General features: G+C 37.6%; 1 protein-coding gene and 1 pseudogene across 1 annotated transcript; one reads left to right on the top strand and one right to left on the bottom strand.

Moving 5' to 3' along the window:
- The first annotated feature begins 61,019 nt into the window (after positions 1-61,019).
- LOC148697021 (uncharacterized) lies at positions 61,020-61,686 on the top strand (annotated as a pseudogene).
- Positions 61,687-66,530: 4,844 nt separating this feature from the next.
- LOC148697020 (uncharacterized) lies at positions 66,531-134,642 on the bottom strand. Its single transcript, XM_088693429.1, has 4 exons — positions 134,354-134,642; positions 118,977-119,494; positions 117,423-118,139; positions 66,531-66,986 (listed from the first exon to the last, which is right to left on the bottom strand). The coding sequence occupies exons 1-4, from the start codon at positions 134,640-134,642 to the stop codon at positions 66,531-66,533; spliced, it is 1,980 nt and encodes a 659-aa protein (XP_088549555.1).
- Between the last annotated feature and the right edge of the window lie 9,537 nt (positions 134,643-144,179).

Raw genomic sequence — 144,179 nt, 5'->3', positions numbered from 1 at the left:
TAAAATTGGTTTGAGCTTATGGTATCCTTGGTTCTCGCGTCTAAGTAGTGGCATTCCATTCATGAGATCATATACATGTTAATAATTCCAGAAAGTGCCTTCTTTGATTATTCATATGTGAGTATTAGTTTACATATTTACATCAATCTTCTCACATATACCTAGTGTAGGGAGTGTAGTTAGAAAATCTGTGTGAAAATAGAGTGTATCCAGTGAGGAATTGGGGGATTCTCTAAGGCATGTTACTACATTCAAAATGTTGTTTTAATTGATTAAATGGGAGCTAGTGTGTGGTAACTATGGTTAAGTATATGCTCAGGGGTAGGGATAACTAAAATCTATGTGAGTGGTAATCTTTAATATGTCATGTTGCATTGGAAATCCCCGAGGCAATTGTTGGAAGGTTTAGATTGTGTTTTGTTTGTTTTATTTATTTCGTTTTGCTCGAGGACTAGCAAAAGCTAAGTGTGGGGGAATTTGATAGGAGCATATTTATGCTACTTAGTTATGTTGTTTCCTTGCATTTAGTTACTTAATTACTATCTATTTTAGTCTTTTAAGCTATTTTCGTATGTTTTTAGGTCCTAATGGCAAAAGGAGCAAGAAAGTGCATTTTGAGGCTATTTGGAGCAGTTTTGGGCATGGATTGGATAGCTTAACTATGGAGCAATGTGGATGGACGAAATTGAAGTCAAGAGATGCTAGGAAAGGCTAAAAATCTGGAGAAAGAAGTCCAAATGCAAAGAAGATAAGGAAAGAGCAAGAAATAAGGAACCTTATCCAAATTTCCTTATCTTATCCAAACCTTATCCAACCTTATCTTATCTTATCCTATCCTAATCTTTTCCTACCTTAATTCCAACTTCAAAGAGGACTCCTTTTCACATTAAATCACCTAAATATCAAGTTCTAGAAACCCTATTTTCGTGCATTAAGTTTATGCCACATGTAACCCTTCTAGAAGTTCTAGAATCTGCCACAAGGACCATTCCTTGTCCTCCATGGAATCTGATTGAAAGTATCCTTGTTCTTTGGTGATTTGGAGTCCTAATTCCTTTCCTTTTCAGCCCAAATTCGTGCCTCCCCTTCACCCTATATATACTTGATGCCACAACACTCAAAAACCACCACCCTCTACCACAAATTCACACCACACCATCCACCACACCTCAAGAGCCTAAATTCACATAAATCCCCATTGTTGGCAGCAAGGAAGGAAGGAGGAGCCACCTGGACTGTTTCTAGGTGTATTCTATCTTTGTTTTCAATGTTTAATTTATATTCTCTTTGTTTTGTTGTAAACATGAGGAGCTAAACTTGTTTTAGCTAGGGGAGACTTTGAAACCATGATTATATGTGCAATATGAATTGATTAATTCCAGTTGTTATTTCATAAATTGTGAATGCAATTTACTTAACCGTTTGATGGATAACTTATTCTTGTTTGTTGATTAAGGGTGCACACTTAGTTTGCACGCATGAATTTGGGGCTAGAATATAAGGGAGTTTCACATAATCGTTACAAACTTATATTCACAAGTAGTTAAGGTTGTTTTCACAATCATATTAAGTAAATTCCTAGCATGAGTATCATGATGTCATAGTTACAAGTGCTTTGTCAATACTTATGATTTTCATAGAACGTAATGATCTTTGATTGTATCTCTATTATGATGTCATGTAGGGGACTTTTGAAGAATGCTTTTGGTTGTCGTATGATGTCATCCAATCCAATAACTTAAGGAAAATCTGAGGGTTAATTAGTGATGTCACGGTTAATCTGGGGTGTTTGATTCGTGATTTAAACGCACACAAATTAAACCCTCTTTTCGTCAAATTGTAGTATATGTATAAATAGGGATCGTTCTGGACCGGGGATTAGGAGGGATTGTTAATCACTTGGATTTGACTCAAAAACGTAAAAACATAATATAAAACACTAAACTAGACTCAAAGAATGTAAAACTAAACTTTAAAACACTAAAACAAACCAAAAGACTCAAACAGTACCCAAAGCACTCGAAACTGCCTTAAAATCACTTTCTGGGCAGTTTTGAGCACCTTGAGTACTTTGGACGAATTTGGGAAACAAAATGAAACAAAACACTTATAAACACAAACTAAATGTATTTCTAACTAATCTAACACTTTAAAATAAATGGGGGATTGGTTTTGGATGAATTTAAACTAAATGCACAGATTCTAATTAAAACAAATTATAAAAACGAAATTGATAAAATAGAATGATGAAAAACTAGTTAGAGGGTTCCTTCTCCACACATGAACATAAGCATATAATTTGACTCCCAGTTATGACTTCAACAAACGATGAATGACAATGCTCCAAGTTAATTAGGTTCGCTTAAACTAACTTTCAGATTTCCCTAGATTCATTGGATTGAATGGGATACACATTACAACCAAATTATTCCTAATCAAAGTCCCTAACCATGGAATACGCATGATAGAGACATTCAACAAAGATCATTAAGTTCAACGGAAATCATAAACATCGACTAGGCATTCATAACTATGGAATACGCATGTTAATCCAGCCTAGGGTTTACTAAACACAATCGTGACTAGCGATCTTTACTACTCATGAATATAAGTTCATAACGATTAGGTGAAATTCCCTTATATCCTAGCATCAAGTTTAGGCATGCAAATTAAGTGTCGACCCTCAACCCACATACATAAACAAGTTCTTAATCAAAACAGAAAAGTAAACCACATCTAAATTTCATGAATTCATAACTGGAGTAAATCAAATCATAACCAACATATGTACATGGCTTCAAATTCGCCTCTAACTAAAAAAAGAAATTAGTTCCACATGTTTAACGTAATTGAACAACAAGTTAAATTAAACATGAAAACAGAAACAAGAAAAGAAAGAACAAATTGATGGAATTGAATGGATGGAAAGTTAGCTACGGGGTTCATCTCCACACATGTTACACTTGCATAATAAAAAGATTTCCAATTGCATTTCAATAAACCATTAATTCTCAACGCTCCAAGTTAATTAGGTCCACTTAAATTAACTGTCAAGTTCTCCTTAAGTTAATGAATTGGATGGGTTAGCGCAACGCAATTCACCACATTCTCCAAAAGTCCTTTACGTGAAAAGCACAATAAAGATACAATCAAAGATCATTAAGCATTATGAAAACTATAAGTGTTGACGAGGCATTCGTTACTATGGAATACGCATGAAACTATTGCCAAGAATTCGTTTAACGCGATTGTTTATAAGCAACCTCCACTACTTGTGAATATAAGTTCGTAACAATTAGGTGAAACTCACTTATATTCTAGCGTCATATTCATGCATGAAAATTAAGTGTGCACTCTCAATAAACATACATAAATAAGTTATCAATCAAACAGTTAAACGAATTGAATCCACAACTTATGAAACGCAATTAGAAGTAATCAAATCAAAATGCAAGCATAAACATATATTTCGAATTCCTCATAACTTTGAAATCAAAGAAACACCTAAACATTCCAACAACTCAAACTTGAATTGTATGAACGTTTAAGCACTCTTCTCTTCCATTCCTCATACGTACAAAACAAAGAGTATTGAAATTAAACATTGAAATCAAAGAAACACCTAAACATTCCAACAACTCAAACTTGAATTGTATGAACGTTTAGGCCCTCTTATCTTCCTCTTCGTTGTAGCACAAGGGCTAAGGATAGTTTGATGGTGTGAATGGTTTGGGGAGTGGTGGAGGAATGGAAGAGGAGTGGTGGAAATGGAAGGATGGTGTTTGGATTATAAGGGAGAGCACGGCACAAGGGAGTTTGATGGTCTACATTCTGAAAATGGAAGAGTTTTGTGACTGAAATGTGTATGAATGAGAATGAATGCAATGGATGCTTATTTATAGGTGAAATGGGGGGAACATGACAGCTAGGAGGGAATGTGGCTGCATGTTTGAATGATTAAAGGATGCATGTGGGTTGGAATTGCATGTGCAATGAATATGTGGCTGCATGTGCAAGGGGACAATCTGAAAATGCATGTGAAAGCATGTGTTGGCTGCAATGATGAAATGGATGGGAGTGCATGTGGCTTAATTAATTAAAGGGAGTGCATGTGCAATGTTTTAAAGGATGGAATGCATGTGAATGGTTTTGGGAGAAAGGTGATAAGTGGTGATGATAAGTAATGATATGTGATTATGATAAGTGATAAGTGGTGATGATAAGTAATGATATGTGGGAGTGTATGATATGATAAGTGAATGATATGTGGTGAATGATATGTTAAGTGAATGATATGTGGTGAATGATATGTTAAGTGAATGATATGTGGTGAATGGTTTAAGTGTTTAAAATAGGGAACAAAGCCCTTCCTTGCATGGCAAGGAAGGGAGACACAAGGAAACACACGACAATGTCCTAAGGTTGCAAGGAATGTGTTTTTGTGTTCTAAAATGCGTAGGAGTCTTCAATGATGCTCAAACATGAGGTCTTTTAGGATTTAACTTTCCTACTTCAAGTCTTCAATTTCGTCCATCCTCTTGGCTCCAAGCATATGATATCCATTCCAATCTCTAATTTGCTCCAAAAGGCTCCAAAAGGCATCCTTTTGCATACCTTGCCCTTAGAACCTACAAACACACGAAAATAGCTTAAAGTACTAAAATAACTAAAGAAACATAACGTAAATGCACGAGAACAAGCCATTTAAGTCGCATGAATATGCTCCTATCAGTGTTGAGGTTCATGGTTTATCGAAAAGCAACTGGAAATCAATTTGTATGCAAGTGTGGCATGTGTGGAGAAGGACCCTCTAGCTAGCTAATCACCCATCCATATCCCCAAATTCGTCCAAAGTTTCTTTAAGTCTTTTAGTTACTTGTTTTTATCTTAAATTTGTCAAAAACCCAATCCCCTTTATTTAGTTGTGTCAAATCTGTCCTAAAGTGTGTTTTTGAGTGTTTTGAGTCAAAACCAATTCTATTTTCGTCCAAATTGAGTCCTTGAGTCTAGTCTGAGTCTTTTTTTATTGTTTTGTGTTGTTTTGAGTCTTTTAAGTTTGTTTTGAGTCATATAAGTTTAGTTAAGAGTCTTTCAGTTTATTTAAGTGTTTTGAAGCATATTTTTATATCTTTGAGTCAAATTTCATTAGATTAGCAATCCCTCCTAATCCCCGGCCTAGAACGATCCCTACTTATATCTATACTACAGTTGTCAAAAAGAGGGTTTAATTTGTGTGCTATTATATATCACATCACTCATTCAATTGCAACTTTCTATGCATTCCAGCCTCATCTATGTCCATGTCGAATGTCTTGATTGCCCAATGAGCCTTGTGTTCTAACTCTACGGGGAGATGACATGGCTTGCCATAGACTAGCCGAAAAGGGGACATGCCTATGGGTGTCTTGTAAGCCGTTCTATAAGCCCATAATGCATCCTCCAAACACACACTCCAATCTTTTCTTGTTGGTCCAATGGCCTTGTCCAAGATTTGCTTGATTTCTCTATTGGACACCTCGGCATGGCCATTGGTTTGGGGATGGTAAGGTGTTGAAACCTTATGTGTGACTTGATACTTCTTGAGCAATGCCTCTATGGTACGATTGCAAAAGTGAGACCCTCCATCACTAATAAGCACTCGAGGCATCCCAAATCTAGCAAAAATGTTAGTCTTTATAAAATCTGCAACAACTCTAGAATCATTAGTACGGGTGGCCTTGGCTTCCACCCATTTTGAGACATAATCCACCACAAGCAAAATATAAGTAAAACCAAACGAAGATGGGAAATGGCCCATGAAATCAAAGCCCCAAACATCAAAAATTTCAACATTAAAGATGGGTGTTTGCGGCATTTGGTCCCTTGCACCTATATTTCCCATTCGTTGACAGCGATCACAAGTTAAACAAAAAGTTCTAGCATCTTCAAAGATCGTAGGCCAATAAAAACCACATTCTAACACTTTAAGGGCAGTGCGTTGTGTGCCAAAATGTCCCACCACATGCATAAGTGTGACAAAAGGTTAGAATCGAATTAAACTCACAATCATGCACACAACGACGCACAATCTGATCTACACAAAACTTCCACAAATATGGGTCATCCCATACATAAAATCGTGCCTCATTCTTTAATTTATCACGTTGGTGCCTAGCTAGGGTACTTGGAACACGTTTTGACACCAAAAAATTTGATGTGTAAGTTATGTTGACACACAAATTAAACCCTATTTGTGACAATTGTAGTAATGATGTAAGTACGGATCGTTCTAACCGGGGATTAACTAGGGGTGCTAATCTAATTTGAATTGACTTAAAAACACAAAAACTAAACTTAAAGACTCTTAACAAGACTACTATGACTCAAAACAAATTTGAAACACTCAAAACTGCCTAAAACAATCAAATTGACTCAAACAGAAACTAGAACTTGATTTGGACGAATTTGAAAGTGTTTATGACTCCAAATGCTTAAAAACACAAAATAAAACAGATTTGAATGACTAAGACTCAACAAAATATGGGGGGATTATGGTTGGACGAATTTAAACTAAATGGGCAGATTGTAAAGAAAACAGATTGTAAGACAAAATTGTGATGAATCAATGGATGATGGAATAGCTAAGGGGTTCTTCTCCACACATGAAATATATGCAACATAAATCAATTTCCAGTTATCACTTCAATAAGTTATGAACCTCGACACTCCAAGTTAATTAGGTCCGCTTAAATTAACCTTCAGATTTCCCTAGAATCATTGAATTGGATGAATATGCATCGCAAACAAATTATTCCTAACAAATTCTCTATATGAACAGCATGATAAAGACATAAGTTAGAATCATTACGTTCTTTGGAAATCATAAGCATCGACAAGGCATTTGTAACTATGAAAAGCATGATACTCTTGCCAGGAATCTACTTAACATGATCGTGACTAGCGACCTTCACTACTTGTGAATATAAATTCATAACGATTAGGTGAGACAAACTTATATCCTAGCACCAAATTCAAGCATGCAAATTAAGCGTGCACTCTCAATCAACATACAAGAATAAGTTCTAAATCAAACGGTTAAGCAAATTGTATTCACGACTTATGCAACGATAACTGGAAGTAATCAACTTAATTCACATATATAATCATGGTTTCGAATACACCCTTAGCCAAAACGAATTTAGCCAATCATTCTCAAAGCAAAACAAAGATTACATGAATTAAACATTGAAATTTAAGATAGAATACACCTAAAATTGTTCAACAACTCAGAATGAAGAGCCAAACAATTGTGTGAAACTGTCTCCTTTCCTTTGCTTGCGGCAGATTGGATGATGATAATTTCTGGGCTGTTTTGATGATGTAGAATGGATTTTGGGTGGTGTAGCGGCACGGCAAGGGGTGTAGGTTGAGTGTGGATGGGTGTTTGATGGTTGGAAGGTGGTGGAGAACTCGGCAAAGAGGTGGAAGAAGGTGGAGCGGCTGCTTGTATTTTCTGGGCGCTAGAATGGTGTTTTGGGGTGTTTTTCTGCCCTAGGGTGTTTTTGGACGAATTTCTATGATGAATGATGAATGGCTGCGTAGGTTATCTGTTGGGGGGTGCGGCACACTAATGGGTATATTTATATAGCATGGCCAAAACCCTAGCAAACAGATTTAGGGTTAACCTAGCTGATACAAGTGTTTTTGGGCCCCTAAGTTGTGGCATGGGTTTGGGAATTAAGTCCTAGCCCAATTGGTTTCAGATATGGACTTACACAATCCAAATCCAAGAGAAAAAAGGGCCAATTAAAATCAGAATCCAATTAGAAATAGGTTAAGAATTTTCGTCCAAAATTGGGCCTTCTAGAAACTAAGTGTCTTATGGCTGATTTTGGGTATTCTAGAAGGCATAAAAGAGGGAAAGGTGTGACACCCTTTTAGGGTCAGATAGGGCCTCTAGAAATTAGGTTTTTAGGTCCATTTGTAGCTAGGATTAAGGTGGAACAAGATTAGGTTAGGACAAGATAGGATAAGGTTTGGATAAGATAAGGTTGGATAAGGTTTTGGATAATGTTTCCTCTTTTCTTGCACTTTCCTTATCTTCTTTGTCATGAACTTTCCTTTTCTGATTTGTAGCATGTTTCTAACCTCTTTTGACTCCAAATTCGTCCATCCACCTTGCTCCATATACAAGTTATCCATAATAAGCCCAAAACTGCTCTAAAAGGCTCCAAAATGCATCCTTTTGCCAAAATACGTCTTATGAACCTGAAAACACACAAAAGAGGCTTAAAGAACTAAAATAACTAAGAACTAATAACATAAATGCACGAAAACAAGCAACTAAGTCGCATAAATATGCTCCTATCAAATTCCCCCACACTTAGCTTTTGCTAGTCCTCGAGCAAAACGGAAAAACAAAACAAAACCTAAACCTTCCAACAATGGTCTCAGGGATTCTTAATGCACATGACATGTTCAAGATCATTACTCACATAGATTTTAGTCATCCTTACGCTTAGGCACATACGTAATCATAATCACTACTTACTAGTTCTCATTTAATCAATTTAAAACAACATTTGAATGTAGTAATATGCCTTAGAGAATTCACTTAATTCCTTACAAGATACTCTCTTATTTTCACACAGAATTTCTGGTTACACACCCTACACTAAGTATATGTGAGAAGATTGATGTAAATATGAAACTAAACACCCACATATGTTTATAACAAGGAAAGCACTTTTCTGGGATGTATATGAATATGATCTCATGAAAGGAATGCTACTAATTAGATGCGAGAACCAGGGACACCATATGCTTACATCAATTCCAAACTCCACATTATTGAAAACATAATGATCAAGATTAAAGCATAAGGGTTGTAATGGGTTAAGGGCGATTGGCTAACAATGAAAGGTAAGGATAACAAACGTTCTTTAAGCAATAGCAAGCAAAGTATTGAAATTTGACACTTAGAATCACTTATGATTACATAAACTCACTTAGACACACAAGGGGAAAAATTCACACAACTCTTAGGGCCATATTCCACGTTTTGGGCCCTTTCTTCAACTACCACAAACATGTGAGCATATTTTCACTTATTTCATACTTTTTTTCTTTCTTTTCACAACTTTTTCTTTTCTTTTTCTTTTTGCACGATTTTTTTTTTTCATGCCTTATTTCTTTTTGTGGCATATCAACACACACACACAAATTCCGCCACACTTGTTGTTTTGCATACTCGAAAGGATTCCCTCTAAGTCATGCTTACTATGCTTCAAGAACAAGGGTATGGGTGGTCCTAATCTAGGCTAGGTAGGGATGATATGGGTAAACAAGGAACAAAGGCTAACAATGGCTCAATGGGGGTTATGACCTACAATATATAGTGCATGGGTTGGCTGTTTGGTTGATGGCTTCACTACACACTTCATCTTGATATAAATTATGCAATCATGCTTTGAATGGAATGGATGCAAGTTCTAGCATTTGGAACTAAGTGATGAAACGCCTTCTAATTAGCAACCAAGCAAGAATAATGAGATCATGCAACGAGTTTGAAAACAAGAATCACAGATTAATACTCTCCAAAGAATGTTTAAAGCTCAAGTCTCTCAGGGTTGTAATGTTATTCTAAGTTCCTTCCTTCAAGCATATTACAAAAACTTTTTTTTTTCTTTCTTTGGGATTAAACATGAATTCATAAACAACAACTATAACCAAGTATAAACCAAGAATATATCAAACTTCCATCCATGTTTATAACTCTCTTTCACAGCCATGCACATAAAAATCAAATCCTCATCATTGTGTTGGAAGGTATCCTAAGACACAAACACACAAAAACAAACACAAAACTGACTCAAACAGACTCTTTTTAGTTGTTTCAAACTGTTTTTCGGATTTTTTCAAAGTAACACATAAAAAGACTTCAAAACATGTTAAAAACACTTAAAACAGTGGGAAACAAGTTTAGACATGTTAGGTGGTAATACCCTACGAATTTCATGCAAAAATAGTTCAAAACAGAATGTTACCCCCCACACTTGAACTAAACATTGTCCTCAATGTTTTAGACTAAACTAGGTTTTTAGGTCCACTTGTAGGTTTTTAGGGTCAGATAGGGCCTTTAGAAATTAGGTTTTTAGGTCCACTTGTAGCTAGGATTAAGGTGGAACAAGATTAGGTTAGGACAAGATAGGATAAGGTTTGGATAAGATAAGGTTGGATAAGGTTTTGGATAATGTTTCCTCTTTTCTTGCACTTTCCTTATCTTCTTTGTCATGAACTTTCCTTTTCTGATTTGTAGCATGTTTCTAACCTCTTTTGACTCCAAATTCGTCCATCCACCTTGCTCCATATACAAGCTATCCATAATAAGCCCAAAACTGCTCTAAAAGGCTCCAAAATGCATCCTTTTGCCAAAATACGTCTTATGAACCTGAAAACACACAAAAGAGGCTTAAAGAACTAAAATAACTAGGAACTAATAACATAAATGCACGAAAACAAGCAACTAAGTCGCATAAATATGCTCCTCTCAAAATTCACCAAATCGGCATACCAAGGTTCACATACCTTAATTGACAGCAATTGCTCATCAAGGAATGTCTCTTGGATGGGTAAAGAGTCCTCATTGCACACCAAACGACTTAGATGGTCAGCAACCACGTTCTCACTCCCTTTCTTGTCTCGAATTTCAATGTCAAACTCTTGGAGAAGAAGCATCCATCGAATTAGCCTTGGTTTGGCCTCCTTTTTGGTGAATAAGTACCTTAGAGCTGCATGGTCAGAATATACAATCACTTTAGTACCAAGTAAATATGAACGAAACTTATCTAAAGCAAACACAACGGCAAGAAGTTCTTTTTCAGTGGTAGAGTAATTTAATTGAGCATCATTCAAGGTTCGGGAAGCATAATATATGATGTGTGGTTGCTTATTCTTCATTTGGCCCAAAACAGCCCCTATTGCATAATCGGATGCATCACACATTAGCTCAAAAGGCAACGTCCAATCTGGTGGAATGATTATGGGTGCCGTGGTAAGCATGTCCTTGAGATGCTTGAATGCCTTCTCACACTCCTCGTTGAACTCAAAAGCCACTTCTTTTTGTAGGAGACGGCATAGGGGTTGTGCAATCTTGGAGAAATCCTTGATAAATCGCCTATAGAATCCTGCATGGCCAAGAAAAGAACGAACTTCTCTAACTGAAGTAGGAGAGGGTAAGTAACATACAAGATTTATTTTAGACTTATCAACTTCAATTCCTTTTTCAGAGATGATATGACCCAAAACTATGCCTTGTTTAACCATAAAATGACATTTTTCCCAATTCAAAACAAGGTTAGTTTCCATGCATCTTTTCAAGATTAAAGTAAGATTATGCAAACAATCATCAAATGAGTCTCCAAACACACTAAAATCATCCATAAATACTTCAATTATTTTCTCAACATAATCCGAGAATATACTTACCATGCATCGTTGGAAAGTGGCCGGTACATTGGATAAACCAAATAGCATACGACGATATGCAAAAGTACCAAATGGACAAGTAAAGGTGGTCTTTTCTTGATCATCCGGCGCTATGACAATTTGATTAAAACCCGAATAACCATCAAGAAAGCAATAAAAAGAATGACCGGCTAACCTTTCAAGCATTTGATCGATGAATGGCAAGGGGAAGTGATCTTTCCTTGTTGAGGCATTTAGCTTCCTATAGTCAATGCACACTCTCCAACCGGTTTGAATGCGTGTAGGCACAAGTTCATCTTCTTCATTCTTCACCACCGTGACTCCGGACTTCTTGGGAACTACTTGGACCGGTGAAACCCAACAATTATCCGAGATAGGATAGATGACACCACAATCAAGTAGTTTGATGATTTCCTTCTTCACGACTTCCATCATTGGTGGGTTGAGTCGACGTTTGGGCTTCCCTTGATGGTTTGGCGCCTTCTTCCATGAGAATTCGATGCATGCACGTGGTAAGGCTTATGCCCTTGATATTGGCCAAAGTCCACCCAATGGCCGTCTTGTGCTCTTTGAGAACCCTCACCAATTTCTCCTCTTCTTGTGCCGTGAGTGATGATGCCACAATGACGGGCAATGTGTCTTGCTCACCCAAGAACACATACTTCAAGTGATTTGGCAAGGGTTTGAGCTCAAGGGTAGGTGGTTGTTCTGTAGAAGGAAGCAACTTATTAGTTGAAATTGGACTAGGGGACTTACCTTGGAGCCGTGGCAATGACTCTAGGGCTGCCACGGTCTCAATTAATTCCTCATCAAAGGCCACGGCATGGGATTGCAATTGTGTGCCGTGGGTTGCTATGGTGGCAGCCATGTGATCCTTCACTTCTATGCCACTTGTGATGACCGTTTCAAGTGCATCTCCATGTAATTGATCAAGGTGTGCTTGCGCCAGAGAATCAAGAATATCAATAGAGAAACATGAGTGATCATCATTAGGAAATCTCATAGTTTCAGAAATATTAAAATCAATCACTTCCCCATCAAATTCCATAGTTAAAGTGCCTTTGAACACTTCTATCTTAGTTCGGGCCGTCTTCATGAATAGCCTCCCAAGAAGAAGCGGCAAGGATGGAGCATGGGTGGTTTCTTCCATTTCAAGAACGTAGAAATTCGCCGGAAAGATCAAATTATTCACCTGCACTAAGACATCTTCCAATACGCCCTTTGGATAGGCATTAGATCTATCGGCCAACAGAATAATCACACCATCATTTTTCAATTCACCAAGGTTCATTGAAGCATAAATAGAGTATGGCATGACGTTAATTGAAGCTCCTAAGTCTAACATAGCATGTTCGAACTTAGTTTGGCCAATAATACAAGGAATTGTAAAGCTACCTGGATCTTTGCACTTTGGTGGTAACTTTCTTTGTAAAACAGTGGAAACGTTTTCACTTACCCTCACTACCTCTTTATGTGAAGCCCTCTTCCTTGTAGTGCATAATTCCTTCAAGAATTTGGCGTATTTGGGCACTTGCTTTATGGCATCTAGGAGCGGGATATTAACTTGAACTTTCCTAAACGTCTCAAGAATGTCTTTCTCATGCTCCTCCTTCTTTATTTGCAAAAATCTGTGAGGAAAAGGAACATTGGGTGGAACGGGGTTAGAATTAATCGAATTTGAACCCAACTTACCTTTGGTGGCCGAATGGGATGGAATGGATGAATTTTGGTCCTTAGGTGGTTGTATCCTTGCCGTGGGCATGCTAGCAGCCTTCTCTTCATGTTGCAACGTCTCTTCTTCATTAGGACTTGTTTTGGGTGGTGTGGATTAATTTGAGTGCTATTATATATCACATCAAATTTTTGGCGCCGTTGCCGGGGATTAGCAACTTTGCTAATCCCCCGTTGTTTCCCTTTGTTTCGATTTATGTATTTTAGTTTTAAGTTTCTGATTTGTGTGTTGTTTTCTTTTGTTGATGTTAGGTACTAGAGAAGCACAACATGGCACTTGATAATGCTTCTCTTTTGTCACAGCTCATGGAAAGGTCCCAAATGCAAAGTGTTGGTACATTTGATCTTCAATCAAGGAACAACGTGTTTTCCAATACTTACAATTCGGATTGGAGTGATCATTCAAACTCTATGTGGTGGGAACCTCAAAATGTTCAACAAGAAGGATATTGGCAGCCATATGAGGAGTTCTATTCAAGACCTATGCAGCCACCACAACCTCATATACAATATGCCCAACCAAACTCAGGTTCGTCAATAGATTATAATCAAATTCTTAATGAATTAATTTCTTTTGTGCAGGGCTCACAAAATCAAGCCAAGGAGGCTTAACAAGGAGAATATTGGCAGCCATATGAGGAGTTCTATACAACACCTATGCAGCCACCACAACCTACCCAAACAAATTTAGGTACGTCTTTGTATAATGATATGCTTATTAAGTTACTCACCAATTTGTCTAAGGGGCAAGAAAATCAAAACAAAGCAATGCAAAATCAAGACAAAAGGTTGGACCACTTGGAAAAGCAAATTGGCCAGATCGCGGAGTTCGTAGGACAGTTTCAAAACCAAGGCAAACTCCCTAGTTCAACCATTGCAAATTCGAAGGGAGGATTTGAAACTGCCAAGGAAATCATATTGAGAAGTGGCAACGAGGTTGGAACGGACCCTCAACCATCAAAATCAAATCACAAGGAAGATGAAAGATTGCAATTTGAGGAAGAGGAATACACCCAACCCACGGCAAGGGTGGAAACACCTTTGCCGCTAGCACTTATTGCTCCTACACCATCCAATTTAGGTAAGGTTGTTCCAAATTTAATTATTTCTAACCCCATTCCACCCAATGTCCTTATTTCTTGCAGGTTCATGAATTCCAAGGAAGAAGAAAGTGAAAAAGACATCTTGGAAGCCCTTCCAAAGGTGCAAAGTAGGGAATATCAACAATTCATCAAAGAGGACGTTCTTGAGACAAACAACCCCAAAGAAGTTGAATTTTATGACACAGGACAAGGAACAATCCTCACACCAAATCTGTCCAAGGGCAAAGTTCCTGAAATGTTCAAAGAAGATGTGTTTATCCTTGAATTCTTGTTGGAGGACATAGGTAAGTGATAGGAGCATATTTAGGCGACTTACTTAGCTTGTTTTCATGCATTTATGTTATTAATTCATAGTTGTTTTAGTCTTTTAAAGTATTTTCGTGTGTTTTTAGGTTCTAATGGCAAAGGGAGCAAGAAAGTGCATTTTGAGGCTATTTGGAGCATTTTTGGGCATAGATTGGATAGCTTAATCATGGAGCAAAGAGGATGGACGAAATTGAAGACTAGAAGAGTTAGGAAAGGCTACAAATCTGGTGGAAGAAGTCCTAATACAATCAAGATAAGGAAGAAGCAAGAAACAAGGAACCTTATCCAACCTTATCTTATCCTATCCTAGAAACCTTATCCTATCCTATCTCTAACATTATCCTATTCTATCCTATCCAAATCAGGTGGGGGCTTAAACCTAGCTACTTAGGGAGAATCAATTACACATTTAAACACCTATTTCAGTTTCTAGAAGACTTATCCATACCAATGCCGCAAGACACCCCTCCTAGTAGGTTTAGGAATTGAAAACCTTTTCCTTCTCTTATATCACATATCCTAGGCCCTTTAGGATTAGGAAATCTGCCTTAAACACAGTTTCTAGAACACCTAATCCTATCCCTACATGTGTGCCGCACCTAGCCTTCTAGGACTCCCTAATTCCTAGCCAAAATTCCTATTCCCAATCCCACTTGATTTCTGCCTTGAATTAACCCTTTTTCAATAGGATTAGGCAATCCTTTTCCTTCACTAAGTGTGCCAAACTAGCCTATATAAACAGCCCTTTGCCGCACCATTTAGGGCACCACCCTTCACACAACAATCATTCATTCATAAACACAACCATCCTTTGCCGTGACCTTACAACCACCCATCCATCATCCCCCTACTTCTACACCTCCATCCCAACCTCCATACACCATCATAGACCCTTTGCCGTGATTTAGCAAGGAGGAGGAGAAGGAAGACCAAGCCTTGGGCGTTTGTGCATTCAAGTTGGAGTGTTGGACGTTTCTAGGTGTAATCTATCCTTTATTATTAATGTTTAAATCTATGTTGCTTTGTTTTGTCATGAACATGAGAGGCTAAACTCGTTTTAGCCTAGGGATGCTTTGAAACCATGATTACATTTATAATATGAGTTGATTGAGTCCAGTTGTGATTTCATAAATTGTGAACGCAATTTACTTAACCGTTTGACGGATAACTTATTCTTGTATGTTTATTAGGGAGGCCTACTTAATTTGCATGCTTGAATTTGGGGCTAGAATATTAGGGTGTTTCACATAATCGTCACAAACTAATATTCACAAGTAGTTAAGGTTGTTTTCACAATCATGTTAAGTAAATTCTTGGCATAAGTTTCATGCAATTCATAGTAACGAGTGCTTCGTCAATGCTTATGGTTTTCAAAGAACTTAATGATTCTTGCTTGTATCTCTATTATGCAATTCATGTAGGGAACTTGTGGGGAATGCTTTGAGTTGTCGTATGCAATCATCCAATTCAATAACGTGAGGAAAATCTGAGGGTTAATTAGTGCAATTCACGGTTAATCTGGGGTGTTGAGGTTCATGGTTTATCGGAAAAGCAACTGGAAATCAATTTATGTTAGAACGTATCATGTGTGGAGAAGTATCCCTTGGCTATCCCATCATCCATTAGTTTTTCTTATTTTTGTCCAAAATCTGTTCTAAAGTTTTAAGTTACTTGTTTTCTTTTAAATTCGTCTAAAATCAAAACCCCTTTTCTTACTTGTTCCAAATCTGTCCAAAAGAGCCTTTTTTAGTCTTTAGAGTCAAAACCAAGTGTATTTTCGTCCAAATTAAGTCCTAGAGTCTAAATTGAGTCTTTTTGGTTGTTTTTGGTTGTTTTGAGTCTTTAAAGTTTGTTTTGAGTCATATAATTTAGTAAGAGTCTTGTGAGTCTATTTAAAGTGTTTTAAAACATATTTTTACATCTTTGAGTCAATTTTCATTAGATTAGCAATCCCTCCTAATCCCCGGCCTAGAACGATCCCTACTTATATCTATACTACAATTGTCAAAAAGAGGGTTTTATTTGAGTGCTATCTTTTATCACATCAGTAAGCCACCCCCTCCAATTTCAATTTCCTTTTATACTAAGAGGTTGTTGATGATTCAGGCACCCAATCTTGAATTTAAACCATTACCGGATCATTTCAAGTATCACCTTCCATTCAAAGATATATTCCATGTCGTGGGTTCCAATTGATGCTAAGAAGAGAGTTCGTCCGGCTGCAAGACATTAAAGCAAGTGCTTCTTGGGAGGCAACCCATGCATTCAACTAGAGAGGACTTAGGCAATCCAACAATTTATTCCAAACAATCAGATTTGCGTTCCTAAACTTCTCTCTTTATTGTTTTTATTTCGTCATGTTAGTTTATGTTGTTTGTTTGAATGTGAGTCTTTGTTTGAAACATTGAGGACAATGTTTGATTTAAGTATTGGGGGGGTAAACAAGTTGTTTTTGCATGATTTTCGTGGGATTTTATCACCTATCACTTCTAATGTTGTTTCTCACTGTTTTAAGTGATTTTAGTGTGTTTTGAAGTGTTTTTATGTGTTTGGATCAGAAAATCCGAAAATTTACAAAAAAATTGCAAGAGTTTTGAAAAACCCAAAAAGAGTTGTTTTAAAGTTGTTTTTGTGTGTTTGTTTGTGTCTTAGGATACCTTCCAACACAATGATGAGGATTTGGTTTGTAATTGCATGACTATTAAAGAATGTTGTAAACGTGGATGGAAGTTTGATTTACGCTTTGGTTTATGCTTGGTTATGGTTATAGTTTACGAATTCACATGTAATTACAAAGAGAAAATCAGTTTTTGTAACATGCTTGAAGGAAGGAACTCAAACTAAAGCTACATCCTTGAGAGACTTGAGCCTATAACGTTCTTTGGAGATTATAATCTGTGATTTCTTGTTTTCTAAAGTCGTTGCATGATCTCATCATTCTTTGCTTGGTTGCTACTTGGAATGTATGTCATTATAGTTCCAAATACTAGAACTCATGCCCATTTCATTCAAAGCATGATATTGATTGCATAACATACAATAAGATGAAGTTGTTAGTCAAGCCAAAGCCAAAAAGCCTATCCCTTTTCATATGTATTGTAGGATTAACCCTTTCGAGCCTTTTCAAGCCTATTTTCTTTGTTAGCCACATTATCCTTACCTAGCCTAGATTAGGACTTCCCATACCCTTGTTCTTAAAGGATAGTGAAGCACGACTTAGAATGAACTCCTTTTGATCAATATATTGCAGAAAACGAGTGTGGGGGAAGATGATAGGGCACGGCAAAAGAAGGAAATAAAGAAAAAAAAATTCGTGGAAAATAAAAAGAAAATAGAAAAGTGTTGAAAAGAAAGAAAAAGAGTGAGAAATAAGTGAGAATGATCTCACAAGTGTTGGTTGTTGAAGGAAGGGTCCAAAAGAGTGGATTTGACCCTAAATGTTGCATGAATCTTCCCTTGTGTTTAAAAGTTGATTTCTGTCATTAAAAGTGAGTTTAAGTGTCAATTTCATTACTTTGCTTCCTATTGCTTTAAGAACCCTTGTTTATCCTTCACCTTTCTTTGTTAACCAATACCCTTAACCCTGTTACAACCCTCAACTTCTATCTTGATGTTATGTGTTCAATATGTGGAGTTTGAATGTGGTATGAGCATATGGAATCACTGGTTCTCGTTCTAAGTAGTAGCATTCCATTCATGAGATCATTTACATATCATTGTCATGATTCCAGAAAATGCTTTCTTTGTTATAACATATGTGAGTGTTAGTCTACATGTTTACATCAATCTTCTCACATATACCTAGTGTAGGGAGTGTAGTTAGAAAATCTGTGTGAAAATAGAGAGTATTCTAGTGAGGAATTGAGAAAATTCTCTAAGGCATGTTACTACTTCCAAAACGTTGTTTTAATTGATTAAATGTGAACTAGTAAGTGGTAACTATGGTTATGTGTTTGCTAAAGTGTAAAGAAAGCTAGAAACCGTGGGAATGATGTTCTTTGATATGTCATGTGCATTGGAAATCCTTGAGGTACATGCTGGAAGGTCTAGAGTTTGTTTCATTTTGTTAGTTTTGTTTGATTTGTTTTGCTCGAGGACTAGCAAAAGCTAAGTGTGGGGGAATTTGATAGGAGCATATTTAGGCGACATAGGTAGCTTGTTTTCGTGCATTTATGTTGTTAGTTCATAGTTATTTTAGTAGTTTAAGCTATTTAATGAAAACTCAAAAGACCTCTTTTTGACAATTGTAGTATAGATATAAGTAGGGATCGTTCTAGGCCGGGGATTAGGAGGGATTGCTAATCTAATGAAAACTGACTCAAAGATACAAAAATATGCTTAAAAACACTTAAACAAACTCAAAGACTCTTAACTAAACCTATATGACTCAAAATAAACTCAAAAGACTCAAAAGAACACAAAACAATCAAAAAGACTCAAACTAGACTCTAGGACTCAATTTGGACGAAAATAGAATTGGTTTTGACTCAAAAGACTCAAAAACACATTTTAGGACAGATTTGACACAACTAAATAAAGTGGATTGGGTTTTTGATGAATTTAAGAGAAAAACAAGTAACTAAAAGACTTAAACAAGGTTTGGACGAATTTGGGGATATGGATGGGTGATTAGCTAGCTAGAGGGTCCTTCTCCACACATGACACACTTGCATACAAATTGATTTCTTGTTGCTTTTCGATAAACCATGAACCTCAACACCCCAGATTAACCGTGACATCACTAATTAACCCTCAGATTTTCCTTAAGTTATTGGATTGGATGACATCATACGACAACCCAAAGCATTCTTCAAAAGTCCCCTACATGACATCATAATAGAGATACAATCAAAGATCATTACGTTCTATGAAAATCATAAGTATTGACAAAGCACTTGTAACTATGACATCATGAAACTCATGCTAGGAATTTACTTAACATGATTGTGAAAACAACCTTAACTACTTGTGAATATAAGTTTGTAACGATTATGTGAAACTCCCTTATATTCTAGCCCCAAATTCATGCAAGCAAACTAAGTGTGCACCCTTAATCAACAAACAAGAATAAGTTATCCATCAAACGGTTAAGTAAATTGCATTCACAATTTATGAAATCACAACTGGAATTAATCAATTCATATTGCAAATATAATCATGGTTTCAGAGTCTCCCCTAGCTAAAACAAGTTTAGCTCCTCATGTTTACAACAAAACAAAGAGAATATAAATTAAACATTGAAAACAAAGATTGAATACACCTAGAAATGCTCCAACAATCCAAGCTTGAATGGCCAAAACGTCCAAGGCTTCTGCTCTTGATGCGAAAATTACTTAACACACAAATTAAACGCTCTTGTTGACAATTGTAGTAGATATGTAAGTAGAGATCGTTCTTAAACCGGGGATTAGGAGGGATTGCTAAATCACTCTAAACTGACTCAAAATCGTAAAAACAAAGTTTAAACACTCAACTAGACTCAAAGAATGCAAAACTAAACTATAAAACACCAAAACGAATCAAAAGACTCAAAACAGCAAACAAACACTCAAAACTGCCTTAAAAACACTTTCTGGGCAGTTTTGAACACTTTACTCAAATCTGGACGAAATTAAGTTATCACTTGACTCAAAACACTTAAAAACATCAACTAAATTGATTTCTAACTAATCTAACACCTTAAATTAATGGGGGAATTGGTTTTGACGAAAATTAAGTAAATTAAGACAAGAACAAAGAAAACAGATTCTTTAGACTAAATTAGGTGAATTGATGAATGATGGGCTAACTAGAGGGTTCTTCTCCACACATGACACACTTGCATTCAACTTGATTTCCAATTGCTTCTTTCAATAAATCATGAAACTCAATACCCCAAGTTAACCGTGAACAACACTTTTTTAACTTTCAAGTTTTCCTTAAGTTATTGAATTGGGTGGGAATGCGCATACAACAACTCAAAACATTCTCTAAAAGTCCCTTACGTGAAAAGCACAATAAAGGTACAATCAAAGATCATTAAGTTTCATGAAAACTATAAGTATTGACGAGGGAATTGTTACTATGAAAAGCATGAAACGTTTGCCAAGAATTCACTTAACGCGATCGTCGATAAACGACCTTCACTACTAGCAAAGATAAGGTTATAACTATTAGGTGAAATTCCCTTATATTTTAGCTTCAAATTCCTGCATGAAAAACTAAGTGGCCACCTTAATCAACACACAAGAATGAGTTATCAATCAAACAGTTAAGCAAATTGAATTCACAACTTATGAAATAACAATTGGATGTAATCAATTCATCTTGCAAGCATAATCATGGTATTGAATAGCCCCCTAGCCAAAAGGCTTAGTTCCTCATGTTCACAAAACAAAGGAAAACAAATTTATACATTGTAAATATAAGAAAGAGAACACCTAAATACTCCAACGATCCAATGTTGAATGGCTAGAATCTTCAAGCAATCTTCTTCCTCTCCTTTGCTACGGCACAAGAGGTTTTGGTGAGTTTAGGGGGTTATGGATGATGTAGAATGATGGATTTAGGTTTGGGATGGATGTAGGGGACGGCAAGGGTTGGTTTTGGGCAGAAAATATGGAGAATGGTGAAGTATGGATGTGTTAGAGGGATGGGATGATTTTCTGGCGTGAATGGTGAATGAATGAAACTTTGTGGCTGCTATAAGGATGTTTCTTTATAGGATTTCAGGAATTAAAACCCTAGGTTATTTAGGTAAACAGAAATTAAGTCCAAAGCTTCTAGAAATAGGAAATCAAATCAGAAATTTAAAGGAAACTTAATTAAAAGTTGCGGCAAGGGCTTGTAAGGAAGGAATGCTTTTTATTTCTGAAATTAGGCAAGAATTTTGGTATAGAAAAGGGTATGTGAGTTATGACTGAGCTTGCTATGAAAGAGTGATGTGATATATAATAGCACACAAATTAAACCCTCTTTTTGACAATTGTAGTATAGATATAAGTAGGGATCGTTCTAGGCCGGGGATTAGGAAGGATTGCTAATCTAATGAAAATCGACTCAAAGATGTGAAAATATGTTTTAAAACACTTAAATAAACTCAAAAGACTCTTAACTAACTTTTATGACTCAAAACAAACTTTGAAGACTCAAAACAACACAAAACAATAAAAAAGACTCAAACTAGACTCTAAGACTCAACTTGGACGAAAATAGGTTTGGTTTTGACTCAAAACACTCAAAAACACTAATTAGGACAGATTTGACACAACTAAATAAAGGGGATTGGGTTTTTGACGAATTTAAGATAAAAACAAGTGACTAAAAGACTTGAATAGGATTTGGACGAATTTGGGAAAAACGATGGATGATTAGATAGCTAAAGGATTCTTCTCCACACATGACACACTTGCATACAAATTGATTTCCAGTTGCTTTTCCGATAAACCATGAACCTCAACACCCCAGATTAACCGTGACATCACTAATTAACCCTCAGATTTTCCTTAAGTTATTGGATTGGTTGACATCATACGACAACCCAAAGCATTCTTCAAAAGTCCCCTACATGACATCATAATAGAGATACAATCAAAGATCATTACGTTCTATGAAAATCATAAGTATTGACAAAGCACTTGTAACTATGACATCATGATACTCATGCTAGGAATTTACTTAACATTATTGTGAAAACAACCTTAACTACTTGTGAATATAAGTTTGTAACGATTATGTGAAACTCCCTTATATTCTAGCCCCAAATTCATGCATGCAAACTAAGTGTGCACCCTTAATCAACAAACAAGAATAAGTTATCCATCAAACGATTAAGTAAATTGCATTCACAATTTATGAAATCACAACTGGAATTAATCAATTCATATTGCAAATATAATCATGGTTTCAAAGTCTCCCCTAGCCAAAACAAAATTAGTTCCTCATGTTTACAACAAAACAAAGAGAATATAAATTAAACATTGAAAACAAAGATTGAATACACCTAGAAAAGCTCCAGGTGGCTCCTTCTTCCTTCCTTGCTGCCAACAATGAGGATTTGTGTGAATTTAGGCTCTTGAGGTGTGGTGGATGGTGTGGTGTGAATTTGTGGTAGAGGGTGGTGGTTTTTGAGTGTTGTGGCATCAAGTATTTATAGGGTGAAGGGGAGGCACGAATTTGGGCTGAAAAGGAGAGGAATTAGGACTCCAAATCACCAAAGAACAAGGATACTTTCAATTAGATTCCAAGGAGGACAAGGAATGGTCTTTGTGGCAGATTCTAGAACTTCTAGAAGGGTTACATGTGGAATAAACTTAATGCACGAAAATAGGGCTTCTAGAACTTGATATTTAGGTGATTTAATGTGAAAAGGAGTCCTCTTTGAAGTTGGAATTAAGGTAGGAAAAGATTAGGATAGGATAAGATAAGATAATGTTAGAGTTAGGAATGGATAAGGTTGGTTAGGATAGGATAAGATAAGGTTGGATAAGGTTCCTTATTTCTTGCTATTTCCTTATCTTCTTTGCATTTGGACTTCTTTCTCCAGATTTGTAGCCTTTCCTAGCCCTTCTTGACTTCAATTTCGTCCATCCTCTTTGCTCCATTGTTAAGCTATCCAATCCATGCCCAAAACTGCTCCAAATAGCCTCAAAATGCACTTTCTTGCTCCTTTTGCCATTAGGACCTAAAAACATACGAAAATAGCTTAAAAGACTGAAATAGATAGTAATTAAGTAACTAAATGCAAGGAAACAACATAACTAAGTAGCATAAATATGCTCCTATCAAATTCCCCCACACTTAGCTTTTGCTAGTCCTCGAGCAAAACGAAATAAACAAAACAAACAAAACACAATCTAGACCTTCCAACATGTACCTCAGGGATTTCCAATGAACATGACACATTAAAGAACACCACATACTTAGATTTTAATTATCCCTTCCCTCGAGCATATACTTAATCATAGTTACCACTCACTAGCTCACATTTAATCAATTAAAACATGATTTTGAATGTAGTAACATGCCTTAGAGAATTCCTCAATTCCTCACTGGATATACTCTCTATTTTCACACAGATTTTCTGACTACACTCCCTATACTAGGTATATGTGAGAAGATTGATGTAAACATGTAGACTAATACTCACATATGTAGAATCAAAGAAAGCATTTTCTAGAATTATTAACATTATATGTATGATCTCATGAATGAAATGCCACTACTTAGACGCGAGAACCAGGGATACCATATGCTCAAACCAATTTTAAACTCCACATATTGAAACACATAACAATCAAGATCGAAGTCAAAGGGTTGTAACGGGGCTAAGGTATTGGCTAACAAAGAAAGGTAAGGATAAACAAAAGTTCTTAAAGCAATAGTAAGCAAAGTAATGACATAAACACTTAGAATTCACTTTTGAACGCAGAAATCAACATTGAACACCAAGGGAAGATTCACACATAACTTAGGGTCAAATTCAAACTTTTGGACCCTTTCTTCAACAATCAACACTTGTGAGTTCATTCTCACTTAATTCCAACTCTTTTTTCTTTCTTTTCCTTCTTTTTCACGTTTTTTTTTTTTTTTTTTTTTTTTTTTTCGTGCCCTATTCTTTTCTTTGGCACATAAATCATCCATCCCCCTAGATTCCCACGAAAATCCTTCCCCCACACTTGTTTTTCTGCAAATTGTAGAATAAAAGGAATTCCCTCTAAGTCATGCTTTACTATACTTTAAGAACAAGGGTATGGATAGTCCTATTCTAGGCTAGGTAAGGATAATATGGTTAACAAAGAAAATTAGGCTAACTAAGGCTCAAAGGGGTTAACATACAATACATATGCAAAGGGTAAGGCTTTTTGGCTCTGGTTTTAACTAAACAACTTCATCTTGTTTTATGTTATGTACTCAATTTTATGCTTTGAATGAAATGGGCATGAGTTCTAGTATTTGGAACTATAGTGATAAAACGCATTCTAAGTAGCAACCAAGCAAAGAATAATGAGATCATGCAACGACTTTAGAAAACAAGAACATCAAGATTAATAACTCTCGAAAGAATGTTTAGGCTCAAGTCTCTCAGGGTTGTAGCGTTAGTTTGAGTTCCTTCCTTCAAGCATGTTACAAAAACTGATTTTTTCCCTTGTGATTACTTGTGAATTCGTAAATGTCAACTACAACAAAGCATAAACCAAAGAGTATATCAAACTCCCATCCATGTTTGTAACTTTCTTCAACAGTCATGCAATTAAAAACCAAATCCTCATCATTGTGTTGGAAGGTATCCTAAGACACAAACAAACATAAAAACAAAAACGACTCTAAAAACAACTCTTTTTGGGTTTTTAAAACACTCTTTTTCGATTTTTTTTCAAATTTTCGGATTTTCTGTTTAAGACACATAAAAACACTTCAAAATACACTAAAAACACTTAAAAACAGTGAAAAACAACTTTAGAAATGATGGGTGATAAAATCCCATGAATTTGCATGGAAAACACTTTTTTACCCCCCCTGCACTTAAACCAAACATTGTCCTCAATGTTTTAAGCATAGACTCACAAACAAACAAACAAATAACACAACTAACAAACATGACAATCATGGCAAAGTAAAAGCAATAAAGAGTAGGGTTTAGGAACGCAAATCTGGTTGTGGAGCCGGAGATTCCTAGGTCTTCTTTATTTGAATGCATGGGTTGCCTCCCAAGAAGCGCTTGCTTTAACGTCTTCCAGCTGGACGATACCTCCTTTTAAGCTCCCCTAGGTCCCATAGCATGTAATTGATCTTTGAATGGGAGGTGATACTTGAGATGATCCATTAATGGTTTAAATTCTAGAGTGGGTGCCTGAATCATTAACAACATATTAGTATAAAAGAAAATTGAAATTCGGGGAGGTGGCTTACCTGTGTGCTCAGACATGAACTCAAGAATAAACACCCCTTCGAAAGTTGTAGGACTAGAAAATTCAGCTAGATTTGGTGATTTGAGAGTTATGACTTGTCCCGTGTCATAAAATCCAATTTCTTTGCGAATTGTTGTCTCAAGTATATCCTCTTTGACGAATTCTTGATATTCCATACTTTGCACCTTTGGAAGGGCTTCCAAGATGTCTTTTTCACTTTCTTCTTCCTTGGAATTCATGAACCTGCAAGGAATAGGGACATTTGGTGGAACGGGGTTAGAAATAATTAAATTTGGAACAACCTTACCTGAATTGGATGGCGTAGCAACAATAGGTGCCTGCGGCAAAGGTGTTTCCACCCTTGCCGTGGGTTGGGTGTGTTCCTCTTCCTCAAATTGCAATCTTTCATCTTCCTTGTAATTTGATTTTGATGGTTTAGGGTCTGTTCCAACCTCTTTGCTACTTCTCAAAATGATTTCCTTGGCAGTTTCAAATCCTCCATTCGGATTTGCAATGGTTGAAATAGGGAGTTTGCCTTGGTCTCGAAATTGTCCTACGAACTCCGCTATCTGCCCAATTTGCTTTTCCAAGTGGTCCAACCTTTTGTCTTGATTTTGCATTGCTTTGTTTTGATTTTCTTGCCCCTGAGACAAATTGGTGAGTAACTTAATAAGCATATCATTATACAAAGACGTACCTGAATATGTTTGGGCAGGTTGTGGTGGCTGCATAGGTGTTGTATAGAACTCCTCACATGGCTGCCAATATTCTCCTTGTTGAGCCTCCTTGGCTTGATTTTGTGAGCCCTGCACCAAAGAAATTAATTCATTAAGAATTTGATTATAATCTATTGACGAACCTGAGTTTGGTTGGGCATATTGTATATGAGGTTGTGGTGGCTGCATAGGTCTTGAATAGAACTCCTCATATGGCTGCCAATATCCTTCTTGTTGAACATTTTGAGGTTCCTGATGTGAAATATAATAGCACTCAAATTAACCCTTTTTTTATCAATTGTAGTAAGTATGTAAGTAGGGATCGTTCTAGGCCGGGGATTAGGAGGGATTGCAAAATCACTTGAAAATTGACGCAAATACGTAAAAACAAGTTTAAAACACTATACTAGACTCAAAGAATGCAAAACTAAACTTTAAAACACCAAAACAAACCAAAAGACTCAAAACAGCACCCAAAACACTCAATACTGCCTTAAAAACACAATCTGGGCAGTTTTGAACACTAGACACAACTTTGGACGAAAATTGGTTTTAACTTGACCTAAGACACTTAAAAACACAAACTAAAGTGATTTCTAACTACTATGACTCAACAAAGTAAAGGGGGATTGGTTTTGGACGAATTTAAAAACAAAACAAACTTTTTAAATTAGAACAGATTGTAAAAACGAATTTGATGGAATTGAATGGATGGGAAGCTAGCTAAGGGGTTCATCTCCACACATGTTATACTTGCATATAAAACGATTTCCAATTGCTTTTCAATAACCCATGAATTCTCAACGCCCCAGATTAACCGTGAATTGCACTAATTAACCCTCAGATTTTCCTAACGTTATTGAATTGGATGATTGCATACGACAACTCAAAGCATTCCCCACAAGTTCCCTACATGAATTGCATAATAGAGATACAAGCAAGAATCATTAAGTTCTTTGAAAACCATAAGCATTGACGAAGCACTCGTTACTATGAATTGCATGAAACTTATGCCAAGAATTTACTTAACGCAATTGAGATCATCAACTTTTACTACTTGTGAATATAATTCCATAACGATTAGGTGAAATTTCCTTATATCCTAGCATCCAATTTATGCATGATAATTAAGCGTGCACTCTCAACCAACACACACAAATCAGTGTAATTCACATAGATAAGTAAATTGAATTCACAACTTATGAAACGCAATTAGAAGTAATCAAATCATATCGCAAGCATAAACATGTATTTCGAATCCCCCCTAGCCAAGGGGGGGGGTTTAGTTCCTCATACGCACAAAACAAAGAGAATTGAAATTAAACATTGAAATCAAAGGAAAAGAAACACCTAGAAATTCCAGCGACGCGAACTTGAATTGCATGAACTTCCGAGCTTCCTTCTCCTCCTCCTTGGTGCGGCAAAGGTCTAGGGACAGGTTTAGGGCCTTAGGTGTATGGATGCATGGTCATGGAGGGATGTAGTAGTGTTTAGGGGAAGGGGATGGTGCGGCAAAGCTTAAAACTAAGGAGAAAGGTGTTTGGTGGCTGCGGCAAGGGTGTGGAGAGGGTTGGACGAATTTCTGGAATGAATGAATGTGTATGAGAGGTGGTATCCTGATCTAGGGGTTAGTATGAGTATATATAGGCACTTAAAACCCTAGGGTAATCAGATATGGACTTGAATAACCCAAATCCACAAGGAAATAGGCTTAGAAATCAGAAATAAAAAGGGATAATGCTTCCTAGGTGCGGCAGGTAAGGAGATGAGGTGATAAGGCTTCTAGAATGCCTTGCAAGGCAAGGGAAAGCAGCTTTCTAGAAGGGATAGGTGCGGCACTAAAGGATAGGGCAGATTAGGGCTTCTAGAAACCCTCTAATGCAAGGAAAACTCACGGCAATGATGGATAAGGTTTCTAGAACAAGGATAAGGTATCCTAAATGGATAAAGTGCCCTAAATGGATAAGGACTCCTTATTGCACTTGGAAACTTTGCCTATTAGGATTAGGAAACCTTGTCTTCGTCATTCCTTCTTCATCTTGGACTCCTTTTCCTTCTTGGACTTGGAAAACTTCTTTGTTGCTTCACTTGAGACCATTTGGATTTTGACTTTCCTTCATCAAGTAGGAAACCTTATTTGAGTAGGAATCTTCATTCTTCTAGGAATCCCTTGTTGATTAGGAATCCTTCTTCAATTAAGAATCCTTTGTTGACTAGGATTTCATCTTTTAATTAGGCGCTTTCCTACTTCGACTAGGAAACCTTGTTCAAGTAGGAAACATCATCTTCAAATCTTCAATTTCGTCCATCATCTTGGCTCCAAGCATATGATGTCCATTCCAAGCTCTAATTTGCTCCAAAAGGCTCCAAAATGCATCCGTTTGCATACTTTGCCCTTAAAACCTGAAAACACATAGAACTAGCTTAAAAGACTACTTTACTAAGGAAAAACACTATAAATGCACAAAAACAAGCTAAACTAAGGTGCGTAAATATGCTCCTATCAGTTCCCACCACATAGAGTTTGAATGATCACTCCAATCCGAATTGTAAGTATTGGAAAACACGTCGTTCCTTGATTGATTATGATCAAATGTACCAACTCTTTGCATTTAGGACCTTTCCATGAGCTGTGACAAAAGAGAAGCATTATCAAGTGCCATGTTGTGCTTCTCTAGTACCTAAAAGCAACAAAACAAAACAAAACACAAATCAGAAACTAAAACTAAAATACATAAACAGAAACAAAGGGAAACAACGGGGGGTTAGCAAAGTTGCTAATCCCCGGCAACGGCGCCAAAAATTTGATGTGATATATAATAGCACACAAATTAAACCCTCTTTTTGACAATTGTAGTATAGATATAAGTAGGGATCGTTCTAGGCCGGGGATTAGGAGGGATTGTGATGCAAACTAATTAAGCACACAAATTAAAACCCTCTTTTGACAATTGTAGTATAAGTATAAGTAGGGATCGTTCTTAACCGGGGATTAGGAGGGATTGCAAAATCACTTGGAAACTGACTCAAAAACGTAAAACAAAGGTTAAAACACTAAACTAGACTCAAAGAATGCAAAACTAAACAATAAAAACACTAAAACAAATCAAAAGACTCAAAACAACACCAAAACACTCAAAACTGCCTTAAAAACACTTTCTGGGCAGTTTTGAGCACTTTGACTACTTTGGACGAATTTGGGAAACAAATTGATTCAAAACACTTATAAACACAAACTAAGACACTTTCTAACTAAATTGGACACTAAAGTAAAGGGGGATTGAGGTTTTGACGAAATTAAACTAAATGCAGAGATTGTAATTTAAAGGCAGAATGTAAATATGAATGTGATGAAAATATGGATGAATGCTATCTAGAAGGTTCTTCTCCACACATGTCACACTTGCATACAATTTGATTTTTAGTTGGTCTTTCGATGAATTATGAACCTCGACACTCCAAGTTAATTAGGTCCGCTTAAATTAACCTTCAGATTTCCCTAGAATCATTGAATTGGATGAATATGCATCGCAACCAAATTATTTCTAACAAGTTCTCTATAAGAACAGCATGATAAAGATACAAGTTAGAATCATTACGTTCTTTGGAAATCATAAGCATCGACAAGGCATTTGTAACTATGAAAAGCATGATACTCTTGCCAGGAATTCATTTAACGCGATTGTTTATAAGCAACCTCCACTACTTGTGAATATAAGTTCATAACTATTAGGTGAAATTCACTTATATTCTAGCGTCATATTCATGCATGAAAATTAAGCGTGCACTCTCAATAAACATACACAAATAAGTTATCAATCAAGCAGTTAAACAAATTGAAACCACAATACATGAAATTCCAACCAAAGGTAATCAATTCATATTGCAAGCATAAACATTGTTTCGAATCACCCCGTAGCTAATTAGGGATTTAGCCTCTCATGTTCACAGAAAGAGAATAAAATTGAATTTAAACATAAAGAACAAAGGATTGATTACACCTAGAACGCCCAATGACTCCACTTGAATTTCTGCGCGTTTTAAAGTCCTCTTTCTTTGTTCTCCTTGCTGCGGCAGAGAGGGTTTTTGGATGATTTAGGATGATTTCTGGGTTGTAGATGGGTTTATGGGGATTTAGTGGTGCGGCAAGGTTTGTGGAAGATGTGTGGAGGTGTGGAATGGAGGGGAGAATGGTGGAAAGGCTGCGGCAATGGTGGGAAGTGTGTGGAAGATGGCTGGAATGGAAGGGTGAATGCTGCGGCAAAGGGAGAGAATGGGAGAGAATGGGTGATGGTGGCTGCAGCTTAGGGAGAATTAGGGTGTATGATTTTGGGAGTGACGGCTAGGGAGGATAATTGTGAATGGTCGCCGAATAAAATGAATGAGAAGTGAATGAATATGAACGGCTAGGGTGAAAAATGTGTATGATGGTGGCTGACTTGGATAAATGAGAAGTGTTTAGGGTTTACTAATAGGTACGGCTGAGATGTGTGTTTTGGGTTTTTGGATGATGGATGGGAGATGCGGCTGCAAGATGAAAAGAATGAATGATTGGGAATATAGTGCGGCTAAGTGGTGGAGAACCTAGGGTTTCAGAAATTCAAACCCTAGTTTATTTTTATTAATTAAAATTAAGTCAAAGGCCCTAGAATTAGGAAATAAAATCAGAAATTAAAGGGGATGGCTGCAAGGTGCGGCTAGGGTTAGGTTATGAGAGGGAAATAGGGTTTAAGTGAATGATATTGGACCTAAATACCCCCCCTTGCACGGCAAGGGAAGGAAAGAAAGGGATTGGGCACGGCAAATGGTGTTAAGGGCCCTAGGGCCTTCGTTTTGTGTCCTAAAGTGCCTACAAGGACTTCAAAGTGGCTAGAAAATACGGACGTTTAAGATTAGGAAAGGTTACCAAAACAGGAAACTTAGGGTTAACTTTCCTACTTCAAGTAGGAATCCTTGTTTGAGTAGGAATCCTCATTTTGGTAGGAATTCATCGTTGGAGTAAGAATTCATCGTTTCTTCAAGTCTTCAACCCATTCATTCCTCATTTGCTCCAAAAAGCTCCAATTTGCATCTTCTTGCACACTTTGGCCTTATAATCTGAAAATGCAACAAAGTGACTTTAAACACTAAAATAGCTAAGGAAACACAACATAAATGCACGAGAACAAGCTAATTAAGTCGCATGAATATGCTCCTATCAGATTGCTAATCTAATGAAACTTTGAAGACTCAAAAGACTCTTAACTAACTTTTATGACTCAAAACAAACTTTGAAGACTCAAAACAACACAAAACAATCAAAAAGACTCAAACTAGACTCTAAGACTCAACTTGGACGAAAATAGGTTTGGTTTTGACTCAAAACACTCAAAAACACTAATTAGGACAGATTTGACACAACTAAATAAAGGGGATTGGGTTTTTGACGAATTTAAGATAAAAACAAGTGACTAAAAGACTTGAATAGGATTTGGACGAATTTGGGAAAAACGATGGATGATTAGATAGCTAGAGGATTCTTCTCCACACATGACACACTTGCATACAAATTGATTTCCAGTTGCTTTTCCGATAAACCATGAACCTCAACACCACAGATTAACCGTGACATCACTAATTAACCCTCAGATTTTCCTTAAGTTATTGGATTGGATGACATCATACGACAACCCAAAGCATTCTTCAAAAGTCCCCTACATGACATCATAATAGAGATACAATCAAAGATCATTACGTTCTACGAAAATCATAAGTATTGACAAAGCACTTGTAACTATGACATCATGATACTCATGCTAGGAATTTACTTAACATTATTGTGAAAACAACCTTAACTACTTGTGAATATAAGTTTGTAACGATTATGTGAAACTCCCTTATATTCTAGCCCCAAATTCATGCATGCAAACTAAGTGTGCACCCTTAATCAACAAACAAGAATAAGTTATCCATCAAACGGTTAAGTAAATTGCATTCACAATTTATGAAATCACAACTGGAATTAATCAATTCATATTGCAAATATAATCATGGTTTCAAAGTCTCCCCTAGCCAAAACAAAATTAGTTCCTCATGTTTACAACAAAACAAAGAGAATATAAATTAAACATTGAAAACAAAGATTGAATACACCTAGAAAAGCTCCAGGTGGCTCCTTCTTCCTTCCTTGCTGCCAACAATGAGGATTTGTGTGAATTTAGGCTCTTGAGGTGTGGTGGATGGTGTGGTGTGAATTTGTGGTAGAGGGTGGTGGTTTTTGAGTGTTGTGGCATCAAGTATTTATAGGGTGAAGGGGAGGCACGAATTTGGGCTGAAAATGAGAGGAATTAGGACTCCAAATCACCAAAGAACAAGGATACTTTCAATTAGATGCATAGGAGGACAAGGAATGGTCTTTGTGGCAGATTCTAGAACTTCTAGAAGGGTTACATGTGGAATAAACTTAATGCACGAAAATAGGGCTTCTAGAACTTGATATTTAGGTGATTTAATGTGAAAAGGAGTCCTCTTTGAAGTTGGAATTAAGGTAGGAAAAGATTAGGATAGGATAAGATAAGATAATTTTAGAGTTAGGAAAGGATAAGGTTGGTTAGGATAGGATAAGATAAGGTTGGATAAGGTTCCTTATTTCTTGCTATTTCCTTATCTTCTTTGCATTTGGACTTCTTTCTCCAGATTTGTAGCCTCTAGCCCTTCTTGACTTCAATTTCGTCCATCCTCTTTGCTCCATTGTTAAGCTATCCAATCCATGCCCAAAACTGCTCCAAATAGCCTCAAAATGCACTTTCTTGCTCCTTTTGCCATTAGGACCTAAAAACATACGAAAATAGCTTAAAAGACTTAAATAGATAGTAATTAAGTAACTAAATGCAAGGAAACAACATAACTAAGTAGCATAAATATGCTCCTATCAAAGAGGAAGGTGTTTAAGTATTTAAAATAGGGAACAAAGCCCCTCCTTGCACGGCAAGGAAGGGGAACACAAAGGGACACACGGCATGGCTTAAGGTTGCAAGTTTTGTGACCTAGAATAGGTAGGATCCTTTGATATTGCTGAAATATGGAGTCATTAAGGCTTTAGGAAAGATTAAACCAAAATAGGAAACCTTGGCTTAACTTTCCTACTTCAAGTAGGAAACCTTCTTTGACTAGGATTCCTCATTTGATTAGGAATCCTCTTGTGATTAGGAATCCTCTTGTGATTAGGAATCCTAACTTCATTAGGTCTTCAATTTCGTCCATTCCTTTTGCTCCAAACATAAGCTATCCATTCCAAGCCCAATTTTGCTCCAAAATGCATCTTTTTGCTTCCTTAGCCATATGTTTTTAGGTCCTAATGGCAAAAGGAGCAAGAAAGTGCATTTTGAGGCTATTTGGAGCAGTTTTGGGCATGGATTGGATAGCTTAACTATGGAGCAATGTGGATGGACGAAATTGAAGTCAAGAGATGCTAGGAAAGGCTAAAAATCTGGAGAAAGAAGTCCAAATGCAAAGAAGATAAGGAAAGAGCAAGAAATAAGGAACCTTATCCAAATTTCCTTATCTTATCCAAACCGTATCCAACCTTATCTTATCTTATCCTATCCTAATCTTTTTCAACTGATGCGAAATAATTAAGCACACAAATTAAACCCTCTTTTTGTCAAATTGTAGTAAAGATGTAAGTAGGGATCGTTCTAGACCGGGGATTAGGAGGGATTGCTAAACACTTGGAAACTGACTTAAAAACTCAAAAACAAAGTTTAAAACACTAAACTCGACTCAAAGAATGCAAAACTAAAAGTTAAAACACTTAAACAAACCTAAAACCCAAAACAGCAACTAGAAGACTCAAAACTGCCTAAAAACCACTTTCTGGGCAGTTTTGAGCACCTACACTAATTTGGACGAAATTGGGTGAAAACTTGAATCAAAATACTTAGAAACACAAATCAAAACACTTTCTAACTAATCTAAGACTTCAAATTAAAGGTGGATTTGTTTTGGACGAAAATTTAACATAAAACAGAAACTTTAAACTAAACAGATTGTAGAATGTTTTTGGATAAAAAGAATGGATAAAAGGCTAGTTAGGAGGTTCTTCTCCACACATGTCACACTTGCAACAAAACGATTTTCAGTTGTTCTTCCAATAAATTATAAATACTCAACGCCCCAGATTAACCATGAATTGCACTAATTAACCCTCAGTTTTTCCACAAGTTATTAAGTTGGATGATTGCATACGACAACTCAAAACATTCCCTACAAGTTCCCTATATGAATTGCATAATAGAGATACAAGCAAGAATCATTAAGTTCTATGAAAAACATAAGCATTGACGAAGCATTCGTTACTATGAATTGCATGAAACTTATGCTAAGAATTCATTCAACGCGATTGTTTTCAAGCAACCTTCACTACTTATGATTATAAGATTGTAACTATTAGGTGAAACTCCCTCATAATCTAGCATCATATTCATGCATGAAAACTAAGCGTGCACTCTCAATCAACATACACAAATAAGTTATCAATCAAATAGATGAACGAATTGAATCCATAACTTATGAAATAACAACTGAATGTAATCAAATCATATTGCAAGCATGCACATGGTTTTGAATTCCCCCCTAACCAAGGGGGGTTTAGTTCCTCATACTCACAACACAAAGAATATCAAAATTAAACATGGAATTCAACGGAAAGACAACACCTAAAACGTTCCAGCAATCCTCAATAGAATGGCATGAACGTCCCAAGCTTTCTCTCCTCCTCTTGTCTGCGGCACAAGAACTAGGACAGGTTCTAGGGGTTATTTAGATGGATGAGTAGGTAAGGAATGATATGGTAGTGTTTAGGGGACATGGGGGTTGCGGCAAAGGGTGAAAATATGGCAGATTGGTGGAGGAAGGCTGCGGCAAGGGGGCTGAATATATTTTGACGAATTTCTGATTTGTGGAGAGGGTGGTATATGCGGCAAGGTGGTAAAACATATATATATAGGCAGCCAAACCCTAAAGAAATCAGGTTAGACAAATGGGCTAGGGTTTGGGTGCGGCAAGGGTTGGAAATCCACCAGAAAATAGGGTTTCTAGAACATTAGGTGCGGCATGGGCTTAGGGTAGATGGATTAGGGTTTAACTTGGCAGAAATTAAATGATTAGGCCCTAGGGTGCGGCTGATTAAGTGGGCTAGGATTAGGGTTTAGGTGCGGCATGGGCTTAGGGTCCACAAGGAGTTAGGGTTTAGGTCATCTAGAAGCCCAAAGCCAAGAATAGAAACTCACGAAAATGGAAACCTCCAAGAATAGAAACTTCCAACTTTAGAAACTTTGGTTGCCAATTCCGACTTCTTTGCTCTTCACTTTCATTTCTTCATTTCTTAAGCTCCTTTGACCTTCAACCTCATCCATTCCTCGTGCTCCATTTGCATACACCACATTCCAGCTCAGTTTTGCTCCAAAAGCTCCAAATTGCATCATTTCATGTAATATGTCCTATAAACCTGAAAACACATGAAAGTAGCTTAAAAGACTACTTTAACGAAGAAAACATAACAAAAAATGCATAAGAACTAGCTAACTAAGGCGCATAAATATGCTCCTATCATCAACCTTAATTCCAACTTCAAAGAGGACTCCTTTTCACATTAAATCACCTAAATATCAAATTCTAGAAGCCCTATTTTCGTGCATTAAGTTTATGCCACATGTAACCCTTCTAGAAGTTCTAGAATCTGCCACAAGGACCATTCCTTGTCCTCCTTGGAATCTGATTGAAAGTATCCTTGTTCTTTGGTGATTTGGAGTCCTAATTCATCTCCTTTTCAGCCCAAATTCGTGCCTCCCCTTCACCCTATAAATACTTGATGCCACAACACTCAAAAACCACCACCCTCTACCACAAATTCACACCACACCTCAAGAGCCTAAATTCACACAAATCCCCATTGTTGGCAGCAAGGAAGGAAGGAGGAGCCACCTGGAGTGTTTCTAGGTGTATTCTATCTTTGTTTTTAATGTTTAAGATTAATTATCTTTGTTTTGTAAACATGAGGAGCTAAACTTGTTTTAGCTAGAGGAGACTTTGAAACCATGATTATATTTGCAATATGAATTGATTAATTTCAGTTGTGATTTCATAAATTGTGAATGCAATTTACTTAACCGTTTGATGGATAACTTATTCTTGTTTGTTGATTAAGGGTGCACACTTAATTTGCATGCTTGAATTTGGTGCTAGAATATAAGGGAGTTTCACATAATCGTTACAAACTTATATTCACAAGTAGTTAAGGTTGTTTTCACAATCATGTTAAGTAAATTCCTAGCATGAGTATCATGATGTCTTAGTTACAAGTGCTTTGTCAATACTTATGATTTTCATAGAACGTAATGATCTTTGATTGTATCTCTATTATGATGTCATGTAGGGGACTTTTGAAGAATGCTTTGGGTTGTCATATGATGTCATCCAATCCAATAACTTAAGGCAAATCTGAGGGTTAATTAGTGATGTCACGGTTAATCTGGGGTGTTGAGGTTCATGGTTTATCGAAAAGCAACTGGAAATCAATTTGTATGCAAGTGTGTCATGTGTGGAGAAGGACCCTCTAGCTAGCTAATCACCCATCCATATACCCAAATTCGTTCATAACTTTGTCTAAGTTTAGTTTCTGTTTTGTTTTAATTCAAATTCGTCAAAACCAAAACCCCCCTTTGTTTTAAGTGTCAATTAGGTTAGAATCTGAGCTATTGTCTGTTTTTGAGTATTTTGAGTCAAAACCAATTCTATTTTCGTCCAAATTGAGTCCTAGAGTCTAGTTTGAGTCTTTTTTATTGTTTTGTGTTGTTTTGAGTCTTTTAAGTTTGTTTTGAGTCATATAAGTTTAGTTAAGAGTCTTTTGAGTTTATTTAAGTGTTTTTAAGTTTAGTTTTATGTTTTTGAGTCAGTTTAGAGTAGATTAGCAATCCCTCCTAATCCCCGGCCTAGAACGATCCCTACTTATATCTATACTACAATTGTCAAAAAGAGGGTTTAATTTGTGTGCTATTATATATCACATCACTTCTCCACACATGATACATTCAAACATAAGTTGATTTCCAGTTGCTTTTCCGATAAACCATGAACCTCAATACCCTAGATTAACCGTGACATCACTAATTAACCCTCAGATTTCCCTTAAGTTATTGGATTGGATGACATCATACGACAACCCAAAGCATTCTTCAAAAGTCCCCTACATGACATCATAATAGAGATACAATCAAAGATCATTACGTTCAATGGAAATCATAAGTATTGACAAAGCACTTGTAACTATGACATCATGATACGTATGCTAGGAATTTACTTAACATGATTGTGAAAACAACCGTAACTACTTGTGAATATAAGTTTGTAACGATTATGTGAAACACCCTTATATTCTAGCACCAAATTCAAGCATGCGAATTAAGTAGGCCCCCCTAATCAACATACAAGAATAAGTTATCCATCAAACGGTTAAGTAAATTGCATTCACAATTTATGAAATCACAACTGGAATTTATCAACTCATATTATAAATATAATCATGGGTTTAAAGCATCCCTAGGCTAAAACGAGTTTAGCCTCTCATGTTCATAACGAAACAAAGGAAATTAGAATTAAACATTGAAAACAAAAGATAGATTACACCTAGAAGCGTTCCAACACTCCAACTCGAATGCAATAACGTCCAAGGCTTCGTCTTCTTTCTCCTCTTCTTTGCTAGGTCACGGCACAAGTGCTAAGGTGGGTTTTTGGATGAGTTTCTGGGTTTAAGTTGGGTTTATGGAGGTATGGTGGTGCGGCAAGGCTTAGTGGTGGTGTAGGGTGGTTTGGACGAAGGTTTGGAAGTCGAGGGATGGTGGAAATTTGGATGGAAAGCTGTGGCAAGGCTGGATGTGTTTGTGAATGAAGGCAGGTTGTGTAGAAGGGGGGATTAGCTTTCTAAGGGTGCGGCACAAGGGTATTTATAAGGAAGAAAAGACCTAAAGGCCTTATCATATCATACATTCATTTATCACTTATCATAATCATTCACTTATCACTTAACATATCATACACTTATCACTTATCACTCATAATCACCTACAACATCCACCTACTTCACCTACAAATGACATAGCCATATGTTCCCTCCACTACTCCTATAAATACCCTTGCATTCATTCATTAAGGGTATTTATAGGAGTAGTGGAGGGAACATATGGCTATGTCATTTGTAGGTGAAGTAGGTGGATGTTGTAGGTGAAGTAGGTGGATGTTGTAGGTGATTATGAGTGATAAGTGATAAGTGTATGATATGTTAAGTGATAAGTGAATGATTATGATAAGTGATAAATGAATGTATGATATGATAAGTGGTGAATGATAAGTGGTAGTGTTTAAGTATTTAAAATAGGGAACAAAGCCCTTCCTTGCATGGCAAGGAAGGGAGACACAAGGAAACACACGACAATGTCCTAAGGTTGCTAGGAATGTTGTTTTTGTGTTCTAAAATGCGTAGGAGTTTTCAATGATGCTCAAACATGAGGTCTTTTTAGGATTTAACTTTCCTACTTCAAGTCTTCAATTTCGTCCATCCTTTTGGCTCCAAGCATATGATATCCATTCCAATCTCTAATTTGCTCCAAAAGGCTCCGAAAGGCATCCTTTTGCATACTTTGCCCTTAGAACCTGAAAACACACAAAAGAAGCATAAAGAACTAAAATAACTAAAGAAACATAACGTAAATGTACGAGAACAAGCCATTTAAGTCGCATAAATATGCTCCTATCAAATACCCCCACACTTAGCTTTTGCTAGTCCTCGAGCAAAACAGAAAAACAAAACAAAAAGAACAAAACACAACCTACACCTTCCAACAATCGTATCAGGGACTTCCAATGCACATGACAAATTAAAAATCATTATTCTCACAGATTTGAGCCATCTTTACACTTAAGTACATTCTTACTCATAGTCACCACATACTAGTTCACAATTAAGCATTTAAAACCATGTTTTGAATGTAGTAACATGCCTTAGAGAATTCCCTCAATTTCTTACTAGATGTACTCTCGTTTTTCACACAGATTTTCTGACTACACACCCTACACTAGGTATATGTGAGAAGATTGATGTAAACATGTAGACGAACACTCACATATGTTATAATAAGGAAAGCATTTTCTGGAGTTAATAAGCATGTTTAGATATGATCTCATGAATGGAATGCTCCTACTTAGACGCGAGAACCAGTGACACCATAAGCCCATACCAAGTTCAAACTCCACAAATTGAAATACACAACACTCAAGATAGAAGTCAAGGGTTGTAACGGGGCTTGGGGTATGTGGATAACAAAGAAGGGATATGGAAAACAAAGGTTTTTAAAGAAATAGTGAGCAAAGCATTTGAATCAACTTAGAATTCACTTTTGAATGAAAACTCAACTTTTGAACAAAAAGGGAGAGTTTAGACAATTTACACCCAGAATTGGTGTTTTGGAACCTTTCTTCAATCACTTATTCTTTCATTTTTTTTTTGAATCTCAAAACATCAACACTTAAACATTCTCTCCCCCACACTTATTTTCTTTCATAATGTAACTCAAAAGGAATTCAATTAAGTCATGCTCACTATCTTTTAAGAACAAGGGTGGGGATTGTCCTAAACTAGGCTAGGTGAGGAAAATGTGGGTAAACAAAGAATAAAGGCTAAACAAGGCTCAACGGGGTTAAAACTTACAACATATACGAAGTATGGGAAGTAAGGCTATTTGGCTATGGTGGTGGTCACTACACAACTTCTTCTTGAATATGTGTTATGCAAATCAATAACATGCTTTGAATGAAATGGGCATGAGTTCTAGCATTTGGAACTATATGATGAAACGCCTTCTAAGTAGTAACCAAGCAAAGAATAATGAGATCATGCAACGACTTTAGAAAACAAGAAATCACAGATTAAACTCTCCAAAGAACGTTATAGGCTCAAGTCTCTCAGGGTTGTAGCGTTTGTTTGAGTTCCTTCCTTCAAGCATGTTACAAAAACGAATTTTTTTTCTTTTATGATTGCATGTGAAGTCATACATTATAACCATAACCAAGCATATACCAAGAGTAAATCATACTTTTCTCTATGTTTATAACTCTTTCTAACCGTCATGCAATTATAAACCAAATCCTTATCATTGTGTTGGAAGGTACCCTAAGACACAAACACACAAAAACGACTCAAAACACTCTTTTTAGGGTTTTTAAAACAAGTTTTTCAAATTTTTATGTGATTTTCGGAGTTATAAAACAAAACACACTAAAACACTCTAAAACAACTTAAAAACACCTTAAAACAGCAAGGAACAACATTTGAAGTTATGGGTGATAAAATCCCACGAATTTGCATTAAATAAACTTAGTTACCCCCCCACACTTAAATCAAACATTGTCCTCAATGTTTTAAGCATATGGTTCACACAAAACATAAGTAAACACACAAAAAACATTTAAACATACTAAACATGGCAGAATGTAATTAATAAAGAGAAGAGTTTAGGGACGCAAATCTGGTTATGGAGTGTAAATTCCCTCTTCTCCTTGGTGATTGCATTGAGGCTTTGATCTTTGTGATTCCATAGGCTTACTCTTGAACTGGTTTCCGCCCATCGTTGATTTTCCTTTGTGCTACTTCTTGAACTGGGCAGCATGATGGTTCATTTGGTCTCCCCCGAAGGTCTGAGCTTATCCCTTTTATCTGTTTCTTTGTTCAATCTTTCCAATTCGTATTGAAAAGGGTTGGAGGATAACTCAGCCTATGTTTGTCTCCACATGCTTCAATGTATCATTTTCACTTGCCTTACTCGCTCCCCTTTGCAGAAGTGGTCCCTTCTCCGGAAGTGTATCAACCGTTGAAGATGACTACTCGAGAGCAACGCTAGGTAAGCAATCAGGAATAGGTTCCAGGCAGTTGGCTCCAGATCGGAAGATTGACTCCAAGTGCCGGCTGATTGCTTCTTTTACTTTGCCATGCGAGTAAGAACAAGGACAAAGAAAAAGACAGGGAAAGAGCATGATATGAGATACTTTTGCTTTTGACCTTGATGATATGAGATACCTTTGCTTTTGAAGAAGCGGTGCATGAATCAGCACATGTATTTCCTCCTGGGTCATCTTTACTCCAGGCATCTGGTATCATCTTTGGGGAAGAAGAAAAAATTTAGTATTTCGAAAGGCTTTGCTGGGAGTGCGCCCTCAGAGGTGAGGGAGAGTTGGGCATTTTCTTCAGGTTTGCCCTGCCATAAAAGACGAAGGTCGACATATATAGAGATAATATCAAGTGGTGGTACTTTTTACCCTTGTCGACAAACGTTTTGATCCCGCAATTCCGGCTTTTTGAAATAGTGGCGCCTCTTCGATCTCTGAATACGCCTCTTCGATTTCTGAGCAGGTGCCCCTTCGATTTCTGAACGACGCCCCTTCGCTTTCTGAACGACACGTGGTAGTGCAGATGCGGCTCCTTTTGACAAAGCTGCACGCGTCTTCTGAAAAGCAGAGAAAGCGTCGCCGAACTTTGCGCTTGTCGGCTAAAGATATGTAGTTGCGGTGATGGCCTCCACGTGTTGTCTCAAAAGAAGAAATCTTTTGACAAAGTTGAACGCGTCTTCTGAAAAGCCGAGAAAGTGTCGCCAAAATTACGCCGGAAATTCCTGCTTTTTGAATCGGTGGACGCGTCGCCTTGGCTTTTTTATTGAGCTATCGATCACCACAACAAACACTCTCTGAAGATTTCCCATTCTTGAAGATCGACTCCGGCCCTTTGAAATTTAACTCCATCCCTTTTCTTTGAACACTTTTGAAAAATGGCAAACTCATCGAACCTTAGCTTGGAATTGAGCCTTAGCAGTGATACGGGCGCGCCGCGTCAAGGTAACGTATGGCGCCCTTCTTTCTTATCTTCTAACGGTCTTCTTACAGGTGAAGACTCCGTGATGCAGGACGCCACAACAGCTACAATAGTAGCTAGGAACCTCCTCACTCCAAAAGATAGTAGGCTGCTGTCAGGACGGTCCGATGAGTTGGCCGTTCAAGAGTCCCTCGCACTTAGTGTTCAGTGTGCGAGTTCTGTGTCCAACATGGGCCAACGCCTGCTTGCCCGCTCCCGTCAGGTGGAATCATTGATGGCAGAGGTGGAGAGTCTTAAGTAAGAGATCCAGCAGCTTAAGTACGAGAATAGAAGTTTGCATGTGCTTGCAAATAACTATTCGTCGGGCATGAAGAGAAAGCTTGATGAGCTGCAAGAATCTGAGGGTCGAATTCACAGTGACCGTCAAAGGCTTGCGGCTTGTCTCCAGAGGCACCTTTTTCCTGGGTCATCCAGCGCTTGGCCAAGTATTGAGGCCTGGAATGCTTCTGCTCCGATGCCTCCTGCTTCTGCGCCTTCCGCTCCTATGCCTTCCGCTTCTATTCCTTCTGCTTCGACGCCTCGTAGCGGGGCTTCACGTAAACATCCTCTGTGAAGGCTCCATCTTTCTCCATGTTTAGTATTTTTTTTTTTTTTTTTTTTTTTTTTACATAAATAAAATCAAACGGCATGGAATTTATCTTTGAATGGGCGGTGATACTTGAAATGATCCGGTAATAGTTTAAATTCCAGATTGGGTGCCTGAATCATTAACCACATGTTAGTATAAAAGAAAATTGAAATTCGGGGAGGCGGCTTACCTGTGTGCTCCAAAATGAACTCCAGAATAAACACCCCTTCGAAAGTTATGACTTGTCCCGTGTCATAAAATCCAACTTCCTTGGGAATTGTGGTTTCAAATATGTCCTCTTTGATGCCTTCTACATCTTCTCCAGCCACTACCTTCTCTTGAATCATTCTTCTTGGTGTACAAAGTCCTTTGAAGAATTCAACACCATCTAAAACTTGCTGTGTTGCACCAAGAATTTGAATAGCATTTTGCACCTTTGGGAAGGCTTCCACGATGTCCTTTTTACTCTCTTCTTGGTTGGGAATCAAAAACCTGCTAGGAAAAGGGACATTGGGTGGAATAACATCAGAATAACATGGAATTGGGACGTCCTTACTGGTGGTGGGTGGTTTAGAAGGCTTAGGGGGCTGTGGCAAGGGTTGTTCTACCCTTGCCGTGTGCATGTCTTCTTCCTCCTCCTCAATTAGCAGCTCTTCATCCACTTCTAGGCTATGTTTGGACATTTTTAGGTCAGCTCCAACCTCCATAGCACTTCCCAAAGTGATAGCATTATGGATTTCAAAATCTTCCTTCGAGTTTTCAATAGTTGAGTTGGAGAGTTCACTTTGCTCTTGAATTTGTTTCATGAACTCCATAATCTGCCCAAATTGCTCGTCCAATTTACCCAACTTCTTGTCTTGATTTTGTTCGTCCTGCGTCAAAGAGGTTAGTAATTGAAAATTTTTATCATTATCCATGGACATACTTGAACTTGATTGGAATTGTTGTGGGGGAGGTTGTGGTGGCTACATAGGTGTTGTATTGAACTCCTCATATGGTTGCCAATATGCTTCTTGTTGAGCCTCCTTGGCTTGATTTTGTGACCCCTGCGCCAAAGAATTTATTTCATTAAGAATTTGATTATAATCTATTGGCGAACTTGAATTTAATTGAGCATATTGCATATGAAGTTGTGGTGGCTGCATAGGTCTTGAATAGAACTCCTCATATGGTTGCCAATATGCTTCACGTTGAACTTGTTGATCTTCCCACCATATAGAGTTTGAATGATCCCTCCAATCTCTTTGTGGACATTGATTGGCTTGAAATCCTTGCCTATATGAAGCACCAAATGTAGGGACACTCTGCATTGTGGTCCTTTCGGCATACGGCGACAATTTAGAAGTAAGATTTGCCAATTGAGCTTGAATGCTAGCAAAATCCATATCTTACTTCTCTAGTACCTAAAATCAAAGAAAGAGAACTAAATCAAATATCAAAAGTAACAACAAACAAAGAAAACAACACTAAGTTAGAAACTAAAACGAAAACAACTAAACCAAAAAAAAGAAAAGAACCAAGGGATTAGCAAAGTTGCTAATCCCCGGCAACGGCGCCAAAATTTGATGCGATTTTTATACGCACACAAACTAAACCCTATTTGTGACAATTGTAGTAATGATGTAAGTAGGGATCGTTCTAACCGGGGATTAACTAGGGATGCTAAACACTTGACTCAAATAAATAAAACTAACTTTTAAAACACTAAGACAAACTAAAAGACTCAAAACAAGTTCAAAAGACTCCAAATACTTAAAAACATAAAATAAGACAAATCAAATGATTAAGACTTAACAAAAGATGGGGGGGATTGTGTTTGGACGAGATTAAATTAAACGGACAGATTATAATTTAAAACAGATAGTAAAGATGAATGTGATGAAAATATGGATGATGGAATAGCTAAGGGGTTCTTCTCCACACATGTTACACTTGCAAACAAAATTGATTCTCAGTTGGTCTTTCGATAAATTATGAAACTCAATGCTCCAAGTTAATTAGGTCCGCTTAAATTAACTTTCAGATTTCCCTAGATTCGTTGGATTGAATGGAATACGCATTACAACCAAATTATTCTTAATCAAAGTCCCTAACTATGGAATACGCATGATAGAGACATTCAACAAAGATCATTAAGTTCAACGGAAATCATAAACATCGACGAGGCATTCGTTACTATGGAATACGCATGAAACTTATGCCAAGAATTCGTTTAACGCGATTGTTTATAAGCAACCTCCACTACTTGTGAATATAAGTTCATAACGATTAGGTGAAATTCACTTATATTCTAGCGTCATATTTATGCATGAAAATTAAGCTTGCAATCTCAATGAACATACATAAATAAGTTATCAATCAAACAGTTAAACGAATTGAATCCACAACTTATGAAATTCCAACCAAACGTAATCAATTCAAATTGCAAATATAAACATAGTTTCGAATCACCCCCTAGCTAAAGGGGGTTTAGTTCCTCATAACTTTGAAATCAAAGAAACACCTAAACATTCGCCTTTGTGAAGCACCATCTTTCTTTGTTTAGCAGTGCCTATCAATAAATCAAACATTTTCTCAATGTTACAATCATAGACTCACACAATTAATAAACAAACAAACAATAACAACTAAACAACCTAACAAGGCAGAAACGAAATAGCAACAAAGAGAAGAGTTTTTTTTTTTTTTTAGGAATCTGGATTTGGAGTGCTTTCTAAGTCTTCCTTTGTTGAATGCATGGGTTGCCTCCCAAGTAGCGCTTGCTTTTACGTCTTGCAGCCGGACGGTACCTCCGTTTAAGCTTGACTAGGTTCCACGGCATGGAGGGGTACCTCCTCCACGACATGCTCCTCAAACATCTCGTAATAGGGCTTCAATCGATGCCCATTCACTTTGAATTCTTGCTGCGTCCTTGAACTTTTGATTTGCACTGCACCATGAGGGAAAACATTAGTAACAACAAACGGACCAATCCATTTAGAACGCAACTTACCAGGAAACAAACGTAGGCGAGAGTTGAAAAGTAACACTTTCTGCCCAACTGTGAAGGTCTTGGTTCGAATCATTTTATCATGGAATGCTTTGGTCTTGGCTTTGTACATCCGGGCATTCTCATAGGCTTCATTCCGAATCTCCTCAAGTTCATTCAATTGGAGCTTCCTATGAACTCCCGCTGCATCTATGTCCATGTTGAAAGTCTTCACGGCCCAATGTGCCTTGTGCTCTAACTCTACGGGCAAATGACATGGCTTACCATAGACGAGCCGAAAAGGTGACATCCCAATGGGTGTTTTGTATGCCGTACGATATGCCCACAGTGCATCATCTAAACGTAAGCTCCAATCCCTCCTTGTTGGTCCAACGGTCTTCTCCAAAATTTGTTTGATTTCTCGGTTAGACACCTCGGCTTGGCCATTTGTTTGAGGATGGTAAGGTGTGGAGACCTTATGGTTGACATGGTACTTTCTTAGCAACGCCTCAATGGTCCGATTGCAAAAGTGAGACCCTCCATCACTTATGATTACTCTCGGCATTCCAAACCTAGCAAAAATGTTAGTTTTCACGAAATCTGCAACCACCTTAGAATCGTTAGTACGGGTGGCTTTTGCTTCCACCCATTTAGAAACATAATCAACGGCTAGCAAGATATAAGTGAAACCATAAGATGGAGGGAAAGGGCCCATGAAATCAATGCCCCAAACATCAAAAATTTCAACATTAAAGACAGGGGTTTGCGGCATTTGGTCCTTGGTACCTATGTTACCCATTCGTTGGCAACGATCACAAGACATACAAAAGGTTCTAGCATCCCTAAATATAGTCGGCCAATAAAAACCACACTCTAGAACCTTGAGGGCAGTGCGTTGTGTGCCAAAATGACCACCACATGCATATGTGTGACAAAAGCTTAGAATTGAGTGAAATTCAGAATCATGCACACATCTACGTACAATTTGATCTGAGCAATACTTCCACAAATAAGGGTCATCCCAAACATAGAAACGTGCATCATTTTTAAGCTTATCACGTTGGTGCTTGTTTAGTTCATTTGGAAATTGTTTAGCCACCAAGTAATTCACTAAATCTGCATACCATAGTTCACTTACCTCAATGGATAGCAGCTGCTCATCGGGAAAAGTTTCAGGGATAGGTACGGCATGTTCATGCTCCTCGTGGATCATTCGGCTTAAATGGTCAGCCACTACATTCTCGCTTCCTTTCTTATCCCGGATTTCAATATCAAATTCTTGAAGAAGAAGAATCCAACGGATAAGCCTCGGCTTTGCTTCCTTTTTCGTGATCAAGTACCTCAAAGCTGCATGATCAGAATAAACGATTACTTTAGTACCAATTAAATATGAACGGAATTTATCTAAAGCAAAAACCACAGCTAGAAGTTCTTTTTCCGTCGTGGAGTAGTTCAATTGGGCATCATTGAGAGTCCGAGAGGCATAGTATATGACATGCGGCCGCTTGTCTCTTCTTTGTCCTAGAACAGCTCCTAATGCATAGTCGAATGCATCGCACATGAGCTCGAACGGAAGGCTCCAATCTGGAGGTACAATAATGGGGGCCGAGACTAGCTTCTCCTTGAGTTGGTTAAATGCCGAATTACACTCTTCATCAAACTTGAATGGCACATCTTTTTGAAGCAATCGGCAAAGAGGGTTGGACATCTTGGAGAAGTCCTTGATAAAACGCCTATAGAACCCTGCATGGCCAAGAAACGAACGTACCTCTCTAACCGAAGTAGGAGAGGGTAAGTGACGTACAAGGTCTATTTTTGATTTATCTACTTCAATTCCTTTTTCTGAAACAATATGTCCTAAAACTATACCTTGTTTCACCATAAAGTGACATTTCTCCCAATTCAAGACAAGGTTAGTTTCAACACATCGTTTCAAAATTAAGGTTAGATTATCTAAGCAATTATCAAATGAACTCCCAAACACACTGAAATCATCCATGAAAACCTCAATGATCTTTTCAACAAAATCGGAAAATATACTTACCATACACCTTTGGAAAGTGGCCGGTGCGTTGCATAAGCCAAATGGCATGCGACGATAAGCAAATGTTCCAAAGGGACATGTGAATGTGGTCTTCTCTTGATCATCCGGGGCTATCACAATTTGGTTATATCCAGAGTATCCATCAAGAAAACAGTAAAAGGCATGACCGGCTAACCTTTCGAGCATCTGGTCGATGAATGGCAAAGGAAAGTGATCTTTCCTAGTCATGGCATTTAGCTTCCGGTAATCGATACATACTCGCCATCCAGTCTGAATGCGTGTAGGTACGAGCTCATTCTCATCATTCTTGATAACAGTTACTCCGGACTTCTTAGGAACGACTTGAACTGGAGAGACCCAACGGCTATCGGAGATAGGGTAGATCACTCCGCAATCCAAAAGCTTGATTATTTCCTTCTTCACCACTTCCATCATCGGAGGGTTGAGACGGCGTTGAGCCTCTCGGGATGGCTTAGTCCCCTCCTCAAGAAGTATACGGTGCATGCATGTGGTAAGGCTTATTCCTTTAATGTCGGCCAAAGTCCACCCTATGGCCGTTTTGTGTTCTCGCAGCACCCTCACAAGCTTCTCCTCCTCCATTGCCGTGAGACTTGATGAAATGATGACGGGCAATGTTTCGCCTTCTCCCAAAAACACATACTTCAAATGGTCCGGCAACGGCTTAAGTTCAAGCGATGGTGCCTGAACAACAGAAGGTAGCATCTTAGTGGAAACTGAATTTGAAAGTGAGAGTGGAACCTTACCATATTGTTGTGGCAATGACTCAAGGGCTACCACAACCTCAATTATTTCTTCACTAGAACCCATGGCAAAGAATTCCTCCTCCTTGCCGTGGCCTTGCATTGGCCCAAATCCTTCATTTTTGCACTCTATGGCCTTAGTGATGGTTGTTTCCAGGGCGTCCTCGTTCAATTCTTCAAGGTATACCTGCGCCAAAGAATCGATAACATCAATGGAAAAACAAGAATGGTCATCAACGGGATATCTCATAGTTTCAGAAATATTAAAATCAATCACTTCCCCATCGAATTCCATTGTCAAGGTGCCTTTGTATACATCAATCTTCGTTCGGGCCGTCTTCATGAATGGCCTACCAAGGAGAATCGGCAAAGATGTAGAATGGGCTGAATCCTCCATGTCTAGGACGTAGAAATCAGCCGGAAAAATTAAATGGTTCACCTGCACAAGCACATCTTCCAAAACTCCTTTTGGATACGCGTTAGAACGATCGGCCAATTGTATAATTACACCATCTTGTTTTAATTCACCCAAATTCATAGATGCATAAATAGAATAAGGCATGACATTTATGGATGCACCTAAATCAAGCATGGCATGTTCAAAACGATTATGTCCAATCACACAAGGAATCGTGAAACTACCGGGGTCTTTGCACTTGGTAGGCAGTTTACATTGCAAAACAGCGGACACATTCTCGCTTACCTTCACTACCTCTTTGTTTGCCCTTCTTGTCTTTGTATTGCATAGGTCCTTGAGGAATTTAGCATACTTTGGAACCTGTTTGATTGCATCGAGAAGCGGTATGTTCACTTGCACCTTCCGGAACGTTTCAAGAATGTCCTTCTCGCTTTCTTCCTTTTTTTCTTGCATGAACCTGCTAGGAAAAGGTACATTGGGCAGATTAGGACGTGAAGTACATGAATTTGAACTTAAATTACCTGATTTGGCCGAGTTAGGGTGATCTGCCTCAGGTTGTGTCGTCTCTTCATCTACTTTCTGGGTAGATTTGGGATTGTTTGGCTCGGTCCCAACTTCTTTTCCACCCCTTAGGGTGATGGCTTTGGCGGATTCGAATCCTCCCTTTGGATTGACTGTGGTTGAGCTAGGAAGCTTTCCTTGCTCTCTAATCTGTCCAAGGAACTCAGAAATCTGCCCTATTTGTTTCTTCATATCCATCATCTCCTTCTCGTTATTTGCTATCCGGTTGTTTTGATTTTGCAATCCCTGCGAAATTGATGGCAGTATTATACGCGCACAAATTAAACCCTCTTTTTGTCAAATTGTAGTATAGGTGCAAGTAGGGATCGTTCTGGACCGGGGATTAGGAGGGATTGTTAATCTCTTGGAAACTGACTTAAAAACGTAAAAACAATATAAAACACTAAACTAGACTCAAGGAATTCAAAAATACTTTAAAACATAAACTAAACAGATTCTAACAAGTTCAAAAGACTCAAAACTCTTAAAAACACAAACTAAATTGATTTCTAACTAAATTGACATTAAAGTAAAGGGGGATTTAGGTTTTGACAAAATTAAACTAAATGAACAAATTGCAATTAAAACAGAATGTAAATATGAATGTGAATAAAATATGGATGATGGAATAGCCAAGGGGTTCTTCTCCACACATGTTACACTTGCATACAAGATTGATTCTCAGTTGGTCTTTCGATAAATTATGAAACTCAATGCTCCAAGTTAATTAGGTCCGCTTAAATTAACTTTCAGATTTCCCTAGATTCGTTGGATTGAATGGAATACGCATTACAACCAAATTATTCTTAATCAAAGTCCCTAACTATGGAATACGCATGATAGAGACATTCAACAAAGATCATGAAGTTCAACGGAAATCATAAACATCAACGAGGCATTCGTTACTATGGAATACGCATGAAACTTATGCCAAGAATTCGTTTAACGCGATTGTTTATAAGCAACCTCCACTACTTGTGAATATAAGTTCATAACGATTAGGTGAAATTCACTTATATTCTAGTGTCATATTCATGCATGAAAATTAAGCGCGCATTCTTAATAAACATTCATAAATAAGTTATCAATCAAACGGTTAAACAAATTGAATCCACAACTTATGAAATTCCAACGAAAGTTAATCAATTCATATTGCAAATATAAACATAGTTTCGAATCACCCCCTAGCTAAAGGGGGTTTAGTTCCTCATAACTTTGAAATCAAAGAAACACCTAAACATTCTAACAACTCAAACTTGAATTGTATGAACGTTTAGGCACTCTTCTCTTCCATTCCTCATACGTAGAAAACAAAGAGAATTGAATTTAAACTTTGAAATCAAAGAAACACCTAAACATTCCAACAACTCAAACTTGAATTGTATGAACGTTTAGGCACTCTTATCTTCCATTCTCATACGTACAAAACAAAGAGAATTAAATTTAAACTTTGAAATCAAAGAAACACCTAAATATTCCAACAACTCAAACTTGAATTGTATGAACGTTTAAGCACTCTTTTCTTCCTCGTTGTTGTAGCACAAGGTCTAAGGTGAGCTTTGGGGATTATGTGAAGTGTTTTGGAGGGATGGGAAGTGGTTGGATAGTGGCTGCAATGGAGGAGAAAAACTGCACAGAAATGGAAGGGGATTTGCGGCACAAGGGTTGTGTTTGTGTTGTGTGAAGTGTATGAAATGAGATGTTCCTTAATGAATGAATGCAAGGGTATTTATAGGAGTAGTGGAGGGAACATATGGCTATGTCATTTGTAGGTGAAGTAGGTGGATGTTGTAGGTGATTATGAGTGATAAGTGATAAGTGTATGATATGTTAAGTGATAAGTGAATGATTATGATAAGTGATAAATGAATGTATGATATGATAAGTGGTGAATGATATGTGGTGAATGATAAGTGGTAGTGTTTAAGTATTTAAAATAGGGAACAAAGCCCTTCCTTGCATGGCAAGGAAGGGAGACACAAGGAAACACACGACAATGTCCTAAGGTTGCTAGGAATGTTGTTTTTGTGTTCTAAAATGCGTAGGAGTTTTCAATGATGCTCAAACATGAGGTCTTTTTAGGATTTAACTTTCCTACTTCAAGTCTTCAATTTCGTCCATCCTTTTGGCTCCAAGCATATGATATCCATTCCAATCTCTAATTTGCTCCAAAAGGCTCCAAAAGGCATCCTTTTGCATACTTTGCCCTTAGAACCTGAAAACACACAAAAGAAGCATAAAGAACTAAAATAACTAAAGAAACATAACGCAAATGTACAAGAACAAGCCATTTAAGTCGCATAAATATGCTCCTATCAAGACGCGATCGGAGTTCATGAATGTGCAATTGAGACGCCGCTGATGTGATAGAAAATAGCACACAAATTAAACCTTTTTTTTATAGTTGTAGTATGTGAAAGTAGAGATCGTTCTAGGCCGGGGATTACAAGGGCTGCTAATCTACACAAATTAAACTCTAAATCACTAAACTAGACTTAAAAACAGAAAACTAAACTTAAACAACTCAAAACAACCTAAACTAACTCAAATAACACAAAATTGACTCAAATAACCCAAAACAAGCACTAAGGAGTGATTTGGACGAAAATCTAACTAAATTGACTCAAAATATGAACTAAAAAGAAGTTTGAACGAAAATTAGCCTAAAAAGACTTAGATTACTAAATGGGGGTTGTTTTGACGAATTTAACTAAAACTAAGTAAATTGCATAAACAAATTAAGTATGGTATGAAATTGAGTGAATTAAAGGGTAAAAGGCTAGCTAGAGGATTCTTCTCCACACATGAACCATATGCATACAAATCGATTTCCAATTATTATTCCAATAAACCATGAATGACAATGCCCCAAGTTAACCGTGAACTGCACAAATTAACCATCAAATTTTCCTAAATTCATTAAATTGGACTCAGCGATGCAATCAAATTATTCTTGTCAAGTTCCCTATATGAACTGCATAATAGAGATACATATCAAAGATCATTAAGTTCTATGAAAATCATAAGCATTGACAAGGCATTCGTAACTATGAACTGCATGATACTCCTACCATGGATTTACTTAACACAATCATGACTAGTGATTTCTACTACTTATAAATATAAGTTCATAACAATTAGGTGAAATTCCCTTATATTTTAGCATCAAATTCATGCATGCAAACTAAGTGTGCACCCTTAATCAACATACAAGAATAAGTTATCAATCAAATAGATAAGTAAATTGCATTCATGTTTTAGGAAACAATAACTGGAGGAAATCAATTCATATAAAACATATGTCCATGGCTTTAAAAAGAAATTAGTTCCACATGTTCATCATAATTGAAAACCAAATTAAAACAAACATTGGACTAAAACTAAGGATAGAATACACCTAGAAATGCTCCAGCACTCCAATGGCAGATTGCAGGTCACATCACCAAGTTTTTTCTTCTCCTTCCTTCCTTGTTGCGGCACTCTTTGTATTTTTCTCTAAAAATTCTCTCTTAGGCTCTCCTTTCAATTATGCGGCAAAGGTGTGCATTTTATAGGGAAGATACACGGCATTGTTTGTGGAGGAAAAGGATTAGCTCTTAGCATTGTTTTAGGACTCCTAGAAATCAGATAAGAAGTGGTTTAATATGATAAGGAATCCCCCTTGCAGCTAGAGATAAGGTAAGATAAGATAAGTTTAATTTGGATAAGGTTTGGATAAGATAAGATTGGATAAGGTCTCCTTGTTTTCAGTTGATTCCAAGCCTTAATTAATTCTTCCTGATTCCTTGCACATTACTAGCACCTTGTGATCTTCAAAAACGTCCATCCCCCTTGCTCCATGCATGTGCTATCTATTCCAAGCCCAAAACTACTCTAAAATGCTCCAAATTTCCTTTTCTTGTCACCTTTGCCAAATGGACCTACAAATACACGAAAATAGCTTAAAACACTCTAATAAGTAAAAACTAACTCACTAAATGCAAAGAAACAAGCTAAAAAAGTCGCATAAATATGCTCCGATCAAATTCCTCCACACTTAGCTTTTACTAGTCCCCGACCAAGACAAAGAAAACAAAACACAACATAAAACCTTCCAACAATTGCCTCAGGGATTTCCAATTAAACATGACATGCTAAAAATCACTTTCTAGATTTTAGCCATCTTTACTCTTAAGTATACACTTAACCGCAGCCATCATTCGCTAGCTCGCATTTAATCAATTAAAACAACATTTTGAATGTAGTAACATGCCTTAGAGAATCCCTCAATTCCTCACCAGATATACTCTCTATTTTCACACAGATTTTCTGACTACACTAGGTATATGTGAGAAGATTGATGTAAACATGTAGACTAGCACTCGCATATGTTATAACAAAGAAGGCACTTAATGGAATTATTAATACAACATGTATAAGATCTCATGAACGGAATGCCACTACTTAGAAGCGAGAACCAGGGATACCATATGCTTGTACCAATTTTAAACTCCACATATTGAAAAACATAACAATCAAGATAGAAGTCTAAGGGTTGTAACGGGGCTAAGGTATTGGCTAACAAAGAAAGGTAAGGATAAACAAAAGTTCTTAAAGTGATAGTAAGCAAAGTAATGAAATAAACACTTCGAATTCATTTTTGAATGTAGAAATCAACTTTAAACAACCATGGGAGGTTCACACAACACTTACGGCCAGATTCACACTTTGGACCCTTTCTTCAACAACCAATACTTGTGAGTTCATTCTCACTTATTTCTCAACTCTTTTCCTTTCTTTTCTCAACTTATTCTTCTTCTTTTTTTCTCTTTTTAACCGTTTTTTTTTCCGTGCCCTTTTCTTTCTTTGGCACACTAAACGTACAACCTTATAGATTTCCAATGGAAAAACCTTCCCCCCATGATGTGATAAATAATAGCACTCAAATTAAACCTTCTTTTTGACAATTGTAGTAAAGATATAAGTAGGGATCGTTCTAGGCCGAGGATTATGAGGGATTGCTAATCTAATGAAAACTGACTCAAATATACAAAAATATGCTTAAAAACACTTAAACAAACTCAAAGACTCTTAACTAAACTTGTATGAGTCAAAACAAACTCAAAAGACTCAAAACAACACAAAACAATCAAATAGACTCAAACTAGACTCTAGGACTTAATTTGGACGAAAATAGAATTGGTTTTGACTCAAAATTCTTAAAAACTCACAATAGGACAGATTTGACTCAACAAAGTAAAGGGGATTGGGTTTTTGACGAATTTAAGATAAAAACAAGTAACTAAAAGACTTAAACAAGGTTTAGACGAATTTGGGAAAAACTATGGATGATTAGCTAGCTAGAGGATTCTTTTCCACACATGATACATTCAAATACAAATTGATTTCCAGTTGCTTTTTCGATAAACCATGAACCTCAACACTCCAGATTAATTGTGACATCACTAATTAACCCTCAGATTCTCCTTTAGTTATTGGATTGGATGACATCATTCGACAACCCAAAGCATTCTTCAAAAGTTCCCTACATGACATCATAATAGAGATACAATCTAAGATCATTACGTTCTATGAAAATCATAAGTATTGACAAAGCACTTGTAACTATGACATCATGATACTCATGCTAGGAATTTACTTAACATGATTGTGAAAACAACCTTAACTACTTGTGAATATAAGTTTGTAACGATTATGTGAAACTCCCTTATATTCGAGCACCAAATTCAAGCATGCAAATTAAGTAGGCTTCCTTAATCAACATACAAGAATAAGTTATCCATCAAACGGTTAAGTAAATTACATTCCCAATTTATGAAATCACAACTGGAATTAATCAATTCATATCATAAACATAACCACGGTTTCAAAGCCTCGCCTAGCTAAAATGGGTTTAGCCTCTCATGTTCACAACAAAACAAAGAAAACTTGAATTAAACATTGAAAAAAAAAGATAGATTACACCTGAAAACGTTCCAACACTCCAACTTGAATGCAAAAACGTCCTAGGCTTCTTCTTCTCTTCTTCTTCCTTGCTATGCTGCGACACAAGGGTTTAGGGGTGATTTTGGATGTGTTTCTGGGTTAGGAATGGATTTAGGTTGGTAGGGGAGTGCGGCAAGGGATAGGAATGGTGTATGGGTGTGTGGTTGAAGGTATGGAAGTATGGGAATGGTGTAAGATCAGATGAAGGCTGCGGCAAAGGTTGGTGGTCAGGATGAAGGATGGCAGATTGTGTGAGTGAGTGAATAGGGTTCTCAATGGGTCCAGCAAAGGCTATTTATTTGACAGAAAGGATCTTAACTTTTATTACATAGTTTAGGAAAGATTTAGACCCCAAATCCATAAGGAAAAGGAGACTTAAAATCAAAAATCCAAAGGGAAAAAGGGAAGGAATTTGCGGCAAGGAAGGATAGGGAAGGAATGTGATTTAAGGCTAAAATTATGCAAGGATTTAGGATAGAATAGGAATGTAAGGTGCGGCATTGAATAGGGTGAAAGAGGAATGTGATCTTATTACACAAAATAGGGAATAAACACTCCCCTTGCACGGCAAGGAAAGGGCAGGTTCAGGCACGGCAAGGGCAATAAGGGTGTAAGGAAGGTTTAGTTTGTGTCCTAAAATGCATAAGAGTCCTCAATGTTGCTGGAACTTAGGGGCTTTTAGGATTAGGAAAGGTCAAACCAAAATAGGAAACCTTGGCTTAACTTTCCTACTTCAAGTAGGAAACCTTCTTTGGCTAGGAATCCTTCTTTGATTAGGAATCCTAACATCTTTAGGTCTTCAATTTCGTCCATTCCTTTTGCTCCAAGCATATGCTATATTAAGTCCAATTTTGCTCCAAAAGGCTCCAAAATGCACCTTCTTTCTACTTTAGCCATATGAACCTATAAACACACGAAAATAGCTTAAAATACTAAAATAACTATGAACTAACAACATAAATGTAAGAAAACAAGCTAACTAAGTCGCCTAAATATGCTCCTATCACCCCACACTTGTTTTTTTGCATAATATTGATCAAAAGGAATTCTCTCTAAGTCATGCTTCACTATTCTTTAAGAACAAGGGCATGGATAGTCCTATTCTAGGCAAGGTAAGACTAATGTGGCTAACAAAGAAAATAGGCTAACTAAGGCTCAACGAGATTAAACCTACAATACATATGCAAAGGGTAAGGCCTTTTGGCTCTGGTTTAACTAAACAACTTCATCTTGTTATTTGTTATGCAATCAATTTTATGCTTTGAATGAAACGGGCATGAGTTCTAGTATTTGGATGAAAACACATTCTAAGTAGCAACTAAGCAATGAAATAATGAGATCATGCAATGACTTTAGAAAACAAAATCATTAAGATTAATAACTCTCCAAATAAAGTATAGGCTCAAGTCGTTGTAGCGTTAGTTTGAGTTTCTTCCTTCAAGCATGTTACAAAAACTGATTTTTTCTCTGTGTGATTACATGTGAATTCATAAATGACAACTACAACTAAGCATAAACCAAAGAGCATATCAAACTTCCATCCATATTTGTAACTTTCTTTAATAGTCATGCAATTAAAAACCAAATCCTTATTTATCCTACTAAAATTAAATATCGCATTCCGTGCAGAGCCAATTTCCTCTCTTGAATGGTAGGCACTACTCCAAGCTTCTTCTTCTCATTTCTTGCAAAGTTGCGGCACAAGTGTGTTTTTCTCATTTTAGGCTCTTGTGTGTGGTCCTCTGAATGGTGCGGCATTGTGGTGTATTTATATGTTGATGGCACACGGCACAAGGTAGTTTTGGAGAAGGATTTGGCACTCCAAAGGTTGTGTTGGAAAGGGATTGCAGAACACAAACCAACAGGGACAAGGATCCAGGTGCGGCAGATTTCTAGGCTTCTAGAAAGGGGGTATTGTGACAAGTTTCTAGAAGGGCAGATGATAAGGTATGCAGCGCCGTTTTAGGAAAAAGTAAGGCCTTCTAGAAATCAGGTTTTTAGATGCCCTAATATGAAAATAACTAAAAAGTAAGGCCTTCTAGAAATCAAATTTTTAGATGTCCTAATATGAAAATAACTCCCCTTTGCAGCTAGAATTTAGGTAGAATAGGATTAAGATAAAGTTATGATAAGATAAGATAAAGTTTTGGATAATGTTCCTTCTCCTTAGCTGATTCCTTATCTTCTATGTCTTGAATTAATTTCTTCAACTCTTTTGCACATTCCTAGCTTTTTTTGATCTTCAAAAACGTACATCCACCTCGCTCCATGCATGTGTTATCCATTCCAAGCCAAAAACTGCTCTAAAATGCTCCAAATTGCCTTTTCTTGCCACTTATCCTATATTTTCCAGTCTTATCTTATCTTATTCCATATTATCCAAACATTATCCTATTTAATCCAACATTATCTAAACTCATCTCCAGCTGCAAAAGGAGTCCTTATCCTATTCTAAATCCTTCCCATATGAATTTAGGAGTTCTTATCATGTTTTAACAATGCATATCTTATTCTAGAAGTCCTGAAATCATGCAAACAATTTAATTCCTTTTCTCCTAGAATTGTGCCATGCCCTAATCCTTTTCCTCCACAAACAATGTTGTGTGTCTGCCCTATAAATGCACACCATTGCCACAGAACTCAAGGAAGAGTTTTAGAGAGAAAAATATAAATAAACAAAGTGTGCCGCAGCTTTGGAAGGAGAGGAGGAGCCAATTCTGCCACCTAAGGATTATGCCGATTCTGCCATTGCTAGAGTTTCTCAGAGTTCTTTGTTTCCTTACTTGATTTCAATGTTTAAATTAGATTGTTTTTATTTAGTTATGATGAACATGCGTAACTAAATTCCTTCTTAGCTAGAGGTGAATTCGAACCAATGAACATATGTTTTATATGAATTGATTACATCTAGTTATTGTTTCATAAAACATGAATGCGATTTACTTATCTGTTTTATTAAGAACTTGTTCTCATGTGTTGATTAAAGGTGCACACTTAGTTTGCATGCAGGGATTTGGTGCTAGAATATATGGGAATTTCACCTAATCGTTATGAACTTATATTTACAAGTAGTAAAAAGTCACTAGTCATGATTGTGTTAAGTAAATTCCTGGTACAAGTATCATGCAGTTCATAGTTACAAATTGATAAAAGCATATTTATGCGATTTTTTTAGCTTGTTTCTTTGCATTTATTTAGTTAGTTTCTAGTTATTATAGTAATTTAAGCTATTTTCGTGTGTTCGTAGGTCCAATTGGCAAAGGTGACAAGAAATGGCATTTTGGAGTAATTTGGAGCAGTTTTGGGCTGGAATGGATAGCTTACGTATGGAGCATAAGGAATGGACATTTTTGGTGCTTACAAGGTGCTAGCAATATGCAAGGAATTAGGGAGAATTTATTAGGGCTTGCAATCATCTGAAAACAAGGAGACCTTATCCAGCCCTGGTTTATCTAAACCTTATCCAAACTACCCTTATTTTATCTTATCATATCCTAATCTTATCTTACCTTAATTCCAGCTGCAAGGGGGAATCAATTTCACATTAAATCACCTAAATATCTGGTTCTAGAAGCCCTATCCTCTGCCCTAGATTTGTGCCGCACAAGCTAACCTTTTTCCCCTAGGAATCTGCCGCAACACCCTAGTCCTTTACCTTCTTGGTTTGTACCATGTAATCCTTCTCCTTGACAGCCTTTGCCATGCCCCTAGCCTTATAACTACACCACACATCTACTGCATAAGGGGAGAGTTTTAGAGAGAATTTCAGAGATAAAATATAAAGAGTGCCGTAGCTTTGCAAGGAAGGAAGAACAAGAAGGACTTGTGCCGTGACTTGCCATCTAAGGCCATTGGAGTGCTGGAGCATTTTTGGGTTCTTCCTATCCTTAGTTTTAGTTCAATGTTTAAATTAGATTGTCTTTGTTTAATTGCAAACATGTGGAACTGATTTCGTTTTAGCTAGAGGTGAATTCAAAGCCATGAAGATATATGTGATATGAATTGATTACATCCAGTTATTGTTTCATAAATTGTGAATGCAATTTACTTATCTATTTGATTGATAACTTATTCTTGTATGTTGATTAAGGATGCATACTTAGTTTGCATGCATGAATTTGATGCTAAACTATAAGGGAGTTTCACCTAATAGTTATGAACTTATATTTATAAGTAGTGGAAATCACTAGTCATGATTATGTTAAGTAAATTCCTGGTAGGAGTATCATGCAGTTCATAGTTACGAATGCCTTGTCAATGCTTATGATTTTCATAGAACTTAAAGATCTTTGATATGTATCTCTATCATGTTGTTCATATAGGGAACTTGATAAGAATAATTTGATTGTGTCTCTGAGTCCAATTCAATGAATTTAGGAAAATTTGATGGTTAATTTGTGTAGTTCACGATTAATTTGGGGCATTGTCAGTCATGGTTTATAGGAATAATAATTGGAAATCAATTTGTATACATATGGTTCATGTGTGGAAAAGAATCCTCTAGCTAGCCTTTCACCCCGTAAGTCACCTTAATTTCGTGCAACCTTTACTTAGTTTTGCAACCTATTAGTTTTAAGTCAATTTTCGTCCAAACAAACACCCCTTTCATGTTTTGAGTCAATTTAGTTAGATTTTCGTCCAAATCACCCCTTAGTGCTTGTTTTGAGTTATTTCAGTCAATTTTGTTTGTTTTGAGTTAGTTTAGCTTAGTTTTATGTTTTTGAGTCTAATTAGTGTAGATTAGCATCCCTCCTAATCCCATCCTAGAACGATCCATACTTATGCATACTACAATTATCTAAAAGAGAGTTTAATTTGTGTGTTAGTTTCTTTGTTTTAGGTACTAGCTTATGACTCAACGTTCTCAACATGTTAATGCACATATATTGGAGTTTGACGACTATTTTGAATGAACTTTGAGAAGGAAGAGCAAGCAACCAGAACCCAACCCACCTAGTTCTAGCTCTAAATCCGAATTGGAAGAAGAGAGGAGGAAGAACAGGACATGGCTGTGGATAATCGAACAATCAAGGAACTTTCAGCCTTGGGATTGGACAATGCCGTGCTTATTTTCATTCAATACCCTAGGGCAGCTCAAGGCAAGACCAATGAGTTTGAATTGAAGTTTAGTTTGCTGCATCATATTCCTAAATACCATGGGCTGTCCATGGAAGATTTGAAAAAGCATTTGAAGGAATTCAAAGTGATATGTTCGAGCATGACACCAATAAACTTGGATGGCAATATTCTGAAGATGAAAGCCTTTCCATTCTCTCTTTTGGAAAAGGCTAAGGATTGGCTCTTTGAATTAGCACCTGGAGCCGTTACTTCTTAGGAAAGTATGAAGAAAGTATTTTTAGAGAAATTCTTCCCAACTTCAAGAGTCATTCTTTTGAGGAAAAGAATTAGTGGAATGCAACAAGGCTAAGGAAAATCCTTTCCAGCGTATTATGAGCGTTTCAAGACTTTAGTTGCATCTTGTCCACAACATCAAATGAAGGAAGAGCTTCTAATTCAATATTTTTACGAATGACTTCTTCCAATTGAAAGACAAATGCTAAATGCTTCGGCAGATGGTGCTTTGGTTGACAAAACCCCAGTTGCTGCCAAGATCCTAATAGCCAATTGAGCCTTGAATGCACAACAATACGAAGGAGTTAGACAAAGGGACCCTCCCCCCACGGAAATCCCAAGTGAATGAGGTAAGTGCAGTTTCCGAACTTCAATCTCAAATGGTTAATCTTTATGTTCTTCTATCACAGGTTGTTGATGGATCCAAAGTACAAGGAGCAAGTGCTTGTGGCGTGTGCACTATGCAAGGACATTCCACTGATCAATGTCCTCAATTAATAGAGAATGGAAGATGGGAAAGTGCTAATGCCATAAGATATCAAAGCCAAAATTAACCAAGGCATGAGCCATTCTCTAACACCTACAATCCGGGCTGGAGAGATCATCCAAATATGAAGTGGAGGGAACCTCAACAAACTCATCAACAAGGCGGATATAGATAGCCACCTTTGGGACTCTATCAAAGGCCATTCGCACCACCACAACTCCCACCCCAATCTGCCCAACCAAATTCAGGTTCGTCATTGGATAATGATAAAATTCTTCAAGTACTAACTTCTTTGACGCAGGACTTACAAAACCATGCCAAGGAGATGGGCGAATTGAAGAATCAAATGGGGCAGATGGCGAAATTCATGGGATAATTTAGGGAACAAGGCAAATTGCCTAGTTCAACCGTTGTAAATCCAAAGGGAGGTTTTGAAACCGCTAAGGTTATCATGTTAAGAAGTGGCAAGGAGGTTGGAACCAACCCACAAATGTCCAAATTAAGTTAAAAAGAGGATGAAAAGCTATTGCTCGAGGAAGAGGAGGATGCCAAAGCCACGACAAGGGTAGAACACCCCTTGCTGTAGCCCCCTAAGGACCCTAAGTCGTCCAACTCAAGTAAGGTAGGTTCAAATTCAATTCTTTCTAACCCTAATCCACCAAATGTGCCTTTTCCTAGTAGGTTCAAGCAATCTAAGAAATAAGATAATGAAAAAGACAATCTAGATACCTTCAGGAAAGTACAAGTCAATATCCCACTCCTTGATGCAATCAAGCAAGTTCCAAACTATGCTAAATTTTTTAAAGACCTTTGCACAACAAGGAAAAGGATTTCGAACAAGGAAGTGGTACGGGTAAGTGAGAATGTTTCAGCAGTTTTACAAAGGAAACTATTAACTAGAAATACAGAGTTTGACATTGATCAAGAATCTTAGAGAATGAAAGAAGGTCGAAGAATCAAGGGAAAAATCTCAGAAAACTCAGAGAGGAAAAATACTTCACGACTCTTGTATTTGTTATTAATTGAAGAGTTATTACAAGAGAATCCAATATAAAGGACTACCACTACTTTCTTAATGACTAAGCTACCCCTCATATCTCACTAAATCTTATCAAATCTTATCCAATTAACCAAATCTTACAACTATATCCAACTGTCCTTACAACCAAATCCAACTGATTTGTTGACATGGCAAATATATGTAATATTGCCATGTGACCATACTCATCATCCCCCTTCAATCTCAGGTAGGGTTACCAATCCTGAGATTGCAGCAATGTTTGAAGAATGCAGGCCCATGTAGACCTTTGGTAAGAACATCAGCCGTTTGTTCTTCAGTGGGAACATATTAAACCTGCAATTCATTCTTCTGAACCTTCTCTCTTACAAAGCGAAAATCGGTATCCAAATGTTTAATCCGTTATGAAACACAGGATTAGAACATAAGACTAATGCAGAGAGATTATCACAATGTAACAATGGTGGCATTGACAGAAATTGATGAAGATCTTTGAGCAGCAACCTAATCCATATTACATCAGCTACACAATAGGCTAAGGCTTTATATTCTGCCTCTGTGGAGCTTCTAGAAACTGAGGACTGTTTCTTTGATTGCCATGAGATTGGATTGTGTCCCATATACACCACAAAACCAGTAATAGACCTTCTAGTATTAGGATCAGCTGCCCAATCCGAATCAGAAAATGTTGTAATAGAGTTGTCCGGAGATGCATAATAAGTAATACCACAAGTTACAGTACCTTAAACATAGCGAAGAATTCATTTCACAAGACCATAATGAACATCAGTAGGTTGATTCATATACTGACAAGCAATGTTTACAGCATAAGAAAGATCTGGTCGAGTAAAGGTAAGGTACTGTAAAGCACCAACAAGACTGCGATACATAGTTAGAGCACTTAAAAAAGTACCGTTAGATGCTAAGAGCTGAGTGTATGGCTTACATGGTGTGGATGCAGGCTTGCAACTGTCCATACCAGCTTTGTGGATCAAATCTTTGGCATACTTAGATTGATTCAAGAAAATATCACCATTATCGTTGTACTGAATCTGCAACCTGAGAAAATAAGACAATATGCCCATGTCTTTGAGATCAAAGACATCTCCCAATTCTTGAATAATAGCCTGAATTTTGGTGGCATTAAATCCTGTCAAGATAATGTCATCAACATATAATAATAAGGCAATAACATCAGTGCCATCATGTTTGACAAACAAACTGTTATCAGATTGAGACACTGTAAATCCCATAGCTGGAAGATATCTTGTAAACTTAGCATTCCAGGCCCTAGGTGCTTGTTTCAAACCATACAAAGACTTAACCAATTTGCACACAAAATCAGGATGTGTAGAATCCACAAAACCTGGAGGTTGCTTCATGTAAACCTCTTCTTCTAAATCTCCATGTAAGAATGCATTTTTAATGTCAAGTTGCCTTAATTCCCATTTGTTTTGAGCAGCAATGGAAATTATCAACCGAATTGTAGTATGCCTACCAACAGGACTAAAGGTTTCAAAATAATCCAAACAGAACTCTTGAGTATAACCTTGAGCCACTAACCGTGCTGTATATCTGGATATTGTACCATCATGATTCTTTTTAAGTTTATAGACCCACTTACTACCAATGATTAATCTATGTGTTGGTGGAGGAACCAAAACCCAAGTCCCTTGACTTTTTATTGCATCAAATTCTTCTTGCATGGCATTTTGCCAATTAACATTAGTTGCAGCACTCCTAAAAGATTTAGGCTCAGAGATATCATTAACACTAGCCATAAATGAAAAACCACTAGAACAAGAATCCTGGAAATCAAGCTGCAATGATTGTAATTCTAGTAATGATGCTATGTAATTAGCATAGGTCTTCCTTGAAATTGCACCAGTTTGTAACCTTGTTTGCATTCTTGGAGGAGAGGAAACAATGTGATGTGTAGTACCACAATTAGAAGATGAAGGAAATGAAAGAATTACCTCCAGTTGTGCAGGATCAAAGACAGGTAACATCAAAGCTGTTGAGGAAGATGAGGGAGTTGTTTCAGATTCAGGTACAGTAGAAGAATGACTAAGTGTGCCAGAAGATTGCGGAGAAGTATTCATAGTAGTAGAGCCAGACAAATCGATACTATCTTGACCCGCAACAAATTCCAAAGATGAAACATCATTGGGCATTGAAACTGACTGTGGCAAAATGATAGCTGAATGTATTGGAGAAGATACATATGTGGAATCTTGAGAACTAATCCCCTGAGATGTATTCTGGAATGTATGCAGAGACTTATATGGAAACAAATCTTCATCATGAATCACATGCCGAAAAATGATAAATTTCCTAGACTTTGGATGGAAACAAATTACTCCTTTATAACCTAATGCATATCCCATAAAGACACATAAAGAAGCCCTTGGTTGCAATTTATGATAGTGTAAGGTCTAATATATGGATAAACAGCAGTACCAAAAACTTTAAGACCTTGCAATTGAGGAGAAACACCATATAGGCTTTTGATATGGGGATTGCATGCCTAAAACCTTGCAAGGCATTCTATTAATAAAAAAAACAGAATGTGTACAGGCATAATACCAAAGATCCTGAGGTAACTGAGCAGTCGTCATCAAGGTAATAGCAGTTTCCACAATATGTCGATCTTTTCTCTCAGCAAGTCCATTTTGTTGAGGAGTGTATGGACACGAAATCATATGTACAATGCCTTTGTGTTTCAGAAAATCATCAAATCTTCTACTTATCTACTCACCACCACCATCAATTTGCAAACACTTAATTCCAATATTAAACCGAGTGAAGACAAAATTGTAGAATTTCTGAAAGACATCAAACACTTCTGATTTATTGATTAAAGGAAATATCCATACAAATCTGGTAAACTCATCAATAAAACTAACATAGTATTTGTAACCTTCTATAGACGTAGTAGGTGAAGGACCCCAAAGATCAGTATGCACCTTTTGAAATGAAAAGTTACAAGACTCGTTTCTATCATGAAATGGCAACCTAGACATCTTGCCAGACATACAAAAAGAACACAAATGTTGATGAGTATCAGGAAAACTAACTATATTAGATTGTTTCAACATTACAGATAACACTTCATTGCTGGGATGACCACACCGTTGATGCCATACTTCAGACTTTATTTTCTGTCCAAGAAGAGCCACTAACTTCTGAGATGGAGACTCTGATAACAACTTCACTGGAATCCAAAACAACTCACCCTCATTGGTCCTTCCGTGATATAGAACAGCCTTGGTTACCTTGTCCTGCACAAAGAACTCATTATCATCACATATAAACCAAAAAAAATTATCCTTGCATAATTGTTTAACTGACAGTAGACAAACTGCAATAGTAGGAACATGTAAAACTGTTCTGAGGATTAAAGATTGAGGTAAAGTATGTAAACGTGCAGAACCAATATTTTTGATTTGCAAACCTTCACCATTTTCAATGGTAATCTTATCAGTGCCTACATAAGATGTGACTTATTGCAGGGAGTTCAAATCAGTAGTCATATGGTGCGAAGCACCAGTGTCCACTATCTAGGAATCTTGAGGTAGAAGATTAGAAGGAGCATGAGCTTGCATAGCTGTCAAGGAAGGAGCAGGAGATATGCCTTGATAGGCAAAGTTATTGCAATGATGACAATCCAAAGCACTATGACCACGCTTGCCACATATTTGACATTCCACAACTTGTCCTATAAAACTAGGACTAGTAGGTCGCTTCCAACAATTAGGAGCTGTGTGACCACGTTTAGAACAGATTTGACACTCTAGGATAATATGAGATCTGGTTTCAGTATTCCTTGACCAAGACTGCCAAGTACCTCCACTTTGTTTAGGACCAGAAAATTGTCCGCTTCCATTTCCAAAATTTGAACCTCTATGGCCCCCATTAGGCTTAGAACCAGAGAAAGATCGTGAACCATTATTGGAATTAGGAAATGGCCTAGGAGGATTACCATTGCCAATAAAACCATAGACATTGGTAAAATCAGGATATATAGGAGGCAAAGATTGAGGCAGAATGTATGAAGTAGGAGAATATGGAACTTGAGGAAACACAGAACCATCAATAGAATAAGGAACATGTGGAAAAATAGGACCTGGTGGCTGAATGTGCATTGCAGCAGAACCCTGAGATATAAATGGCATACTCACAGGTGGAGCATTGTTTGGTACTCAAGTAATAGTACCACCAGTAGTGAAAGGAAAATGATCAGAGTTACTAGAGGAACCCTGAGAATCACCTGACTGAGAAAAAGATCCTTGCATATACAACCCAGAAAAATTATGAGTCAAAGTGTTAACCATAGAATCAGCCTCTCTCTCTGCACACAGTAATTGCTCTCTGAATTCTCTTAGAGAAATAGAAGAATCTCGAGTAAGAATTACAATTCGTATAGTAGAATACTCCCTTGGTAAACCAGATAAAGCAGCCACCACAAAATCATTGTCTGAAACAAATTCACCAGCTGCAACCAATTGTTTTTTAATGTGTCTCATTTTGGACAAATATTGATCAATTGAATCACCACCCTTCTGAATTGTTTGAAATTCTGTCTTTAACGTATTCACCCTAGCCTTTGAGATTGAAGCATATCTATCTTGAAGATTAGACCATGCATCATGTGCAGTCTTACATCCCAAAACATGTTCAATAGACTCATCAGATAAAGTAGCAATCAATAAACTCAAAAGAGCTAAATCAATGGATTCCCATTCAAGAAAAGCTTCTGTGAGAACATTAGTAACCCCAGAAGTATATCAATCACAAATTTAGGAGGACACACTGCAGTTCCATCGAAATGATCAAAAAGCTTATATCATTTCAACACCGACTTAAACTGAAAAACCCATTTTGAGAAATTCTTTTCAGTTAACTTGATTGTCAACATTCCAAGCAAACCCTCAATTTTAACTCCAGAAGATGCAATGACTATCACTAATCAGGAAACAAACAACTACCTCTTGAAAGAAACAAAATACCAATTCAACAATTATCAACTAAATTGCCTACTAAACAACAATTCTTGCAAGAAAATTACCCAGATGGCTTCGTGCCTGCTACAAAATCTTGAATTGGCTTCGTGCCCACTACACAATCATGATATGACAAATTACCCAAATGGAAAATTACCTAGATGGCTTCGTGCCTACTACACAATCTTGAATTAGCTTCGTGCCTCAACTGATATCATAAGCCACAAAACAAAGAATCAAAGTTCCACTAACAGAACTCCAGAAATCCAAAAACCCGATGCACAAAGAACCAAGAAACACTAAGAACCCTGATCAAACTCTCAGAGAAACCGCCCCAAGAAACTACGAACCACAGAAGGACCGACAGCTCTAGATACCATATTAACTAGAAATACAGAGTTTGACATTGATCAAGAATCTTAGAGAATGAAAGAAGGTCGAAGAATCAAGGGAAAAATCTCAGAAAACTCAGAGAGGAAAAATACTTCACGACTCTTGTATTTTTTATTAATTGAAGAGTTATTACAAGAGAATCCAATATAAAGGACTACCACTACTTTCTTAATGACTAAGCTACCCCTCAACACATCTCACTAAATCTTATCAAATCTTATCCAATTAACCAAATCTTACAACTATATCCAACTGTCCTTACAACCAAATCCAACTGATTTTCTAACATGGCAAATATATGTAATATTGCCATGTGACCATACTCATCAGAAACTGCCTCCTAAATGCAAAGATCCAGGTAGTTTCACAATCCCTCGTGTTATTGGCAATACTAAGTTTGAACATGCTATGCTAGATTTAGCTGCTTCCATTAATGTCATGCCATACTCTATTTATGCATCCATGAACCCAGGAGAATTGAAAAATGATGGTGTGATTATTGAATTATCTATGAACCTAGGAGAGCTTAAAAACGATGGTGTTATTATTCAATTAGTTGATCGTTCTAATGCATATCTGAAAGGAGTTTTGGTGCAGGTTAACCACTTGACATTTTCAGTAGATTTTTATGTGCTTGACATGTAAGATTCGGCCTATTCTACACCATTGCCGATCTTACTTGGGAGAATTTTCTTGAAAACAGCCTGCTAATAGGAGCATATTTATGCTACTTAGTTATGTTGTTTCCTTACATTTAGTTAGCTAATTACTACTTATTATAGTGTTTTAAGCTATTTTCGTGTGTTTGTAGGTCCTAATGACAAAGTTGGCAAGAAAAGGCAATTTTGAGCATTTTAGAGCAGTTTTGGGCATATTATGGATAGCTTGTATATGGAGCAAGGTGGATGGACAAATTTAGAGTCAAAAGAGGCTAGGAACATGCTACAAATCAGATGAGACAAGTTTAAGACAAAGAAGATGAGGAAAGAGCAAGAAATATGGAAACTTATCCTAACAACCTTATCTTATCCAAACCTTATCCTATCTTATCCTAACCTAATCTTGTTCCACCTTCATTATAGCTGAAAGTGGATCTAAAAACATAATTTCTAGAAGCCTTATCTGACCCTAAAAGGGTGCCGCACCCTCCCTTTTATTTCTTCTAGAAAAGCCAAAATCAGCCACAAAACACCTTGTTTCAAAAAGGCCCAATTTTGGACGAATTTCCCTACCTTTTTCCTCTTGGATTCTGATTTAGATTGGCCCTTTTCCTCTTGGATTTGGATTGTATAAGTCCATATCAGAAATTAATTGGGCTATGACTTAATTTCCAAGCCTTGTGCCGCACCCTAGGGGCCCTAATCCTTTGTTTCTGCTAAGTCTAACCCTATTTCTGATTTCCTAGGGTTTTTCCGTGCTATATGTTGATGAATCTAAATTGTGCCGCACCCCCTTACACACCCTATGCAGCCATTCATCCTTGAATTCATTCATTCATTCACACCACACACCATACACAACTTGTGTCGCAAACCTAGGGAGAAGAAGGAGTTGCCGTGGCTTCCATGGGAGAAAGACAACCTTGTGCCGCAAGAAATCTGCATCCATTGGAGACTTTCAGAGTTCTTTCTTCCCTCGTTTCGTTTCCATGTTTATTTTAATTTGCTTTTCAATTGTTATGAACATGTGTAACTAAGTTTTTCTTAGTTAGAGGTGAATTCAAAGCCATGGACTTATGTTTTATATGAATTGATTTCCTCCAGTTTTTGTTTCTTGAATGGTGAATGCAATTTACTTAACTGATTTATTGAGAACCTGTTCTTGTGTGTTGATTAAGGGTGCATACTTAGTTTTCATGCATGAATTTGATGCTAGAATATAAGGGAATTTCACCTAATCGTTAAGAACTTATATTCACAAGTAGTAAAAATCACTAGTAATGATTGTGTCAAGTAAATTCTAGGCAAGAGTATCATGCAGTTCATAGTTACGAATGCCTAGTCAATGTTTATGGTTTTCAAAAAACTTAATGATCTTTGATTGTATCTCTATTATGCGGTTCATGTAGGGAACTTGATAAGAATAATTTGGTTGTCAATGCGTATTCCATCCAATTCAATGAAACTAGGAAAATCTGAAAGTTAATTTGTGCTTCTCACAATTAATTTGGGGCATTGTCATTCATGGTTTAAAGGGATAATAACTGGAAATCAATTTGTGTTAAATATGTGCATGTGTGGAGAAGGACCCTCTAACTAGTCTTTTACCCATTCAATTCACCTAATTTAGTGTCTAATATGTTTAGTTTACAATCTGATTAATTTAATTAATTTCGTCCAAATGAATTGCCCATTTTATTAAGTGTGTTAGATTAGTTAGAAAAGTGTTTGAATCTGTCCAAATTAGTGTTTTGAGTCTAAGTTAGTTAAATTTCGTCCAAACAACTCCATAGAGTCAGTTTTGAGTCTTTTTAATTGTTTGTAGCTGTTTTGAGTGTTTTAAGTTAGTTTTGAGTCTATAGAGTCTAGTTTCGTGTTTTTGAGTCTTATTGGAGTTGATTAGCATCCCTAGTTAATCCCCAGTTTAGAACGATCCCTACTTGCATATATACTACAATTGTCACAAATAGGATTTAATTTGTGTGTCAAGTTAAGTTACACATCAAATTTTGGCGCCGTTGCCGGGGATTAGCAAACTTGCTAATCCCTTTTGTTTGTGTCGTGTCAAAGTGTGTCTTAAGGTCAAGAGTGTTGTGAGTTTATTTGTTTCTTTCTATTTGTGTTTTTTGTGCCTTATTCCTTGTTTTTGTTTGTGTGTCGCGCCTTCTAAGAGGATTGCTGATTTGTTTTGTTTCATTGTTTTAGGTACAAGTGTATGACTCGTAGTTCTCATCCTGTTTGTGAGAATATAATAGAGTTTGACGACGATTTTGAACGAACGTTGAGAAGAAATAGGAGGCATCTGGAACCTAGTCCACCCAGCTCTGAGGTCGAATCTGAAGAAGAAGAAGTGGAAGACGAAGAACAAGCCATGGCTGCGGATAATCGAACAATCAAGGAGCTTTCTGCCTTGGGGTTGGACAATGCCATGCCTATTTGCATTCAATACCCTATGGCAGCTCAATGCAAGACCGATGAATTCGAATTGAAGTCAAGCTTGCTGCATCATATTCCCAAATACCATGGGTTATCCATGGAAGATCCAAACAAGCATTTGAAGGAGTTTGAAGTTGTATGCTCAAGCATGACACCCATTAACGTGGATGGGAATATTTTGAAGATGACAGCTTTTCCATTCTCTCTTGTGGAAAAGGCTAAGGATTAGCTCGATGAATTGGCACCTGGGACCGTCACTTCTTGGGAAAGCATGAAGAGAGCATTCTTGGAGAAATTCTTCCCAACTTCAAGAGTGATTCTATTGAGGAAGAAGATTAGCGGAATTCAACAAAATCAAGGGGAGTCTTTTCCAGCGTATTATGAGCATTTCAAGACTCTAGTTGCATCATGCCCTCAACATCAAATGAAGGAAAAACTCTTAATTCACTATTTCTATGAGGGACTCCTTTCAATTGAGAGACAAATGCTAGATGCTTCAACGAAAGGTGCTTTGGTTGACAAAACACCGGTGGTTGCCAAGGTCTTAATTGCAAATCGAGCATTGAATGCACAACAATATGAATGTGTTGGACAAAGAAAACCCCTACAACAACAACAACAAGTGAATGAGGTAAGTGCAATTTCTGAAATTCAAGCTCAATTGGCTAACCTCACTGTTCTTGTGTCACAGGTGGTCGATGGATCCAAAGTGCTAGGTGCGGCCATATGTGGAGTGTGCTCCATGCAAGGGCATCTCAATGATCAATGTCCTCAATTGATAGAGAATGGAGGATGGGAAAGCACCAATGCCATAGGTTATCAAGGCCAAAATTAGCAAAGGAACGATCTATACTCAAATACGTACAATCCGGGTTGGAGAGATCATCTAAACTTCAAGTGGAGGAAGCCTCAACAACCTTAACAACACGGAGGATATAGACAACCACCTCCTGGGCTTTATCAAAAGCCATACGTACCACCACAACTTCCACCACAATCTGCCCAACCAAATTCAGGTTCGTCTTTGGACAATGATAAAATGCTTCAAATACTAACTTCTTTGACTCAGGGATTACAAAATCAAGCCATAGAGATGGGGGAAGTGAAGAAACAAATTGGGCAAATGGCGGAATTCATGGGCCAATTCAAAGAAGAAGGTAAATTGCCTAGTTCAACAATTGTCAATCCGAAGGGAGGTTTTGAAGCCGCCAATGCAATTACCTTAAGAAGTGGCAAGGAAGTTGGAACCACCCTACAACCACCAAAATCAAGCCAAGAAGAGGATGAAAGGCTACTGCAAGAGGAAGAGAACAAGGGCAAAGCCACGACAAGGGTAGAGCAACCTTGCCGCAGCCACTTCAAGCTCCTATGCCGTCCAACAAATGTAAGGTAGGTCCAAATTCAATTGTTTCTAATGTGATTGCACCAACTGTGCCCTTTCCTAGCAGGTTTAGGCAATCAAAGAAAGAAGAGCATGAGAAAGACATTCTGGAAACCTTTAGGAAAGTTCAAGTCAATATCCCTCTCCTTGATGCAATCAAATAAGTTCCTATGTATGCCAAATTTTTGAAAGAGCTTTGCACAACAAGGAAGAGGATTTCGAACAAGGAAGTGGTGCATGTAAGTGAGAATGTTTCTACAATGTTACAATGGAAATTGCCTCCTAAATGCAAAGATCCTGGAAGTTTTACAATTCCTTGTGTTATTGGCAATACTAAGTTTGAATATGCTATGTTAGACTTAGGAGCTTCAATTAATGTCATGCCTTACTCTATTTATGCATCTATGAACTTAGGAGAGCTTAAAAATGATGGAGTTATTATTCAATTAGTTGATCATTCTAATGCATATCAAAAAGGGGTTTTGGAAGATGTTTTGGTGCAGGTTGATCATTTAATCTTTCCGGCTAATTTTTATGTGCTTGAAATGGAAGACTCGGTTCACTCTCCACCCTTGCCACTCCTACTTGGAAGACCATTCATGAAAACAGCCCAAACAAAGATTGATGTGGCCAAGGGAGCATGAACAATGGAGTTTGGTGGTGATATAAGTAAATTCCATGTTTATGACTCTATTAAGAATCCTAATGATGTTTGTTCTTGTTTTGCCATTGATGTGCATAAGGATATAGGGCAGGAACAATCCACACCTATCAAGAAGGATGCATCAAGAACCACCATTGAAGAGGGAATTGGAGTGGTTGCCCTAAAACCACCCAATCTGGCCGAGAGTAGCCATAGTGACATTGTTGATAGGGATGCCACTTTTGAGCCTCCATCACAATATGTTTGTAAGCCTCCAACCCCAATTCCAATTCCCATTTCAATTAATAGGTTGTTACCTTCTTTGGTGCAGGTACCAAAACACCACAATCAGGGAGGATCACTATCCCCTCCTACTCATTGAGCCATACTATGAGCATTTTGAGGAGCATGTAGTGGAGGATATACCCCCTCCCATGCTGTGGGCTCCAATGAAGCCTAAAAAGAGGTCGCGTCCGGCTGGAAGACGTTAAAAAGAGTGTTTAAAAAACACAAAAAGAGTTGTTTTTAGAGTCGTTTTTGTTTTTGTGTTTGTTTGTGTCTTAGGATACCTTCCAACACAATGATGAGTATTTGGTTTTTAATTGCATGACTATTAAAGAAAGTACAAACATGGATGGAAGTTTGATATGCTCTTTGGTTTATGTTTAGTTGTAGTTGACATTTACGAATTCACATGTAATCACAAAAGAAAAAAATCAGTTTTTGTAACATGCTTGAAGGAAGAAACTCAAACTAACGCCACAACCCTGAGAGACTTGAGCCTAAATGTTATTTGGAGTGTTATTAATCTTGATTTCATGTTTTCTAAAGTCGTTGCATGATCTCATTATCCTTTGCTTGGTTGCTACTTAGAATGTGTTTCATCACTATGGTTCCAAATACTAGAACTCATACCCGTCTCATTCAAAGCATGAAATTGATTAGCATAACAAATAACAAGATGAAGTTGTTTAGTTGAAGCCCAGAGCCAAAAAGCCTTACCCCTTTGTACATGTATTGTAGGATTAGCCCCTTTGAGCCTTATTTAGCCTATTTTCTTTGTTAACCACATTATCCTTACCTAGCCTAGTGATAGGAGCATATTTATGCTACTTGGTTATGTTATTTCCTTGCATTTAATGAGCTAATTACTACTTATTATAGTGTTTTAAGCTATTTTCGTTTGTTTGTAGGTCCCAATGACAAAGTTGGCAAGAAAAGGCAATTTTGAGCCTTTTAGAGCAGTTTTGGGCTTATTATGGATAGCTTGTATATGGAGCAGGGTGGATGGACGAATTTGGAGTCAAAAGAGGCTAGGAACATGCTACAAATCAGAAAAGGAAAGTTCAAGGCAAAGAAGATAAGGAAAGAGCTAGAAATATGAAAATTTATCCTAACAACTTTATCTTATCCAAACCTTATCCTATCTTATCCTAACTTAATCTTGTTCCACCTTAATCCTAGCTGCAAGTGGACCTAAAAACCTAATTTCTAGAAGCCTTATCTGACCCTAAAAGGGTGCCGCAGCTTTCCCCCTTTTATGCCTTCTAGAACACCCAAAATCAACCACAAAACACTTAGTTTCTAGATGGCCCAATTTTGGACGAATTTCCTAAACCTTTTTCTGATGGGATTCTGATTTAAATTGGTCCTTTTCCTCTTGGATTTGGATTCTATAAGTCCATATCAGAAATCAATTGGGCTAAGACTTAAATTCCAAGCAATGTGCCGCACCCTAGGGGCCCTAATCACTTGTATCTGCTAGGTTTAACCCCAATTCTGATTCCTAGGGTTTTTGCCATGCTATATATATATATATAACTTAAGGTGCCGCACCCCCTTACACACCCTAGGCAATCATTCATCCTTCAATTCATTCATTCATTCACATCATTCACCATCCATTCAGAAATAAACCCTTGTGCCGCAAACCCTAGGGAGAAGAAGGAGTGTCGTGGCTTCCATAGGAGAAGGAGACCCTTGTGCCGCAAGAAATCTGCATCCATTGGAGACTTTGGGAGTTCTTTCTTCCCTCGTTTCGCTTGCATGTTTATTTTAATTTGCTTTTCAATTATTATGAACATGTGTAACTAAGTTTTTCTTAGTTAGAGGTGAATTCAAAGCCATGGACATATGTTTTATATGAATTGATTTCCTCCAGATTTTGTTTCTTGAATTGTGAATGTGATTTACTTAATTGATTTATTGACAACTTGTTCTTGTGTGTTGATTAAGGATGCATACTTAGTTTTCATACATGAATTTGATGCTAGGATATAAGGGACTTTCACCTAATCGTTATGAACTTATATTCACAAGTAGTAACAATCACTAGTCATGATTGTATTAAGTAAATTCTAGGCAAGAGTATCATGCAATTCATAGTTACGAATGCCTAGTCAATGCTTAGGGTTTTCAAAAAGCTTAATGATCTTTGATTTTATCTCTATTATGCAGTTCATGTAGGGAATTTGATAAGAATAATTTGATTGTCGATGTGTATTCCATCCAATTCAATGAAACTAGGAAAATCTGAAAGTTAATTTGTGGTTTTCACAATTAATTTGGGGCACTGTCATTCATGGTTTAAAGGGATAAAATCTGGAATAGGAATACCCATACCCTTGTTCTTAAAGGATAGTGAAGCATGACTTAGAGGGAATTCCTTTTGTTCTACAACTTGCAAAAAAACAAGTGTGGGGGAAGGGTTTATATGAAAAAGAAAAAAAAAAGAGAAGAAAAAGTTGAAGAAAAGAAAAGAAAAAAAAAAAGTTGAAAATAAGTGAGAATGAACTCACAAGTATTCGTTGTTGAAGAAAGGGTCCAAAAGTTTGAATCTGGCCCTAAGTGTTGTGTGAATCCCCCTTGGGTGTTTAAAGTTGGTTTCTGCATCAAAAGTGAATTCTAAGTGTTTATTTCATTACTTTGCTTACTATTGCTTGAAGAACTTTTGTTTATCCTTACCTTTCTTTGTTAGCCAATACCTTAGCCCCGTTACAGCCCTTAGACTTCGATCTTGATTGTTATTTGTTTCAATATGTGGAGTTTAAAATTGGTTTGAGCATATGGTATCCTTGGTTCTTGCGTCTAAGTAGTGGCATTCCATTCATGAGAAGGTGCCTTCTTTCATTACACATATGTGAGTGCTAGTCTACATGTTTACATCAATCTTCTCACATATACCTAGTGTAGGGAGTGTAGTCAGAAAATTTGTGTGAAAATAGAGAGTATATCTTGTGAGGAATTGAGGGCTAAGGCATGTTACTACATTCAAAATCATGTTTTTAATTGATTAAATGCTAGCTAGTGAGTAGTAACTATGATTAAGTATGTGCTCGAGGGTAGGGATAACTAAAATCTATGTGAGTGGTGATCTTTATTATGTCATGTTGCATTGGAAATCCCTGAGGTAATGTTGGAAGGTTTAGGTAGTGTTTTGTTTGTTTCGTTTTGCTCGAGGACTAGCAAAAGCTAAGTGTGGGGGAATTTGATAGGAGCATATTTATGCTACTTAGTTATGTTGTTTCCTTACATTTAGTTAGCTAATTACTACTTATTATAGTGTTTTAAGCTATTTTCGTGTGTTTGTAGGTCCTAATGACAAAGTTGGCAATAAAAGGCAATTTTGAGCCTTTTAGAACAGTTTTGGGCTTATTATGGATAGCTTGTATATGGAGCAAGGTGGATGGACGAATTTGGAGTCAAAAGAGGCTAGGAACATGCTACAAATCAGATGAGACAAGTTTAAGACAAAGAAGATAAGGAAAGAGCAAGAAATATGGAAACTTATCCTAACAACCTTATCTTATCCAAACCTTATCCTATCTTATCCTAACCTAATCTTATTCTACCTTAATTCTAGCTGCAAGTGGACCTAAAAACATAATTTCTAGAAGCCTTATCTGACCCTAAAAGGGTACCGCACCTTTCCCCCTTTTATTTCTTCTAGAAGCGCCAAAATCAGCCACAAAACACCTTGTTTCTAGAAGGCCCAATTTTGGACGAATTTCCCTAACCTTTTTTTCTCTTGGATTCTGATTTAAATTGGCCTTTTTCCTCTTAGATTTGGATTGTATAAGTCCATATTAGAAATTAATTGGGCTATGACATAATTTCCAAGCCTTGTGCTGCACCCTAGGGGCCCTAATCCTTTGTTTCTCCTAAGTCTAACCCTATTTCTGATTTCCTAGGGTTTTGCCGTGCTATATATTGATGAATCTAAATTGTGCCGCACCCTCTTACACACCCTATGCAGCCATTCATCCTTGAATTCATTCATTCATTCACACCACACACCATACACAACTTGGGCTGCAAACCTAGGGAAAAGGAGTTGCCGTGGCTTCCATAGGAGAAAGACAACCTTGTGCTGCAAGAAATCTGCATCCATTGGAGACTTTCAGAGTTCTTTCTTCCCTCGTTTCATTTCCATGTTTATTTTAATTTGCTTTTCAATTGTTATGAACATGTGTAACTAAGTTTTCTTAGTTAGAGGTGAATTCAAAGCCATGGACTTATGTTTTATATGAATCGATTTCCTCCAGTTTTTGTTTCTTGAATGGTGAATGCAATTTACTTAACTGATTTATTGACAACTTGTTCTTGTGTGTTGATTAAGGGTGCATACTTAGTTTTCATGCATGAATTTGACGCTAGAATATAAGGGAATTTCACCTAATGGTTATGAACTTATATTCACAAGTAGTAAAAATCACTAGTCATGATTGTGTCAAGTAAATTCTAGGCTAGAGTATCATGCAGTTCATAGTTACGAATGCCTAGTCAATGTTTATGGTTTTCAAAAAGCTTAATGATCTTTGATTGTATCTCTATTATGCGGTTCATGTAGGGAACTTGATAAGAATAATTTGGTTGTCGATACGTATTCCATCCAATTCAATGAAACTAGGAAAATCTGAAAGTTAATTTGTGCTTCTCACAATTAATTTGGGGCATTGTCATTCATGGTTTAAAGGGATAATAACTGGAAATCAATTTGTGTTACATATATACATGTGTGGAGAAAGACCTTCTAACTAGTCTTTTACCCATTCAATTCACCTAATTTAATGTCTAATCTGTTTAGTTTACAATCTGATTAGTTTAATTAATTTCCTCCAAATCAATTCCCCCTTTTATTAAGTGTGTTAGATTAGTTAGAAATGTGTATGAATCTGTCCAAATTAGTGTTTTGAGTCTAAGTTAGTTAAATTTCGTCCAAACAACTCCATAGAGTTAGTTTTGAGTCTTTTTAATTGTTTGTTGCTGTTCTGAGTGTTTTAAGTTAGTTTTGAGTCTATAGAGTCTAGTTTAGTGTTTTTGAGTCTTACTTGAGTTGATTAGCATCCCTAGTTAATCCCTGGTTTAGAACGATCCCTACTTGCATATATACTACAACTGTCACAAATAGGGTTTAATTTGTGTGTCAAGTTAATTTTCACATCACCTGCACCAAGATAGATGTGTTCAAGGGGACGTTAACAATGGAATTTGATGGCGAGATTTTTGATTTTAACATTTTTGAAGCTATAAGGTGATGTGATAAAAGATAGCACACAAATTAAACCCTCTTTTTGACAATTGTAGTATAGATATAAGTAAGGATCGTTCTAGGCCGGGGATTAGGAGGCATTGCTAATGAAAACTGACTCAAAGATACGAAAATATGCTTCGAAACACGTAAACAAACTCAAAAGACTCTTAACTAAACTTGTATGACTCGAAACAAACTTAAAAGACTCAAAACAACTCAAAACAATAAAAAAGACTCAATCTGGACTCTAGGACTTAACTTGGACGAAAATACAATTGGTTTTGACTCAAAAGACTCAAAAACACACTTTTGGACATATTTGAAACAAGTAAGAAAGGGGGATTTGGTTTTGGATGAAATTAAGAGAAAAACAAGTAATTAAAAGACTTAAAAGAGATTTGGACGAATTTGCAAAAAACCAATGGATGATTAGATAGCCAAGGGATACTTCTCCACACATGATACATTCAAACATAAATTGATTTCCAGTTGCTTTTCCGATAAACCATGAACCTCAACATCCCAGATTAACCGTGACATCACTAATTAACCCTCAGATTTTCCTTAAGTTATTGGATTGGATGACATCATACGACAACCCAAAGCATTCTTCAAAAGTTCCCTACGTGACATCATAATAGAGATACAATCAAAGATCATTATGTTCAATGAAAATCATAAGTATTGACGAAGCACTTGTAACTATGACATCATGATACTCATGTTAGGAATTTACTTAACATGATTGTGAAAACAACCTTAACTACTTGTGAATATAAGTTTGTGACGATTATGTGAAACTCCCTTATATTCTACCACCAAATTCAAGCATGCAAATTAGGTAGGCCTCCCTAATCAACATACAAGAATAAGTTATCCATCAAACAGTTAAGTAAATTGCATTAACAATTTATGAAATCAGAACTGGACTTAATCAACTCATATTATAAACGTAATCATGGCTTCAAAGTCTCCCCTAGCTAAAACGAGTTTAGCCTCTTATGTTCACAACAGAACAATGGAAAATAGAATTAAACATTGAAAACAAAAGATAGATTACACCTAAAAACGCTTCAACACTCCAACATGAATGCACAAACGTCCAAGGCTTCTTCTTTCTTCTCTTCTTCCTTGCAAAGTCACGGCACAAGAGTCTAGGGTGATTTGTGGATGATTTTTCTGGGTTGTGAATGGATTTAGGATGGTAGGATGGTGCGGCAAAGGTTGGGGATGGTGTATGGTGGCTTGGATGAAGGTATGAATGTGTATGAATGGTGGAAGAATGGTTGAAAGGCTGCGGCAAAGACTTGTTTCTGTGTGAGTGAGGGCAGATTGTACGAAAGAGTGATTAAGGTGAATGAAAGATGCGACCTTGGTATTTATTTGGAAGCAAGGATCCCTAAAGTTTATTACATAGTTTAGGAAAGGATTTTAGACCCCAAATCCCTAAGGAAAAGGAAACCCAAAGTCAGAAATCAAAGGGAAAGGGAAGGTAACTTGCGGCCTTGAATTTCAAGAAAGGGAATGTGATTTAAATGCTGAAATTAGGCAAGGATTTGGGATAGAAAAGGTATGTGAGGTGCGCATTAACTAGAGTGAAATAGGAATGTGGTTTAATGACTTAGAATAGGCAACAATGGACCTCCCTTGCACGGCAAGGAAGGGAACCACTAAGGAAGGCCACGGCAAGGAAAATTAGGTTGCAAGGAAGGCCTGATTTATGTCCTAGAATGTATAGAAGTCTTCAATGATGCTGAAACAAGGAGTCTTTAAGGATTAAGAAAGGTTAAATCAAAATAGGAAACCTTGGCTTAACTATCCTACTTCAAGTAGGAAACCTTCTTTGACTAGGATTCCTCTTTTGATTAGGAATCCTCTTGTGATTAGGAATCCTAACACCTTTAGGTCTTCAATTTCGTCCATTCCTTTTGCTCCAAGCATAAGCTATCCATTCCAAGTCCAATTTTGCTCCAAAATGCTCCAAATGCACCTTTTTGCTTCCTTAGCCATGTGAACCTAAAAACACACGAAAATAGCTTAAACTACTAAAATAACTATGAATTATCAACATAAATGCACGAAAACAAGCTAAGTAAGTCGCCTAAACATGCTCCTATCAAATTCCCCCACACTTAACTTTTGCTAGTCCTCGAGCAAAACAAAACAAAAGAAACCACAAACAAAGCAAAACATATTCTAAACCTTCCAACATGTACCTCAGGGATTTCCAATGAACATGACACATTAAAGAGCATCATTCCCACGGTCTTTGGCTTTCTTTACACTTTAGCAAACACTTAGCCATAGTTACCACTTACTAGTTCACATTTAATCAACTAAAATAACGTTTTGAATGTAGTAACATGCCTTAGAGAATTCCCTCAATTCCTTACTAGAATGCACTTTATTTTCACACAGATTTTCTAACTTCACACCCTACACTAGGTATATGTGAGAAGATTGATTTAAATATGAAGACTAACACTCACATATGTTATATCAAAGAAAGCATTTCTGGATTTATGACAATGATATGTATATGATCTCATGAATGGAATGCTACTACTTAGAACGAGAACCAGTGATTCCATATGCTCATACCAAATTCAAACTCCACATATTGAACACATAACATCAAGATAGAAGTTGAGGGTTGTAACGGGGCTAAGGGTATTGGCTAACAAAGAAGGGTAAAGGATAAACAAAGGTTCTTAAAACCATAGGAAGCAAAGTAATGAAATTGACATTTAAACTCACTTTTGATGGCAGAAATCAACTTTTAAACACAAGGGAAGATTCATGCAACATTTAGGGTCAAATTCAAACTTTTTGGACCCTTTCTTCAACAACCAACACTTGTGAGTTCATTCTTTTTGGACCCTTTTTTCAACTCTTTTTCTTTCTTTTTACCACTTTTCTATTTTCTTTTTGTTTTTCCATGAAATTTTTTCTTTATTTTTTTCTTTGACGTGCCCTACTATCTTCCCCCACACTCATTTTCTGCAATAAATTGATCAAAAGGAGTTCATTCTAAGTCATGCTTCACTATCCTTTAAGAACAAGGGTAAGGAAGGTGTGGTTAGCAAAGAAAATAGGCTTGAAAAGGCTCAAAATGGGTAATCCTACAATACATATGAAAAAGGATAAGGCTTTTTGGCTCTGGCTCAACTAAACAACTTCATCTTATTGTATGTTATACAATCAATATCATGATTTGAATGAAATGGGCATGAGTTCTAGTATTTGGAACTATAATGAAATGCATTCCAAGTAGCAACCAAGCAAAGGATGATGAGATCATGCAACGACTTTAGAAAACAAGAAATCACAGATTATACTCTCCAAAGAACGTTAGAGGCTCAAGTCTCTCAAGGATGTAGCGTCAGTTTGAGTTCCTTCCTTTAAGCATGTTACAAAAACTGATTTTCTTTTTGGGATTACATGTGAATTCATAAGCTATAACCATCACCAAGCATAAACCAAAGCATAAATCAAACTTCCATCCATGTTTACAACATTCTTTAATAGTCATGCAATTTAAAACCAAATCCTCATCATTGTGTTGGAAGGTACCCTAGGACACAAACAAACACATAAAAACAACTTTAAAACAACTCTTTTTGGGTTTTTCAAAACTATTTTGCAATCTTTTTGTAAATTTTCGGATTTTCTGATCCAAACACATAAAAACACTTCAAAACACACTAAAAACTCATAAAAACAGTGAGAAACAACATTAGAACTGATAGGTGATAAAATCCCACGAAAATCATACAAAAACAACTTGTTTACCCCCCCACACTTAAATCAAACATTGTCCTCAATGTTTCAAACAAAGACTCACATTCAAACAAACAACATAAACTAACTAACAAGCCGAATTAAAAACAATAAAGAGATAGAGAGTTAGGAACGCAAATCTGATTGTGTGGAATGAATTGTTGAATTGCCCAAATCCTCTCTAGTTGAATGCATGGGTTGCCTACCAAGAAGCGCTTGCTTTAACGTTGTGCAGCCGGACGAACATTCTTCTTAGCCTCAAGTGGAGCCCACGGCATGGAGAGTGATGTCCTCCACAACCTTCCCTTCAACATTTGCATAATAGGGCTTCAAACGATGCCCATTCACCTTGAATTCTTGGTCATTCCTCAAGCTTTGGATTTGAACTGCGCCATATGGAAAAATATTAGTAACAACAAAGGGCCCAATCCACTTAGAACGTAACTTACCGGGAAATAAACGAAGGCGAGAATTAAAAAGTAAAACTTTTTGCCCTATGGAGAATGTTTTGCTTCGGATCATCTTGTCATGGAAAGCCTTGGTCTTTTCCTTGTAAATGCAAGCATTCTCATACGCTTCGAGCCTAATCTCTTCAAGTTCATTAATTGCAACTTCTTATGCATTCCAACCGCATCTATGTCCATGTTGAATGTCTTGATTGCCCAATGAGCCTTATGTTCTAACTCCACAGGGAGATGGCATGGCTTGCCATAGACTAGCCGAAATGGTGACATCTCTATGGGTGTTTTGTAGGCCGTTCGATAAGCCCACAATGCATCCCCCAAACGCAAGCTCCAATCTTTTCTTGTTGGCCCAACGGTCTTTTCCAAGATTTGCTTGATTTCTCTATTAGACACCTCGGCTTGGCCATTGGTTTGAGGATGATAAGGTGTGGAAACCTTATGTGTGACTTGATACTTCTTGAGCAATGCCTCGATGGTACGATTGCAAAAGTGAGACCCTCCATCACTAATAAGCACTCTAGGCATCCTAAATCTAGCAAAGATGTTAGTTTTGATAAAATCTGCAACAACTCTAGAATGGCCTTGGCTTCCACCCATTTTGAGACATAATCAACCACAAGCAAAATGTAAATGAAACCAAACGAAGAAGGGAAAGGGCCCATGAAATCAATGCCCCAAACATCAAAAATTCCAACATTAAAGATGGGTGTTTGCGGCATTTGGTCCCTTGCACCTATATTTCCCATTCTTTGACAACGGTCACAAGTTAAACAAAAAGTTCTAGCATCTTTAAAGACTGTAGGCCAATAAAAACCACATTCTAACACCTTAAGGGCAGTACGTTGTGTGCCAAAATGTCCACCACATGCATAAGTGCGACAAAAGGTTAGAATTGAATTAAATTCACAATCATGCACACAACGACGAACAATCTAATCTGCACAAAATTTCCACAAATATGGGTCATCCTATACATAAAACCATGCCTCCTTTTTAAGTTTATCACGTTGGTGCTTAGCTATGGTGCTTGGAACACTTTTTGACACCAAAAAGTTCACCAAATCGGCATACTAAGGTTCACTTACATTAATGGACAACAATTGCTCATCAGGGAATGTCTCTTGGATGGGTAAGGAGTCCTCATTGCACACCAAACGACTTGGATGATCAGCAACCACGTTCTCACTCCTTTTCTTGTCTCGAATTTCAATGTCAAACTCTTGGAGAAGAAGCATCCATCGAATGAGCCTTGGTTTGGCCTCCTTTTTGGTGAATAAGTACCTTAAAGCTGCATGGTCAGAATATACAATCACTTTAGTGCCAAGTAAATATGAATGAAACTTATCTAAAGCAAATACAACGGCAAGAAGTTCTTTTTCAGTGGTAGAGTAGTTTAATTGAGCATCATTTAAGGTCCGGGAAGCATAATATATGACATGTGGTTACTTGTTCTTCCTTTGGCCCAAAACAGCCCCTATTGCATAATCGGATGCATCACACATTAGCTCAAAAGGCAACGTCCAATCTGGTGGTAGGATAATTGGTGCCGTGGTAAGCATGTCCTTGAGATGCTTGAATGCCTTCTCACACTCCTCGTTGAACTCAAAAGCCACTTCTTTTTGTAGGAGACGGCATAGGGGTTGTGCAATCTTGGAAAAATCCTTGATAAATCGCCTATAAAATCCTGCATGGCCAAGAAAAGAACGAACCTCTCTAACAAAAGTAGGAGAGGGTAAGTAACGTACAAATCTATTTTAGACTTATCAACTTCAATTCCTTTTTCAGAGATGATATGACCCAAAACTATGCCTTGTTTCACCATAAAATGACATTTTTCCCAATTCAAAACAAGGTTAGTTTCCATGCATCTTTTCAAGATTAAAGTGAGATTATGCAAACAATCATCAAATGAGTCCCCAAACACACTAAAATCATCCATAAACACCTCAATTATTTTCTCAACATAATCCGAGAATATACTTACCATGCAACATTGGAAGGTGGCGTGTGCATTGCATAAACCAAATGGCATACGACGATATGCAAAAGTACCAAATGGACAAGTAAAGGTGGTCTTTTCTTGATCATCCGGCGCTATGACAATTTGATTATAACCCGAATAAACATCAAGAAAGCAATAAAAGGAATGACCGGCTAACCTTTCAAGCATTTGATCAATGAATGGCAAAGGAAAGTGATCTTTCCTTGTTGCGGCATTTAGCTTCCTATAGTTAATGCACACTCTCCAACCGGTTTGAATGCGTGTGGGCACAAGTTCATTCTCTTCATTCTTCACCACCGTGACTCCGGACTTCTTGGGAACTACTTGGACCGGTGAAACCCAACAACTATCCGAGATAGGATAGATGACGCCACAATCAAGTAATTTGATGATTTCCTTCTTCACAACTTCCATCATTGGTGGGTTGAGTCGACGTTGGGCTTCCCATGATGGTTTGGCTCCTTCTTCCATGAGAATTCGGTGCATGCATGTGGTAGGGCTTATGCCCTTGATATCGACCAAAGTCCACCCAATGGCCGTCTTGTGCTCTTTGAGAACCCTCACCAATTTCTCCTCTTCTTGTGCCGTGAGTGATGATGCTACAACAACGGGCAATGTGTCTTGCTCGCCCAAGAACACATACTTCAAGTGCTTTGGCAACGGTTTAAGCTCAAGGGTAGATGGTTGTTATATAGAAGGAAGCAACTTGTTAGTTGAAATTGGAATGGACATTGGACTAGGGGACTTATCATTGGGTCGTGGCAAGGACTCTAGGGCAGCCACGGTCTCAATTACTTCATCATCAAAGGCCATGGCATGATATTGCATGTGTGTGCCGTAGGGTGCTATGGTGGTAGCCACTTGATCCATCACTTCTATGCCATTCGTAAGGACCGTTTCAAGTGCATCTTCACGTAATTGATCAAGATGTGCCTGCGCCAAAGAATCAAGAATATCAATAGAGAAACATGAGTGATCATCATTAGGAAATCTCATGGTTTCAGAAATATTAAAATCAATCACTTCTCCATCAAATTCCATTGTTAAAGTGCCTTTGAACACATCGATCTTAGTTCGGGCCATCTTCATGAATGGCCTCCCAAGAAGGAGCGGCAAGGATGGAGCATGGGTGGTTTCTTCCATCTCAAGAACGTAGAAATTCACCGGAAAGATCAAATTATTCACTACACTAAGACATCTTCCAATACACCCTTTGGATAGGCATTAGATCTATCGGCCAATTGAATAATCACGCTGTCATTTTTCAATTCACCAAGATTCATGGATGCATAAATAGAGTATGACATGACGTTAATTGAAGCTCCTAAGTCTAACATAGCATGTTCGAACTTAGTTTGGCCAATAATACAAGGAATTGTAAAGCTACCTGGATCTTTGCACTTTGGTGGTAACTTTCTTTGTAAAACAGCTGAAACGTTTTCACTTACCCTAACCACCTCTTTATTTGAAGCCCTCTTCCTTGTAGTGCATAGTTCCTTCAAGAACTTGGCGTATTTGGGCACTTGCTTTATGGCATCTAGGAGCGGGATATTGACTTGAACTTTCCTAAACGTCTCAAGAATGTCTTTCTCATGCTCCTCCTTCTTTGTTTGCAGAAATCTGTGAGGAAAAGGAACATTGGGTGGAATGGGGTTAGAATTAATCGAATTTGAACCCAACTTACCTTTGGTGGCCGAATGGGATGCATTGGATGCATTAGGGTCCTTAAGTGCTTGCGGCAAGGGTGTTTCTACCCTTGCCTCATCCTCTTCCAATTGCAACGTTTTATCTTCATTAGGACCTGTTTTGGATGGTGTGGATGTAGTGCCAATTTCTTTTCCACTTCTCAAGGTGATTGCTTTGGCAAATTCGAACCCTTCCTTTGGATTGACAATGGTTGAGCTTGGGAGCTTGCCTTGGTCTCGAAATTGTCCTACAAACTCCGCAATCTGCCCAATTTGCTTCTCCAAGTAGTCCACCTTTTTGTCTTGGCTTTGCATGGCTTTAGTTTGATTCTCTTGCCCCTGAGACAAATTGGTATGTAACTTAAGAAGTGTAGCATTGTCCAAAGACATACCTTGATTGTTTTGGGTAGATTGAGGTTGAGTGGGATTAGTGCCGTAGGGTTTGGTGTAAAACCCCGGGGGTTGTTGCCTAAAGCCTCCGTATTGTTGAGGTTGTTGAGGCTCCCTCCACTTGAAGTTTGGATGGTCTCTCCAACCCGGATTGTGTGTGTTGGAATATGGATCATTCCTTGGCTGATTTTGGCTTGGAAATCCAATGGCATTTGCACTCTCCCATCCCCCATTCTCAATCAATTGAGGGCACTTTTCCGAAGGGTGTCCTTGGATAGAACATACGCCACATATAATTGGTCCTTGTATCTTCATTCCTTTGGCCATCTGAGACATAATAGAAGTAAAATTAGCTAAATGAGTTTGAATGTCGGATTGAGAACTTACCTCATGCACTTCTTGCCGTGGGGGGTCCCTTTGCCCAATTCTTTCATATTGTTGTGCATTAAGGGCACGATTTGCAATTAGGTTCTTGGCTGCCATGGGAGTTTGTCCACCAACACACCTCCCACCGAGGCATCGAGCATTTGTCTTTCAATGGGAAGAAGACCTTCATAGAAGTATTGAAGTAGAAGCTCCTCCTTCATTTGATGTTGAGGACACGATGCAACAAGGGCTTTAAAACGCTCATAGTACGTCGGAAAAGACTTCCCTTGACTTTGTTGGATTCTGCTAATCTTCTTCCTCAAGAGAATGACTCTTAAAGTAGGAAAGAACTTCTCAAGAAACGCCATCTTCATGCTCTCCCAAGAAGTGACCGTTTCGGGTGCTAGCTCGTATAACCAATCCTTGGCCTTCTCCAATAGTGAGAACGGAAAGGCCTTCATCTTCAAAATACTACTATCAACATTAATTGGAGTCATGCTTGAACACATCACCTCGAACTCCTTTAAATGCTTGTTGGGATACTCCATGGACAGTCCATGGAACTTCGGAATGTGGTGCAACAAACTTGACTTCAATTCAAATTCGTTGATTTTATCTTGAGCCGCCCTTGGGTATTGGATGCATAATGGTGCGGCATTGTCCATTCCCGAGGCGGAAAGCTCCTTGATTGTACGGTTATCCGCTGCCATGGTTTGGACCTTTTCTTCCTCCCTTGCCGTGGGCTCCTCTTCCTCCAAGATTAGAAGTCGAACTAGAACTTGATTGGTGAAGTTCTGGGTCCTTCTTCTTCCTTCTCAAAGTGCACTCAAAATCATCGTCAAAATCCAAGATGTTTGCACGAATTGGTTGAGAACTACGAGTCATAAACTAGTACCTACAAACAAGAAAAGAAACAAGGTTAGTAGCTAAAACAAAGATATATGAAAAAGAAACAAAAAGAAACAACGGGGGATTAGCAAAGTTGCTAATTCCCGGCAACGGTGCCAAAAATTTGATGTGATAAAAGATAGCACACAAATTAAACCCTCTTTTTGACAATTGTAGTACAGATATAAGTAGGGATCGTTCTAGGCCGGGGATTAGGAAGGATTGCTAATCTAACGAAAATTGACTCAAAGATACAAAAATATGCTTCAAAACACGTAAACAAACTCAAAAGACTCTTAACTAAGCTTGTATGACTCGAAACAAACTTAAAAGACTCAAAACAACTCAAAACAATCAAAAAGACTCAATTTGGACTCTAGGACTTAACTTGGACGAAAATACAATTGGTTTTGACTCAAAAGACTCAAAAACACACTTTTGGACAGATTTGAAACAAGTAAGAAAAGGGGATTTGGTTTTGGACGAAATTAAGAGAAAAACAAGTAATTAAAAGACTTAAAAGAGATTTGGACGAATTTGGAAAAACCAATGGATGATTAGATAGCCAAGGGATACTTCTCCACACATGATACATTCAAACATAAATTGATTTCCAATTGCTTTTCTGATAAACCATGAACCTCAACACCCCAGATTAACCATGACATCACTAATTAACCCTCAAATTTTCCTTAAGTTATTGGATTGGATGACATCATACGATAACCCAAAGCATTCTTCAAAAGTTCCCTACTTGACATCATAATAGAGATACAATCAAAGATCATTACATTCAATGAAAATGATAAGTATTGACAAAGCACTTGTAACTATGACATCATGATACTCATGCTAGGAATTTACTTAACATGATTGTGAAAACAACCTTAACTACTTGTGAATATAAGTTTGTGACGATTATGTGAAACTCCCTTATATTCTAGCACTAAATTCAAGCATGCAAATTAAGTAGGCCTCCCTAATCAACATACAAGAATAACTTATCCATCAAACGGTTAAGTAAATTGCATTCATGATTTATGAAATCACAACTGGACTTAATCAACTCATATTATAAACGTAATCATGGCTTCAAAGTCTCCCCTAGCTAAAACGAGTTTAGCCTCTCATGTTCACAACAAAACAATGGAAAATAGAATTAAACATTGAAAACAAAAGATAGATTACACCTAAAAATGCTTCAACACTCCAACTTGAATGCACAAACGTCCAAGGCTTCTTGTTTCTTCTCTTCTTCCTTGTAAAGTCACGGCACAAGAGTCTAGGGTGATTTGTGGATGATTTTTCTCTGTTGTGAATGGATTTAGGATGGTAGGATGGTGCGGCAAAGGTTGGGGATGGTGTATGGAGGCTTGGATGAAGGTATGAATGTGTATGAATGGTGGAAGAATGGTTGGAAGGCTGCGGCAAAGACTTGTTTCTGTGTGAGTGAGGGCAGATTGTATGAAATAGTGATTAGGGTGAATGAAAGATGCGGCCTTGGTATTTATTTGGAAGCAAGGATGCCTAGAGTTTATTACATAGTTTGGGAAAGGATTTTAGACCCCAAATCCCTAAGGAAAAGGAAACACAAAGTCAGAAATCAAAGGGAAAGGGAAGGTAACTTGCGGCCTTGAATTGCAAGAAAGGGAATGTGATTTAAATGCTGAAATTAGGCAAGGATTTGGGATAGAAAAGGTATGTCAGGGGCGGCATAGAATGGACCTCCCTTGCACGGCAAGGAAGGGAACCACTAAGGAAGGCCACGACAAGGAAAATTAGGTTGCAAGGAAGGCTTGATTTATGTCCTAGAATGTATAGAAGTCTTCAATGATGTTGAAACAAGGAGTCTTTAAGGATTAAGAAAGGTTAAACCAAAATAGGAAACCTTGGCTTAACTTTCCTACTTCAAGTAGGAAACCTTCTTTGACTAGGATTCCTCTTTTGATTAGGAATCCTCTTGTGATTAGGAATCCTAACACCTTTAGGTCTTCAATTTCGTCCATTCCTTTTGCTCTAAGCATAAGCTATCCATTCCAAGTCCAATTTTGCTCCAAAATGCACCTTTTTGCTTCCTTAGCCATATGTTCCTAGAGATGATCATTCTTGTTTTTTCTATTGATGTATTCGATTCGTTGGCGCAAGAATATCTTGAAGACTTACATGGGGTTGCCCTTGAAACAACCATTGCTAAAGGAATGGGACTCAAACCTAAAGTGGTTGTGCCTAATTGTGCAGAAATTGGCGAGATGGTGGCGGTCCTTGAGTCCTTGCCATAACATATTAGTAGACCACCTAATCCCCAGCCTAGAACGATCCCAACTTACGCATACTACAATTATCTAAAAGAGGGTTTAATTTGTGTGTTAGTTTTGTTTCCAATTCCAATTCCCGTTTCTACTAATAAGTTGTTACCCTCAGTGATTCAGGCACCTCCCTCGAGCTTAAACCGTTACCAAATTAATTGATGTATGTTTTCTTGGAAGACCAAGACACCTTGCTGGTTATAGTCTCTTCCACACTCACAGCAGGAGAGGAGGAGAAATTGGTTAGGATGTTGAAGGAGTACAAAACAGCCATTGGATGGACCTTAGCCGATATTGAGGGGATAAGTCCAACATGCATACATCACATACTTCTAGATGAGGTGGCTAAACCAACTCGAGAGGCTCAACGTCGACTGAACCCTCCAAAGATGGAAGTTGTGAAAGAAGAGATTATCAAGCTTGTTGATTGTGGAGTGATTTATCCAATTTCCGATAGTCGTTAGGTTTCACCGGTTCAAGTTGTTCCAAAGAAATCTGGAGTCACTGTGGTGAAGAATGCAGAGAATGAATTTGTGCCCACTTGTATCCAAACAGGTTGGAGAGTTTGCATTGACTATAGGAAGCTCAACGCTACCACAAGGAAATATCACTTCCCACTGTCGATCATTGATCAAATGCTTGAAAAGTTAGCCGGTCATTCTTTTTATTTCTTTCTTCATGGTTATTCGAGATATAATCAGATTGTTATAGCTGCAGATGATCAAGAAAAGACTAATGTTACTTGTCCATTTGGTACTTTTGCTTATCGTCGAATGCCATTTGGTTTATGTAATGCACCAACCACCTTTCAAAGATGCATGGTAAGTACCTTTTCAGATTTTGTTGAGAAGATTATTGAAGCTTTCATGGATGATTTTAGTGTGTTTAGTGGTCTCTTTTGATGGTTGCTTAAATAATCTCACGTTGATATTGAAACGATGCATTGAAACTAACCTTGTTTTAAATTGGGAAAAGTGTTACTTCATGATAAAACAAGGCATAGTTTTAGCTCATATAGTTTCAGAAAAGGGAATTGAAGTTAATAAATCAAAAATAGATCTTGTACACCACTTACCCTCTCCCACTTTGGTGAGAGAGGTTCGTTCTTTCCTTGGACATGCAAGATTCTATAGACGTTTTATCAAAGATTTCTCGAAGATTTCAACACCCCTATGTTGATGATAGGAGCATATTTATGCTACTTAGTTATGTTGTTTCCTTACATTTAGTTAGCTAATACTACTTATTATATTGTTTTAAGCTATTTTTGTGTGTTTGAAGGTCCTAATGACAAAGTTGGCAAGAAAAGGCAATTTTGAGCCTTTTAGAGCAGTTTTGGGTTTATTATGGATAGCTTGCATATGGAGGAAGGTGGATGGACGAATTTGGAGTCAAAAGAGGCTAGGAACATGCTACAAATCTATAGAAACAAGTTCAAGACAAATAAGATAAGGAAAGAGCAAGAAACATGGAACATTATCAAACTAACCTTATCTTATCCAAACCTTATCCTAACCTAATCTTGTTCTACCTTATTTCTAGCTACAAGGGGACCTAAATAACTGATTTCTAGAAGACCCTATCTGTTCCTAAAAGGGTGCCGCACCCTTCCCCTTTATTCTTTCTAGAAATCCCAAGTTCTGCCACGAAATACATAGTTTCTAGAAGCCCTAATTTCTGGCGAATTTCCCTAACCTTTCTCCCTCTCGGATTCTGATTTGAATTAGCCCTTTTCCTTGTGGATTTGGATTGTGTAAGTCCATATCAGAAATTAATTGGGCAATGACTCATTTCCTAAGCCTTATGCCGCACCCTAAGGGCCTTAGTCCTTTATTTCTGCTAAGTTCTAACCTTAGTCTAATTTCCCTAGGGTTTGCCGTGCATCACACCTAAATATTCATGTTTTTCCGCAGAAAACAACCCCCTACTGATGTGATAATAATAGCACTCAAATTAAACCCTGTTATTGACAATTGTAGTAAAGATGTAAGTAGGGATCGTTCTAGGCCGGGGATTAGGAAGGATTGCTAATCTAATAAAAACTTACTCAAAGATACAAAACTAGGCTTAAAAACACTTAAATAAACTCAAAGACTCTTAACTAAACTTATATGACTCAAAACAAACTAAAAAGACTCAAAACAACACAAAACAATCCAATAGACTCAAACTCGACTCTAGGACTTACTTTGGACGAAAATGGAATTAGTTTTGACTCAAAACACTTAAAAACACACAATAGGATAGATTCTAGCTAATTTGACATAAGAAAGTAAAGGGGATTGGGTTTTTGATGAATTTAAAGTAAAAACAAGTAACTTGCAGAAACAAACTAAGTTTAATACGAAATTGGGTAAATGGATGGATGATTAACTAGCTAGAGAGTCCTTTTCCACACATGACACACTTGAACACAAATTGATTTCCAGTTGGTTTTTCAATAAACTATGAACCTCAACACGCCAGATCAACCGTGACAACACATCGGCAACCAAATTATTCTTCCCAAGTTCCCTACATGAACTGCATAATAGAGACATAAGAAAGATCATTAAGTTTCATGAAAATCATAAGCACTCACAAGGCATTCGTAACTATGACATCATGATACTCATGCCAGGAATTTAACTTAATATGACTGTGACAAGCAACTTTTACTACTTGTGAATATAAGTTTGTAATGATTATGTGAAACTCCCTTATATTCTAGCATCAAATTCAAGCATGCAAACTAAGTAGGCCTTCTTAATCAACATACAAGAATAAGTTCTTAATCAAACGATTAAGTAAATTGCATTCACAATTTATGAAATCACAACTGGAATTAATCAATTCATATCACAAATAAAATCATGGTTTCAAAGTCTCCCCTAGCTAAAACAAGTTTAGCCTCTCATGTTCACAGCAAAACAAAGAAAACTTAAATTAAACATGGAAAACAAAAGATAGATTACACCTAAAAACGTTCCAATAATCCAACTTGAATGCAAAAACGTCAAAGGCTACTTCTCATCTCCTTATTCCTTGCTATGCTGTGGTACAAGGGTTTAAGGGTGTGAAAGTGGGTTGTGGTGTGTTAGGGTGAAGGATTGACGAATGGCAGGGAGATATGCTGGAAGAAGAGGTGCATAATGGTGTATGGAAGGTGATGAAGGCTGCGGATGAAGGTGTAGAAGGATGAATGATGGCTGGTTGTGTATATGAATGAATAGATGTATGTATGGGTGCGGCACAAGGTATATAGTTTAGGGAAAGGATCTAAACTTTAATTAAATGTTTTAGGAAAGAATTGGACCCCAAATCCAGAAGGAAAAGGAGAATTAAAGTCAAAATCCCAAGGGAAAAGGGATAGGAAACTTGCGGCAAGGAGAATAGGAAAAGGAATGGTGTTTCCCTTGCTCGGTAAGGAAGGATAAAGGGTAAGTTGGGTGCGGCATCCCCCTTTGGCTGGGATTAAGGCTTCTAGAACTTGTATTTAAGTGTCCTAAATTAATTAGGGACCCTCTTTGGCAGCTGGAACTCATGTAGGAAAGATTTAGGGAAAAAAAGTCAAAATAAGAAAGTTTGACTCATGTTTCCTTCTTTGTGGCTGATTTTTTTACTTCGAAATCTTGAATTATTTTCTTCCATCTCTTTAGCAGATTCCTAGCCTCCTTTGTTCTTCAATTTTGTCCATCCACCTTGCTCCAAGCATGTACTAACCATTCCAAGCCCAAAACTGCTCCAAATTGCACTTTCTTGCCACTTTAGCCCATTGGACCTACAAACACAAGAAAATAGCTCAAAATACTAAAATAACTAAGAACTAACAACATAAATGTAAGAAAACAAGCTAACTATGTCCTATCAAATTCCCCCACACTTAGCTTTTGCTAGTCCTCGAGCAAAACAAAACAAACAAAACAAACAAAACACAATCTAGACCTTCCAACATTTACCTCAGGGATTTCCAATGAACAAGACACATTAAAGAACACTACTCCCTCAGATTTTAGCTCTCCTTACACTTAAGCAAACACTTAACCACGTCTACCACTTTCTAGCTCACATTTAATCAATTAAAACAACATTTTGAATGTAGTAACATGCCTTAGAGAATTCCCTCAATTCCTCACTAGATGTACTCTCTATTTTCACATAGATTTTCTGACTCCACTCCCTACACTAGGTATATGTGAGAAGATTGATGTAAACATGTAGACTAGCACTCACATATTTTATAACAAAGAAATCATTTTCTGGAATTATTAAAATGATATGTATATGATCTCATGAATGGAATGCTACTACTTAGAACGAGAACCAGGGATTCCATATGCTCATACCAATTTCAAACTCCACATATTGAACACATAACATCAAGATAGAAGTCTAAAGGTTGTAGTGATGCTAAGATATTGGCTAACAAAGAAAGGTAAAGGATACTCAAAGGTTCTTAAAGCAATAGGAAGCAAATTAATGAAATTGACACTTAGAATTCACTTTTGATGCATAAATCAACTTTTAAACACAAAGGGAAGATTGACACAAAACTTAGGGTTAAATTCAAACTTTTTGGAGCCTAACTATTTTCCATATGTACTGTAGGATTAACCCTTTTGAGCCTTATCTAGCCTATTTTCTTTGTTAACCACATTATCCTCACCTAGCCTAGATTAGGACTGTCCATACCCTTGTTCTTAAAGGATAATGAAGCAGGACTTAAGAGGAATTCCTTTTGACTTACATATTGCAGAAAACAATTGTGGGGGAGTATAAAAGGGCATGGCGAAGAAAGAAAAAAAAAGAAAAAAAAGAAAAAACTAGAAGAAAAGTTGTGAAAAGAAAGAAAAAGAGTTCAGAAATAAGTGAGAATGAACTCACAAGTATTGATTGTTGAAGAAAGGGTCCAAAAAGTTTGAATTTGACCCTAAGTTTTGTGTCAATCTTCCCTTTGTTTTTAAAAGTTGATTTATGCATCAAAAGTGAATTCTAAGTGTCAATTTCATTAATTTGCTTCCTATTGCTTTAAGAACCTTTGAGTATCCTTTACCTTTCTTTGTTAGCCAATATCTTAGCATCACTACTGATAGGAGCATATTCATGCGACTTAAATGGCTTGTTCTCGTGCATTTACGTTATGTTTCTTTAGTTATTTTAGTACTTTAAGCTATTTTCGTGTGTTTGTAGGTCCAAAGGGCTAAAGGAGCAAAAAGATGCATTTTGGAGACTTTTGGAGCACTTTTGGGCTAAGGATGGATAGCTTATGCTTGGAGCCAAAGTGTTGGACAAAATTGAAGACCTAATTGAAGACCAAAGTGTTGGAACCTTGTTCCCTTTAGTTTTAGGACATTTAAACCTTTCCTAATCCCAATCATGCCATGCATTCACACCATTCTCTCCCAAAACCGTGCATCTCCACAATCCCATTCATCACCACATGCATCCACATGCATTCACCCTTTAAACCATTAAATCCACATGCTTTCCTATTCAATTAAATCAGCCACATGCATTCATCATCATAACCTAGCTGTCATTCCACTTCATTGCACATGCATCTTCAAATAAATCAGCCATTCCACATGCATATTCAACCTAGCTGTCATTGCACATGCATTCACTCTTTAATTTACATGCATTTACTCTTTAATTCACATGCAAAACACCTTCATTCCAGCCACAATTCACATGCATTTATAATCATTCGCCCATGCAGCCACACATTCACCCACATGCACTTTTAATCATCCACCAACACAAAACAGCCCATCATTGCCGTGCATCCCATTCCATCTCCCATTTCAGATTGCATTCCATAATCATTCACTCACCTTTAATCCACATGCATCTTCCATAAATCAAATCAGCCACATTCACCACCACATTCACTCATTGCCGTGCACATTCACTCACCACAAACATTCCACATGCATTCATCAACATATCTAGTTGTCACTCACATGCATTTCCTTCATCATTTCCAACCCACATGTCCCTTTAATCATTCAAACATACACCCATTCACCACCAGAAATCATCCTTGCCGTGAGTTCCCATCAGATTTCCATCATATTCACATGCATTCCATCCTTTAAAACATTGCACATGCACTCCCATCCATTTCATCATTGCAGCCAACACATGCTTTCACATGCATTTTCAGATTGTCCCCTTGCACATGCAGCCACATATTCATTGCACATGCAATTCCAACCCACATGCATCCTTTAATCATTCAAACATGCAGCCACATTCCCTCCTAGCTGTCATGTTCCCCCCATTTCACCTATAAATAAGCATCCATTGCATTCATTCTCATTCATACACATTTCAGTCTCAAAAACTCTTCCAATTCAGAATGTAGACATCAAACCACCCTTGCCGTGCTCTCCCTTACAATCCAAACACCATCCTTCCATTTTCACCACTCCCCAAACCATTCACACCATCAAACTATCCTTAGACCTTGTGCTACAACGAAGAGGAAGAGAAGAGTGCCTAAACGTTCATACAATTCAAGTTTGAGTTGTTGGAATGTTTAGGTGTTTCTTTGATTTCAATGTTTAATTTCAATACTCTTTGTTTTGTACGAATGAGGAATGGAAGAGAAGAGTGCCTAAACGTTCATACAATTCAAGTTTGAGTTGTTGGAATGTTTAGGTGTTTCTTTGATTCTCTTTATTTTGTACGTATGAGGAACTAAACCCCCCTTGGCTAGGGGGGATTCGAAATATATGTTTATGCTTGCATTTTGATTTGATTACTTCTAATTGCGTTTCATAAGTTGTGGATTCAATTTGTTTAACTGTTTGATTGATAACTTATTTATGTATGTTTATTGAGAGTGCACGCTTAATTTTCATGCATGAATGTGACGCTAGAATATAAGTGAGTTTCACCTAATAGTTACGAACTTATATTCACAAGTAGTGGAGGTTGCTTATAAACAATCGCGTTAAATGAATTCTTGGCATAAGTTTCATGCGTATTCCATAGTAACGAATGCCTCGTCGATGTTTATGATTTCCGTTGAACTTAATGATCTTTGTTGAATGTCTCTATCATGCGTATTCCATAGTTAGGGACTTTGATTAGGAATAATTTGGTTGTAATGCGTATTCCATTCAATCCAATGAATCTAGGGAAATCTGAAAGTTAATTTAAGCGGACCTAATTAACTTGGAGCGTTGAGAAGTCATGGTTTATTGAAATGCAATTGGAAATCATTTTATTATGCAAGTGTAACATGTATGGAGATGAACCCCTTAGCTATTCTATCATCCATTCATTCCATTTCATATTTACATTCTGTTTTAATTGCAATTTGTTCATTTAATTTAATTTTGTATAAACCTAAATCCCCCTTTACTTTAATGTCAAATTAGTTAGAAATCAATTTAGTTTGTGTTTTTAAGAGTCTTGAGTCAAGTTACAACTTAATTTCGTCCAAATTTGTGTTTATACTCAAAACTGCCCAGAAAGTGGTGATGAATGGGATTGTGGAGATGCACGGTTTTGGGAGAGAATGGTGTGAATGCATGGCATGATTGGGATTAGGAAAGGTTTAAATGTCCTAAAACTAAAGGGAACAAGGTTCCAACACTTTGGTCTTCAATTAGGTCTTCAATTTCGTCCAACACTTTGGCTCCAAGCATAAGCTATCCATCCTTAGCCCAAAAGTGCTCCAAAAGTCTCCAAAATGCATCTTTTTGCTCCTTTAGCCCTTTGGACCTACAAACACACGAAAATAGCTTAAAGTACTAAAATAACTAAAGAAACATAACGTAAATGCACGAGAACAAGCCATTTAAGTCACATGAATATGCTCCTATCAGTAGTGATGCTAAGATATTGGCTAACAAAGAAAGGTAAAGGATACTCAAAGGTTCTTAAAGCAATAGGAAGCAAATTAATGAAATTGACACTTAGAATTCACTTTTGATGCATAAATCAACTTTTAAAAACAAAGGGAAGATTGACACAAAACTTAGGGTCAAATTCAAACTTTTTGGACCCTTTCTTCAACAATCAATACTTGTGAGTTCATTCTCACTTATTTCTGAACTCTTTTTCTTTCTTTTCACAACTTTTCTTCTAGTTTTTTCTTTTTTTTCTTTTTTTTTTCTTTCTTCGCCATGCCCTTTTATACTCCCCCACAATTGTTTTCTGCAATATGTAAGTCAAAAGGAATTCCTCTTAAGTCCTGCTTCATTATCCTTTAAGAACAAGGGTATGGACAGTCCTAATCTAGGCTTGGTGAGGATAATGTGGTTAACAAAGAAAATAGGCTAGATAAGGCTCAAAAGGGTTAATCCTACAGTACATATGCAAAATAGTTAGGCTTTTTGGCTTTGGCTTAACTAAACAACTTCATCTTATTGTATGTTATGCAATCAATATCATGCTTTGAATGAAATGGGCATGAGTTCTAGTATTTGGAACTATAATGATGAAACGCATTCTAAGTAGCAACCAAGCAAAGAATAATGAGTCATGCAACGACTTTAGAAAACAATAATCCACAGATTTATAACTCTCCAAACAAAGTTTAGGCTCAAGTCTCTCGGGGTTGTAGCGTTAGTTTGAGTTCCTTTCTTCAAGCATGTTACAAAAACTGATTCTTTTCTTTGTGATTACATGTGAATTCGTAAACAACAACTATAACTAAGCATAAACCAAAGAGCAAATCAAACTTCTATGCATGTTTGTAACTTTCTTTAATAGTCATGCAATTAAAAACCAAATCCTCATCATTGTGTTGGAAGGTACCCTAAGGAAAAAACAATCACACAAAAACAACACTAAAACAACTCTTTTTGGGTTTTTCAAAACTGTTTGTCAAATTTTTTTCAAATTTTCGTATTTTCTGAATAAGAGACATAAAAACACTTCAAAACACACTAAAAACACTAAAAAAACAATTAGAAACAACATTATAAGTGATAGGTGATAAAATCCCACGAAAATCATGCAAAAACAGCTTGTGTACCACCCCTTACACATCAATCAAACATTGTCCTCAATATTTTAAGCAAAGACTCACATTCAAACAAGCAACATAAACTAACAAACACAACTATCATGGCAAAGGAAAAGCAATAAAGATAAGGGTTTAGGAACGCAAATCTGGTTGTGGATTGTTGGATTGCCTAAGTCTTCTTTATTTGAACGCATGGGTTACCTCCCAAGAAGCGCTTGCTTTAACGTCTTCCAGCCGGACGATACCTCTTCTTAAGCTCTATTGGAACCCACAGCATGGAAGGGTACATCCTTCACAATCTGGCCTTCAACATTCTCATAATATGGCTTCAAACGATGCCCATTCACCATGAATTCTTAGCCATTCCTTAAGCTTTGGATTTGGACTGCACCATATGGAAAAACATTAGTAATAACAAAAGGACCAATCCACTTAGAACGCAACTTACCAGGAAACAAACGAAGGCGGGAATTGAAAAGTAACACTTTCTGCCCTATGGAGAATGTTTTGCTATGAATCATCTTGTCATGGAATGCCTTGGTCTTCTCCTTGTAAATGCGAGCATTCTCATAAGCTTCATGCCTAATCTCTTCAAGTTCATTCAATTGGAGCTTCCTATGAATTCTAACCGCATCTATGTGCATGTTAAATGTTTTGACAGCCCAATGTGACTTATGTTCTAATTCCATGGGAAGATGGCATGGTTTGCCATAGATAAGCCGAAATGGGGACATCCCAATGGGTGTTTTGTAGGCCGTACGATATGCCCACAATGCATCCTCCAAACGCAAGCTCCAATCCTTTCTTGTTGGCCCAACGGTCTTCTTCAAAATCTGCTTAATTTCTCTATTGGAAACCTCGGCTTGGCCATTTGTTTGAGGGTGATAAGGTGTTGAAACCTTATGTGTGACATTATATTTCTTCAGCAGCGCCTCAATGGTGCGATTACAAAAATGAGACCTTCCATCACTTATGAGCACTCTAGGCATCCCAAATCTAGAGAAGATGTTAGTTTTGATGAAATTTGCAACCACTCTAGAATCATTAGTACGGGTGGCTTTTGCTTCCACCCATTTTGAGACATAATCAACAGCAAGCAAAATATAAGTGAAACCATATGAAGAAGGAAAATGACCCATGAAATCAATGCCCCATACATCAAAAATTTCAACATTGAACATAGGGGTCTGCGGCATTTGATCCCTTGCACCTATATTGCCCATTCTTTGACAATGATCACAAGTCATACAAAAAGTTCTAGCATCTTTAAAGATTGTAGGCCAATAAAATCCACATTCTAACACCTTAAGGGATGTGCGCTGCATGCCAAAGTGACCCCTACATGCATAAGTGTGACAAAAAGTTAAAATTGAATTAAACTCACAATCATGCACACACCTACGAAGAATCTAATCAGAGCAATATTTCCACAAATATGGGTCATCCCACATATAAAACCGTGCATCCTTCTTGAGTTTATCACGTTGGTGCTTGTTCAGGGTGTTTGGAACTTGTTTAGACACCAAATAATTCACCAAATCTTCATACCATGGCTCTCTTACCTTAATGGACATCAATTGCTCATCTGGGAATGTTCCTCATTGTGCACCAAACAACTCAAGTGGTCAGCCACCACGTTTTCACTCCTTTTCTTGTTTCTAATTTCAATGTCGAACTCTTGGAGGAAGAGCATCCAGCGAATTAGCCTTGGTTTGGCCTCCTTCTTGGTGAATAAGTACTTCAAAGCTGCATGGTCAGAGTAAACAACAACTTTAGTGCCAAGTAAATAAGAAAAAAACTTATCTAAAGCAAACACAACAGCAATAAGTTCTTTTTCAGTGGTAGAGTAGTTCAATTGAGCATCATTCAAGGTCCGGGATGCATAATAGATGACATGTGGTTGCTTGTTCTTCCTTTGGCCTAAAACAGCCTTTATTGCATAATCTGTTGCATCACACATTAGTTCAAAAGGTGTGCTCCAATCTAGTGGAACTATGATTAGGGCCGAGGTATGGATCTCCTTGAGGTGTTTGAATGCCTTTTCACACGCTTCATCGAATACAAATGACACTTCTTTTTGAAGGAGACGGCAAAGACATTGTGCAATCTTTGAAAAATCCTTGATAAATACCCTATAAAATCCTGCATGTCCAAGAAAAGAACGAACCTCTCTCACCGATGTAGGAGAGGGTAAGTAGCGTACAAGATCTATTTTTGATTTATCAACCTCAATTCCTTTTTCAGAGATTATGTGACCCAAAACTATGCCTTGTTTTACCATGAAATGACATTTTTCCCAATTTAAAACAAGGTTAGTTTCAATGCATCTTTTCAAGATTAAAGTGAGATTATGCAATCATCAAACAAGTCGCCAAAAACACTAAAATCATCCATGAATACCTCAATGATCTTCTCAACGTAATCAGAAAATATACTTACCATGCATCTTTGAAATGTGGCCGGTGCATTGCACAAACCAAATGGCATGCGACAATAAGCAAAAGTACCAAATGGACAAGTAAAAGTGGTCTTTTCTTGATCATTTGGAGCTATAACAATTTGATTATATCCTGAATAACCATCAAGAAAACAACAAAAAGAATGACCCGCTAACCTTTCAAGCATTTGATCAATGAATGGCAAAGGGACTTTCCTTGTGGTGGCATTAAGCTTTCTATAATCGATACAAACTCTCCAACCTATTTGGATACGTGTGGGCACAAGCTCATTCTCTTCATTCTTCACCACAGTGACTCCAAACTTCTTTGGAACAATCTGGACTAGCGAAACCCAACAACTATCAGAGATGAGATAGATCACGCCACAATAAAGGAGTTTGATAATCTCCTTCTTCACGACTTCCATCATTGGAGGGTTGAGTCCGCATTGAGCTTCTCGAGATTGTTTTGCCCCTCCTCCAAAAGTATACGATGCATGCATGTAGTAGGGCTTATTCCCTTGATATCGGCCAAGGTCTAACCAATGGTTGTTTTGTACTCCTTTAACACCCTCACTAACTTGCCTTCTTCTTGTGCCGTGGGTGAGGAAACCACAATGACGGGCAAGGTCTCTTGTTCACCTCAGAAAACATACTTCAAGTGGTTTGGTAATGGTTTAAGCTCAAGGGAAGGTGGTTGTATCACTGAAGGAAGCAACTTATTAGTTGAAACAGGAATTGAAATTGGGGCTGGGGACTTACCATTTTGCCGTGGCAATGACTCGAGGGCAGCCACCACTTCAATTACATCATCACAAGGGGGCACGGTATACTTGCATACAAAACAATCTCCAGTTGCTTATTCAATGAATCATGAACCTCAACACCCCAAGTTAATTAGGTACGCTTAAATTAACTCTCAGATTTCCCTTAGGTCATTGAATTGAATGGAATTAGCGCATTGCAATCAAATTATTCCTCAAAAGTTCTCTATATGAAAGCGCATAATAGAAAAACAATCAAAGATCATTAGATTCTATGGAAATCATAAGTGTTGACGAGGCATTCGTAACTATGAAAGCGCATGATACTTATGCCAAGAATTTACTTAACATGATTGTGACTAACAACCTTAACTACTCATGAATATAAGTTCCCAACGATTAGGTGAAGTTTCCTTATACCCTAGCATCAGATTTATGCATGCAAATTAAGCGTGCACTCTCAATTCATATACATAAACAAGTTTTAATTCAAATAGATAAGTAAATTGACTTCACCATTCATGAAATCACAACTAGAAGTAATCAAATCATAATGCAAATATAGCCATGGTTTCGAAATTCCCCCTAGCCAAAAGGGGATTAGTTCCTCATACTCATAAAGCAAAGATTCTGGAAATTAAACATTGAAAACATAAGAAAGATTACACCTAAAACGTCCAGCAACTCCAAGTCGAATGGCATGCACGTCTAAGGGCGTTCCTCCTTCTTCCTTGTTGCGGCACTTGGTGTGGGTGGTGGTTTTGGGGGTTGTGAATGGTGTGTACTTGTTTAGAGGGATGAATGATGGCTGATTATGGTGGTAGGGTGCGGCAGGTTGTGTATGGAGGTGTAAGGAGTGGATGAAGGATGAAGAATGGAGGCTAGGGGTTGCGGCAACAAGTTTTCTGAATAGCATAAGGGGTGGTGCGAATTTGTGGCTGATTTTATGTTTATATAGTCCTAGGGTTAACTAGATTAGGGTGACACTTAACAGATTTAGTGGATTAGGGCCCAAGGGTTCGGCAATAGGTGATCAAATCCACCTAAGAAGGGGTTTGGCCCATTTAGTTTCATACAAGGATTTGTGTAACCTAAATCTACAAGGAATGAGGCCCTAGAAATCAGAATCCAAAAGGGATAGGGCCTAAAAAGGTGCGGCACACATGGAGGGAAGGATGGAATGGCTTGCAAGGCAAGGCAAGGCCTTCTAGAAGGGATTAGGCGCCACCTTTGTAGGGTTTCTAGAAAGAATGAGCTTTGTGGCTGATTTGGGGCTTCTAGAAGAGAATGCTTGTAGAAATATCTATTTAGGTCCCCTTGCAACTAGGATTAAGACATGATAAGGTTAGGATAGGATAAGATGAGATAAGGTTTTGGATAATGTTGGATAAGGTTTTAGATAAGGTTTTGGATAGGGTTTCCTCTTTTGAGCTACTTCCTTATCCACTTTGTCTTGAGCTTAGTTCTTTCCTCTTCTCATCATATTTCTAACCTCTTGAACTCCAAATTCGTCCATCCATGTTGGCCCATATGCAAGCTATCCACATAGTGCCCAAAACTGCTCCAAAATGCATCAAAATGCACTTTCTTGGTACTTTAACCCTTTGGACCTACAAACACACGAAAATGAGTTGTAATACAACATTAACTAGGAAATAATAGCACAAATGCACAAGAATAAGCTAGCTAAGTCGCCTAAATATGCTCCTATCAAGGTTTGAATTGGTGCTGCCACTTGGTGTTTGAGTTCGATTCCACTTGTAATGACCGTTTCAAGTGCATCCTCATGTAATTGTTCAAGATGTTCCTGTGCCAATGAATCAATGACATCAATAAAAAAGTATGAATGATCATCATTAGGATATCTCATAGTTTCAAAAATATTAAAATCAATAACTTCCTATCAAATTCCACCGTTAAAGTCCCTTTGAACACATCGATCTTGGTGCAGGCTATTTTCATGAATAGTCTCCCAAGAAGGATCGACAAGGATGTGGAATGGGCCGTATCTTCCATCTCAAGCACAAAGATATCAGCCGGGAAGATCAAGTTATTTACCTGCACCAGAACATCTTCCAAAACTCCCTTTGGATATGCATTAGAACGATCGGCTAATTAAATAATCACAACATCATTTTTTATCTCTCGTAGGTTCATGGATGCATAAATAGAGTATGGCATGACGTTAGTTGAAGCTCCTAAGTCTAACATAGCATGTTCAAACTTAGTTTGACCAATAACACAAGGGATTGTGAAACTACCTAGATCTTTGCATTTTGGAGGTAATTTCCTTTGTAAAATAGCGAAAACATTTTCAGTTACCCTCACCACTTCTTTATTCGAAACCCTCTTCCTTGTTGTGCAAAGCTCCTTCAAGAATTTGGCATACTTTGGAACTTGTTTGATTGCATCAAGGAGTGGAGTGTTGACTTATACCTTCCTAAATGTCTCAAAAATGTCTTTGTCATTCTCCTCTTTCTTTGTTTGCATAAATCTGCGAGGGAAAGGTACATTGGGTGGAATAGGGTTAGAATTAATGGAATTTGGACCCAACTTACCTATATTGGACGAATTAGATGAATTGGATGAATTAGGGTCTCTAAATGGTTGCGGCAAGGGTGTTTCTACCCTTACCGTGGCTTGGCCTTGTCCCTCTTCCTCAATTTGCAGCTTCTTATCCTCTTGTGACTTGATTTGGATGGTCTTGGGTCAACTCCAACTTCTTTTCCACTTCTTAATGTGATAGCTTTGGCAGATTCGAATCCTCCATTCGGGTTGACAATGGTTGAACTAGGTAATTTGCCTTGGTCTCTAAATTGTCCCATGAATTCCGCCATTTGCTCCATTTGTTTCTTCAAGTCATCCACCACCTTAGCTTGATTTTGTACCCCCTGCGTCAAAATGGTTAATAATTGAATAACCTTATCATTATCGAAAGATGTACCTGAATATGATTGAACCAGAGGTAATGGAGGTAGAATAGGTGTAAATGGCCTTTGATATATCCCAGGGGGTGTTAGACGAAATCCTCCTTGTTGTTGAGGTTGTTGAGGCTCTCTCCACCTCATGTTTGGGTGATCTCTCCATCCCGAATTGTAAGTATTTGAGTATGGATCATGCCTTGGCTGGTTTTGCCCTTAGTAGGCCACGGCATGGACACTCTCCCATCCACCATTCTCAATCAATTAAGGGCATTTTTCAGATTGATGTCCTTGTATTGAGCACACACCACAGATTGTGTTTTCTTGCATTTTGGGTTTCTCAACAACCTGTGACACAAGAAAAGTGAGATTAGCCAATTGGGATTAAATATCAGATATTGCACTTACCTCATTCACATATTACTGCCGTTGTATGTCTCTCTGCCCAACTCCTTCATATTGTTGTGCATTCAAGCCTTGGTTGGCAATCAAAGTCTTGGCATCAATTGGTGTTTTGTCAACCAAAGCTCCTTCCGCTGAAGCATCAAGCATTTGTCTCTCAATTGGAAGAAGTCATTCGTAGAAATATTGAATGAGAAGCTCCTTTTTCATTTGATGTTGAGGACATGATGCAACAAGAGCCTTGAAATGCTCATAATATGCTTGAAATGACCCCCCTTGATTTTGTTGAATTCCACTATTCTTCTTCCTCAAGAGAATGACTCTCGAAGTGGGGAAGAATTTTTCTAAGAATACTCTCTTCATGCTTTCCCAAGATGTAACAGTTCCGGGAGCTAATTCATACAACCAATCCTTAGCTTTTTCCAAAAGAGAGAATGGAAAAGCTTTCATCTTCAAAATGTTGGCATCAACTTTGATTGGAGTCATGCCTAAACAAACCACTTCAAATTCCTTCAAATGCTTGTTTGGATCCTCCATGGACAACCTATAGTACTTTGGAATGTGGTGCAACAAGCTAGACTTCAATTCGAACTCATTGGTCTTGTCTTGAGCTGCCTTTGGATATTCAATGCATAGGGGTGTGGCATTGTCCATTCCCGAGGCTGAAAGCTCCTTGATTGTTCGATTGTCCGCTGCCTTGACTTGTGCTTCTTCTTCCACTCTTGCCGTGGCCTCTTATTCTTCCTCAAAATCAGATTCTGAGCTAGAACTTGGTGGATTAAGTTCTGGCTCCTTCCTCTTCCTTCTCAAAGTTCGCTCAAAATCGTCGTCAAGGTCCAAGATATTTGCACAAACAGGTTGAGAGTTACAAGTCATAAACTAGTACCTATAAACAAGAAAAAAAAAACAAGGTCAACAACTAAAACAAAAACACATGAAAAAGAAACAAAAAGAAACAACGGGGGATTAGCAAAGTTGCTAATCCCCGGCAACGGCGCCAAAAATTTGATGTGATAAATAATAGCACTCAAATTAACCCTCTTATTGACAATTGTAGTAATGATGTAAGTAGGGATCTTTCTAGGCCGGGGATTAGGAGGGATTGCTAATCTAATAAAAACTGACTCAAAGATACAAAACTAGGCTTAAAAACACTTAAATAAACTCAAAGACTCTTAACTAAACTTATATGACTCAAAACAAACTAAAAAGACTCAAAATAGCACAAAACAATCAAATAGACTCAAACTAAACTCTAGGACTTACTTTGGACGAAAATGGAATTAGTTTTGACTCAAAACACTTAAAAACACACAATAGGACAGACTCTAGCTAATTTGACACAACAAAGTAAAGGGGATTGGGTTTTTGACGAATTTAAAGTAAAAACAAGTAACTTGCAAAAACAAACTAAGTTTAATACGAAATTGGGTAAATGGATGGCTGATTAGCTAGCTAGAAGGTCCTTTTCCACACATGACACACTTGAACACAAATTGATTTCTAGTTGTTTTTTCAATAAACCATAATCCTCAACACCCCAGATTAACCGTGACATCACTAATTAACCCTCAGATTTTCCTTAAGTCGTTGAATTGGATGGACAACACATCGGCAACCAAATTATTCTTCCTAAGTTCCCTACATGAACTGCATAATAGAGACACATGCAAATATCATTAAGTTTCGTGAAAATCATAGGCACTGACAAGGCATTCATAACTATAACATCATGATACTCATGCCAGGAATTTAACTTAACATGATTGTGACAAGCAACCTTCACTACTTGTGAATATAAGTTTGTAACGATTATGTGAAACTCCCTTGTATTCTTGCATCAAATTCAAGCATGCAAACTAAGTAGGCCTCCTTAATCAACATACAAGAATAAGTTCTTAATCAAACGGTTAAGTAAATTGCATTCACAATTTATGAAATCACAACTGGAATTAATCAATTCAATTCATAAATATAATCATGGTTTCAAAGTCTCCTGATGCGAGATTTTACTTGACACTCAAATTAAACCCTCGTTTGACAATTGTAGTAGAATGGATAAGTGAGGGATCGTTCTAGACCGGGGATTAGGAGGGCTTGCTAAAACCTTCTAAATTGACTTAAAAACATAAAAACTAAATTAAAATACTCTTAACAAGACTACTATGACTTAGAAAGGCTTTGAAAAACTCAAATTGTCTAAAACAATCAAATTGACTCAAATAGAAGCTAGAACTTGATTTAGACGAATTTGCAATTGTTTATGACTCCAAAAGCTTAAAGATACAAAAATAAAACAAATACGAATGATTAAGACTTAACAAAATAGGGGGGGGGGGGGAATTGTGGTTGGACGATATTAAATTAAAAAGACAGAATATAATTAAAGGCAAAATGTAAATATGAATGTGATAAAAATATGGATGATGGAATAGCCAAGGGGTTCTTCTCCACACATGTTACACTTGCAAAACAAAATTGATTCTCAGTTGGTCTTTCGATAAGTTGTGAAACTCAATGCTCCAAGTTAATTAGATCCGCTTAGATTAACTTTCAGATTTCCCTAAATTCGTTGGATTGAATGGAATACGCATTACAACCAAATTATTCTTAATCAAAGTCCCTAACTATGGAATACGCATGATAGAGACATTCAACAAAGATCATTAAGTTCAACGGAAATCATAAACATCGACGAGGCAATCGTTACTATGGAATACGCATGAAACTTATGCCAAGAATTCGTTTAACGCGATTGTTTATAAGCAACCTCCACTACTTGTGAATATAAGTTCATAGCGATTAGGTGAAATTCACTTATATTTTAGCGTCATATTTATGCATGAAAATTAAGCTTGCAATCTCAATGAACATACATAAATAAGTTATCAATCAAACAGTTAAACGAATTGAATCCACAACTTATGAAATTCCAACCAAACGTAATCAATTCAAATTGCAAATATAAACATAGTTTCGAATCACCCCCTAGCTAAAGGGGGTTTAGTTCCTCATAACTTTGAAATCAAAGAAACACCTAAACATTCCAACAACTCAAACGTGAATTGTATGAACGTTTAGGCACTCTTCTCTTCCCTTCTCATACGTACAAAACAAAGAGAATTAAATTTAAACTTTGAAATCAAAGAAACACCTAAACATTCCAACAACTCAAACTTGAATTGTATGAACGTTTAAGCACTCTTTTCTTCCTCGTTGTTGTAGCACAAGGTCTAAGGTGAGCTTTGGGGATTATGTGAAGTGTTTTGGAGTAGGGAGTGGTTGGAGATGGAAGAATGAAGAGAAAATATGCAGAAAATGAAGTGGGACTCACGGCAATGCAATGGGTTTGTTGCTTGGTGTTTGTAACTGAAAATGTGTATGGAAGAGTAAGTGAATTTTGAGGAGTGTTGGATGCTTATTTATAGGTGAAATGGGGGAACAAAAGAGGGAATATTGCAGCTAGGAGGGGATGAATGATTATGGGTGCATGTGTTTGGAATAATGAAGGGGGAATGTATGTAATAAAACAACTAGGAAAAGTTATGAAAAGCTGGAAATGGGAGTGGGAACTCACGGCAAAGTGTTTTGGGGATGGTTCTTTGTGGTTGTGATGCATGTGATTACATGTGTTGATTGCTAAGGTGTGTGATGATGAGTGTAAGTGGAATAAAGAATGAATGAAGGCATGTGAATTAGGTGGGAAAGAGGTGGAAATGGAATGTTATGCAATGATAATGTCTTGTAAAGATACTAATAAATAATGCATGTAGGGTTAGGAAATAAAATCATAACTTAAAGGGGGAAGATTAAAGGGTGTTGAAAGGTTTTGCATGGCTTTGAAGTGATTGTGGATTGGGCTAGAGTTTAAGTACATGAAATGGACCCAAATTGCTCCCCCTTGCATGGCAAGGAATGGTGTTTGTGTTAAGCCCAAGGCAAGGTGAATGTAATTGGGTTAGGGCCATTGTTTTGTGTCTTCAAGTGCATACAAGGCCTTCAAATTCGTCCATCCTCTTGGCTCCATGGATAAGCTATCCAATCCATGCCCAAAAATGCTCCAAATGGCCTCAAAATGCACTTTCTTGCTCCCTAGGCCCTTAGAACCTAAAAACACACAAAAGAAGCATAAAGGACTAAAATAACGAGAGAAACATAACGTAAATGCACGAGAACAAGCCATTTAAGTCGCATGAATATGCTCCTATCAAATACCCCCACACTTAGCTTTTGCTAGTCCTCGAGCAAAACAGAATAAAAACAAATAAACAAAACGACACTAAACACGTAAAACACAACCTAAACCTTCCAACAACCGTCTTAGGGATTTCCAATGCACATGACAAGTTAAAAATCATCATTCTCACAGATTTTAGTCATCTTCACATTTAAGTACATTCTTAATCATAGTCACCATATACTAGTTCACAATTAAGCATTTAAAACCATGTTTTGAATGTAGTAACATGCCTTAGAGAATTTGCTCAATTCCTTACAAGATATGAACTCGATTCTCACTCAGATTTTCTGACTACACACCCTAAACTAGTTATATGTGAGAAGATTGATGTAAACATAAAAACGAACACTCACATATATGTATTTCAAAGGAAGCAATTTCTGGAGTTAATAAGCATGTTTAGATATGATCTCATGAATGGAATGCTACTACTTAGATGCGAGAACCAGTGACACCATAAGCTCATACCAAGTTCAAACTCCACAAATTGAAATACACAACACTCAAGATAGAAGTCAAGGGTTGTAACGGGGCTTGGGGTATGTGGATAACAAAGAAGGGATATGGAAAACAAAGGTTCTTAAAGAAATAGTGAGCAAAGCATTTGAATCAACTTAGAATTCACTTTTGAATGAAAACTCAACTTTTGAACAAAAAAAAGGGAGAATTTAGACAATTTACGCCCAGAATTGGTGTTTTGGAACCTTTCTTCAATCACTTATTCTTTTTTTTTTTTTTTTTTTTTTTTTTTTTTTTTTTTTTTTTTGAATCTCAAAACATAAACACTTAAACATTCTCTCCCCCACACTTATTTTCTTTCATAATGTAACTCAAAAGGAATTCAATTAAGTCATGCTCACTATCTTTTAAGAACAAGGATGGGGATTGTCCTAAACTAGGCTAGGTGAGGAAAAAGTGGGTTAACAAAGAACATGGGCTAACACGGCTCAACGGGGGTACAACTTACAACATATACGAAATATGGGAAGTGAGGCTATTTGGCTATGGTGGCAACTACACAACTTCATCTTGAATATGTGTTATGCAAATCAATAACATGCTTTGAATGAAATGGGCATGAGTTCTAGCATTTGGAACTATATGATGAAACGCCTTCTAAGTAGTAACCAAGTAAAGAATAATGAGATCATGCAACGACTTTAGAAAACAAGAAATCACATATTATACTCTCCAAAGAACGTTATAGGCTCAAGTCTCTCAGGGTTGTAGCATTTGTTTGAGTTCTTTCCTTCAGGCATGTTACAAAAACTAAATTTTCTTTTATGATTGCATGTGAAGTCATACATTATAACCATAACCAAGCATATACCAAGAGTAAATCAAACTTTTCTCTATGTTAATAACTCTTTTTAACAGTCATGCAATTACAAACCAAATCCTTATTATTGTGTTGGAAGGTATCCTAAGACACAAACACACACACAAAAACAACTTTAAAACAACTCTTTTTGGGTTTTTCAAAACAATTTTTCAAATTTTTATGGGATTTTCGAATTTTTAAGACAAAACACACTAAAACAGTTTTAAAACAGTGAGAAACAACATGTGAAGTGATAGGTGAATAAATCCCACGAATTTGCATCAAATATACTTAGTTACCCCCCCACACTTAAATCAAACATTGTCTTCAATGTTTTAAGCATAGATTCACACAAAGCATAAGTAAATACACAAAAAGCACTTAAACATACTAAACATGGCATAATGTAATTAACAAAGAGAAGAGTTTAGAGACGCAAATCTGGTTATAGAGTGTAAATTCCATCTTCTCCTTGGTAATTGCATTGAGGCTTTTGATCTTTGTGATTCCACAGGCTTACTCTTGAACTGGTTTCTGCCCATCGTTGATTTTCCTTTGTGCTACTTCTTGAACTGGGCAGCAGGATGGTTCTTTTGGTCTCCCCCGAAGGTCTGAGCTTATCCCTTTTATCTGTTTCTTTGTTCAATCTTTCCAATTCGTATTGAAAAGGGTTGGAGGATAACTCAGCCTATGTTTGTCTCCACATGCTTCAATGTATCATTTGCACTTGCCTTACTCGCTCCCCTTTGCAGAAGTGGTCCCTTCTCCGGAAGTGTATCAACCGTTGAAGATGACTACTCGAGAGCAACGCTAGGTAAGCAATCAGGAATAGATTCCAGGCAGTTGGCTCCAGAACGGAAGACTGACTCCAAGTGCCGGCTGATTGCTTGTTTTACTTTGCCATGCGAGTAAGAACAAGGACAAAGAAAAAGACAGGGAAAGAGCATGATATGAGATACTTTTGCTTTTAACCTTGATGATATGAGATACCTTTGCTTTTGAAGAAGCGGTGAATGAATCAGCACATGTATTTGTTGTGCTGTTTCCTCCTGGGTCATATGTACTCCAGGCATCTGGTATCATCTTTTGGGAAGAAGAAAGAATTGAGTCTTTCGAAAGGCTTTGCTGGGAGTACGCCCTCAGAGGTGAGGGAGAGTTGGGCATTTTTCTTCAGGTTTGCCCTGCCATAAAAGACGAAGGTCGACATATATAGAGATAATATCAAGTGGTGGTATTTTTTACCTTTGTCGACAAACGTTTTGATCCCGCAAATCTGGCTTTTTGAAATAGTGGCGCCTCTTCGATCTCTGAACACGCCTCTTCGATTTCTGAGCAGGCGCCCCTTCGATTTCTGAACGACACGTGGTAGTGCAGATGCGGCTCCTTTTGACAAAGCTGCACGCGTCTTCTGAAAAGCAGAGAAAGCGTCGCCGAACTTTGCGCTTGTCGGCTAAAGACGTGTAATTGAGATGATGGCCTCCACGTGTTATCAGCTTTGTCAGATATCTTTTGACAAAGCTGAACGCGTTTTCTGAAAAGCCGCGAATGCGTCGTCGAAATTTGCGGAGGAAAATCCGGATCTCTGAATCGGTGGACGCGTCGCCATGGCTTTTTATGGAGCTATCGATCACCCCAACAAATACACTCTGAAGAAATCCCATTCTTGAAAAATCGACTCCGGCCCTTTGAGAATTAACTCCATCCACCCCTTGAACACTTTTGAAAAATGGCAAACTCATCGAACCTTAGCTTGGAATTGAGCCTTAGCAGTGATGCGGGCGCGTCGCGTCAAGGTAACGTATGGCGCCCTTCTTTCTTTTCTTCTAACGGTCCTCTCACAGGTGAAGACTCCGTGATGCAGGACGCCACAACAGCTACAATAGTAGCTAGGAACCTCCTCACTCCGAAAGATAGTAGGCTGCTGTCAGGACGGTCCGATGAGTTGGCCGTTCAAGAGTCCCTCGCACTTAGTGTTCAGTGTGCGAGTTCTGTGTCCAACATGGGCCAACGCCTGCTTGCCCGCTCCCGTCAGGTGGAATCATTGATGGCAGAGGTGGAAAGTCTCAAGCAAGAGATCCAGCAGCTGAAGTATGAGAATAGAAGTTTGCACGTGCTTGCAAACAACTATTCGACGGGCATGAAGAGGAAGCTTGATGAGCTGCAAGAGTCTGAAGGTCGGATTCACAGTGACCGTCAAAGGTTTTCGTCTTTCCTCCAGAGGCACCTTTTTCCTGGCTCATCCAGCGCTTGGCCAAGTATTGAGGCCTGGAATGCTCTATCTTCGATGCCTTCTGCTCCTATGCCTTCCGCTCCAATGCCTTCTGTTCCTACGCCTTCCGCTCCTACGCCTTCCGCTTCAAGAGTAAAGCCACGTAGTGAGGCCTTAAGCAAACACCCTTTGTGAAGCACCATCTTTCTTTGTTTAGCAGTGCCTATCAATAAATCAAACATTTTCTCAATGTTACAATCATAGACTCACACAATTAATAAACAAACAAACAATAACAACTAAACAACCTAACAAGGCAGAAACGAAATAGCAACAAAGAAAAGAAATTTTTTTTTTTTTTTTTTTTTTATCAAATTTTCGGAGTTTTATACCAAGACACTATAAAACACACTAAAACACTCTAAAAACGCTTAAAACATCAAGAAACAACATTCTAAGTGAAAGGTGAATAAATCCCACGAAATTCATGCAAATACAAATTGTTTACCCCCCCCCCCCCACACTTAAATCAAACTTTGTCCTCAATGTTTTAAGCAGAAAGTCACAACAGAGCAAGCAAATAAACAAATTCGAGAAAGAAAGCAAAGTAAAGGCAGTAAAGAAAAAGAAAGGAATAAAAATAAGTCTCTTAAAGGGGTTTCCAAGTTCTTCTCTATTCGGATGCATGGGTTGCCTCCCACGAAGCGCTTTCTTTTACGTCTTGCAGCCGGACGGTACCTCCGTTTAAGCTTGACTAGGTTCCACGGCATGGAGGGGTACCTCCTCCACGACATGCTCCTCAAACATCTCGTAATAGGGCTTCAATCGATGCCCATTCACTTTGAATTCTTGCTGCGTCGTTGAACTTTTGATTTGCACTGCACCATGAGGGAAAACATTAGTAACAACAAACGGGCCAATCCATTTAGAACGCAACTTACCAGGAAACAAACGTAGGCGAGAGTTAAAAAGTAACACTTTCTGCCCAACTGTGAAGGTCTTGGTTCGAATCATTTTATCATGGAATGCTTTGGTCTTGGCTTTGTACATCCGGGCATTCTCATAGGCTTCATTCCGAATCTCCTCAAGTTCATTCAATTGGAGCTTCCTATGAACTCCCGCTGCATCTATGTCCATGTTGAAAATCTTCACGGCCCAATGTGCCTTGTGCTCTAACTCTACGGGCAAATGACATGGCTTACCATAGACGAGCCGAAAAGGTGACATCCCAATGGGTGTTTTGTATGCCGTACGATATGCCCACAGTGCATCATCTAAACGTAAGCTCCAATCCCTCCTTGTTGGTCCAACGGTCTTCTCCAAAATTTGTTTGATTTCTCGGTTAGACACCTCGGCTTGGCCATTTGTTTGAGGATGGTAAGGTGTGGAGACCTTATGGTTGACATGGTACTTTCTTAGCAACGCCTCAATGGTCCGATTGCAAAAGTGAGACCCTCCATCACTTATGATTACTCTCGGCATTCCAAACCTAGCAAAAATGTTAGTTTTCACGAAATCTGCAACCACCTTAGAATCGTTAGTACGGGTGGCTTTTGCTTCCACCCATCTAGAAACATAATCAACGGCTAGCAAGATATAAGTGAAACCATAAGATGGAGGGAAAGGGCCCATGAAATCAATGCCCCAAACATCAAAAATTTCAACATTAAAGACAGGGGTTTGCGGCATTTGGTCCTTGGTACCTATGTTACCCATTCGTTGGCAACGATCACAAGACATACAAAAGGTTCTAGCATCCCTAAATATAGTCGGCCAATAAAAACCACACTCTAGAACCTTGAGGGCAGTGCGTTGTGTGCCAAAATGACCACCACATGCATATGTGTGACAAAAGCTTAGAATTGAGTGAAATTCAGAATCATGCACACATCTACGTACAATTTGATCTGAGCAATACTTCCACAAATAAGGGTCATCCCAAACATAGAAACGTGCATCATTTTTAAGCTTATCACGTTGGTGCTTGTTTAGTTCATTTGGAAATTGTTTAGCCACCAAGTAATTCACTAAATCTGCATACCATAGTTCACTTACCTCAATGGATAGCAGCTGCTCATCGGGAAAAGTTTCAGGGATAGGTACGGCATGTTCATGCTCCTCGTGGATCATTCGGCTTAAATGGTCAGCCACTACATTCTCGCTTCCTTTCTTATCCCGGATTTCAATATCAAATTCTTGAAGAAGAAGAATCCAACGGATAAGCCTCGGCTTTGCTTCCTTTTTCGTGATCAAGTACCTCAAAGCTGCATGATCAGAATAAACGATTACTTTAGTACCAATTAAATATGAACGGAATTTATCTAAAGCAAAAACCACAGCTAGAAGTTCTTTTTCCGTCGTGGAGTAGTTCAATTGGGCATCATTGAGAGTCCGAGAGGCATAGTATATGACATGCGGCCGCTTGTCTCTTCTTTGTCCTAGAACAGCTCCTAATGCATAGTCGGATGCATCGCACATGAGCTCGAACGGAAGGCTCCAATCTGGAGGTACAATAATGGGGGCCGAGACTAGCTTCTCCTTGAGTTGGTTAAATGCCGAATTACACTCTTCATCAAACTTGAATGGCACATCTTTTTGAAGCAATCGGCAAAGAGGGTTGGACATCTTGGAGAAGTCCTTGATAAAACGCCTATAGAACCCTGCATGGCCAAGAAACGAACGTACCTCTCTAACCGAATTAGGAGAGGGTAAGTGACGTACAAGATCTATTTTCGATTTATCTACTGCAATTCCTTTTTCTGAAACAATATGTCCTAAAACTATACCTTGTTTCACCATAAAGTGACATTTCTCCCAATTCAAGACAAGGTTAGTTTCAACACATCGTTTCAAAATTAAGGTCAGATTATCCAAGCAATTATCAAATGAACTCCCAAATACACTGAAATCATCCATGAAAACCTCAATGATCTTTTCAACAAAATCGGAAAATATACTTACCATACACCTTTGGAAAGTGGCCGGTGCGTTGCATAAGCCAAATGGCATGCGACGATAAGCAAATGTTCCAAAGGGACATGTGAATGTGGTCTTCTCTTGATCATCCGGGGCTATCACAATTTGGTTATATCCAGAGTATCCGTCAAGAAAACAGTAAAAAGCATGACCGGCTAACCTTTCGAGCATCTGGTCGATGAATGGCAAAGGAAAGTGATCTTTCCTAGTCATGGCATTTAGCTTCCGGTAATCGATACATACTCGCCATCCAGTCTGAATGCGTGTAGGCACGAGCTCATTCTCATCATTCTTGATAACAGTTACTCCGGACTTCTTGGGAATGACTTGAACTGGAGAGACCCAACGGCTATCGGAGATAGGGTAGATCACTCCGCAATCCAAAAGCTTGATTATTTCCTTCTTCACCACTTCCATCATCAGAGGGTTGAGACGGCGTTGAGCCTCTCGAGTTGGTTTAGCCCCCTCCTCAAGAAGTATACGGTGCATGCATGTGGTAGGGCTTATTCCTTTAATGTCGGCCAAAGTCCACCCTATGGCCGTTTTGTGCTCTCGCAGCACCCTCATAAGCTTCTCCTCCTCCATTGCCGTGAGACTTGATGAAATGATGACGGGCAATGTTTCGCTTTCTCCCAAAAACACATACTTCAAATGGTCCGGCAACAGCTTAAGTTCAAGCGATGGTGCCTGAACAACAGAAGGTAGCATCTTAGTGGAAACTGAATTGGAAAGTGAGAGTGGAACCTTACCATATTGTTGTGGCAATGACTCAAGGGCTGCCACAACCTCAATTATTTCTTCACTAGAACCCATTGCAAAGAATTCCTCCTCCTTGCCGTGGCCTTGCATTGGCCCAAATCCTTCATTTTTGCGCTCTATGGCCTTAGTGATGGTTGTTTCCAGGGCGTCCTCGTTCAATTCTTCAAGGTATACCTGCGCCAAAGAATCGATAACATCAATGGAAAAACAAGAATGGTCATCAACGGGATATCTCATAGTTTCAGAAATATTAAAATCAATCACTTCCCCATCGAATTCCATTGTCAAGGTGCCTTTGTATACATCAATCTTTGTTCGGGCCGTCTTCATGAATGGCCTACCAAGGAGAATCGGCAAAGATGTAGAATGGGCTGAATCCTCCATGTCTAGGACGTAGAAATCAGCTGGAAAAATTAAATGGTTCACCTGCACAAGCACATCTTCCAAAACTCCTTTTGGATACGCGTTAGAACGATCGGCCAATTGTATAATTACACCATCTTGTTTTAATTCACCCAAATTCATAGATGCATAAATAGAATAAGGCATGACATTTATGGATGCACCTAAATCAAGCATGGCATGTTCAAAACGATTATGTCCAATCACACAAGGAATCGTGAAACTACCGGGGTCTTTGCACTTGGTAGGCACTTTACGTTGCAAAACAGCGGACACATTCTCGCTTACCTTCACTACCTCTTTGTTTGTCCTCCTTCTCTTTGTATTGCATAGGTCCTTGAGGAATTTAGCATACTTTGGAACCTGTTTGATTGGATCGAGAAGCGGTATGTTCACTTGCACCTTCCGGAACGTTTCAAGAATGTCCTTCTCGCTTTCTTCCTTTTTTTCTTGCATGAACCTGCGAGGAAAAGGTACATTGGGCAGATTAGGACGTGAAGTACATGAATTTGAACTTAAATTACCTGATTTGACCGAGTTAGGGTGATCTGCCTCAGGTTGTGTCTTCTCTTCATCTACTTTCTGGGCAGATTTGGGATTGTTTGGCTTGGTCCCAACTTCTTTTCCACCCCTTAGGGTGATGGCCTTGGCGGATTCGAATCCTCCCTTTGGATTGACTGTGGTTGAGCTAGGAAGCTTTCCTTGCTCTCTAATCTGTCCAAGGAACTCAGAAATCTGCCCTATTTGTTTCTTCATATCCATCATCTCCTTCTCGTTATTTTCTATCCGGTTGTTTTGATTTTGCAACCCCTGCGAAATAGAGGTTAGTAATTGCATAGCTTGATTACTTTCCAAAGACGTACCTGAATGAGATGATGCCGAAGGTTGTTGGGATTGTTGGGGTGCATACGGCTTGGAATAAAAACCAGGGGGGTTTGGCCTAAATCCTCCTTGTTGGGCAGCTTGTTGTGGCTCCCTCCATTTGAAGTTTGGATGGTCCCTCCATCCGGCATTGTAAGTGTTCGAGTATGGGTTGTTTTGATTTTGTCCTTGGAAACCAATTGCATTGGCAGATTCCCAACCACCATTCTCGATTAGTTGAGGGCACTTGTCGGATGGATGCCCTTGAATTGAGCACACGCCACAAACTTGGTGTTCTTGTGCTTTTGGACCAATCACAACCTGAGAAACAAGAGAATTAAGATTAGCAAGTTGTGATTGAATTTCAGAAATAGCACTCACCTCATTTATACTTTGTTGCCGTGGGGCTTCCCTTTGGCCCACTCCTTCATATTGTTGAGCGTTGAGCGCTCTGTTGGCTATGAGAATCTTGGCATCCCTTGGTGTTTTGTCCACCAATGCTCCTCCCGCTGATGCATCAAGCATTTGACGTTCGATAGGAAGGAGGCCCTCATAGAAATATTGAAGGAGAAGTTCCTCCTTCATTTGATGTTGAGGACATGAAGCTACAAGGCCCTTGAAGCGCTCATAATAAGCCGGGAATGTCTCACCATGATTCTGTTGAATACCACTAATTTTCTTCCGTAGGAGAATCACTCTCGAAGTAGGGAAGAATTTCTCCAAGAAAGCACGCTTCATACTCTCCCACGAAGTCACAGTTCCCGGGGCTAGTTCGTAGAGCCAATCTTTGGCCTTGTCCATAAGTGAAAATGGAAAGGCCTTCATCTTCAATATACTCCCATCCACATTGACGGGGGTCATGCTCGAACAAACCACCTCGAACTCCTTCAAGTGTTTGTTGGGGTCTTCCATAGACAAGCCATGGAACTTCGGAATATGGTGTAACAAACTGGATTTGAGTTCAAATTCCTCAGTCTTCCCCTCTGCAGCCGTGGGGTATTGGATACAAAGAGGCAATGCATTATCCAAACCCGAGGCCGAAAGCTCCTTGATGGTTCTATTATCTGCTGCCATGGCTTGTTCTTCTTCAAAAATCTGATCCGTGGGCTTTTCTTCTACACCTACTTCGTCTTCTTCAAGCCCAGATTGTGGTGGAGGTTGTGGTGGCTCTTGTTGACTCCTCGTTCTCCTCAAAGTGCGTTCAAAATCACCGTCAAAGTCGGAGATGTTCTCTATAATAGGCCGAGAGCTACGAGTCATACACAGTACCTAAAAAAACAAGGAAACAAACAAACTAAGAATCTGAAATAAGAATGCACGAAAAACAAAATATAAAAATAAAGACAAAGGATTAGCAAAGTTGCTAATCCCCGGCAACGGCGCCAAAATTTGATGCGAGATTTTACTTGACACTCAAATTAAACCCTCGTTTGACAATTGTAGTAGAATGGATAAGTGAGGGATCGTTCTAGACCGGGGATTAGGAGGGCTTGCTAAAACCTTCTAAATTGACTTAAAAACATAAAAACTAAATTAAAATACTCTTAACAAGACTACTATGACTCAGAAAGGCTTTGAAAAACTCAAATTGTCTAAAACAATCAAATTGACTCAAATAGAAGCTAGAACTTGATTTAGACGAATTTGCAATTGTTTATGACTCCAAAAGCTTAAAGATACAAAAATAAAACAAATACGAATGATTAAGACTTAACAAAATAGGGGGGGGGAATTGTGGTTGGACGATATTAAATTAAAAAGACAGAATATAATTAAAGGCAAAATGTAAATATGAATGTGATAAAAATATGGATGATGGAATAGCCAAGGGGTTCTTCTCCACACATGTTACACTTGCAAAACAAAATTGATTCTCAGTTGGTCTTTCGATAAGTTGTGAAACTCAATGCTCCAAGTTAATTAGATCCGCTTAGATTAACTTTCAGATTTCCCTAAATTCGTTGGATTGAATGGAATACGCATTACAACCAAATTATTCTTAATCAAAGTCCCTAACTATGGAATACGCATGATAGAGACATTCAACAAAGATCATTAAGTTCAACGGAAATCATAAACATCGACGAGGCAATCGTTACTATGGAATACGCATGAAACTTATGCCAAGAATTCGTTTAACGCGATTGTTTATAAGCAACCTCCACTACTTGTGAATATAAGTTCATAGCGATTAGGTGAAATTCACTTATATTTTAGCGTCATATTTATGCATGAAAATTAAGCTTGCAATCTCAATGAACATACATAAATAAGTTATCAATCAAACAGTTAAACGAATTGAATCCACAACTTATGAAATTCCAACCAAACGTAATCAATTCAAATTGCAAATATAAACATAGTTTCGAATCACCCCCTAGCTAAAGGGGGTTTAGTTCCTCATAACTTTGAAATCAAAGAAACACCTAAACATTCCAACAACTCAAACGTGAATTGTATGAACGTTTAGGCACTCTTCTCTTCCCTTCTCATACGTACAAAACAAAGAGAATTAAATTTAAACTTTGAAATCAAAGAAACACCTAAACATTCCAACAACTCAAACTTGAATTGTATGAACGTTTAAGCACTCTTTTCTTCCTCGTTGTTGTAGCACAAGGTCTAAGGTGAGCTTTGGGGATTATGTGAAGTGTTTTGGAGTAGGGAGTGGTTGGAGATGGAAGAATGAAGAGAAAATATGCAGAAAATGAAGTGGGACTCACGGCAATGCAATGGGTTTGTTGCTTGGTGTTTGTAACTGAAAATGTGTATGGAAGAGTAAGTGAATTTTGAGGAGTGTTGGATGCTTATTTATAGGTGAAATGGGGGAACAAAAGAGGGAATATTGCAGCTAGGAGGGGATGAATGATTATGGGTGCATGTGTTTGGAATAATGAAGGGGGAATGTATGTAATAAAACAACTAGGAAAAGTTATGAAAAGCTGGAAATGGGAGTGGGAACTCACGGCAAAGTGTTTTGGGGATGGTTCTTTGTGGTTGTGATGCATGTGATTACATGTGTTGATTGCTAAGGTGTGTGATGATGAGTGTAAGTGGAATAAAGAATGAATGAAGGCATGTGAATTAGGTGGGAAAGAGGTGGAAATGGAATGTTATGCAATGATAATGTCTTGTAAAGATACTAATAAATAATGCATGTAGGGTTAGGAAATAAAATCATAACTTAAAGGGGGAAGATTAAAGGGTGTTGAAAGGTTTTGCATGGCTTTGAAGTGATTGTGGATTGGGCTAGAGTTTAAGTACATGAAATGGACCCAAATTGCTCCCCCTTGCATGGCAAGGAATGGTGTTTGTGTTAAGCCCAAGGCAAGGTGAATGTAATTGGGTTAGGGCCATTGTTTTGTGTCTTCAAGTGCATACAAGGCCTTCAAATTCGTCCATCCTCTTGGCTCCATGGATAAGCTATCCAATCCATGCCCAAAAATGCTCCAAATGGCCTCAAAATGCACTTTCTTGCTCCCTAGGCCCTTAGAACCTAAAAACACACAAAAGAAGCATAAAGGACTAAAATAACGAGAGAAACATAACGTAAATGCACGAGAACAAGCCATTTAAGTCGCATGAATATGCTCCTATCATCTCCCCTAGCTAAAACAAGTTTAGCCTCTCATGTTCATAGTAAAACAAAGAAAACTTAAATTAAACATTGAAAACAAAAGATAGATTACACCTAAAAACATTCCAACAATCTAACTTGAATGCAAAAACATCTAAGCCTGCTTCTCCTCTCCTTCTTCCTTGCTATGCTGCGGCACAAGGGTTTAAGGGTATGAAAAGTGGGTTGTGGTGTGTTAGGGTGAAGGATAGATGAATGGCAGGGACATATGGTGCAAGAATAGGTGTGGAATGTTGTATGGAAGGTGATGAAGGCTGCGGATGAAGGTCTAGAAGGATGAATGATGGCTGGTTGTGTATGTGAATGAATGGAATCTGTGTATGGGTGCGGCACAAGCTTTTTATTTTAGGGAAAGGATCTTAACTTTAATTAAATGGTTTAGGAAAGAATTGGACCCTAAATCCCCAAGGAAAAGGAGAATTAAAGTCAGAATCCTAAGGGAAAAAAGGAAGGGATTTGAGGCAAGGAGAATAGGAAAGGGAATGTTGTTTCCCTTGCACGGCAACGAAGGATAAAGGGTAAGTTGGGTGTGGCATCCCCCTTTGGCTGGGATTAAGGCTTCTAGAACTTGTATTTAAGTGTCCTAAATTAATTAGGGACCCTCTTTGGTAGCTGGAACTTATGTAGGAAAGATTTAGGGAAACAAAGTCAAAATAAGGAAGTTTAACTCATGTTTCCTACTTTGTGGCTGCTTTCTTTACTTCCAAATCTTGAATTATTTTCTTCCATCTCTTTAGCAGATTCCTAGCCTCATTTGGTCTTCAATTTAATCCATCTACCTTTTTCCAAGCATGTACTAACCATTCCAAGCCCAAAACTGCTCCAAAATGCTCCAAATTGCAGTTTCTTGCCACTTTAGCCCGTTGGACCTACAAACACACGAAAATAGTTCAAAATACTAAAATAACTAAGAACTAACAACATAAATGTAAGAAAACAAGCTAACTAAGTCACCTAAATATGCTCCTATCACCTACCATCCATTCACTCATTCATTCATTCATTCAGCCATCAACCACCAAAATTCACACCACATGCACCTAAATTATCCTAGTGCCGCAAGGAAGGAAGGAGAAGAAGAGTGCGGTGTAATCTGCCATTGGAGTCTGGAGTGTTTCTGGGTTCTTTCTGTCCTTAGTTTTAGTTCGATGTTTTTTTTAATTTTCTTTTCAATTGTTATGAACATGAGGAACTAATTTCTTTATTGTTGGAGGTGAATTCGAAGCCATGATTACATGTTTTATATGAACTGATTACGTCTAGTTATTGTTTCTGGAGTCTTGAATGTGATTTGCTTATCTGAGTTGTTAAAACTTGTTTATGTATGTTGATTGAGGATCAATACTTGGTTTACACGCATGAATTTGGTGCTAGATGATAGGAGCATATTTATGCTACTTAGCTATGCTGTTTCCTTGCATTTAGATAGTTAATTACTACTTATTAAAGTCTTTTAAGCTATTTTCATATGTTTTTAGGTCCTAATGGCAAAAGGAGCAAGAAAGTGCATTTTGGAGCTATTTGGAGCGGTTTTGGGCATGGATTGGATAGCTTAACCATGGAGCAAAGTGGATGGACGAAATTGAAGTCAAAAGAGGCTAGGAAAGGCTACAAATCTGGAGAAAGAAGTTCAAATGCAAAGAAGATAAGGAAAGAGCAAGAAATAAGGAACCTTATCCAACCTTATCTTATCTTATCCTAACCAACCTTATCCTTTCCTAAATCTAACATTATCCTATCTTATCCTATCCAAATCAGGTTGTGCCTTAAATCTAGCTATTTTGAAGGGATTGGATATACATTTACACACACAACTTAGATTCTAGAAGCCTAATCCTTGTGCATGCTGCATATAGGCCATTCCTTGGAGGTTTAGGAGTTGTAATCCCTTTCCTACACCTATATCATATGTCCTTATCCATTTGGGTCCAGAAATCTGCCATTTATCCCTTCTAGAAGTCTAATGTCTGCCACAAAATACCTAGTTCTAGAAGCCCTTAATTTCTGGCGAAAATTCCCTATCCCTTTCCGTTTTGGTTTTTGCCAAACCATAACCCTTTTCCCATTGGATTGTGCAATCCTTTTCCTTCAGATATTGTGCATAAATTAGCCTATAAATACAACCCTATGCCGCACCATTCAACCCATCCATTCACTCGTTCATTCATTCATACATTCAGCCATAAAACACCATAATTCACACCACATCACCCTAGTGCCGCAAGCAAGGAAGGAAGGAGAAGAAGACTTGTGCAATCTGCCATCCAAGGAGTGCCGTGCATGCCATTGGAGTGTGGAGTGTTGTAGGTGTATTCTATCCTTAGTTTTATTTCAATGTTTATATTAATTTGGTTTTCAATTATGATGAACAGGTGGAACTAATTTCTTTTTAGTTAGAGGTGAATTCGAAGCCATGATTATATGTTTTATATGAATTGATTATATCCAGTTATTGTTTCTTGAGTCTTGGATGTGATTTGCTTATCTATGTTATTAAAACTGTTTATGTATGTGGGTTGGGGGTCGACACTTAATTTGCATGCATGAATTTGATGCTAGAGTATAAGGGGGGCTTTCACGTAATAGTTATTCACTTATATTCGCAAGTAGTGGAGGTTGCTAGTCACAATCGCGTTAAGTAAATCCTTGGTATGAGTCTCATGCGTTTCATAGTGATAAATGCCTTGTCAATGCTTATGATTTTCATAGAACTTAATGACTTTTGATATGTATCTTTATTATGCGTTTCATATAGGGAATTTGAGGAAGATAATTTGGTTGCGATGCATATTCCATCCAATTCAATAAAATAAGGAAAATCTGATGGTTAGTTATGCGATGCAACTAACTTGGGGCGTTGTCATTCATAGTCTAAAGGAAAAATAACTAGAAATTGCTTTATATGCATATATCATATGTGGAGAAGGACCCTCTAACTAGCCTGTCACCCATTTAATTCACCTAATTTCGTTTTTCCAAAGTGTTTTCTACAAAGTTTTTGTTTTAAGTTTTAAATTCGTCAAAAACAATCCCCCTTTCATTTAGTCTTGTTATTTGAGTCAAAATCTGTTTTCTTTGAGTCTTTTGAGTCAAGTTAAGTTCTATTTTCGTCCAAATCACTTGTTAGGTCTAGAATTAAGTCTTTTTGATTGTTGCTTGTTGTTTTAAGTGTCTTAAGTTAGTTTTGAGTCTATAGAGTCTAGTTTAGTGTTTTTGAGTCTTATTTATACTAATTAGCATCCCTAGTTAATACCCAGTCTAGAACGATCCCTACTTACATATCTACTACAATTGTCACAAATAGGGTTTAATTTGTGTGTCAAGTTAATTTTCACTAGAATATAAAGGAGTTTCATGTAATAGTTATTCGTTTATATTCACAAGTAGTGGAAGTCACTAGTCATGATTGTGTTAAGTGAATCCTTGGCAGAAGTCTCATGGTTTTCATAGTGATGAATGCCTTGTCAATGCTTATGATTTTCATAAAACTTAATGACTTTTGATATGTATCTCTATCATGCGTTTCATATAGAGAACTTGAGAAAGGTAATTTGGTTGTGATGCGTATTCATTCAATTCAATGAAATATGGAAAATCTGATGGTTGGTTGTGCAATGCAATTAACTTGGGGCGTTGTCATTCATAGTCTAAAGGAATAATAACTGGAAATTGGTTTGTATGCATATGTCATGTGTGGAGAAGGACCCTCTAACTAGGTTTTCACCTTTAATTCAACAATTTAGTGTCTAACCTGTTTAGTTTTGCAGTTTGCCTAGTTTAATTAATTTCGTAAAAATCAATCCCCCTTTAATATTTGGTGTTTTAACTTAGTTAGAATCTATTCAGTTTAGTTCTATTAGTGTTTTGAGTCAAGTAGAGTTTAAAATTTGTCCAAATAACCCTTTAGTTCTTATTTGTGTTAGTTTTGTTTCAATTCGTTTGAATCTGTCCATATCTCTTTTGATTTTTTTTAGTTCAATTTTCATCCAAATCACTTCCTAGGACCTGTTTTGAGTCAATTTAATTTAGTTTGTGTGCTTTGAGCTTATTTAGCTTGTTTTGAGTTGTTAGAGTCTAGTTAAGTGTGTTTTTGAGTCAGTTTTGAGTTGATTAGCATCCCTAGTTAATCCTCGGTCTAGAACGATCCCTACTTACATATATATTACAATTGTCACAAATAGGGTTTACTTTATGTGTCAATTAATTTTCACATCAGCTGACTTCTACAGAAGGATGTGCCATTTGTGTTCGATGAAGAATGTGAGAAGGCCTTCAATCACCTTATGAAGATGCTCACTTCGGCACCTATCATTGTTCCACTAGATTGGAGCCTTCCGTTTGAGCTTATGCGTGATACCTCAGATTATGCTTTAGGGGCTGTTTTGGGACAACAGAAGGACAAGAAGCCACACGTCATTTACTACGCATCCCGAAGCTCAATTGAATTACTGTTGTGTTTGCTTTAGATAAGTTTCATTTTTATTTACTTGGTACTAAAGTTATAATTTACTCTGACCATGCAGCTTTGAAGTACTTACTCATAAAGAAAGAAGCCAAACCAAGGCTTATTCGCTGGATGCTTCTTCTTCAAGAGTTTGACATAGAAATTAGGGACAAAAGAGGATGTGAGAATATGGTGACTGACCACTTGAGCCGTTTGGTACATGATGAGGAGCCATTACCCATCCTAGAAGCATTCCCAGACGAGTAGCTACTGTTCGTTGAGGTAAGTGAGCCATGGTATGCCAATTTAGTGAATTATTTGGTGTCTAAACAAGTTCCAAGCACCCTAAACAAGCACCAACGTGACAAACTTAAAAAGGATGCATAGTTTTATGTGTGGGATGACCTGTACTTTTGGAAATATTGCCCTAATTAGATTCTTCATAGGTGTGTGCATGAATCTGAGTTTAATTCAATTTTAACTTTCTGTCACACTTATGCATGTGGGGGTCATTTTGGCACTCAAAGAACAACACTTAAAGTTCTAGAATGTGGATTTTATTGGCCTAGTATATTTAAGGATGCTAGAACTTTTGCATAACCTGTGATCGTTGTCAAAGAACAGGGAATATAAGTCCAAGAGACCAAATGCCGCAGGCCCTAATCTATTCAGTTGAAATTTTTTATGTTTGTGGTATTAATTTCATGGGTCCTTTTCCTTCATCTCATGGTTTCAATTATATTTTACTTGATGTTGATTATGTATTGAAATGGGTGGAAGCAAAAGCCACCCGTACTAATGATTCCAAAGTGGTTGCAGATTTTGTCAAAACTAACATATTTGCCAGATTTAGAATGCCAAGAGTACTTATAAGTGATGGGGGTTCTCATTTTTGCAATGGAACCATTGAGGCGTTGCTTAAGAAGTATAACGTCACGCATAAGGTTTCAACACCTTATCATCCTCAAACAAGTGGGCAAGCCGAGGTCTCAAATCGAGAAATCAAGCAGATTTTGGAGAAGACAGTTGGACCAACTCGAAAGGATTGGAGCTTGCATTCAAATGATGCATTGTGGGCGTATCGTACAACCTACAAAACACCAATTAGGATGTCCCCCTTTTAGCTCATCTATGGGAAACCATGCCATCTTCCAGTTGAATTGGAAGACCAAGCTCATTGGGTAGTCAAGACGTTCAATATAGACATAGATGCAACTGGTCTTCATAGGAAACTGATACGTAGATTATACGCACACAAATTAAACCCTATTTGTGACAATTGTAGTAATGATGTAAGTAGGGATCGTTCTAACCGGGGATTAACTAGGGGTGCTAATCTAATTTGAATTGACTTGAAAACACAAAAACTAAATGTAAATACTCTTAACAAGACTACTATGACTCAGAATGGCTTTGAAAAACTCAAACTGCCTAAAACAATCAAACTGACTCAAATAGAAACTAGAACTTGATTTAGACGAATTTGAAACTGTTTATGACTCCAAAAGCTTAAAGATACAAAAATAAAACAAATACGAATGATTAAGACTCAACAAAATATGGGGGAAATGTGTTTGGACGATATTAAATTAAATGGACAGAATATAATTAAAGGCAAAATGTAAATATGAATGTGATGAAAATATGGATGATGGAATAGCCAAGGGGTTCTTCTCCACACATGTTACACTTGCATACAATATTGATTCTCAGTTGGTCTTTCGATAAGTTGTGAAACTCAACACCCCGGGTTAATTAGGTCCGCTTAAATTAACCGTCAAGTTCTCCTTAAGTTAATGAATTGGATGGGTTAGCGCAACGCAATTCACCACATTCTCCAAAAGTCCTTTACGTGAAAAGCACAATAAAGATACAATCAAAGATCATTAAGCATTATGAAAACTATAAGTGTTGACAAGGCATTCGTTACTATGGAATACGCATGAAATTAGTGCCAAGAATTCATTTAACGCGGTTGTCTATAAGCAACCTCCACTACTTGTGAATATAAGTTCGTAACGATTAGGTGAAATTCACTTATATTCTAGCGTCATATTCATGCATGAAAATTAAGCGCGCATTCTTAATAAACATTCATCAATAAGTTATCAATCAAACGGTTAACCAAATTGAATCCACAACTTATGAAATTCCAACGAAAGTTAATCAATTCATATTGCAAATATAAACATAGTTTCGAATCACCCCCTAGCTAAAGGGGGTTTAGTTCCTCATAACTTTGAAATCAAAGAAACCCCTAAACATTCCAACAACTCAAACTTGAATTGTATGAACGTTTAGGCACTCTTCTCTTCCATTCTCATACGTACAAAACAAAGAGAATTCAATTTAAACTTTGAAATCAAAGAAACACCTAAACATTCCAACAACTCAAACTTGAATTGTATGAACGTTTAGGCACTCTTTTCTTCCTCGTTGTTGTAGCACAAGGTCTAAGGTGAGCTTTGGGGATTATGTGAAGTGTTTTGGAGGGATGGGAAGTGGTTGGATAGTGGCTGCAATGGAGGAGAAAAACTGCACAGAAATGGAAGGGGATTTGCGGCACAAAGGTTGTGTTTGTGTTGTGTGAAGTGTTGTGAATGGATGAATGCAAGGGTATTTATAGGAGTAGTGGAGGGAACATATGGCTGTTTGTTTAAGCATGCATGTGCTGGAATGTGGTGGAAAATAGCTAGGAAAGCTGGAAAGCACAAGGATCCCACGGCAATGACAGTTTTTGATGTTGGATTTGCATGTGTGTGCTGGAAATGATGTGTGTATGCATGTGTTTGGGAAGCTTTCTTGCTCATTTTCTGGATGCAATGATGAAGAGTTTAATAATTAATGCATGTAGGTGGCTGAAATGATGAAGAATGAGTGGTGGAAATGAAAGGGAAAGCTAGAAAGACATGTGAAAATGCTGGAATTGTGAGTAGGCCACGACAATGTGTTTTCAGGATGGTTCTTTGTGGTTGTGATGCATGTGATTGCATGTGTTGATTGTTAAGGTGTGTGATGATGAGTGTATGTGGAATAAAGAATGAATGGTGGCTTAATTGAATGAGTGGGAAGCTGGAAAGTTGAAGGGGATACACGGCACAAGGTTTTCAGGATGCATGTGTGTGCGAATGGTGGTGAAAATGCATGTGATGAAGAGTGAATAAAGAAATGCATGTAGGGTTAGCTAGGTTGGCTTTGTTTGGGTGCATGTGTTTGGGGGGAACAAAGGGGGAAGCACGGCTTTGATGGTGTTTTGTAAAGGGGAAGATGGTGTGTGTAATTGCATGTGTGTGAATGTGGGTTAAAGTGATGCATGTCTAGGAAATGTGAGTGCATGATTTGCATGTGTGTGAATGTGATAGCTAGGGTGAATTATATGTGGAATAAAGATGGAGAAGGTGGTGTAATGATGCATGGTTGTAGTTTAAGGTGTTGAATATGGATTTGCATGGCCTTTGAAGTGATTGTGGGTTTTGGAATTGGAAGGAAATGCATGGCCTTGGGGTTGGTTTAAGAGAGAATGGGCTAGGCCCTTTGTTTTATGTCCAAAGTGAATATAAGGCCTTCAAATTCGTCCAAACTTTGGCTCCATGGATAAGCTATCCAATCCATGCCCAAAAATGCTCCAAATAGCCTCAAAATGCACTTTCTTGCTCCCTAAGCCCTTAGAACCTGAAAACACACAAAAGAAGCATAAAGAACTAAAAAAACTAAAGAAACATAACGTAAATGTACGAGAACAAGCCATTTAAGTCGCATGAATATGCTCCTATCAGAAACTTCAATTGAATGAGCTTGAGGAGATTCAGAACAAGGCTTATGAGAACGCTCATATTTACAAGGAGAAAACGAAGGCATTCCATGACAAGATGATTCATAGTAAGATGTTCTCTGTAGGGCAAAAAGTGTTGCTTTTCAACTCCCGTCTTTGATTGTTTCCAGGTAAGTTACGTTCTAAATGGGTTGGTCTTTTTGTTGTTACTAATGTCTTTCCTTATGGTGCAGTCCAAATTCAAAGTTTAAAGACAGGACATCAATTCAAAGTGAATGGACACTGTTCGAAGCTTTACTATGAGTATTTTGAGAAGCATGTTGTGGAGGATGTACCCCTCTATGCCATTGGCCCTAGTGAAGCTTGAATGGAGGTATTGTCCGACTGGAAGACGTTAAAGCAACGCTTCTTGGGAGGCAACCCATGCGTTTAAATACAGAAGACCTAAGAATCTCTGGCTCCAAAACCAGATTTGCGTTCCTTATTGCTTTCACTTTTCCATAATTGTCATGTTTCTTAGTTGTGTTGTTTGATTGTTTGCGTGTGAGTCTACTTTTGAAACATTGAGGACAATGATTGATTTAAATATGGGGAGGGTAAATAGATGCTTTTCATGACTTATTTTCAAAATTCACCACCTATCACTACTAATGTTGTTATTCATTGTTTTAAAAGTGTTTTCGTGTCATAAAACAAAAAAAAACAAAAAAAAACAAAATTTCGGAAAAAGTTTGAAAGACACAAACAAACATACAAAAACAACTCTAAAACAACTCTTTTTGGGTTTTTCAAATTTTCGTATTTTTTGTTCAAGACACATAAAAAACACTTCAAAACACACCAAAATCACTTCAAAACAGTGAGAAACAACATTAGAAGTGATAGGTGGTAAAATCCCATGAAAATCATGCAAAAACAGCTTGTTTACACCCACCCGCCAACACTTAAATCAAACGTTGTCATCAATGTTTCAAACAAAGACTCACATTCAAACAAACAACATAAACTAACAAACACAACTATCATGGCAAAGTACAAGCAATAAAGAGAAGGGTTTAGGAATGCAAATCTGGTTGTCGATTGTTGGATTGCCTAAGTCTTCTTTATTTGAATGCATGGGCTGCCTCCCAAGAAGCGCTTGCTGTAACGTCTTCTAGCCGAACGATACCTCATCTTAAGCTCTATTGGAACCCACGGCATGGAGGGGTACATCCTCTACAATCAGCCCTTCAACATTCTCATAATATGGCTTCAAATGATGCCCATTCACCTTGAATTCTTGGCCATTCCTTAAGCTTTGGATTTGGACTACACCATAGGGAAAAACATTAGTAATAACAAAAGGGCCAATCCATTTAGAACGTAACTTACCGGGAAACAAACGAAGGCGAGAGTTGAAAAGTAACACTTTATGCCCTATGGAGAATGTTTTGCTACGAATCATCTTGTCATGGAATGCCTTTGTCTTCTCCTTATAAATGTGAGGATTCTCATAAGCTTCAAGCCTAAGCTCTTCAAGTTCATTCAATTGAAGCTTCCCATGAATTCCAGCTGTATCTATGTCCATGTTGAATGTTTTGACAGCCCAATGTGCCTTGTGTTCTAATTCCACGGGACGATGGCATGGTTTGCCATAGATAAGCCGAAATGGGACATCCTAATGGGTGCTTTGTAGGCCGTACAATATGCCCACATTGCAACCTCCAAATGCAAGCTCCAATCCTTTCTTGGTGGCCTAACGATCTTCTCCAAAATCTGCTTGGTTTCTCTATTGGAAACCTCGGCTTGGCCATTTGTTTGAGGGTGATAAGGTGTTGAAACCTTATGTGTGACATTATATTTCTTGAGTAACGCCTCAATGGTGCGATTACAAAAATGAGACCCTCCATCACTTATGAGCACTCTAGGCATCCCAAATCTAGAGAAGATGTTAGTTTTGATGAAATCTGCAACCACTCTAGAATCATTAGTACGGGTGGCTTTTGCTTCCACCCATTTTGAGACATAATCAATCGCAAGCAAAATATAAGTGAAACCATATGAAGAAGGAAAATGACCCATGAAATCAATGCCCCAAACATCAAAAATTTCAACATTGAACATAGGGGTCTGCGGCATTTGATCCCTTGCACCTATATTGCCCATTCTTTGACAATGATCACAAGTCATACAAAAAGTTCTAGCATCTTTAAAGATTGTAGGCCAACAAAATCCACATTCTAACACCTTAAGGGCTATGCGTTGTGTGCCAAAATGACCCCCACATGCATAAGTGTGACAACAAGTTAAAATTAAATTAAACTCAGAATCATGCACACACCTACGAAGAATCTGATCAGAGTATATTTCCACAAATATGGGTCATCCCACACATAAAACCGTGCATCCTTCTTGAGTTTATCACGTTGGTGTTTGTTTAGGGTGCTTGGAACTTGTTTAGACACCAAATAATTCACCAAATCTGCATACCACGACCCGCTAACCTTTCAAGCATTTGATCAATGAATGGCAAAGAGAAGTGATCTTTCCTTGTGGTGGCATTAAGCTTCCTATAATTGATACAAACTTTCCACCCTTTTTTGGATACATGTGGGCACAAGCTCATTTTCTTCTTTCTTCACCACCTTGACTCCGGACTTCTTTGGAACAACTTGAACCGACGAAACCCAACAACTATCAGAGATGTAATAGATCACGCCACAATCAAGGAGTTTGATAATCTCCTTCTTCATGACTTCCATCATTGGAGGGTTGAGTCTGTGTTGAGCTTCTCGAGATGGTTTAGCCCCCTCCTCCAAGAGTATACGATGCATGCATGTAGTAGGGCTTATTCCTTTGATATCGGCCAAGGTCCAACCAATGGCTGTTTTGTACTCCTTTAGCACCCTTACCAATTTGTCTTCTTATTGTGCCGTGAGTAAGTAAGCCACAATGACAGGTAAGGTCTCTTGTTCGCCCAAGAAAACATACTTCAAGTGGTTTGGTAATGGTTTAAGCTCAAGGGAAGGTGGATGTATCACTGAAGGAAACAACTTATTAGTTGAAACGGGAATTGAAATTGGGGCTGGGGACTTACCATTTTTCCGTGGCAATGACTCGAGGGCAGCCGCCACTTCAATTACATCATCACAAGGGGGCACGACATGGTTTGAATTGGTGCTGCCACTTGGTTTTTGATTCTCATTCCACTTGTAATGACCGTTTCAATTGCATCTTCATGTAATTGTTCAAGATGTTCCTACGCCAATGAATCAATGATATCAATAGAAAATCATGAATGATCATCATTAGCATATCTCATAGTTTCATAAATATTAAAATCAATAACTTCCCCATCAAATTCCATCGTTAAAGTCCCTTTGAACACATCGATCTTGGTGCGGGCTGTTTTCATAATGGTCTCCCAAGAAGGATCGGCAAGGATGTGGAATGGGCCATATCTTCCATCTCAAGCACATAGAAATTAGCCGGGAAGATCAAGTTATTAACTTGCACCAAAACATCTTCCAAAACTCCCTTTGGATATGCATTAGAACGATCGGCTAATTGAATAATCACACCATCATTTTGCGGCTCTCCTAGGTTCATGGATTCATAAATAGAGTATGGCATGACGTTAATTGAAGCTCCTAAGTCTAACATAGCGTGTTCAAACTTAGTTTGGCCAATAACACAAGGGATTGTGAAACTACCTGGATCTTTGCATTTTGGAGGTAATTTCCTTTGTAAAACAGCGGAAATATTTTCACTTACCCTCACCACTTCTTTATTCGAAACCCTCTTCTTTGTTGTGCAAAGCTCCTTCAAGAATTTGGCATACTTTGAAACTTGTTTGATTACATCAAGGAGTAGAATGTTGACTTGTACCTTCCTAAATGTCTCAAGAATGTCTTTGTCATTCTCCTATTTCTTTGCTTGCATAAATCTGCAAGGGAAAGGTACATTGGAGGGAATAGGGTTAGAATTAATGGAATTTGAACCCAACTTACCTATATTGGACGAATTGGATGAATTGGATGAATTGGGGTCTCTAAGTGGCTGCGACAAAGGTGTTGCTACATTTGTCGTGGCTTGGCCTTGTCCTTCTTCCTCAATTTGCAACTTCCCATCCTTTTGTTGACTTAATTTGGATGGTCTTGGCTCAACTCCAACTTCTTTTCCACTTCTCAATATGATAGCTTTGGTAGATTCAAATCCTCTCTTTGGGTTGATAATGGTTGAACTAGGTAATTTTCCTTGGTCTCTAAATTGTCCCATGAATTCCACCATATGCCCCATTTGTTTCTTCAAGTGATCCACCTCCTTAGCTTCATTTTGTACGCCCTACGTCAAAGTGGTTAATAATTGAATAACCTTATAATTATCCAAAAATGTACCTGAATTTGATTGAACCGGAGGTGGTTGAGGTTGCATAGGTGTGAATGGCTTTTGATATATCCCAGGGGGTGTTGGACGAAATCCTCCTTGTTGTTAAGGTTGTTGAGGCTCTCTCCACCTCATGTTTGGGTGATCTCTTCATCCCGGATTGTAAGTATTTGAGTATGGATCATGCCTTGGCTGGTTTTGCACTTAGTAGCCCATGGCATGGACACTCTCCCATCCACCATTCTCAATCAATTGAGGGCATTTTTTAGATTGATGTCCTTGTATTGATCACACACCACAGATTGTGTTTTCTTGCTTTTTTGGGTTTTTCAACAACCTATGACACAAGAAGAGTGAGATTAGCCAATTAAGATTGAATTTTAGAAATTGCACTTACCTCATTCACATGTTGCTGCCGTGGTCTGTCTCTCTACCCAATTCCTTCATATTATTGCGCATTCAAGGCTCGGTTGGCAATCAAAGTCTTGGCATCAATTGGTGTTTTGTTAACCAAAGCTCATTCCGCAGATGCATCAAGCATTTGTCTCTCAATTGGAAGAAGTCCTTCGTAGAAATATTGAATGAGAAGGTCTTGTTTCATTTGATGTTGAGGACATGATGCAACAAGAGTCTTGAAACGCTCATAGTAGGATGGAAATGACTCCCCTTGATTTTCTTGAATTCCACTAATCTTTTTCCTCAAGAGAATGATTCTTGAAGTGAGAAAGAATTTTTCTAAGAACGCTCTCTTCATGTTCTCCCCAAGATGTAACCATGCCAAGTGCTAATTCTTGAAACCAATCCTTATCTTTTTCCAATAGAGAGAATGGAAAAGCTTTCATCTTCAAAATGTTGGCATCAACGTTGACTGGAGTCATGCTTGAACAAACCACTTCAAATTCCTTCAAGTGCTTGTTTGGATCCTCCATAGACAGCCCATGGTACTTTGGAATGTGGTACAACAAGCTAGACTTCAATTTGAACTCATCGGTCTTATCTTGAGCTGCCCTAGGATATTGATTGCATAGGGGTGCGGCATTGTCCATTCCCGAGGCTGAAAGCTCCTTGATTCTTCGATTGTCTGCAGCCATGACTTGTGCTTCTCAAAGTTCGCTCAAAATCGTCGTCAAAGTCCAAGATATTTGCACGAATAGGTTGAGAGCTACGAGTCATAAACTAGTAAAACAAGAAAAGAAAACAAGGCCAGCAACTAAAACAAAAACACATGAAAAAGAAACAAAAAGAAACAACAGGGGATTAGCAAAGTTGCTAATCCTTGGCAACGGCGCCAAAAATTTGATGTGACAAATAATAGCACTCAAATTAAACCCTCTTATTGACAATTGTAGTAAAGATGTAAGTAGGGATCATTCTAGACTGGGGATTAGGAAGGATTGCTAATCTAATAAAAACTGACTCAAAGATACAAAACTAGGCTTAAAAACACTTAAATGAACTCAAAGACTCTTAACTAAACTTATATGACTCAAAACAAACTAAAAGGAATCAAAACAATCAAATAGACTCAAACTAGACTCTAAGACTTACTTTGGACAAAAATTGAATTGGTTTTGACTCAAAACACTTAAAAACACACAATAGGACAGATTCTAGCTAATTTGACATAACAAAGTAAAGGGGATTGGGTTTCTGACGAATTCTAGAGCCTTTTGGAGCAAAGTTGGACTTGGAATGGATAGCATATGTTTGGAGCAAAGGGAATGGATGAAATTGAAGACCTAAAGATGTTAGGATTCCTAATCAAAGAAGGATTTCTAATCAAAGAAGGTTTCTTAATTGAAGTAGGAAGGTTAAGCCAAGGTTTCCTATTTTGGTTTGACCTTTCCTAATCCTAAATATCCCTAAGTTCCAGCAACATTGAAGGTCTCTTATGCATTATAGGACACAAACTAAACCTTTCATGCACCCTTCTAGTCCTTGCCATGGCTTGCGTTAACTTGTCTCTTCCTCGTCGTGCAAGGGAAACCACCTTCCCTTCCCTATTCTTCCTTGCCGCAAGTTTCCTTCCCTTTTCCCTTGTGATTCTGACTTTAATTCTCCTTTTCCTTGAGGATTTGGGGTCTAATTCTTTCCTAAAACAAGTAATTAAAGTTAAGGTCCTTTCCCTTAAATATATAACCCTTTGTTGCACCTATATAGAACCCTATTCATTCACATACACAACCAGCCATCATTCACCCTTCTAAACATCAATCCGCAGCCTTCATCCCCTTCCTTACACCATTCCATGCTCTTCCCTTCATCATACCTTCCTGCCATACATCCATCCTTGAACCTAACACACCACAAAACACTTTTCGCACCCTAAAACCTTTGTGCCACAGCCTAGCAAGGAAGAAGGAAAGGAGAATAAGCCTTTTTGCATTCAAGCTGGATTGTTGGAACGTTTTTAGGTGTAATCTATCTTTTGTTTTCAATGTTTAATTCAAGTTTTCTTTGTTTTACTGTGAACATGAGAGGCTAAACCCGTTTTAGCTAGGGGAGGCTTTGAAACCATGATTATATTTGTGATATGAATTGATTAATTCTAGTTGTGATTTCATAAATTGTGAATGCAATTTACTTAATTGTTTGATTGAGAACTTATTCTTGTATGTTGATTAAGGAAGCCTACTTAGTTTGCATGCTTGAATTTGATGCTAGAATATAAGGGAGTTTCACATAATCGTTACACACTTATATTCACAAGTAGTTAAGGTTGTTTATCACAATGATGTTAAGTTAAATTCTTGGCATGAGTATCGTGATGTTATAGTTACGAATGCTTTGTCAATACTTATGATTTTCATAGAACGTAATGATCTTTGATTGTACCTCTATTATGATGTCATGTAGGGAACTTTTGAAGAATTCTTTGGGTTGTCGAATGATGTCATCCAATCCAATAACTAAAGGAAAATCTGAGGGCTAATTAGTGATGTCACGGTTAATCTGTGGTGTTGAGGTTCGTGGTTTATCGAGAAAGCAACTGGAAATCAATTTGTGTTCAAATGCATCATGTGTGGAAAAGAATCCTCTAGTTAGCTAATTGATGTGATAAATAATAGCACTCAAATTAAACCCTTTTTTTGACAATTGTAGTATAGATATACGTAGGGATCGTTCTAGGCCGGGGATTAGGAGGGATTGCTAATCTAATGAAAACTGACTCAAAGATACAAAAATATGCTTAAAAACACTTAAACAAACTCAAAGACTCTTAACTAAACTTATATGACTCAAAACAAACTTAAAAGACTGAAAACAACACAAAACAATCCAAAAGACTCAATTTAGACTCTAAGACTTAATTTGGACGAAAATAGAATTGGTTTTGACTCAAAAGACTCAAAAACATAGTTTAGGACAGATTTGAAACAAGTAAGTAAAGGGAATTGGGTTTTGGACGAATTTAAGACAAAAATAAGTAACTAAAAGACTTAAATGCAATTTGGACGAATTTGAGAAAAACAATGGATGATTAGATAGCTAGAGGATACTTTTCCACACATGACACATTCAAACACAAATTGATTTCCAGTTGCTTTTTCGATAAACCATGAACCTCAACACCCTAGATTAACCGTGACATCACTAATTAACCCTCAGATTTTCCTTAAGTTATTGGATTGGATGACATCATACTACAACCCAAAGCATTCTTCAAAAGTTCCCTACATGACATCATAATAGAGATACAATCAAAGATCATTACATTCAATGAAAATCATAAGTATTGACAAAGCACTTGTAACTATGACATCATGATACTCATGCTAGGAATTTACTTAACATGATTGTGAAAACAACCTTAACTACTTGTGAATATACGTTTGTGACGATTATGTGAAACTCCCTTATATTCTAGCACCAAATTCAAGCATGCAAATTAAGTAGGCCTCCCTCCCTAATCAACATACAAGAATAAGTTATCCATCAAATGATTAAGTAAATTGCATTCACAATTTATGAAATCACAACTGGACTTAATCAATTCATAACATAAATATAATCATGGTTTCAAAGCCTCCCCTAGCTAAAACGAGTTTAGCCTCTCATGTTCACAACAAAACAAAGGAAAATTGAATTAAACATTGAAAACAAAAGATAGATTGCACCTAAAAACGTTCCAACACTCCAACTTGAATGCACAAACGTCCAAGGCTTCTTCTTCTCTTCTTCATCCTTGCAAAGCTGTGGCACAAGAGTCTAGGGGTGATTTTGGATGGATTTATGGGTTGTGAATGGATTTAGGTTGGTAGGGTGGTGCGGCAAAGGTTGGGAATGGTGTATGAGTGTTTGGGTCAAGGTATGAAAGTGTATGAATGGTGGAAAAAAGGTTGAAAGCTGCGACAAAGGTTGGGAGAAAGGATGAAGGATGGCAGATTGTGTGGGTGAATGATTAGGGTAGAATAAGGGTGCGATTTGGTATTTATTTGAGAGAAAGAATCCTAAGGTTTATTACATAGTTTAGGAAAGGATTGGACCCCCAAATACATAAGGAAAAGGAGATATAAAATCAAACAATCCAACGGAAAGGGGAAGGAAACTTGCGGCATAAATTGTATGAAAAGGGAATGTGATTTAATGTTGAATTTAAGCAAGGATTTGGGATAGAAAAGGTATGTAAGGTGCGGCTGAGAATGGGGTGAAAAGGCATGTGGTTTTATGACATAGAATAGGAAATAAGGACTTCCCTTGCACGGCAAGGAAGGAAAACTCTATGGAATGCACGGCAAGGGTAATTAGGTTGCAAGGAAGGCTTGGTGTCCTAAAATGCATAGGAGTCTTCAATGTTGCTAAAACATAAGGTCTTTTAGGATTAGGAAAGGTTAAACCAAAATAGGAAACCTTGGCTTAACTTTCCTACTTCAAGTAGGAAACCTTCTTTGACTAGGATTCCTCTTTTGATTAGGATTCCTCTTGTGATTAGGAATCTTCACACCTTTAGGTCTTCAATTTCGTCCATTCCTGTTGCTCTAAGCATATGCTATCCATTCCAAGTCCAATTTTGCTCCAAAATGCTCCAAAATGCACCTTTTTTCTTCCTTAGCCATATGAACCTAAAAAACACACGAAAAAGCTTAAACTACTAAAATAACTATGAACTAACAACATAAATGTACGAAAACAAGCTAACTAAGTCGCCTAAATATGTACCTATCACTAATCATCCATAGTTTTTTCTCAAATTCGTCCAAACTTTGTTTAAGTCTTTAAGTTACTTGTTTTATTTTAAATTCATCCAAAAACCCAATCCCCTTTACTTTGTCGTGTCTAAATAGCTAGAATCTGTCCAATTTGTGTTTTTAAGTGTTTTGAGTCAAAACCAATTCTATTTTCGTCCAAATTAAGTCCTAGAGTCTAGTGTGAGTCTACTTGATTGTTTTGTGTTGTTTTGAGTCTTTTCAATTTGTTTTGAGTCATATAAGTTTAGTTAAGAGTCTTTGAGTCTATTTAAGTGTTTTCAAGCCTAGTTTTGTATTCTTGAGTCAGTTTTTATTAGATTAGCAATCCCTCCTAATCCTCGGCCTTGAACGATCCCTACTTACATCTTTACTACAATTGTCAATAAGAGGGTTTAATTTGAGTGCTATTATTTATCACATCAAATTTTTGGCGCCGTTGCCGGGGATTAGCAACTTTGCTAATCCCCCGTTGTTTCTTTTGTTTCTTTTTCATATATTTTTTTTTAGTTGCTGATCTTGGACTTTGACGACAATTTTGAGCGAACTTTGAGAAGGTGGAGGAAGGAGCCAGAACTTAACCCACCAAGTTCTAGCTCAGAATCTGATTTTGAGGAGGAAGAAGAGCACACAGCAAGAGAGGAAGAAGAGAAACAAGTCATGGCAACGGACAATCGTACAATCACGGAGCTTTCCACCTCGGGAATGGACAATGCCGCACCCCTATGCATCCAATATCCTAGGGCAGCTCAAGATAAGACCGATGAGTTTGAATTGAAGTCTAGTTTGTTGCACCACATTCCAAAGTTCCATGGACTGTCCATGGAGGATCCAAACAAGCATTTAAAAGAGTTTGAGGTGGTGTGTTCAAGCATGACTCCAATTAATGTTGGTAGCAATATTTTGAAGATGAAGGCCTTTCCATTTTCTCTTTTAGAAAAGGCTAAAGATTGGTTATACGAATTAGCACCCGGAACCGTCACTTCTTGGGAGAGCATGAAGAGAGCGTTCTTGGAGAAATTCTTCCCTACTTCAAGAGTTATTCTTTTGAGAAAGAAGATTAGCAGAATCCAACAAAGCCAATGAGAGTCTTTTCCGGCGTATTATGAGCATTTCAAGGCCCTTATCGCATCATGTCCTCAACATCAAATGAAGGAGGAGCTTTTACTTCAATATTTATATGAAGGCCTTTTTCCAATTGAAAGGCAAATGCTCGATGCTTCAGCGGGAGGTGCATTGATGGGCAAAACCCCTATGGCAGCCAAGACCCTAATTGCAAACTGCGCTTTAAATGCACAACAATACGAAGGAATTGGGCAAAGAGACCCCCCATGGCAGCAAGTACATGAGGTAAGTTCCACATCTGACATTCAATCTCAATTAGCTAATCTTACTTCTATTGTGTCTCAGATGGGCGAAGGAATGAGGATGCAAGGACCCAACATATGTGGTGTGTGTTCTATCCAAGGACATCCCTCTGAGAAGTGGTGTGAAAATTAACTTGACACACAAATTAAACCTTATTTGTGACAATTATAGTATATATGCAAGTAGGGATCGTTCTAACCGAGGATTAACTAGGGATGCTAATTAACTCAAATAAGACTCAAAAACACTAAACTAGACTCTATAGACTCAAAACTAACTTAAAACACTCAAAACAGCAACAAACAATTAAAAAGACTCAATTCTAGACCTAAAAAGTCATTTGGACGAATTTTAACTAACTTAGACTCAAAACACTAGATTGGACAGATTCAAACACTTTTCTAACTAATTAAATTAGGCAAATTGTAAACTAAACAGATTAGACACTAAATTAGATGAATTGAATGGGTAAAAGGCTAGTTAGAGGGTCCTTCTCCACACATGCACATATGCAACACAAATTGATTTCCAGATTTTATCCCTTTAAACCATGAATGACAATGCCCCAAATTAATTGTGAGAAGCACAAATTAACTTTTAGATTTTCCTAGTTTCACTCATTGAATTGGATGGAATACGTATTGACAACCAAATTATTCTTATCAAGTTCCCTACATGAACTGCATAATAGAGATACAATCAAAGATCATTAAACTTTTTAAAAACCATAAGCATTGACTAGGCATTCGTAACTATGAATTGCATGATACTCTTGCCTAGAATTTACTTAACACAATCATGACTTTTACTACTTATGAATATAAGTTCATAATGATTAGGTGAAATTCCCTTATATTCTAGCATCAAATTCATGCATGAAATCTAAATATGCATCCTTAATCAACACACAAGAACAAGTTCTCAATAAATCAATTAAGTAAATCGCATTCACAATTCAAGAAACAAAATCTGGAGGAAATCAATTCATATAAAACATAAGTCCATGGCTTTGAATTCACCTCTAACTAAGAAAAACTTAGTTACACATGTTCATAACAATTGAAAAGCAAATTAAAATAAACATGGAAACGAAACGAGGGAAGAAAGAACTCTAGAAGTCTCTAATGGATGCAGATTTCTTGCGGCACAAGGGTCTCCTTCTCCTATGGAAGCCACGGCATTCCTTCTTCTCCCTAGGGTTGCGGCAAAGGTTGTGTTTCTAAATGGATGGTGTGTGGTGTGAATGAATGAATGAATTGAAGGATGAATGGCTGCATAGGGTGTGTAAGGGTGTGCAGCACATTAAGTTACATATATATATAGCACGACAAAAACCGTAGGAATCAAAATTAGGGTTCAACCTAGCAGAAACAAGTGATTAGGGCCCCTAGGGTGCGGCACATTGCTTGGAAATTAAGTCATAGCCCAATTAATTTCTGATATGGACTTATAAAATCCAAATCCAAGAGGAAAAGGGCCAATTTAAATCAGAATCCAAGAGGAAAAAGGTGTAGGAAATTCGTCCAAAATTGGGCCTTCTAGAAACTAGGTGTTTTGTGGCTGATTTTGGGTTTTCTAGAAGAAATAAAAGAGGGAAGGGTGCGGCACCCTTTTAGGGTTAGATAAGGCTTCTAGAAATCATGTTTTTAGGTCCACTTGCAGCTAGATTTAAGGTGGAACAAGATTAGGTTAGGATAAGATAGGATAAGGTTTGGATAAGATAAGGTTGTTAGGATAAGTTTCCATATTTCTTGCTCTTTCCTTATGTTCTTTGTCTTAAACTTGTCTTTTCTGATTTGTAGCATGTTCCAAGCCTCTTTTGACTCCAAATTCATCCATCCACCTTGCTCCATATACAAGCTATCCATAATAAGCCCAAAACTACTCTAAAAGGCTCAAAATTGCCTTTTCTTGCCAACTTTGTCATTAGGACCTACAAACACACGAAAATAGCTTAAAACACTGTAATAAGTAGTAATTAGCTAACTAAATGTAAGGAAACAACATAACTAAGTAGCATAAATATGCTCCTACCAAATTCTCCCACACTTAGCTTTTGCTAGTCCTCGAGCAAAACGAAATAAACAAAACAAACAAGACACAACCTAAACCTTCCAACAATTTCCTTAGGGATTTCCAATGCAACATGGCATATTAAAGATCACCACTCACATAGATTTTAGTTATCCCTACCCTCGAGCACATACTTAATCATAGTTACCACTCACTAGCTCGCATTTCATCAATTAAAACATGATTTTGAATGTAGTAACATGCCTTAGAGAATCCCTCAATTCTTCAAAAGATATACTCTCTACTTTCACACAGATTTTCTGACCACACTCCCTACACTAGGTATATGTGAGAAGATTGATGTAAATATGTAGACTAGCACTCATATATGTGTAATGAAAGAAGGCACTTTCTGGAATTATTAACTTGTATATGTATACGATCTCATGAATGGAATGCCACTACTTAGACGCGAGAACCAGGGATACCATATGCTCAAACCAATTTTAAACTCCACATATTGAAACACATAACAATCAAGATCGAAGTCAAAGGGTAACGGGGCTAAGGTATTGGCTAACAAAGAAAGGTAAGGATAAACAAAAGTTCTTAAAGCAATAGTAAGCAAAGTAATGAAATAAACACTTAGAATTCACTTTTGATGCAGAAACCAACTTTAAACACCCAAGGGGGATTCTCACAACACTTAGGGCCAGGATCAAACTTTTGGACCCTTTCTTCAACAACCAATACTTATGAGTTCATTCTCACTTATTTTCAACTCTTTTTTTTTTTTCTTCAACTTTTTCTTCTTTTTTTTTTTTTTTTTTCCTTTTTTCATATAAACCCTTCCCCTACACTTGTTTTTTTTCAATTTGTAGAA

The sequence above is a fragment of the Pyrus communis genome, chromosome 5 (genome assembly GCF_041283825.1).
Source record: "Pyrus communis isolate YQ-2024b chromosome 5, ASM4128382v1, whole genome shotgun sequence".
NCBI lineage: Eukaryota > Viridiplantae > Streptophyta > Magnoliopsida > Rosales > Rosaceae > Pyrus > Pyrus communis.
Note: the sequence above shows the minus strand (reverse complement) of the source record. Positions and strands in the feature narration are given on the sequence as shown.

Coding starts and splice junctions, on each gene's coding strand:
- LOC148697020 (XM_088693429.1), bottom strand. CDS start 134,642: ATGGGGCATATGGTGGAATTCATGGGACAATTTAGAGACCAAGGAAAA. Junction 119,495..134,353: donor ATCCAATTCGTCCAATATAG/GTAAGTTGGGTT, acceptor CCACGGCTGCAG/AGGGGAAGACTGAGGAATTT. Junction 118,140..118,976: donor CACCAAGGGATGCCAAGATT/CTCATAGCCAAC, acceptor ACTTCACGTCCT/AATCTGCCCAATGTACCTTT.